The sequence below is a fragment of the Phyllopteryx taeniolatus genome, chromosome 11 (genome assembly GCF_024500385.1).
Source record: "Phyllopteryx taeniolatus isolate TA_2022b chromosome 11, UOR_Ptae_1.2, whole genome shotgun sequence".
NCBI classification, from domain to species: domain Eukaryota; kingdom Metazoa; phylum Chordata; class Actinopteri; order Syngnathiformes; family Syngnathidae; genus Phyllopteryx; species Phyllopteryx taeniolatus.
In genome coordinates, this window is record NC_084512.1 from 21,970,348 (window position 1) to 22,080,583 (window position 110,236).

A 110,236-nucleotide genomic window follows, 5' to 3' on the forward strand; every position below is an offset into this window, starting at 1 on the left:
GCTCCTTTGTCGTTTTTTGGCAAAATTCATCATTGGCCCTACGCTGCGTCCGTCTGCAATAAACGTCCGTGTAAAACATGGGTTCAGCGGCGCAAACATGGTTCCTGGAGGAACTTTCTTCTTTTTTTTTTCTTTCTTTTTGTGGCGCAAGCTTCGAGGCAGAAAATTTGTGTCAACCTATTTTCAACATGGTGGTGGCAGCATCGTGCTGTGGGGGTGTTTTTCAGCTGTAGGGACGGGGAGACTGGTTGCAATCGAAGATGAATGCGACCAAGGTCCACCATCAAAAAAGACAATGACCTACCGAAGGAGTGGCTTCAGAGCAACTCCGTGACTGTTTTTGAATGGTCCAGCCAGAGCACTGACTTAAACCCAATTGAGCATCTCTGGAAAGACCTGAAAATGGCTGCCCGCCCGTGTTCACCATCCAACCTGACAGAACTGGAGAGGATCTATATTAGTTCAAAAGGGTGCTTCTACTAAATACTGAGCAAAGGGTCTGAATACTTATGGCTGTGTGATATTTCACTTGTTCTTTTTTGATAAATCAGCAAAAATTTCAACAATTACGTTTTTTTCTGTCAACATGAGGTGCTCTGTGTATATTAATGTGGGGGAAAAAATTAGCGTAAATGATTTTAGCAAATGGCTGAATATAAAAAAAGAGTGAAAAATTTAAGAAGAATAATAATCCCCTTTTATTGTCATGAACATGCATGCATGTACATGAAATTTGTTCTCTGCATTTAACCCATCACAGTGAACACATACACATGTTAGTGGAACACACTGGAGCAGGGGGCAGCTGAAGCTCTATTATTCTATTTTCTACTGTAAATCTACAAAATTATAATATTAATCATTTCTAAATTATTACACTTGTTTACTTTGAAGTGAACATTTTGGTTTTAAAAAATGAAAAATTAAAGTTTGATTTAAAAGTGGAGTGAAAACAACTGTAAATTGAGTAAAATAGTTTCAATACATTTTAAACATAAGAATTTCTATTATGATAAAAATCTTGTGAGTAATTTCTGAATTATAACAATAGTTTAGATCGGATTAAAACAAATCTGAAAAATGTGATGATACTGTACATGCTTATTGTTGGCCAACGATGATATGTAAATCACCTTTTATTGTCGAGTAATATAGTTTAGTGTCTCGACTTTGGTATGCTTATTTTGCTTATTTCTTGGGGGTTTTTTCATATATTTGACATGACCTGACAAACTTAAAACTTAGTTCGACTAGATGCAATTACATTGATAATACTGAATGTATATGGATGAAATAAGAATAAGTATTTGCCCTTCCACGTCTCTCCTTCATCTTTGCAGGATCTGGTCCAGAAGTTTCTGCCAAAGAAGAAAAGCAACATTACTGATACATTTCCTCCCCTCCCAAAAACAATATCAGCACTGAAGACCATCATAATCTCCTTTGAGGAGCAGCTCGGCATCGTAGCAGCTAAATTGCTTTTTTACTCTATCAGCGTGTGTGTGTGCGTGTGTGTGTGTGTGTGCTGCTTTGACCCAGGCTCAGGTAGTGGCAACCACTTTACTTTGCTATCTGACTGTTCCGCCGGACAGCTGCCAGCTCATCCGCCCCCCCCCGGCACCCCCCTCCCAAAGAGCAAACCCAATTTTACCGACGAAGTGCCAATTTCGCTGTAGTTGAGCCCACGTAAGATTATTGTTTGAGAGTGTAAAAATAAGTTGAACACTGTTAATATTGAGACAGAAAAACAACAAAACACTACTTTAACTTAAAGGACAAAACACTTTTTTGACATTCTTAATCGTCACACAAGTGTAAAAATACATTACATCCAACGTGCTACGCAATTGTATTGGGACACCTTGAAAGCTTACAATACTTCAAATAAATTTGCTTGAGAGTTAATTTTTTTATTATTATTATTTTTTTATTTTTTATTTTTTTTTAAGAGCATCCAGCACCATTAAGGGCAAATGCAGAAAGCTCTCAGCATTAGACCCTTTTGAACAGGATTAAACAATTTCAAACTGGATTCACCTTTTTATAACAAATTTCAGTCTGTAAATAATTATATTTTAAGCTATCATCATCAAAATACAGTAGATGGAAAATTATGGGTTATTGAAAATAAAATAAAAAACTATTCAATTAAATAATAAAAAAACAAATATAATACTGTATGTATATAAACATGATAAAATAAACTAATATTGAATAACAATTACAAAGATACACGCATCAACAATTATAAAGAATACAACAAAACATAAATAAAATAAAATCTGCTCACCAAAGCATACTTTAAATAACTAGATTACGACGCACATAATACACATCGAGATTCATTTTAATTACCCCATGAAACACGATTAAGCCTAATTTGGTCCTATTACGCACCTATGATTTAACATCATAATCAATAAATAATTATGTGCTTTAGTAATTTTTGTAAAACAGTACACTTGAAAACTCAGATAAAAATAATGACTAATGTTTAGCATTAACCAATAAATAACCTAATTCCTAAAATACGTAAAAATACAAAAATATACTGAAATAATAAAAAAAATACTAATAATATGCAATAATTGTAAAAATAATAAAAGAGAATATGAATACAATTAAAATCTCTACATCTTAAATGAGAACAATAGTATTCCCCCCACACACACGCACGCAAACATACGCATGTATGCACACACACAAATACATTTTAACGACCCATAAAATACTAGTAAGAGTCCTTGTGTCCGCTGAAAGGCAGTACATAAATCAAAGTTAGTGTGGACAGCACTCAACACATTTATGAGGCCATCGAGCATTATGCAGTGCTTTAATGCCGACTCTTTTCAATTTCGCTCAGCTCTTACAGTATACTATTTAAAAACAGGAATGAACAACTTTAAAATATTAGAAATTTACCTTATACCCAAATTCGAGGAGTCAGAAATGAACCAAGTATTACATTTAAAAAGACAAAACGCAGTTTTCAAAGTGCTAGCAAAACTGTATGTAGCCACGTTTCAGTCCGTCTCTGCCCCCCCCCCCCCCCCCCCCCGCCCCCCCCCCCCCAAAAGAAAACACCACCTCACTCAACCTGGACAACAAAATATAAACCAGGAAGAGACCGGTTGGTCGCGCTCGCCTGGTTGCCTCCGAGTGCACCTCGTGGTTGGCAACGTTACACGAAATGTTACCGGTTTGATGTTGAATTTATGGGAATGTACAGTCAATTCAAAACATAAGAGGGGTGATCAATTTACCTGACGACTTGGTGAGAATGGTGATGTGGCGCATGCAGTGCTTTTCCCAGCTCTCAGCCATGCAGCGGTCCGCATGGAGGACACACGCCACCGTAATATATATTTATCTCTGATTTGAAGTAAACAGCTGTCCAATTCCTTCTTTTCAACTTTTGTTGCTGACCGGAGTTAAACAATCTGGCTAAGAAACTATTATTGTCTCCATTTGTGAGGGGCTACGTGTGTCCCCTCATGCATCCTTGTGCATGGTGGGCATGTGCAATTGATGACGGAGTATTCTTGTCCCGCCATGGCAAGTTTTAAAATAATAATAAAAATTATATTAGAGGCATTAGATGGGGCCAGATAGGGATGATATTTCAAAAGATCATTTAATAATATTCTACTGTCTAATCATAGAGTAAGTTTCAACATATATTATTAGTCTTTTTTCTGAAAACTGAAAATTGTACCTTACACCACTAAAACTCATTTTGAGTCAATAACTATAATTTGACATCTTAATTAACAAATAATAACATGCTTTACAATTTTTTTTTACCCCCTTTTCCAAGCACATTCAAAACCAGATGTACAGTATATGACTAATAATGATATTTTAGCTTTAAAAATATATTACTGATGTATTAATGGTTGCAGAAAAATACAGCGACTTAGGTAACTACCAGTGGTGTTGATTTAGGGCAGTTATGACAATATTTCTTACAGTGGGTGTTAAGAATGAAGATATTAGTGTGAACTCCAATTACGGATTTATTTACCTTTTTTTTGCCGTATTTAATAATGTCAATAGTGTGTACGGGACTGTAATTAGACCTATATTAAATGTGTTCTGACAGTGATTAAAATAGTACTGTAGGTGTAAAGGAAACGTGGCAAGAGAGGATTTGACTTTAGCAGGTAAACAGCGCCCTCTGCTGTATGACAGTACTCTGACCTTTGAGTGTTAAATACATTTTACAGAACTATTCCTTACATGTTTAAGAAAGTGTTGACTTTTAAGGACATATATTATTATGACAAGGTAATGAAAGGACAGTTGATATGAATAGCGTGTGACTAAACCTTGGTCACAATCATCAACTCTCCATTATGAAATGTTTTCGAAACCAGATTCACATTTAAAGGGCACTTAAAAAAACATTTTGTAACACCTAAAATGATTGTTGGTCATTCTGTTTCCACTTAACCTACGGAACCTTTTGAAAAATTGGAATGATTACTGTACCTAATTCATAATTGTCTTTCATTATATTTAATTACGGTGTGATAATTTGACATTATTCTTATTATCTTAGAGTAGGCGGTGAGGTCCACTTTGACACACTTTAGTTATAGTTACACCACAAAAGAATAGCTGTAAAATGATACAATTTAAATAATAAAAAATAAATAATTAAACAAATTAACATGACAACTATATAATAATACATTGTAATGAAAATGAAAAACATACAATTTAAAAAAAATCTAAAATCAAATAATTACAAATTTAATCGATGACGATTACAAATCAAATACAATAAAACCATATGAGTAAAATTCACACACATATATACTTCTTTAATTATCTCATGAAATACAGTTAGGCGTCCTTGGGTCCCTTGAAAAGGCGCGACATAGATCAGTTATTATCACTTTTCTAATTACTGCATTATTATATAGAATTCCCATCTGACAGTACCGTATTTTCACGACCATAAGGTGCACTTATAAGTCTTACATTTTCTCCAAAATGGACGGGGCGCCTTATAATGCGGCACGCCTTATGTGTGCGCCGAGTTCCAAAATCTGTAAACGTTCAAAGTGAAGTTGCGAGCGGCGTGGGAGCGACGGATGACAGATGGCGAACACAGCTTTGCTAAGACGAGGCGGCAGCGCCGGGCGAGTTACGCCACCATATGTGAGTGGATTGTGGATGCTTGGGCTAAGGTGTCTGCTTTGACTGTTGTCCCTCATTGCTGAACAGCCCCCCGGCAACGAGACTGACTCCGACAATGACGAGAGGGAACCCGGCGTGTTCAATGGAGAACTTGCCCCGCTGTTCATTTCGGAAACAGAAGATGAGGACTTTGATGGATATGTGGATGAGGATTGATCGAAAAATAACGTGAGTACATTGTTAAACACTTCAATAAAGTACAACCGAACTCAGTTTTGCTCCCGCTGCCTTTTTAAAAACATTGTCTCATGCATGCTACCGTATGTTTTAAGCTAGCATACGTTTCACCATGCCTGCGCCTTGTGTATGTGTTCAATACAGAAATAGACCCCGTAACTGAGACTGAGCCTTTTAATACGGTGCGCCTTATGGTCGGTATTTAAAAAAAAAGTGTTCACCTTCTTAAAGAGGGCTGCTCGTAGTCTATTGGCTTGTGACACAGCTCTCTTCTGCGCCTCCTGCTTCTTTTTTGCCACCTCTGGCAGCTTGTTGTACATACTACACACACACACACACACAGATTAGGGAATACTGCTACACGGGGAGTTATCTGCTGCTAAACCGGTTTTATGCACAAGACTCCCTTTACATTCCTTTACATGCCGCTGGCGGCGTGTTAGCAGATCCTGGCAGTCAGATATTGTCACCTTTGAAAATGTTACAATGGCTGGCCAGCATCTGATTGGAGGGGAGTGGAGTGGGGGCACGTTGCTGATAAGCAACATAAAAAGGAGACGATAAGGCGCGTGGAGGGCTGTCCATATCGCCTGTCAAGATGTCCAGACATCTAACATAGTGTCTCTCTCTGTGTATGGGTGCGTCTATGTGGATTTAAATAAGTCGTACAAGTCACACTGTATTTATATATGCCGCAATTAGCGAAAATCCGCGAGTAAAAGGTTCATAGATACCACAAGATATGATGCCCGCGCTTTGACTGTCAGACAATTTATTTGCATTTCCATTATTTCGTATGGGAAATTGATTCATAATACAAACAAAATGGAGATTGAATAGCTGTAAAAGCGTTACTGTAATACTGTAAGCGACATCATCGTGTGACGTTTGGGAAAAGAACTCACCTTCTGGACCTCTGCAGCATCTCTCTGCCTGATATTGACCTCGCTCTTGGCTTGAAAAGGTTATCTAGGACACACACACACACACACACACACACACACACACACACACACACACACATGAATTGCAAATAGGAATTAATAATGTATGTAAATTACTATAGAATATGCAAATGAACACTGCAATAGGGCAGTACATTATAGCTCCGTCCAAGCGCATTAGACTGTAGATCAAGAAGTCCTTGAATCGTTTTTTTTATTTGTTTGTTTAAAAAAAAAAAAAACAAATCTGGAGAAAAAAAGCTTTTCGGGAGAGAAATATACCTTTTCCTCACATTTCTCGAAAAAATAACATGGTTTATGTTCAAGAAAAAGCTGCATGTTTATTTATCTACATTTTTTAAAAGAAAATAGTTATAATAATCCAACAAAGTCGAATTGTATCTTCAAATCTTATCTTCAGTTTTTTATTACCCTTTTTCTCCCCAAAATGTTTTTCTTAAAACAAACGGTTTATGTTGTTCAAGCAAAAAAAAATAAAAAAATTTGACAAAAGTAATATTTATTTCTTTAATTTCATTTTTTTTATATTACTATAACTTCAAAAACATTTAAATGAAAAACTCAATAATGGCACTGAGCACCCAATGTGTGAACAAAATGAAACAAAAATCTATTTAAAAGAAACAGGTAAAATAAATTATTGAAAAATGGGGGGGGGGAGTGGGGATTTTAAAAAATATTTTTGAGAGGGGAAGTAAAAATAAACAACTGAGATAACGCAGTTGCCAAAGTGTGCACATCCACTTATAACTGGGCATGTGGCTGTTTTCAAAATGAACCCATCACATTCAAACTTACGTTCAATAGGAGTCAGCACAGACCTGCCACCATTTAAAGGCCTCAGAATATCCTCAAATCCATTTCAGATGTTCTAGTAGGCTTTTCTTGACATTTGTATTTGTATATCACAAAAACCTGGCATTTGTACAGCGGTGTGTAGACCTTTTATATATCCAATCTGTCTGTCTGTCATTTAGTATAAATACACCTGAAAGCTTACATTAGGCTCTCATTTAGTGTGCCTACTGTTAGCGTGTATTATTGGACCTTGTTTGTATAGAGCTGCAATGCTCAAAACTGCCAGAAGAGAGCAAAGTTGGATAAATGCCAATTGCGGGAACCCATGCTATAATAAACTATCACTGTAAGTCATTGGGCTTTGAAGTAGAAATATACTATCTGCATATTTAACCGTAATAATGTCCCCTCCAGTGGCTCTTAACTGCTTTCTTATAGAGTTTTCACAAGAGATCCCAAACCCTAATGTGTGTTATGTGTGCGTAACAAGTGTAACAAATGTGTAATAAATGAACAATTAAATGCGGACCTGGATGTTCCGGATCAGTGCTCACCGCTAAGCGGATCCGGTGTGGTGCACCTCCTCCCTCGCACGCCTCCGTCTCGCACCGCGTTGGAGCTCTTCTTCATCCCCCTTCTCCTCTTCCTCGCCTGCTCCATCCTCCTCACTCGACCCTGAGACCGGCTGATGAAGTCTGGCCTGAAGAGCTCCAGAGCCTCCTGGGACAGGAAAGAAGGGGCGAGGGGGAACAACCAGAGTGAGCCGCTTGCTTATTGGTGGGAAGAAGTTCAGCAGCTCCTTAACACTAATCCTGCAGGAAGATGGAGTTGGGGAAAAAAAAAGACTTTTGGCAGGGTTCAACCTGCTTGGAACATAATCTATTCCTTAACCGTGATAAATCCTCACCACGGCCTTGTAATAGTGAGCTGTAAACGTTATGCTCTGCTTTAGCGGGGATGAGAGCAAAGGGAGGAAATCACAATCCTTATGGGAACCTCCCTGGTTTCAGAGAAAAAGAGCAAAACCTATTAGAAATAATGATAGATTTTGATGATATTTTGTTACAACAATATTATTTTATTAATAGAAATAGTCATCGTTCGTTGGATATTTTGCAGTTTCAGTCCCCACGGAAAAGGTGACAAAATAACGAACCATAGGAAAAACGAAAAACGATTTTTCCGCATTTCTGAGTAGAATTGATTTTATTTTTCTCTCATATATGTGATAATTATGACCTCCATACCTGATTTGAGTACTTTTTTGTTGTTGTGAAAGTCGCAAACATACACAATGCACTAAATGGCAGTGATACTCAAAGTGTGGGACGACTGATAGTATACAGGCCTCCTCTCGTGGTACGAAAAAAGAATCACTGCCCGAGTAGAGTTCAGTTTTATTTAACTTTGAAGTTGCAAGTATTTGCAGTCAATCTTTACAAGCGATTTGTTTTTACACCGATGGGCTATTTAGAGTCTTCAATGAACCTACCGCGTTTTTTTTTTTTTTTGGGGGGGGGGGGGGGTGTGGTTGGAAACCAGATTACCCGGAGAAACCCCACAAAAGCTTTGAGGAGAATATGCTAACAGTAACTCCACAAAAGAAAGCAGGAGCCCAGATTCGAATCCAGAACCTCAGAACTGTGAGTCAAGTGTGCAAAGCACTAGTCCACTATGTTGCCAATATACTAACAAAAACCAAAATCATCCTACCTGTAGACTGAGGGATTTGGATGTGGCTTCCAGAGTGTTTGTCTTCAGGTAGAGATGACAATAATCCATCTCTCGTTCTCTTGTCAACTGTGCAGGACATTTTCGTGGCACTTCTGTCCGAGCTTGAGTTCCTTTTGCTGAGGAGAAAAAGCGCAATTGGTGAATGATGTTATTTAAAAAAAAAAAAATGAGAAGACATATTTGACATTACGCCCCCGCATCAGAACATGAGCGCTCACGGTTAATACTTTCGGCGTGCTTTTGAGGTCCATGGGAACTTTATGATGCGTGTAAACGAGAAGAAGACTAGGAAGAAGACACCTCAGAATGACCACCAGCCGCAGCCCATAAAGTGAAAAAGAGCCGTTGGCAACCTGAGTGTGGCCTATGAATAATGCAAAAGATGACAGTGCATCTATCCCGCTCCTGTAATCTCCTTCCTCCTGCTTTTATGGAACATCTCAGCTCAATTCCCTTCCAGGACCGAGACACCGAAGGCTGCCACGTTGTTTTCTGAGTCGTTTTTCGGCAAATAGTCCTGCTGTAAAATGTAGACAGACACATTTGGAAGCGTCAACGCGGGAGAGCCGTGGCTATAAATAATGACACAGATGATGGCTTGGTGACATGAAGTGTCACATGCGTTCGTGGGAAAATCATGTCCACACAGCCTCTTCTCACAAGATCATCTGGAGGTTTTCTTTTAAAGACTCTGTAACATTGTGGAGATATTGCATTTTCACCATTTCAGTATTCCAGATTTTTGGGGGGCGTGGCTAAAACTCACCCAATATATAAGAACTTGACCACCTTCGTTTACAACAGTGGTTATCAGGCGCAATTGTGACATCTAGTTAGCTAGCTAGCTTTGTCTACATTCAAAAAAATGCATCTTCTCTTTTGATACTCAGCTGGCGTTGCCACTTTAGAGCGCCTCGTTGCCCGCACGTCACATAAATAAAGACGTAAGAGCGAGGAGGGGGGGAATTATTTGTTTTTAAGTCTGACTTGACAGCCAGCTTTGGGCAGGCGTGGCCATTTTAGAGCGCCTTGTTGTCGGCTGTGAGTTCACGCATGTCACAGAGAGAAGTTGGAAGAACAAGGTAATAAAAAAGAAAACACCTGCCGTTGCCGCTTTGGAGCCAGTGGCGTGAAAAGCTCCGGTGCTGCCCGGGACGATGTGATATCATTGATCATTTACAGCAAATCGTCGACTGGGGGTGAAACATCATTGATGCCCCCGAAAACGGATCGTCAACTTTTGGGCCTGCGAAAAGGGGGCTTGTAGGGTCATTTTGGCCATTTCCCGTGGTCCTTCAAAGACAAGAGACATTTTCCTTTTGTGCTACTTTCATTTGCGCATAGAAAACTACAGATTGTCAAAAGGTATTCAAACCACTGTTACATTATACTACAGTGGAAACAGTTTGTAGGGTATGAAGCAAGAGAAAAATACATGAATGTGTTTTATTTTTGTTTTAAAGGGGAACCTTGTGGGATTTATCTGGAAGATGGTGAATGTGAAGCAGGATGAATGTGGTGTATGTTTGTAAGAGAGAGAGAGAGAGAGAGAGAGAGAGATGAGAAATCAAAATGTGAAAGGCAGAGTGTAGGGAAATGGGAAAGAATTTCCACCTCTTTTATGGCGACATCCAAATGTTCAATCCCTGCGACACTTTGGAAATGTGATCTTATCGACAATAACTGGTGAAAAAAGCGCCGATACAGATCCATTAATGTGGCTGCGTTAGATTTCCACCGTTTGCCCGCGGTGATGAAATTCAAGAACTGGTCTGCTTTTGAAAGTGTGATGGAAATGGTCGGAAACCTCTCATCTATTGTACATTCTGCTACCGCTTGTAGGACCTGGCCCGCCGAATGCCATTAACCTTGCTGCGGCGGCCTCGTTGGTAACCAGTTGTGGGGGACTCAAGTCACATGTTAAATCACAGTTTCAAAAGCGCTAAAACTTTCCGCCTGCAGTATGAGCTGTTTTTTGGGGCGTGGGGAGTTGTCAGCGCAGGCTCAGTGACACAATATCTGCTAGTAAGACATCCACATGTTACTAGTCGAGGCAAAACTGTGCACTAGTTGACAACTGTGTGCCCTGAGTAGGGACATTATACAATTCTGCTAAGTTAACATCTTCACTAGTGGGACTAGTAGCGTGCTCAGTTTTGCCTTGTCGTTCCCTCGCTATATTACAGTTGAACCTATTACTGATTCAGCGCATAGATGAAATTAAATACATTACTCAAACATCCTCACAGGCCCATATTGCTATATAATCCCTAAAAAACGGAAACATTGGGGATTTCGCCCTGGTATTTTCAGAGGTTGAAGTGGGCATTTGTAGAGATGTCCACATACATTTTGGTAACAATTGGGTGCAGTTTTGTGACATTTAGCATTTTTTTTTTACAATAAGCGAGGGACTGTCTCTACACGGGGATGATTTTTTATTATTTTTTTTAATTACATCAACGCATGCACGCTACTTCGCAGAATTCGGCTATTAAACGAGGAATTACTGTTGTTGTCCTGCTAGTATACCAAAGTTGTCCTACTAATGTGTAGAAATGTCATAGGTTAGTCGAAGGCAATAGTGCAAAGTCGTTCTTCTAGCAGGCTGAATTGTCTTACTCGGACAAAGTGTGTACTAGCACATGGATCTAAAATCAAGGATAACGAATAAATGCTTAAAACAGCTTTCCATAAAACTGTTTGACTTCACTAATGACTTGCTTTTAACTTTTAACTGATTGTTGCCGCAGTAACATTTTTCAAACGTGAAGGTTAAGACTTGAGACTTACATGCCGCTGTTCCACGCTGACCCCACCTCTTGCCATCTTGGTGTTGGTGACCCCAACTCTCGCCACCATCGTGTTGTTCGCCGCCCAACACGGTCGCCTTGGGGCCTCTGGATCCTTCTTTTGTGGTCGATGCGCACAAAAGAGAGAGACGAACAAACAAGGTGGACTTGTACCTAACGTTTTGCGCCGCTCCTCTCCAGTCTGGTGCCGCCAGGGATGCTGAAAATAGCTTGTCCAGAAACACAATGGAGCTGGTGCACCTCGGCGGCACCTCTCTGCGAATGCAGGTCCGGTAGGAGGGCGGCGGAGACGTCTGAATGATTGAGACATCTATCACAAAGCATGACTTGACATCCCCTTCCGCAATCTGAACCGTCCTATTCCCCGGACCGCTCAGCGTCAATCCATCAGCTGCTGAGTGGGCTTGTCTGCCCTCGTTAGGCCTCATCATTGCAGAATCCCATTGGCAAACATCCTGTCGGCCGTTGCAGACTCTCATGGCCTGAGTGATTCCAGCTCTGGAAGAGTCTGTAGCGTACTGGACTGCATTGGATCCAAAGCAGAACCCAAAAAGCAGTCAATTCATTCGCACAAACGGTAACAGAATGCACCAATGAAGAATCTTTGCACTTTCATCTCTAATGTTCCTTTGCTTCTTTGCGCCTTCATAAGATTCTTTAAAAAATAAAAAATAAAAAATGGGCCAAGCGATGACTCGTAACTTGAAAAGCTTGGAAGTTGGGACACTTGGAAGTCAATCTAACACCGTATCTTAAATGTCGTACAAATTGCCTTGTATTAAAAAAACAACAACATAAAAACATAAAAGAAGTTGACTACTGGTAAAATAATAATTAAAAAGCACATACTCAACTTTGTGGGTGACAGATTTATATTTGGGAAGTGCAGAAGGAGGCCAGTAAACGGATGCTTAAAAGCTGCCTGCATTTAACTTTTGGACATTCTTAGCTGTTTTTCAAGAGAAACATTAACCACTATCAAAAAAGGTAAAAAAAATGTTCAACTTTGGTGCTGAAGTAATCAAGTACACATAAATCAATGTGCGTTTTAAGTTTGGACATTGTTAACTGTCATAGAAGAGTAAAGAGAAATTAAATAATGTTGAAAAACAAACGCATTTTCAACATCAGGAGTGACATATAGGAATTAAAGAGAGTTAAAGCTTGTCACTGCTAGCATAAAAACTGAATGCGTTTTACTTTTTACACTTAACTCATTCTTAACATACAAGTCTATAGTATACTCGTATTTGGGTAGTTACCCCACATTAAAAACTGTCAAACTGCCTGTGTTTTCATTTTCTTAATTGAAACATTCTTGACTGTTATAGAAGTGTAAAACATTTGTGCACAAATTTTTTTGGGGGAAATTCTGGAAATGGAACCAGCATTTTAAAACTGTATGCATTTTACTTTTTGACATTCTTAACTGTCAAACTAGTGTTAAAAGAAATTGTGAAGAGTAAAAACAATAAATTGTGCACTCACCCTTTAACTTTGATGACACGGGCAGGACACGTGGTGCAAGGGGAGGTTACTGAAGCTAACTTTTTTATGTTACTCTATTTTATGCTATTGCTGCATTGTTATTCTTCTTCTCTATTAGTCACTTATTGTTGCTGTTGCCATATTGTACTGAGCAGCCAGGACAGAGACCATTTCTGTTTGTTTTCCTCTTTGCCATTGCTGGTACTCTTCTGTGGTGGTAAAACAGAAAAAAAAAATACAAATAACAAAATAAAACAGTAACAGATTTAAAGTATGTAATACACATCATATTATTTAAGAGGCAGCGTCATCATCCTTTACACTTGCTTTGTTGCGCGCCACATCGTTGCCATGACAACTTGATGTGAAATATACAAGTGTACAAATTTGACAGCGGCAAGAAAAAAAACCACACTCGACTCTGACTCCAGCTGTGAGGAGTCAAACCTTACATTGCGCATTTGATTTATGTCAGCGCGAGCTGTTTTTAACAACACACGGATGCCTCACTTTTTCTACTGTGTTTGAAGGGCTTCTGATATTCTTCCTCTTTTGAACTTAAAACATTTTTTTTTGTTTTTTTTTTGCACTGATTTCTGCTCGCTCTCCAAAACTCAAAGGAATTTAGAGGGGATCAATCCAATTCTTGTTGTGTTCATTTCAGCCAAAACACATGCACATTCAAATCTATGGATATTTTAGAGCTATTGAGAGAACTCAAGTGGGCTAACTCAATGTTTGTCATTTAGTTATGTCCAGAAATGAATGGAGAAAAGGCCTATCTTTATCATAGGTGGATATTCCGCCATAGTTTCAGCAAAGCTCCTGAAGCCCGAGGTAACAGGTCAGCATGAGGCTGCGGGGGACCTCGCTGGTCACGGCTTCTGTCTATGATTGGTTGTTTTGCCTGGGGCACGTTGTTTCTCAAACATAATCCACAGAGGGATGATTTCTCTCTTTCACAGATTATTTTACTAATGTAATACTTTAGAAATATGACGCTAAGTTTTTTTTTTTTTTTTAATTGCAAACTCCTTTTAATCGCAGCCATAAAACTTTAAATTACAATCCTGCAAAATGACAAACATGCAGTTAGCCCAGTCTCCTTCTCAGGTCCTCAATTTAAAGTCTTCAATTAACCCAACATGCACGTTTTCAGAATGTGGGCAGAGAAAAAACCCACACAAGCAGAGGAGAACATTCAAACTCCACAGAGCCGAGATTCGAACCCAGAAACTCTTGGCTGTGAGGCCGACATGCTAACCACTTTTCAATGTACCACCCCCAAATCCCTTTATCACCCAAATAACATAATAAAGGACATTCATCCATCCACTTTCTATAGCGTTTGTTATTTTTGCATTTGTACAACAGTCAACACACTTAAAACGTCACCTGTAACCTAATAAAGCTTTTACGATGGTAACAGATTTATTTCTATTGCCATTATTTCCTATGGACATCTGTACAGCGTTGTGTCTTGAAGGTACAGTACCCTTAGGGGAAGTGCAGCGGAGAAAAGAGAACTCAATTAACTTTACAGGTCACGTGACCTTAGGGGGAAATCAAGCAGGGAGATGTTTACCTCATTGACGTGAGCTGTCGATAGGCTTCCAGTTGTAGAAACCCACCTCGTTTCTTCTATTCCTGGTGGGAGTGCACAATACCAGAGAATGTGGCGGGCTTCCAGAGCGAAAACAATCACACTCACCAGTTCATCACATGTGAAAATAGCACTTCATTATCACATTCGCTACTCCATGCTTTTATCCCCATCCTGGAGCTATGTTCTAGCCTTCCTTCTGGCATGCAGACCTGATGCAAGATCATCTCTACTTTGAGCATATGATGACTCTCCTACATGTGCTTCCTTGCCTTGCACATTCCTGATTAGTCCCTAACACAGAACAATGGCCCACAGCGTGTTAAGGCACATTATAGCAGGGAGGCATAGGAGGGAGCTTATCTGTGTTTGCAGATGACATTGTGATCTGCAGTGGTAGCAGGGAGCAGGTGGAGGAACAGTTAGAAAGATGGAGGCATGCACTGGAAAGCAGAGGAATGAAGATTAGCCAAAGTAAGACAGAATATATGGGCATGAATGAGAGGGGTGGTGGGGGGAGAGTGAGGCTACAGGGAGAAGAGATAGCAAGGCTGGAGGACTTTAAATACTTGTGGTCAACCGTCCAGAGCAATGGTGAGTGTGGTCAGGAAGTGAAGAAACGGGTCCAAGCAGGTTGGAACGGGTGGAGGAAGGTGTCAGGTGTGTTATGTGACAGAAGAGTCTCTGCTAGGATGAAGGGCAAAGTTTATAAAACAGTGGTGAGGTCAGCCATGATGTACGGATTAGAGACACGGGCACTGAAGACAACAGGAAGCAGAGCTGGAGGGGGCGGAAATGAAGATGTTGAAGTTCGCTCTTGGAGTGACCAGGTTGGATCAAATTTGAAATGAGCTCATCAGAGGGACAGAAAAGGAGACAAAGTTAGAAAGAGCAGACTTCGATGGTTTGGACACGTCCAAAATTATTTTCCCCTGCCTTGTCGGAAATTGATTAAATTAAAAATAAGTCATTTTAAATACAGTAAACAAAAATTCTAATTAAATTGAAGTCATGAAAATTACAATAAAAAGCTAAAAATAATATTGATATAAATGACAAATTACAAACAAAATAATACCAAACCAAATTAAAATAAAAAAATCCCAATAAAATAAAATTGAAAATTCAAAATAACAACGGAACAATAAAATAACACGGATTTAAATTCAATATAACACAATGACAATAAAATAACAGAACGTCAAAAACAGCAAAAAGTTAAATTGTCTAAATTAAATGAAATATAACAAAATGACAGTAAATCATGCAAAATTAATAATTAAAAAAACCAAAACAACAAAATTACAATAAAATAATCGAAATAAATACATTCAAAATAACCAAATGACAAAAAGGCCAAAGTCAATTGTAATATTAAAAACATTATTTTGGCGCCAAGGAACTATCTTGGCGTTAGAGCAGGAGCTTCATTTAGTGAGGGCATAGCCTTTTCTATTAGAAGGAAGTATCTTGCCACCATCTTGTGGCATCTACAGTATAAGCAATTACAAACCATTTTGGGCAGGCATCAATATACTACATAATACTCACAGATTTTTGCCGTTTGCGGCAGGGCTCGGTCCCTATCTCCCACAAATAGTGTGGGTTAACTGCACTATATTTTGCATGCTGTATTTGATTTTAAACATCGACTGACAACACCCTAAATGCACTGCAGTCTATGTACTGTGCAGCCATCTTACCTTATCAAGTGTCAAGATGCCAGCAGTTGTTCGTCTCTTCGGAGAGGGTACACGATCCATCATTGGACAGTGCTGAAGCCAAGTACCCCCAATCAAGATAACAGAATGAATGATATCGGGTTATCAGATGGTCCACAAGGTCGTCTGTTGAAACTGGGAAAAAAGATGAAAGCTACTCTCTTTGGATGTGAAACACAAATCGTAAAATGTGAAACTTTAAGACATCTTCTGATAGACAAGTTTAGGTTGAGCTAGTTTGAATTTTTCTGTTGATACTTGAAGAGTTAAGACCTGCTGAAAGGCACCACCATAGAAGGCTCGCGTAGCACAGCGGGCAATTGACTCTCAGGTTGCCGGGCTTGCATGAGAGCTTCCAGTTGCACACTTGAATATTAATGAATTACCTGAAGAAGGAAATGCAAAGTCGTAAAGTAGGTATTTATGTATAGGCTTGGCGATGCATCTTTTCAAAAAGTGTTGGGCAATCTATGGTTTGTAAGGTTTTTTCCAAGACCTTTTTCAAATGCTGGATGCATTTCAACACCCACGTTACTAAAAAGGTCCAGAAATGATTTCCTGGTCTGCTAAAGCTACAATTTACTAAATTACATTTTTGCTACTATTAAACCTGCTATTTATCAGAAAGATCATTTAAGATCATTTTCCACTAGTGACCAGATGTGCTCGTGTACCGGGATCCGTGCACTTTTTAATTCCAGGCAGGACACCTCATGTGTTTTATAATAAGAAAGCGCTTTAATATTGTACATTCTAAAAACATACTAATGACATAATTAGAGCGAATGTAAAGAATGAAACAGTTTTCGCCACAATTTTTGCTTCAATTCGATGGACATCGTGCTGCTCACGGTGTGTGCGCCTTGGCAACCAGCATTAAACTTACTATATATCAGCATGTTAAGCTGTTTTTCCATTCGTGACTAGTGACTGTTTTGCTACAACAATATGGTAGTAAGTTGTGGTAGTGTGGTAGCACTAAATTCTGATTCAGATTCAGAAATCTTTATTATATCACATGCAGACATTTCTGGCTACTTTCTTTCTAAACTGGGTGAAGACGCTTTTTCTCCCACTCACTGGAAGTCAGTAAAGTCAATGAAGAATCTTACTAGTAGTCTTGATGAGCCTGAGTGTTTAAATGTGACTTTGCTCACAGGGCCCCGTATTGTGCTGCCGGAATCCCGCACCACTTGACAAACCATCTGTGGTTGGATTGATGATCTTGGGCCAACAAATAACGAGCGTCAGCGGGGGGAGAAAACTGGAATGGACACAATGTTGTGGCCCCCTGTCCCCCTGGTTAAATACTGATTAGGAACATTGTGTCACGCCGCCGCTGGAAGGCTCATTAGCACAATAGATACCTACCGTTAGTGTCAAGCTGCACTACGTTGTGCTGCGATGTAACCAAAAAATGTGTCAGGAATGCAGCAGAAGACACTCTTTAAGAACAACAAATAGTGTTTTCTCATAAAGTTGGCATCACGTTTCTTTCTTTCTGGTGTGTGTGACTCGGGCACCAGGTGGCTTTATAATACAGTCATGCAGACGCAAATAAAGAAGTTTCACCACGACTGTGAGTTCAATGATCTCGCTCAAGAATATAAGCCAGTGATTATTGTTATATTGAATGCCTACGTGTTGTTTCACCATTTGCGTTCAAACATCCGTTTTATCAGGCAAAGTTATGTGGTTGTTTTAACTACACTGCACTAATCCCTCGTTTATCACGCGGTTTAGGTTCCGGACCACATCGCAATAGGTGAAATCCATGAAGTTACAGCCACATACCAGTATTCTTTGGATTATTTATAATTATTTTAAAGATGTACAAACCTCCCCAAACTCTTACTACTTTTCGCCACATTCCTATTAACCTCTACCATACTCTTATTAATAATTTCTATACTCGTAAACACCTGTTTAGTTATTAAACATACAGTAAAGCATAGAAGTACTGTACACTATGTATATTTTATTCATTGTAAAATGTGTTTTAATGAATTTTTCTTTTGAAAAAAAATCTGCAGTGCCTTCAATCAGCAATAGGTGCACCGCGATATTGGGAACATTGTACATAATATGTCATTTTCTTTGTTTTATATTTAGTCTGACAGTATACTCCAACTGGGAGTGGCAATAAACACCCTGAAGCCTCTTTTTGTGTCGTCATGGCAACTCTTGTCCTCATATCTGGGTCATTGACGCTGAGGGGGGCACGCTTTGAGGGCCTCGCAGGGGAGGGACTGTAACATATGCACACACACGCGCACACACACACAGACACACACGCAGGTATAATGCACACATGTGCATAAAGATTAAAAAGTAGCATACTACACTAATTCAAATTCATAATCTATTTATCAATAATTGGTGGAGCAACAGCGGCACGGTGGCCGACAACAACATATTTAGACATTTAATATAACAGTACTAACAGTCGTATATTCCTTATCCTCTGCGATGAGCTGAGACGTCTATACTGTACAGATGTCGCCAAACAATCGGAGGGCACATTAACACCTATGGACGATTACAGTCTTCAATTAACATACATTTGCATACATATGTTTATAGAATGTGGGAGGAGCCATAGTACGCGCTGCCCGATGCAACCCAACCATTGCCAACCACTAGACCACTGGGCTACCAGTCCTTCTCCTTTACAATAATAATAATAATAATAATAATAATAATAACAACACAAGTTGTTGTGATGTTCAATGCACACAGTCGCTCATTTTAAAAGTGCGGCTTGGCCAAGCATGACAGTTCCCTGGCTCGGTAGATGAGACGGGCGAGAAAGCGGCACTCCTGGCAGCCAGTTCAACGAGGCGGCCATCTGCAGCCCACATGTCAGAAGAGAGCGGCGGCCAACGGCGAGGTACGAGGGGCCCAGGCAGCCACCTGATATCAATTAGAGACAGGCGGATTAAGCAAACGCTCATAAAAAAAACCCAAAAAAAAACACGAGTGGGCATATGTATGCTCGCTCATATAAAAAGAGATACACACATGTAGTGGAGTGTGTATAAGATCATTACCTGCTCCAGTCGTATACATTCTGGATTTGCAGACTGCGAAGGACTCGGAGGGTACCGTATTTTCACACACACAAGGCGCACCGCATTAAAGGGCGCAGTCTCAGTTACGGGGTCTATTTCTGTATTTAACACACACATAAGGCGCACCGTATTATTGGGCGCACGCATGGTAAAACATATGCTATCTTAAAACATACGGTAGCATGCATGCACGCTACAACAATGTTTTTAAAAAGGCAGCGGGAGCAAAACTGAGTTCGGTTGTACTTTATTGAAGTATTTAACAATGTACTCACGTTATTTTTTGATCAATCCTCATCCACATATCCATCAAAGTCCTCATCTTCTGTATCCGAAATGAACAGCTGGGCAAGTTCTCCATCAAACACGCCGGGCTCCCTCTCGTCATTGTCGGAGTCAGTCTCGTTATTTTTTTAGATGAAGTCATAATTTATGAGACTAGATATTTTTTAAAATGTATATTTGAGACAGCCATACATTTCCATTTTAAAGTAATAACTTTATGAGGACAATTTTGTATATTTTTAAGGAAAAAGCAATAAATTTTCAATACAAAAAGTTGTATGTATTCAAAATTATAGTCATGATTTTAATAAAATAAAGTGGCATATTTTCGAGAAAAAGTAAAACTTCCAGATTAAAATTGCAACTTTATTTATAATGAAATGAAATACTGCACTCAATAGTTTATCAACATCAGATTCGTATTTATGAAGGAGAATCAAGGTTACTAATAACTTTTGTTCACTTCCCCTCATAAAATTAATGAATATTGAAAATAAACTACTTTTTCCTTAAACGTAAACAACTATTTTATTGAAAATATATATTTTTTATAAGATTACGAGTCTAATCTCAAAATATATGAATTTTTAACTGAAACAAACAGTACATTACTTTGTTCCTTAAACCATTTTTTTCTTGAAAATATATGACTTTGTTCTCATAAAACAATAACTTTAATTTAAAACAAATTAACTACTTTTCCTCAAAAATATCTGCCTTGTAAGATTAATATTTTCATCTCAAAATATACAACTTCAATCTTGAAAATATGACTCAAAAACACACAACTGATTTCTGAAATGTACAGGACTTTAATCTCACAGTGTAATTTTCATGTCACTTATGTATTAAAGCAATACTTCAAAACTGAACAGGAACACTGGCACAATGTGGAGAAAATAATAGAGCAAAACAAATCTCCTCATTAAAGGTTAGGGTTGGTTTCCCGTCACACAAACATTACTTTTCAATTAAATAAAAGTCTGAAAATACCTTTTTGTTGTTGTCCGTATGCACCAACGCAATGTGATAGTGTCGTATACAAGAGCAATATGAAACTTTTTGCCTTTACAAAGAGAATAATACCCAGTTTTGATTGACACAAAGGTATTAATGTGGATATTGCTGTAGTGCTTCGGTATAAAACTGCAACTGCATCATGCTGGGAGCTGTTTCTAGTTACCTCATTTAGCTACTATTACCTCTGCATAGTACAACACCAATTAACATGAACCAGGCAGTAAACAACTCTCATTACACAGTGCAGGTGTACGCATTGTTTGTTTTGCACACGGTGAAACAATGTGGCTTACACTGCACACATCAAAACAGACACACTCATTTCATCTCAAGGTTACTTTCCCAATGCAGGAGGCGGACTGAATGACGGGCGGCGTGTCGGACCTGCCGTACGTCTCATTTGTTCTGGAATTAAAGGCGGAAAGGCAGCGTACAGACAATGTGCCTCCTTCCGCTACTTGTGTGGGCAAAATGATCGTTTGCTGCCTGCTGTCAACACAGGCGAAGCCAACGTCCTCTAGAAACGTATTTATGCAATCACGCTCCCTGTTGTCATCCCTGAAATGGATGCAATTACAAGTTATAGTAGATGTTTTCTAGTAAAGTTATTTTGATAGTTTAACATCTATAAATGGCCTCGTTTCTGTTACTCTTGTTGAAATACTCGGGGATTTTTACAATATATACACTGGTACCCTGATTTACGATTTAAATTTATTCTGTGACAAAGCATGTCACTCAATTTACTCGTTTAGTAGATCAAATCAATTTTCACCCATTCAAATGAATTGAAACACCCCCACCCCCAAAATCACTGTATTATAAAACATAACAAGGAAAATGTGAATGTTTAATAAAGTTTAAAGTGGCCTACATCAGGAGCTCTGACTTCAGCTCAGGATGGCCGTCTACCGCACGGTTACTTCAGTGTTAGCATCTCTTCCATGCTCCTTAAGAGTGTTTTCATTTTGTATTTGTGTGCTTGACTTTCGTCCCGTTCAATAAACGCCTGAAAGTGCGTCGGCGACGTTACTATATGAGATGCCGTTAGTCATGTGGTCAATTTGATCAGTAGACACTACAGTTCGGGCATGGACATTCAAGAGTTAACTGCTGAGCCCATTTGAACTCTTTAGCTAAGCAAAACGACAGTACAGTAGCACGTAAACCACACGTCAAACTCAAGGCCGGGTTGCCTTATACGGCCCTCCACAAAAAAAATTTGTATCAGTTTGTTTTTATATCAACTGTGTCTACTCTGTTTTTTACATGGATTTGTTCTTTTCATTTTGCGCAAAGAATTCAATGCAAATGACCATTTTCTTTACTTTTTACAGATATTATAAAGATGTTTTTCCCTCCCTACCAAATCCCTTCTTCTTCTTCTAAAGAAAACAACATTTTAGCAAGTTCGGCTTCAAACAGTTATGCAGTCATGCTCCTTAGCGTAGCATAGGCAGGAAGTCAGCTATTTCGTTTTCCATGTTTGGTCACGTGACGTTCCGCATCTAGCAGATTATAAAACTTTTTGGGTGGGCGGCAATTATTGTATCCCATTGGTTGTTATCTAAAGAGCATCAGATTGTCTGGGGACCTGATATTTAATGATGAAGTCATTTAAGATGCAAATGCAAAACCCCAGTCAACCACTCATCATTGGACGCTCTAGGCTCAGAGGCCTGCAGCCAATGGAGTCTGACTGTGTGTACATGTTTGTGTGTGTGTGTGTGTGCGAAACCAAGCTAACAGAGACAGACGGCGACAAGCACGATCGCTTGTGTTCGTCATCCGAAGCGTTTAGTCTTTGTTTCTGTCCCTCCGTTGACACATGCCATATGTTTGTCACATGAAGTCTCACTGAAACGATGGCGCACTCGTCGTATTTTTTGTCACCCCGCCAGAATGTCGCGTCCACCCCGTCGATTAAATCGGCTGTCAGGCTTTGTCGCGCCGCTCGTTGGTCAACGGCGTCTCACGAGTCATGCGGTAAGACGCCGTGACGCTTAACAGGACTCCTTTCCCCCCGCTCTCGTGCGAACTCGATAAAATATACGTTGAATTATTCAGCAAGGTTATTTGCGTTCAATGAATGTGTGCATGCCCGCGAGCCTTAAATGAGTTTCAAGAGTTAGTGTTTAAAAGCTTTACATTATTGATTGGAGTACACAAGCGAAAACAGGGATGGGGCGTATTAGCGCGGGGGCTTTATGTTTTATTCAGTCAAAAACAAAGCCGCTAACCTGGAATACATGATTATTAGTGCTTTTATTGTTGTTATTTCTTCATTATCGCCAAAAGTGTGCATTTCTTTTTAAACACAAACCAAATTTGTTTCAAATCCCATTGTGGTGCGTAATAAAGTAATTTTGCCGATGGGTACATGCTGACAGCCCTTTTGAACTCATTTGCCAACCAAAACAGCACCATCATTCCATGTGAGAAGTGCTTTTCTTCTAACATTCACGGAATATTAGCGTATATACTGAAATTGTGGCCTGTAAATGTAAATCGTAAATACAGTGGTGCCTTGAGATATGGGTTTAATTCATTCCCTACCATGCTCAAAACTCAAAACCCTTGCATCTTAAAACATCTTTGCCTATTGAAATGAATGGAAATTTCATAAATATGTACCAACCCCCCCCCCCCCCCAAAAAAAAAAACAACAAAAATAATTTTAAACTGTTTTTAAAATGATAAAAATAGCACTATAGAATATTGTACACTGGAGTTGGGCACCCATGGATTCAACTATTTGTAGATTTTTCTTTTTTTCAAATTTATTTTCAATTTTTGTTTCCTTTTTTTTTTTTCTTTTGTTGGGGGATAACCAACCCCACAAACACTTATTGGCGGTATATCCCCACTTATTCAAGAACATTTTGTGTTTAAAAAAAAATAGAGAAATTCCAATGCAATTTAATGGGTGAATTATCCGCTGAGTTTCGCTATTCACGTTTGGGCCCGATACTTATCTCTTATAAGTAGGCGTGGTCCATTGTACTTTATAAAAACATACAGGAATGACATAATTAAATAGAATGTAAAGAATTAAACAGTTTTTGCCACTTTCTTTTTTGCATCGATTCAATGGACATCGTGCTGCTCCTTCTGGTGTGTGAGCCTCGGCCACCTGGGGGCAGTATAATGCAGACCTACGGATATGCATGCAGACAGTCAAAACAAATTTTTGATTACAGTAATATTAGTCATTCTTTGCAGAGGATAAATAAGATGTCTTTGAGTATTGCTATATTATATGTCTGTTATATGTTGCGCCACCTTTTGTGTTAAAACTTTCATTGTTTCAAGGGTTATAACATCGCGATACATATGCTATTCATTATATTATACTATTCTATTATGTGCCATTTTCGCAAATTGTATTAGGATAAAACTAGAGGACTTCAAGGCAAAGTTGTGTGGTTGTTTTAAATACATGTTTAATTCTTTTTGTTTTATGTTCAGTTAGACAATAAACTTCAGCTGGGAGTGGCAATAAACAGCTTCCTCTTACAGGCCATCTGATGTTTTATCTTCATTGTAAAATATTTCTTTTAATTTCTTAACTTAAAGGGGGGAATTGGCCAATAACAGCAGTTAAGAAGAGAGGATTTCCAAAAGAAGAATTCCCGCTTTCTGCTTTGTTAATTCTTACTTTTCCACCAGCGTCTCCCTTATAAATTAGTTTTTTTTTTTTTTTTTTTTTTTTGTCACTGATTGATTAAACATTCATCCCATGACATGTAGGTCATGCTGCACGGCTGATGAAGTTACTGATTGCACCCTACATAAAAGCCACCTCACAGCCAGGAATCCAGCAGCAGGTCATTTTGTTCTTATTATCCGCCAGATGAGCCTTTTACAACATTATCTAGCTGCTGTGTGTGTGCTGAGTAATCTCCTATATTTGATCGAGTCCAGCAAAGTAGGCGAGCCTCTTCATGAAGTGATAATGAGCAGAGCTGCCGTCGTGCATGCAAATGGTTGACTTTGTGCTACCCGTATTTCCCCCTTTTAATCTTTAAAATCCACATCCCGGTACTCAATTTGTCACATTCTCGCCGAGTTAGCGGAGTGCAACGTCTTACGATTGGAATTTGATCACGACATAATTGATGAAGTCACACCAGACCTCGGTTTGATGGTGGGTTTCCAGTTTTCAAAGCGCTAGCAAGATTCGAATGTAGCCTCAAATCACGAGCGACTTATTCGCAATGGAGTTACTATAACACTGAACTAAACTAAATTATGGTAATCTATGGGTATTGTGGGTAATTTAATGGAAAGGTATCATATTCCAAAACCCGTACAAACTCAACATAGGAATGCCCGGAACTGATATTCCAACCCTGAACCTCATAACGGTGAGGCAGACATGCTAACCACTCATCCACAGTGCTGCCCTTTTACAAAATAATGTACAACGTGAATGTAGCAGGTCACAGATGTTGGTGACCTCCAAGGACCTCGCGAGTAGCCTGTCCTAAAAATAGCTTGGACATTGTGATTTCCTAGGAATGTTATAGAAGTGTTCATTTGAAAATGTAAACACTTTATTTGTAGAAACAGTGTTGCGTTTTGATATTTATCTGTTTCCTACCTCGTTAAATCATAATCATTATTGTTAGCAATCATGATCAGTGTCTTCACATAGACGAATCTTATAAATTATGAATAATAACAGAGGTATTTGTAAAACTGCTAGCCCCTCACATTAATCAGTACCAAGAGATTGTTCTCAGTTTCAAAACGTTTGGTGACCCCTGGTGTAGAATCTCAACGGAAAAGAAATTCAACCTTTCCAACCACAGGAACCCCTGAATGTCTAAAATACACACACAACAAAGTAAAGGTTTATAAAATTAGCAATAATTGTCCCAAATGAGAAATTTTTCCAAGTGCGACGCCTCAATTTGGCTCGACAGAAAATTAGCTTTTCTATTTGTTTACAAGTGAGGAAGAGACAGCAAGCGTGAGGAGCTAAACACGGTGAATTATGAGCTGTGGAATAAATAGATTAGGGGAACGCTGCAGGAATCAAATGACATGAGACAAAGAGAGAGAGAGTGAGCACAAGCGGCGGTAAAATAAAGGAGAAGAAAATCTGCTGAGCCTCAAGAATAATGAAAGAGACAGGCACGCCGCGGGGGGTACGATAAAGACAGGAGGATAGATGCCCACGAAGCAGTCACTCGGTTTGATGAGCTGGGACCCCCAACCTCTACAGTCCTCGCTTTTTTTTTTTCCGGTGACGGATAATCAAATGAAACGACGGAAAGAAGAAGACTCTAAAGTGGCGCTCCCGAGGCCCGGTCACGCTCCACAGCTTTGCACAAAAGAAGCCGACAACTGAAGTAGAAGTTGACGACTGAGGCTATTCTGTGGAAAAGTATTTCATTGAGATGTAGAAATAGCAGGGGGGGGGGGGGGGGGGGGGGGGGGGGGAAAGAACAATATTGCTCCATCGGCACAATTTGACCGGTTACATCTTCTACTTTTCGTTTCGGCTTGACCCGTCCGGGGTCGTCGCCGCGGCGCATCATCCTTTTCCATGTAAGCTCCTGCATCCTCCTCTCTAACACCAAATGCCATCACATCATGTCTTCCCTCACTACATCTATCAACCTTCTCTTAGGTCTTCCTCTTGCTCTCTTGCCTGGCAGTCCTCATCATCCTTCTACCGATATACTTACTATCGCTATATTACTATCTCGATCTCTATCTTTTAGAGCCGTTCGATAATCAGGCCTTTGCTGACTTTGATCAGAAAATGCTCAGAACATCTAGAGGTGTTCTCAAGCCATAAAATAGTATATATTTTTTTAAACACACAAATGTAACTATTAATGTTCTCCACTGTAGAGCCAAGAAATTCAGTCGAATGCCCATCCCTAGTACGTACCAATAATTTCGAAAAAAGACACTGAATCGGTGAGGAAAATATGTCGTACCGTTGTCAAACTTACCATTACCACTTACCATATTTGGCCAATGTTGAGATCTGACGTTCTGTTACAAACACAGAAAGGTTGAAGGCGATCTCCCCCCAAAAAGTGTTACATGTTCTGCGCACCAAAAATCTTGACGATTACAATTGCCAAATCTGTAGGGGGCGACACCGTAAGAGAATGTTGCGATGTCCACGTGGATGAAAACTCGAAGAATAACAGTCGATTCACATTCAAACATGTACTGTCATTTCGCAGCCCTGTTGTATGACGAGTTGATTTCTACTCACTGTTGCCTCTGGAGGAGGAAAGTGGCATTACAGTACAATATAGCCCGACACTAGTGTCCTCGGAAAAAGTGTACGTGCTTTGTAACAATAAACAATTCTCACAACAACAAAAAGGACTTTCAAAAACAACCTTTACTTTCCGCTGGGACTTCCAAAGCATCACATCATCCTAAAAATACAAATATGTATGCACGTGTTGTTAAAAATGTGAGCTCATCCAGAAAATACCATTTTAAAAAATTAAGGAGAGGCTCACTCATGCCTTGTTTCTGCCAAAATGTCATCATCTTTGCTATAAATATGTAGATTATAATATAAAGTATAGGCAGCGGCTGTATTTACGCGTTGTATATTCTGCAGGTTGATTTTACGGCTGGTCCAGTCGTACGTGTGCGACTATTTTTATAACCATAACTTAATAACCTCAACTGTACCTCATTGCATCTGAGCCATAAAACTACAAAATTCAAGCATATTTATCCATCATGTAGCCTCTCAGAGCCGAGCCTGCAGAAGATACTTTACGGTGCAGTAAAAACACCCAATGCGCAAAAATATACATACATTCTCAACTCCATGTATCATCCATTAAGGGGGGTGGGGGGTGGTGGGATAAACATTATATCTAAGGCGATGTTGGTTCGTTATTTGTACAAGGTGCTGAACTGAAAAAAGAAGGGATGGAAGAGGAAAAAGAGGCGGGCTGAGTAGGAAGTACTGTGCTGGACTTCAGTCCTTGACACGTGCGCCTCATAAATAAATAGTCAGTTGTTGTGCTTTGCCAGAGGTGGTGTCCATTCAAAGATAACACCTTCGCGAATGAAAGGCCCTTCACGTGGCACCTCTTCTTGTTGCCAAGCAGTATGCTGCAAAGATGAGAAAGAAGAAAAAAAGGGCATTGCATTAGAGTGGGATTTCAAAGTATCTAGATAATAATTATTTATTTCTTTTATCATATATTTTGTTGATTATAGCTTACAGCTTAATACCCACAATATACCACCACAAGAAATTTGAGCATTACATGAGAAACAGTCAGCGGATTATAGAAATTAGGTAGGATTTGGCCTTCCTTTGTTTATGACGCAATCTGTAAAATCAATGAGTTTCACTTTTTTTTCATTGAATTACTGAGATAAAATGAACCTTTCTATGACATACACCTGCACAATACATCTTGTGTAGGACAATGGAACCTTGGATGTTATTGAATGACACCACAATTTCCTGGTAAAATATGCAAGACTTTTGAGTCTGTTTTGCTTTTTTGTGACACTAACATGCCGTATGAGGGTATATGAGTAATAATGGAAGTTAATGGAAAGCAATAAACACGACTGTAGTACAATATGGCTACATCAATAATAAGATGGCATCATTCATAAAAGAAATAAAATAATGTACAGGTACAATTTAATGAATTCGAGTACAGCGGAACCTCGGGTTATGAATTTAATTTGTTCTGTGACCGCGTTTTAACAAAAGGTTTCCCATTGAAAGTGAATGGAAATGCAATTAATCTGTCCCACCCCCCAATTTAAATTGTATTTATCTTGTTTTTTTTCCATCAGTGCACGGTTAAAAACAAATACACTACAATATAGAAATAAGGGGAAACGCCATTGTAAAGAAATAACACACTAAACAAACATAGTAAACTGCTCTTTAATTTTAATTTAGGAGGGGAGAAGAAGGACTACAGTTTCTCCATTGAAGAGGAGTCTTCTTCCATAATAACACAGGATAATTTGGATTCACATTTCCCCCCCCCCCCCCCCCCCCTGAAAATTTCTCTGCTGGCCAGTTTCATTATTATTATTATTATTATTCATTTGCTGCACATTTATTTGACCATTTTTTTAGCATTTTTACCCTTAACAATCTCGCGTCGTCACAATTAAAAACTTGATGTGTGAGGTAGCCTTTGCTTTCCACAAACATGGTGAACTCAGCAAAAGAAGATTTCCACCGTAGCCTGTTTATTTAAACTTGCAGCCCAATTAGTAAGAGCCATTTTGATAGCTACTTGTGTGCAAAAGAATATAGAGTCGGTCTGGTGCGTAAAGAAGAACGGAAATAATATAAGGCTCTTCCTGGGCGTGCAGTACAATTGTACAATCTTCAATGGTGAGTGGCTTTATATTTTATTATATATATTATTATTTTTTTAAAGCATGAACTATTTCACTCAGTGTGTATAATGAGTTTCACTTTTTGTTATTGAATTACTGAAAGAAATCATTTTCCACGATGTTCTAACTTATTGACATGCACGTGTACAGCTGAGACAGTTACAGGTAAGCACACAAATCACTGTTTTACATTTGATCATACATTTTCATTTTACTAAGAAAAGTTTTGTGTAAGGGACAGTTTGACTCTGAAGCATATTGAATTATAATTTCCATTATTTTCTATGGAAGAATTTGATTTTAAATCCAAACAAGTTTGACTAATGTCTCGCAACTTTAGAGGTTCCATCCTATGTGCCATTTTAGTCATACTAATGGAATATTTGTGCAAAAATGTATCCCAGAGCTCACCTAGATTTGCAGGTGTTCATCCATCCTCTCCAGCTAACATGCCAGAAAAATGTTTGGCACAGTTTGAAAATATATATTTCTTTTTTTTGTTTTGTTTTCTCCCCGCTGACTTGACGTGCAAGTCTCAGCTCAGAACCCCAAAAATGAACGGTTCTCTACTGTACTGTTATCCATCCCCTTGGCTTGATTCGTCCGCCGGAATATTCTTTCATCCATTTTGAGACAAGCATGGGGTATTAGTGCGCCCAATAAAAGGATTCATGTTCCGTTCAAAGGAACCACAGTTTCCAGCGGGCGTGCTTCTTAGAGTCAGACTTGGATTTGCGTTTGGGAGTGGATGTGAAGACTTCGTTGGAGTAAGGCAGGGTGGGACATTGTTGGCTGTCCTGGGGGCAAAGTCTCTTCATCAGGGGCTGCAGCTTGTCCTCCTGCAGCTTGAAGTCCAGCTCCACACTAAAACACGAGCAGACCGTGAAAGCGATTAGATAGGGCAGAGTTTTAGATCAAGAACTACAGTACTTTCTCTGACCGGTTACATAATCACTTTCACAAAAACGAGACCGCTACATTTAAGCAACATCAACAGACAATTGACTGACACTTTACACATTCAGACAACAGCAGTAGAGAAGAAGGTTACCCTGTATTCTCAGTCACTTTGTTTTGCTCAACTTATTTTGTTTACGAGTGGTGCCATCGGAGAAAGTGTGACTTCATGGTGAACTGTCCGATGTCTGTCGCTAGTTTTCACTTGTTGCTAGGCAGAATTTGTGGTGTTCAATATGTTTTTCCTCAAGGGGCATGAAAGAAAATTGGTATGCGGCACTCTATTACTTTGACAATGTGATGTAGAGGGCTCCACTGCCCCACACAGCAGAGAAGGACAGGGAGGAGTCTGAAGTGGCAGGAACACACTCAGAAGAAATGTAACTTTTGCTCATTTAAACCAGTTTCTGAAGTGGTCACTTGTTGCTAGGCAGAATTCGTGGCGTAAGACATACTCGCTATGCCGTTTTCTGGCTCTCTAGCAAAAAACACTGGCAGAACCACAGTCAGAGAGGCACAAAAAATATTGAAAAAGTAGATATGTTCGTACAACAATTGAATTGAGGGACTATTTTTTTTTCTTAATAAAAAAGTATAGTTGTAGACTTGCAGTTTTACAGTCTAAATAGGATGTCAGTCGAGATGTGCATTCATTCTCGCATTTCCAAGCTTCCACCACTTGTCTTTTGTGTCGGTGTCACATGCATCACTTTGTGTTTTCTGGCTTGTTGCTTATGTTAATAAGTCACTGATCCACATGGAAGCTGGGAGGGAAGCACATATCTCTTGTGACACAATCCCCGAAAATTCGCGTGCATGCAATCAAAGGACTTCCTCCCTGCCCAGATTAAATTTCCATTTTTAAAAAAGAGCCGTCGTGTATGTTGGTGTGCGGTTTCACCCGACATCGGATGTCGACATCTGTCAGTCTAATCCCGGGCCGGTCATTGTGTGATGTTTTTGTAGCGGCACCGAACTTGAACTCTCTGGCCGATTAAATCCGCCTGGCCCGGGAGAAGTGTGGAGCTGAATTCCAACCAAATGCAAGCAGGCCATGATTAAGTGCCCGTATTCCAGCGTGGAATAAATCCACCAATAGACCGCGTTTTCTTTTGCCGTATTGCTATTGATTTGCTGTGTTCTGTTAATGTATTTATTCCAGGGCTATGCACTGTATTCCAAGACTGTCATAACAGCAATATGAAATAATGAATCTCTGGCAATTTTCCTTTTTAACATGCCAGCCTTCAGCGTAAACCTTACCTGGGAAGAAAAAGTACAGCTGTTTTGGGGTTTTAGGGGCCTCGCGCATTCATTTATTTTCCAAAGCCAACAACACAGAAGACAATATTAATAAGGCAGACTGGATTAAAGAAGCCAAGCAGCCAAAAGAGATGACGTGATGCATAAAGGTCAACCTTGTTGGCAGGCAGATACCCCGCGCGGTAGGCCTGATAGGCTAACTACTGCGATGGGCAGCACAATTAGCCCGTTGACAGATACGCAACAATCACAGAATCCTTGGAAATGTCCTCAGCTTGGAGATAAGTGTCATTTAAGAACAGAACGCTAATGGAATGATTGTGAGTTGCTTGGTAGTACAGTACTTTGCTAGAATGGAACTTCCTACAGCTTTAGTATACGGCGAACCCCACCAAAATGAAAATGTTTATGATAAATATCTGGGAAGTTTAATTTATCAGCAATAAGCACATATTGCTTAACTCAGCATGTTAGCCGGCTACTAAGCTGAAGCTATGGGCTGTGAATACATTAGTATCTGACATATGGGGAAAATTAATGAATTAGTCAACTTGCAAACATTCAAAAGGATGAGAGAATCTCTTTCCAAATGTGCTGAAGTACTATTTCCATGCCAGTGTTTCATCCTGATGTCATGCTCTCTAGTCAATTGTTATTACACTGGGACCCACATTTCCCTTTAATTGCAAAGTTGCAACTAACTTTTATACAAGTTAAGATCAATAAAGAACATTTACAATCGTTGTTTACAATAGTCCCTGAAAACGTACCGTATATTGTTTTTTGGAGACGCTGTTTCAAATGAGTTTGACGTTCTGCCAAAAGCATATTACTCGCCATGACGTTTATGTTTGACAGTTGCTAGAGCGTGCGGCAGGTACAGACAATGTTCCCCTGCTTTTTGTGGCCGAAAGTAACTGAGCCTTGCCGCGAATAGCGATAAAAAGGTATGTAAGTGCCGTGGATGGCACAAGTTGGCGCCAAAACGATACAGCGGTGCCTTAAGAGACAAGTGACCGGACGAGTGGGTTTTTCAAGAGTGCGCTGAGTGCAGACTTGCGATATGGTGGCAGTGAACTCAGCTTATTTGACAGTAAGCAGCACTTTGGCAAATAGTCCAAAATCCTTCAGAGGCTTCAAGCTGTTTATTGCAACTCCTTGTTGAAGTTTACTGTCAAACTAAGCAGCGAGCATGACACCTTGTGTGTGTAATTATAACAACCGCATAGCTTAGCCTTTCAGTCCGTTAACTTAATAATAAAGCCACTCGATGACGGTGTGAAAGTGTGTAAATAGTTCTGTGTCTCTGTGTCTGCCTTTTGTTTGTCTGAGATTGGCACCAGCTCCCCGTGGTTCTGAACAGGATAAGTGGTCGAGAAAATGGATGGATGGACAATCCCATTTTTTTTTTTCCAATGAACTGATTATAATATCCATCCCTAGTTAGCAGTAGAACTCTGCTTGCTTCTGGTGTTCTTTATGTACAGTGTATTTTACTATCACTGTGTGAATAGGCAGCACATCAGTATGGAGCAGCACCAAATAGCCCCAGCAATTATTAAGTAATGAATTACTTGGCTGATAACGGCAGTTAGGGGATACTGTGGACAAATGCCCGGGCAGACAACGCTGTTTATTGCAGGTGGTCTGTGGGGCGCAGGTGTTTGAGCAAACATAGGCACTTACTACATACAGTAAGAGCACCTTCACACAGCAGCTTTAGACACACAGGAGCTTTTCTAGGGCACTCAAAAGGGGAGATTAATCATTTGTTTAGCTATGCAGGGAACTGTTTGCTTGAACGGAACACTTTTTATGATTGTTTTTGTTTTTAATCATGAGATGTCTTTTTTTCCCCTGCTTCAGCGACATTCAACTAAAAGTCATACCTCCTGCGCTGACTTCCCCTTTGGTCATTTCACACTTGAAAGTCCTCCACTTGACAAGATGAGTGGTTCAGGCCCAACAGCGTGGTAGTATGCAGTGGATTAAATCACCAGAGTGGACGCTATTTCCTCTCATGACAGGTTGAAGCGTCAAAATAACTAAAATTCCCCACAGGCTATGTAAATGCTGTGGAGAAACGCTGCCTTTGTCATGTAAATCGCTAGCCAACGGTGTCTATTACATGCTCTGTGCTTCACAAACAGACAGGAAAAAGACAATCTCATTAATGAGAACAAAACAGGATGCACAAATTGTTCACCAGAACAGCCTCTGCTCCGCCACCGCAGCGTGGGACAGCGGAGCTAATGAGCTCCTTGCTCTCATCACAGTGCACCGCGGCTGCATTTCATTTCACTTGACTGTTTTTCCAAACTTATTGTCTGTTCCAAACTGGAAGCCTTACAGTGTGTACTTTTATGCACATGCTGTCTTTTTCTTGTTTTTGTTTTTAATTCAACAGCATGATAGCAGACGATACCTGTAATGATGTAATCAAGCACGTTTGTGGCGGACCCAGCTGTAGGCCACTCATAAAGTGGAACAACGCTCTTACAATGCTGTTGTAAATGTGCTTTAAGAACAAGTGTGAATTACATACCTCCATAGAGCCTCCCCTCCACTAATGTAATGGTACTCTGAATACACCATATGCACGGAAACTTACAATGGTAAGCAAGTATGACAGTACAGTGAACCCTTGCTATTCATGGGGGTTAGGGACCAAGCACCTAACCGAATAGCAAAAAGTAATGGATACCCGACTAAAATGTTCTATATTCATGGTTTAGTTTAAATCCTAAATATACCCCAAACTACGATCCCAAAACACATTATCATTTCAAACTCATCTTACAACATCACTCTAAAAAAAAAAAAAAAAAAAAAAAAAAAAGGTTTATACTGTAAATGCACGAAAAAAAGGACACGGGAAGTGCAAGGATTCCGGCGGGTATGTCGCTGTTTCACCACCTGTAAAAATATCAATTAATACTTTCCTCTTAGCCATTGAACTATGTTTTGGACTCAGTAATACATAGATGCCTTCGTTTTTTGCTTTTTAAAAATACATACAGCTTTGGAAAAAATGAAGAGACCACTGTGAAATTTTCTGTTTCTCTGACTTTGCTATGTTGGCGTAAAATGAACATTGTTTTTTTGAATCTGTAAATTACTGACAACGTAACTCCCAAATTCCAAATACAAATATCGTCATTTAGAACATTTATTTGCAGAAAATATTAAATGGTCTATTGCTTTTTTTTTTTTTTTTTTATTTACATGCAAACTAATCAAAGTCAACATAAAAAAAAAATGAAACAAATAAAGCTTGTTTTACTGTTTCAATTTTCTGTAGCAAGTTGGCCTGTTAGTCCACTTCATGTCAGGTCGTGTCACACTATTACGTCATTTAGCGGGTGCTCCACGACGAGCAAAAGTTACACAAAGTAGTCCGGAAATGCAAAATGAAGCCAGTTGACGTGACTGCTGTGCACCTGTGAGCGCCGTTAGCATGTTGGCAGAGTGTGCGCTCCTGTTTGTACATATTGTCAGTCATTGTGTCATTTAATCCCATGAGCACAACTGGAGGTTTGCGGTCACACCTCTGGGTTTCTCTACTTGCCCTCGCCCTCATCTGACGACCATTCATACTTTAAGTCAAATGTTATTTCCTGAAGTAGGAGTTATTAACAACCCACGGTAAGGTTGTTAATTTTGGTTAGTTAAGGTGGGTGTTAAGACATCCACTGACTGTTGATTTAGGCCTAAATAACAGTTTCGAACACCTGTGATAAATGAATTTACTTGGTCGGAACTAACTGAAGTGAATATTAATAACACCGAGATCTTAAAGTCTCAACAACACCGATTTCCAATGAAATTGCTATGCAGCAGAAACCAGTTTCTGATCTCCTCCATTGTATTGACAGAGGTAGCAGACAAATAACAGAAGCATCTCAATATCAAGCGAGGAAAGCGAAAAATTGGTATGAAATGACCTTTTCTTTCATTTCTCTCCCGCTTCGATGTAAAAATTAGAGCACACTGTTATTTTCCTGATTCATCATCCACGTTGAGCCTTTCTCCCTTCTTTTGTTTTGCCATATATACGCTCCATTTGTTGTGGTGATTTATGATAGTCTGCGGCATACGGGAGGATGGGGTAGCGGAGGTGATGGCGTAGGGGGGTGTCTGGCAGGCTAGAGCCGAGGTCTGGATAAGACCCAGTGACTCTGATTGAGCACCTTGGTTCGGCAGCTGCCGGAATCCGGATTTTATCGGACATGCACTCGAGAAGTTGTAGTGCTCTGAAATTAAAGGGATACATCTCAGGGGATTCTAATCTGTGGTATGGCTGCAACATGCGGTTGCTGCCTGTCCGACTTTGAGCAGTAATTGTTTTGTTTTTTTTGCTTTTTTTTTGTCCCCCCCTGGCTGCGGCCTGCTATTTTAAGTGTATGTCAGTCAGACTGTGTTCTCTTCACCGGCTGTCACCCGGTCAGCAATGTAACTCTCAAGTCTGTTCAACACAGAGATCTTGCAAAACCGCCGTATCGGAGTTCTAACAGAAGACCATTCATTTCTTTATGTGACTTGGTCTTTAAAAACAGAACGCAGCGAATCAGGCTTTGACACAGTAACGTAGCATCCTAATCCACCCAGGATTAGGATGATACGTTTCGAGGTCACAAATGGCGAGCGCTAGTTTGCGCTGTAAGGCACGGTCAGTTACCGCTGTACTTACTGTTCTTCACTTGAATATTTTTAGGGTTGGGCATCGAGAATCGAGAACAGATAGGAACCGGGACTAACGTTCCGGTTCTCCCGGAACCGTTCAAATAAAAACATTTCGGTTCCCAGTTTCGATGCCTAGTCCTCCAGCCGTGAAGTAAAAGTGGCGAAAAGCAACGAAGGAGCGGCGTAAACTAACGAAGAAGAACAGGCACCATGACGTGCTTGTGCCCAATGGCAGCGGCGGCGAACAAAAGTGTGTCTTAACTTTGTTAAAATGAATGACCAGTCGCCTCAGTGCAACACTTGGAATACGATTATATAGTGCAAAGGAGTTTTTCCCAATGTGTACTTTCGCACTGATGGTTTTTAGCGTTTATTTTAGTCTTCAAACCAACGTAAGCGCAGATGACAAAATAAATACAAAAGTAAATAAGCTTAACATTGTGCTGGATTACATGGTGGTTAGTTAGTAGTGGTTAGCACGTTTGCCTCACAGTTCTGAGGTTTGGGGGTTCCAATCTTGGCTCAGGCCTTTCTGTGAGGAGTTCGCATGTTCTCCCCCCGTGCTTGCTTACTTGGGCTTCCGCCCACAACACATGCATGTTAGGTTAACTAAAGACTAAATTGTCCATAGGTAGGGCTGCACGATAATTGGGGGAAAAAATGACGTTGTGATGTTTATTTTATTTGATTGTTTTAAACCCATGATATATGTTGCGATGGGAAATAATACGTGATCCGTGTTGGGAAAATTCATTTTGTACTCTAACTAGTTCAAAGTTGAGTTCATTGTTCTAAAAATGAACTAGTTGACGGGCTATTACCCTCAAAATACTGGCATTTCATTTGCACTTTGTTGCCACCCATTCAGTCCACACTAATTGCCAGCTGCAGCTTTCACCTTACACTCAAAAACTTGAATGAAACTCGCTTCAATGGTGTTTGTCAAGATGAGGAATTAAATCAGGCGGCACAGTGGCCGACTGGTTAGAGCGTCAGCCTCACAGTTCTGAGGACCCGGGTTCAATCCCCAGCCCCGCCTGTGTGGAGTTTGCATGTTCTCCCCGTGCCTGCGTGGATTTTCTCCGGGCCTTGCGATTATAATGTACCCATGCCTCTCATCCAAAGTCAGCTGGAATAGGCTACAGTTCACATGCTAATAAGGATAAGCAGCATGGAAAATAAAGGGATGGATATTTATGTTTTTAAGAAGTGTTTTTCATACAAATACAGTGTTTACTTGAATTATGACTTTACTACTGTATTCACGTAATCTTAGACTACGGCCTGTTCTGACTTGTTGTTGGCGCCACAGGAACAGAACTCATCGTAACCCGAGAACTCCCTGTAACCTAAATTGGTCGCCAGACAGGGCACGTACAGAGACAACCGCTCACCTGCACGCCTATGGACAGCAATTGATCAGCCATTTGTACCACAGCACTATCAGTGTCATCCTGTTATCTGACAATTTAATACGTGGCAGCACCAGCGTTTAACGTCTGGTGTGATGTATAAAATTACTTTCAGCATAACAAGGTAGGAGAAGTAAGTGCTGGGTTGTCCAACTTCGCACCTCTGTTGTGCCTTTCTGATATTCGTTCTCACATAACCCACTTTCCAACTGCGTTCCTGGTGAAATCAGAGGTGTAACAATAGCGCAGGGATTTATTTTCCCATCCCTTTCAAACAGAATGCATCGAAGCGGCACATTGTTGTGTCCGAAGTACGTGTCCACAGAGGTCCCGCGGAACGCCATCATTAGATAGGAGTGACGTCAATAAGACAGTTGCTTTCAACACAAAAGGCCTGGACAGTGAGTCTCGGGGGTTACATTTAGTATTCTTCTTACACACCAGCGGTGTTTTGCCTCGGAAGGTGACAAATGCACTGGTCGACTTTATCTCGCTCATCCAACATCGGGACTTTACAGTAGGGGTTCTCAAACTTATAGAGTCTGGAAATGTTCTTCTTATAATGTCATTGGCATTTTTTGATTTTTAAAGTTTCAACCTAAATATTCATGAACTGTCTAATAGAAAGGAACCCAAGTAAATTAAATAAAATTCAATATGTAATCATTATTGCTAGCTGACCTGCACTCCTTCCACTAACAACATTGTGGCAGACAGAGAGCTAGTTTAAAAAAGCACAGTCCGTGTTGCCAAATGAGAGATTTGGCTGTATACTTCTTTTCTGACTGTTCCAGCAGCTATTTTTCAAACAAGTGACTACTGAGTTGAATTCCTGCTAAGAAAGAGACAACAGGAGTGGAATCATTTTCACTTTGTGATCCGTGTGACAAGAAAGGAGCGATCAGAGTAACCAAAGATAGCAAAACTAACCGCTATGCTCTTCCACAACAAGCTTATTTTGGTGCTCTCAGACCCGCACAGACGTACGCAGACTGTGATGGCTTTTTGGCCGGACATTTTGCTGTTGCACGGAGCATTATAGTCTGGCAACGGTAGAAGACTGTCCTCTGTAAATTGGCTGATTGGACGATGGCATGCCAAGGCAAGGCATATTTATTTTCATAGCGCATTTCATACACAAGGTAACTCAATGTACTTTACATGATTAAAAGCTTTTAAAAACAAGGAACAAAATACATTTAAAAACAAGGTAAGGAAAAATAAAAGACATCTTACTGAAATTACTAAAATAACATACAGTGCAAGAAAGACTAAAAAAAGATGTAAATGCTCTAAAATGCTCAATTATAAGCGAGAGGGAAAAACGTTTTGATCCGGACTTAAAACTTGCACTCTTGGGTATGACTTCACTTCTTTTGGCAACTTATTCCATTTGTGTGCAGCATAACGGCTAAATACTGCTTCACCGAGTTTGCTTTGGACTCCACTATCTGACCTGAGTCTGCAGATCTCAGAGCCCGACTGGGTTTGTATTCAATTAGCATTCCTTGAATGTATTCAGGACCTAAACCATTTTAATTTATTTATCGACCAGTAGCAGTAACCAAAAACACGCGATTAGTGACTAGTCGACCTCAAGCATTAAACAATGCAGACCCGTCAACTAGCTGAGTAATCTGTTCGTCTCTTAGTAGGCATGCACTTCTGATATGATACAACATAATATTATTATTGATAATTATTTTGCAGACCCCAGTTTTAGAACCATGCCCTGCCTCACGCACAGGACAGCGAGACAATAACTAGTTGGCTTAAAGTTGGGTCGTGTTTAAGCGGCTAATGTTGGCGCCCATCCGCTGCTATGGCTCTGGTACTAACTACCAACTAAAGCGCAAAATGTCATAGTCGTCCCCTACTTTCCGCATGGGTGCTTATTACAGAGAATGGCAAAGAGTTTAGAAAGGGGCTACTTCTACTGAGGTTTTAGAATACCCTGCATACAGGATAGTCGTTGAATCAAGGGAAAAGATGAAGCGCAGCCCTTTGCTTCAAATGGGCCCATTAGCATCAGTCAGCCTTGAAAGGTTTGTGCTGAAGAGCACTAAACTGTTTGGAGATTTCACAGTGCCTCATCATGTTTTGGCAGAGATGGAGAGTGTGGTGGCAGATGGCCTGGCTTGCCAGCTCTGTTCAATGACTCTTAAAAAAAACAGTTGGACCATCTGAAATAGGCAACTATTTCATGATACACGCCGCATTAGAAATGATCAGCTCCCACGTGATTAGCATTTAGCTAATGCAGCGCAAACGTCATTGTGTTTTTATTACCACGCGGCATCATGTGGTTTAGTGGCAGTCAGCGTCATTTGTTCACTCGGTCAATTAAGTTGCTTCGGAGTTTGCACTCTTCCATCTCCTCATTAGAAATCTTACCCAGTGCTCCAGTAATATGCTCACAGAAAAAGCAGGCGACAGCAGCGCAGTCGAATGTGGACGTGAAAACACCCAAAAAGGCTCGTGTTTGCTTTTATAAAAGTGTTAGCAAGCCAAATTAATTCGGCATTACAGAAGCCATACGTACTGTAGAGGCACTTACAGTGAAAAGTTTACCAGGAAAGACAATATGCTGGGAACCATTAGCTTTGGCGGTGTCTGGTTTGTTGTAACCTGAAGCATTAACACAGTGGAACAGTGTTGAAACATAACATTAAAACTCCCCAAAAACATTGTTTTCTTTGCCATACTATTTGCACACTTAGGGCATACTATTTTAAATCTTTGTTTGGTTTCCATTGCTGGCTATTATTTTGGTTGTAAGTTCACTTTTATCCCCTGTACTACTCGTTGATTCAGTGGAAACGATGACAACCTAATCATTTTTACATGACATCAAATGTACCATTGGACATGTTTTTTTTAATCTGTAAATTCTATTGACTTTTTACTTTCCCTCTATTTAACATACTGTACATTTTAGACTTGACAGTCGGGCACCGTGCCACCCTAAAAACTGTTCCTAAAACTGCAAATGTAAAATAACAAATGCAAATGTAGTGTACTTAAACGTTGAATACAGTTGAATTGAACAAATGCCCTGTACTGTATTAAAGAACAGTTGAAGCCAATGTAACATGCAGTTGGAACACATAATATAGTGATTCTTTCACGTACCACTAGAGTGAGCCCATGTAGAAGTAGTGGTACATATTACCGCTCTCGGAGAATCACTACCCTATTATGTTTATTACAAATTAGACCACATGACTGATTATGTCAGGATGATGTTTTTGGACGTGTGATGTATTGTTGGTTATGTCCCGCAGTATTGTTCGGTCCATTTAAAGAGTAAGGATGACTGATGCAGACAGACCTCTGACTGTTCACTTGAAGAGGAGAGGCTTTTCTTCCCTTATCTCAATCCATCCATTGTTTTGGTTACCGTCGCAAATTATCATTACAGTGACAAAAATGTCTAACTAGAAAATCAACAATAAATGTATGAATACCTCTCTGTCCGCGTTAATCAAGCCCACTATTCAATGTCAGAGGCTTGGCTGCATAATAAACCCAGTTATTTTGTCATCCTCCTGAATGCGATATGAAATGCTAAATATTCATCTCTGTAGTTGAGCTGTGATCTTTTTTCTCTTTTGTGTTCCAAATAAACCCCAATCTAGGTCAACGAGAAACGCTGCGTTAGTCGACGGGGAGAGAGAAAGCACAAGAATAGGAGTTGATTCTTGCAACCCTTTTCTCTATTAAAACATCTTTTCACAGGTATGTATCCAATCGTGTAGCACCGACTGCACAAGGCCCGAAAGCATGAAAAAACATGCTTTGTATTGGATACCTTGACTTGGGACCTCCCTTCCCACACATTTTTCCGATTTTGCTTGAAAGCATTTTTCCCAAGAACTCTGACGTATCAGGAAAACCTAACAGCAGTGAGCCTCCCCAGTCGGTGATGATATAGTTACACGAAAGAAATGAGTGCTGACTGGGATTGGGCTCCCTTTTATCTTGTGCTTACGTTCCAGACCCACCCACAAAAGATGAAAATCGGCCATATTAAAACGGCCATTCTGACTCTCCTTTGCCACACGCAAAGAGGGCATTACAGTAAGTGTACAGTAAAAACCCATAAGAAAATGATTGCTTTTAAAATTGTGATAAAGCGGGTGAACGAAAATTATTTCCAAGAAAATACAAATAATGTATCTTTATCATGTATCTGTGGCAGTGATATGTAGCGACAGGCAGAACCATTAAATGTTCTTCCACTCGATGGTAGAAGGTGCATAAGTAACCGGTGTATCCACTTTTTGTGACATTTTTGTTTGGCGGTATGCCGTGAGATTTTTCTCATGTGAATTACGTGCCTTGGCTCAATCAAAGGTTAGGAAACACTGAATTACAGTGGTGTGAAAAAGGGTTTGCTCCCTTCCTGATTTCTTTTTTTGCATGCTTGTCACACTTAAATATTTCCCACACAAAATGCAAAATGAAGGGTTTTATTATTAAGGGAGGAAACACATCCAAACCTACATAGCCTTGTGTGGGAAAAGTGTTAAAACATAACTGTGGTTTGTCATACCACCGTTAAATTTCTCTAGCCTCACCCATTTTGCTTGATACTGCCACACCTGTTCACAATCAATCAAGAAATCACTTAAATAGGAGCTGCCTGACAAAGTGAAGTAAACCAGAAGATCCTCAAAAGCCAGACATGCTGAGATCTACAGAAATTCAGGGGAAAATGAAAAAGAAAGTAATTGAGATCTAACAGTGTGGAGGAGGTTGTGAAACCATTGCTAAAGCTTTGGGACTCCGAACCACACTGAGAGCCATTATCCACAAATGGCAAAAACAGAACAGTGGTGAACCTTCAAGGGAGTGACCGGCAGACCAAAATTACCCCGAGAGCGCAGCGACGATTCATCCAAAAGACCCCACAACAACATCCAAAGAACTGCAGGCCTCATTTGCCTCAGTTAGGATCAGTGTTCATGACTCCACCATAAGAAAGGGACTGGACAAAAATGCCCTGCATGGTAAAGTTCCAAGACGAAAACCACTGCTGAGCAAAAAGAACATTGCTTGTCTCAATTTTGCCAGAAGACATCTTGATGATCCCCAAGACTTTTTGGGAAAATACTCTGTGGTCTGACGAGACAAAAGTTGAACTTTTTTGAAGGTGTGTGTCCCATTCCATCTGGTGTAAAAGTAACACCACATTTCAGAAAAAAAAGCATCATACCAACAATAAATTATGGTGGCGGTAGTGTGAGGGTCTTGGGCTGTTTTGCTGCTTCAGGACCAGGAAGGCTTGCTGTCATAAATGGAACCATGAATTGTGCTGTCTACGAAAAATCGGTTCGAACTTGGGTTCTGCAGCAGGACAATGATCCAAAACACACTAGCAAGTCCACCTCTGAAAGGCTGAAGAAAAACAAAATGAAGACTTTGGAGTGGTCAAAAGTCCTGAGCTGAATCCTATTGAGATCCTGTGGCATGACTTTCAAAAGGCGTTTCATGCTCGAAAACCCTCCAATGTGGCTGAATTATAACAATTCTGCAAAGTTGAGTGGTCCAAAATTCCACCACAGCGCTGTAAGAGACTCATTGCCAGTTGTGGCAAACGCTTGTTTGCAGTTGTTGCTGCTAAGGGCGGCCCAACCAGTGATTAAGTTTAAGGGGCAATGACTTTTCCACACAGGGGTTGGTTTTGATTTTTTTTTCTTCTCCCTTAATAATAAAAAATAAAAAAAATAAAATTTAAAAACTGCATTTTGTGTCTACTTGTGTTGTCTTTGACTAACGTTTAAATTTGTTTGATGACGAGAAACATTTAAGTGTGACAAACGTGCAAAAAAAAAAATAATAATAATAAGGAAGGGGGCAAACACTTTTTCACACCACTGTATGGTAAGTGACGAAATCAATGTATTCTCAATTGTTTCAGTTGTGTGGAACCGATTTTGATGATTGAATAGCATCTTGCAAAATTGAATGCACGACTTGGCAGCAAAAGACCTGATGATTCAGTCTCAACTCGTTTGCTGTCTAAAGAAGCCGACATGACAACATTAGTATGCTCAATGCAAGACTGCCACAGAAACCCTTGCTGGCATTACGTTTAATTCTAATTCCAATTCCGCCATTTCTGCATGATTACATTGTCGTCTATAACTGAATACTGCATACAGTCCCCAGTATATTGCTTCCATTTCATTTAATTATTGATCCTCTCCCTGCTAATCCTTTTGCTACGAGCATCCCTCGCATACTGAACTGAATTGTCAGCGTGCAAAAACAGAACTAAATGCAGAATTAATGACACACACCTGCAGTGTCGGTACCAACCTGTAAATGATGCATGCACTGTTTCGACAAGTGTCACAGTTCGCTGTGTCTTGTCCTGTTCGGTAGGTGAGCCTGCAGAGGAAGAGGAAAAAGATAAGAGCATTAATATCTCCAGCCAGATTTGTTCAGGTGGTTCCGATACCCCAAGTTGTTTATTCCCATCAGAGGGGGTTCTGATCCCGAAGTCTGCTTAGAGTTCCTTAATCAACTGTGTAGACTTGCTGATTTTACATAATCAAATTACCTGCCCTGCTCCATGACATTGTTTGATAATGTTTGGCCTTTCCATCCCCGGCGACAGATGGTGAGTGACTCAATGCGACACGAATCACGTGTAATGACGACTAAGTGTATTCTTACAAATCTATGTGTGATTCATTCTTTCCATTTTCAATTGACAGTCGAAATTCTAAAAATGAAAAAGTGACTGCTTTAGCTGTTTATTTGTTTTTTTCAATATAACACAGTCATTCTCAAAGTGTGGTACACGTACCAGTATTCGTATTTGGGCTTCCTCTATTGATACATGAAAGAATCACTGAATGTCAAACTGTGCATACTGTTGCTGTGGCTATTTTCATTTAGTACAGTTCAGTTGTATTTAACTTTTCAGTACATTGCATTTGCATGTTTGTTTTAAATTTTTACTTAACTTTTATGTGCAAACAAGTTTTTATTAAATCATTATTTAAGTATAGTTTTTTGTTTTCTATATTTAACCTCAGTGTTAATGTTCAAACTGTGCATAATGTTCCACATGGATTGCTATTATATCAAATATATTTTTGGGGAATAAAACCTCTGCCTCGTTTTTAATGAACACTTGGGCAAGCTATTTTTTTTTAAAATGTTGGTCACTATGGTGGTACTTTTTGAGACTTTTTTTGTTTGACTTTTCTAGTTTGAGACCCAAACACCACAAAACATGAAAACATGTCTAATTTTTCACATTTTAATTTTAGGCTCAGATCAGAACTACAGAATGGAAAATTGGGCCAGCGGACTCAATTCGACTTGAATATTTAATTGGTCAGGTTTAAGTTAGTCAAGTTAGTAAAAGTCAGCTTGTTAACCATGCATTAAAGAAGATATGATTTCACCACGATTTGTCTGTCTGATCGCATTGTTTTCAACTCACGTCCACACGCAACATCACGTGAAATAGTAGACTCGGGCCCAATTATTTCAACAACCCAGATATTATCATTATTTTAAGCATTTTGCATTGATACATGAAGTGTGCCTGTATTGCAGTGATTTCCAACATGTGTGCTGTGAGAGATCACCAGCTGTGCTATGGAAAGTGTCCAATTACCGGTAGACATAATTGGTCAGAAAATGATTTATTCATTCACTACAAATAATGTATCCTTGTTTATCTTTGCCAGGCAGAACAATTAAATGCTCTTCCACAAGATGGCAATTAACCTGTGTATCTATTTTTTTGTGACAATTCTGTTTGGTGCCAATTAAATATTAAAATCAAACTCAGCCCTGCGGCAAGTTTCTCAATTTCATATTTTTGATCTGTGCCTAAAATTGAATCATGACAAATCGTTCATTTGTTTTGTTGTAATGTTACATTAAAAAAAAAACACTAATCTGTCACATTTTGATTGCTAATTGAAAATGGTAAGAGCAAATGATACAGATTCTTAAATACTGTGCATTACCATACACCCGTTTTTAGCCCTTATTCAACTCCAATTGCTGCAGACGCAAGACAATCAGCATGATAAATTCTAGCTCTTCTGTAGGGTAAGATCATCCCGAGGGTCCACTTATAGTCGTGTGTAAAAGCTGAGAGAACAGGGGACATTACAATCCTCATGACAGTTGTATTGCGCTGCATTAGGCCACCTAAAAAACTAGTGCACGCGTTGTGCTTTTTTTTTTTTTCTCCCCTCGGCGTCACAGTTTGCAGTGTGATAGGGACGGTGGGAAAGGGGTCGTGTCTCATGCACACGTGTAATTGCGTGCTGTCACGGTAGCCCCGTGCCCCTGACAGATGATACGCGGCGGGGCCGAACCGCGACGAGAGGTGACCTCAACCGAAGAGCGTGAATGGAGCCGAGTGCAGCTGCTGATAGGTGCTCAAGGTCACAGGGTTCATCCATCCCGGCCTGCTTGGCAAAAGAGGTGACGATAACTCACTTGAAGTGGACTCGCAAGCTGCCTTGTTATCTACTGTGTTGTAATTGAAGGAGATTTTCTCATATGATCAAAGCTCATGAACCTAAATTCATAATTACCGCATGCAAATATTACATGAATATACACGACGGTGTGGCGCGAGGCTGCTATTAAATCAGACACGACACAAAGCGAGAGAGAGAAAAGAGGGTGGCGAAGTCGAAGCTTCTCCTCTGAAAGTCATTCCCTAAGCTGACTGCCAGCCTAATTCCAATGCGGTTTGCCCATGTAATTGTTGACATACAAGTTGGTATGCAACCAAAATGGATGATAGATGAAAAAAATTGCGTTTCGGCATTTGCAAATTCACCCATTTACATGTATTTATTTATTTAAACCTACCCTCTGTTATTTGCAGAAAATTCCCCTGTTCACTATTTCTGTGCTTAGGCCAAAGGCAGAAAAGTATTATTTTAGTCTCATCTTGTGGCTACTTGGTACATTGAAGCAAGTTGAGCTGCTTCATACTGTGCTGCCAGCTTGTAGCATATTGGTACTAAGGAACTACACTGAAGTCAATTTAGGTGCTTCATTTAGATAAAATTATTGCTTTGCTGCCATCTTGTAGCAGCTTGGTACCAAGTAACTATGTTGAAGTGAGTTGAGGTGCTTCATTTAGACAAAACAATTGCTTTACTGCCATCTTGTGTCATCTTGGTACCAAGGAACTATGTTGAAGTGAGTAGTGCTTTGCCACTATGCTGTGGCATCTTAGTGCCAAGCAACGACTGTATGTTGAAGTAAGTTGAGGTGCTTCATTTAGACTGAAGTAGTGTTTTGCCACCATCTTGTGGCATCTTGGTGCCAAGGAAGTATGTTGAAGAGAGTTGAGGAGTTTCATTGAGACCAAAGCAGTTCTTTGCTGCCATCTTTGGCTTGTATAAGGGTTCTTCAACGACTCGCAGATTTCTTTCCTACTCGCAGCAGGGCCATCAACATCCATCCATTTTGATAGCACTTATTCTCATTAGGGTCATGGGTGACCTTTAGGTGAGAGGTGGGGTATATACCTGGACTGGTCGCCAGGCAATCACAGGGCACATTTAGACAAAGAGCCATTCATACTCACATTCCCACCGACAGACAATTTCTGCATGCAGGTTTTTGGAATGTGGGAGGTTGCCGCAGTATCTGGAAAAATCCACACAAACTCTACACAGGAACCCCGGAGTTGAGAGATTCAAACCCCGAACCGCAGAATTGTGAGGCAGATGTGCTAACCACAAGGGTGACTGTGCTGGGCAAAGCATGTGAGGAATACATGCTTACAATATAGTCCATAGACTTGTGGGATAGCGTTAAAACATAGTGAAAGTCTTGGCATCATAAAACATTTGTTTACTGTTTAGGCAATTCTTTACGTAACATTTTAACACTCTTTACGGCCAACAATGAATAAAAATGGGGTTGCCACTATAATAATCATATGGTAATACACACAAAAAAAAAGCTTTATAAAATTGCATATTTTATAAAAGTGGGTAAGGGTTAGTAAACAAGTTGTTGATGCTCACCACCTATCTCATGTAACATTCTAAACCTCCATACAAGAAGTTAACCACTGTAAAGGTTAAAACAATAAAACACTACTTTTAATGAGATGTTTTGGTATGATCTGTTTGGAATGATAGGTTGAATGTGTATATTTTTACGTTAGTTTTAAAAATATGATGTTTTCCATTCCCTGGCCACAATAATTTATCCAGCAAAACGTTTTGTATAAATTCCTACTCAATTTTAAGATTGCGTCACTTGAAGATTGATCAGGTTTGCTTTCTTTCATAATGTAACATTTGGGAAAGAGAATCATTCATTTTGCCTTCTTCTGGCAGGCCGCAAGATAGCACTTATAAGTCCGACCGACAATAAGCCACGCATAGTGAAATAACATCAAACTGCATTTTTATATTCCCTTGACATTGTCTTTGTTGAAAAGAGAGCGAGTTAAAGGTTACTTCCTCACGTGTGTTGTTACACCTGCATCCGAGTGGGACTATACACCACTCTAACCTTTCACAAAGTATCTAGGGTAAAAGGATTGCATTAAAAAAATATCACACCATTGTGTGTGTGTGTGTGTGTGTTTTTTTTTAAAGGTAAAGTAAAGGAGAGGCAGAGTGGAAAGTAAGGCTCTCTGTCTTACGATCTCTCTCATAACCCTGATGGAGGAGCTCAGTGAAGCAACTATAGCCGGCTCAAGTGTGTGGAGATGAAAGACATGGTGCTATGAGGCTGCACTAATTGGCCATTGAAAAGCCAGAGAACTGGGACAGGCGCGAGACGGGACCCGCTCGCTTGGACACTGAATATGGATTAGGCTTAAATGCAATTTACCTCGTGTTGCTATAGGTTTTAGAGATGGACCCTAATGATTCCTGTATTTGCTCCTGTGGTAACGCCTTGGCTGATACAGCTCGCAGACTTTATGAAGCACATTCTAATGCCTTATGACGTTTAAAATGGTCCATCTCCTAATGGAACCTGATGGTGATGTTAAAGAGGATGATTGCATGTACATTTGGTCTTATATCACGATTAAATAAGGTGATCACGGGGAAACGCACTGATTAGTACATCCCATTAGACCTTGAAGGTTTTTCTTGAGGTTTTCACTCAACAAAAGACACCGGCTGCTTGTCGAGGCAGCGCGTTGCATACTTTATGCCGCTTTTACGTGATGTGAATGGCTTCTAATGGATGCGAGACATCATCCAATTAGCTTGCACCATGCTTTCCCCCAAACTGTTTCTTTGAGTGCGAAACAAGTCATCTGGCATCTCAGTTTAGTCAGAAAATGTTCATCTAACACAATGTTGATTCATTGTTATGCCTTTCAACCCAAGTTTTGACCCCACTCGTGCCTTTCAACTGCCAAGTTAGATATTTCTTCATTGCCTACAGTAAATTGCCAAAATCAAGTAGAATCCTGGAGGTGAAAGGAAATGGAACAAGGCAGGACTCAGTGGGATTCCACAGTGTAGGCATTTGTGCACTGGATCAAAAGCCTGTTAGAGCCAGGATTTGTTCGCCATTTTTTCTGGTCTTTTATATGAACAGCGCGGACAGAGAATGGGGAAACAAGGCAGTCAAGGTAGTATCGGAGTCGTAAGAGAGTTGGGTCAACATGGTGTCACAGGATCAATTTCACTGCACGGTGTTCCCTCGCAAATTAAGTATTTGCTATTGGCGAATTCACCCATTTGTGGATGTAAGAAAAAAAAAAAGAAGCTATTCTCCGTTACTTGCGTTTTCATTTTTGTGCTCAGGCCAAAGCCCTGTCTAATATAAAGGTATAGGTTTGCGGCCATCTTGTGGCAGCTCGGTGCCAAGGAACTATGTTGAAATGAAGGAAGGAGCTTGTCAGGCCACAGCCGTGTATAATAGAAAGTAATAATTTGCTGCCATCTTGTGGCATTGTGTTTTTTACTTGGGCACTCATAATTCAAGGTACCACTGTACTATGGAAAAAGCAAAGGTGGCATATTGGCGGATATTCTGTTACGGTTCTGAAGCGACTGTTTTGAGGAATTTGTATAAAGTGAGGCTAGTTTGCACTGTAATCAATGTAAGTGAATTTCCCTTGTGGACAGTGGGAGTTTCTTGCATGTGCAGTATGTGCGGCGGCTGCACAGGGTGGCATTGGTGGGGTGGGCGTCAATGCGCCCCAAAATAACAATTCCTATGTTAAAACTTGTTCTAATGTATACTATTGTGTAATGTCAATCATTGGTGTTTGTATGGGGATGCCTTTTAAAATCAATCTCTCTCTCTTGCTCTCTCTCGCCATCCATCCATCCATCCATCCATCCATCTATCCATTCATCTAATGCCACTCACCCATCTCGCTGTGCTTCACCTTTCTCCAACTCCTGAATAACTCCAAGCAGGACCTTGATGGTCTCCTGGCTGGAGTTGATTAGCGTCTCCATCGCCTGGAGCTGTGCTTTGATATCCTTGTCGTCAGATAAGGGAATTATCTGCTGGCCGCTGCCCACGCCCGGCGCACCGGTATTTCCAGAGGGAAGGCCCTCAACCGTTCCTGGCGTGCCCTGCAGTTTGGAGGACGCCGACGCATGTTTTGTCCGACACGATCCTTGCGACTGCGCCGAGCATTTGGCACTGTGGGGAAGCGTCTGTGACTGCTGCTCGCTCAACTGCGGTCCTTTCTTTCTTTTACAAGCCTTGGAGGGACTTCCTAAAGACTCCACTTGGGTTAAAGAATTCCATGCAACCTTTGAGCGGTCCTGTACAAGCTCAGAGGTAGCCAGCTGACGCTTGGAGGAAGCACCAGCATCCGTATCTTCCCGGGCTAATCCTTTGTGTTCGGTCCTTGTCCCGCAATCCTGGTGCTCCGGTTCACTTTTGGAGGAAGGGTTGCTCAGACGGGATTCTTGCGAGAAATGTGAGTCTGGACAAGAGGGTCCATCCACACAGTTGGCGTCACAAATCAAATCCTCTGTATCACTGCTGTCATCAGTTTGATGAAGCAAAGCTTTAGTCTGTCCCACAATTTTACCCTGGCACTTAGAAGATACCCCGATGGGTTGCCCGTCCTCTCCGACTGCTTTTATATCACTCAAAAAGCCATTGTTTTGTCCTCTGTAATCTTCCACTAAAGCAGTGTGTTTAAATGTGTGTCCCTTTTTCCTCTCAAAGGGAAAAGTCTTGTATCGTTTAGTCAGCTCCGGCGATGTCTGTACACCCGTACTCCTTGTCACATTTGGGATGGATCGTCTGGCTGGCATGGTCAAGTACTGTCGATGTGTCACTTTACAAGAAATGGATCTGGTGTGTTTTCCTCGAAACTCATTCTGTGCTTCACAAATATCCTTAAAGCGCACCTGCAAGGCCTTGTTTTTCTTCTTCACCTGCTGTGCATCAAGGTTGTGTGCGAGGCCCGTGTCTGAATCGGAATCATCGAAGTCGGACGCGACCATACATTTGTTGTCCTCTTTACTCACCATATTTCCTAAAAACGGAAGACATAACATATGAGTATATTTCAGTACTATGGTGCAGTCAAATATTTTCATATGGTACCACAGATCCAGTGAAGGTTCAACCCAGTTGAGAAATTTAAAGAGCAGCATACAGCGCAATAACACACAGCCATCAATAATCAAAAGCCTAAATGATAAAAACAAGCGCAAAGAAAGCGCTTCATAGCAATTAGTGATAAACGTAAACAATAATTAAAATGTCATTTTATATAAAGTGCACTCACCTGCCTGTAGATAATGTAGATAAAATGGATGTTATTGCAATAAATCCTGCCTTCATAATGATTATATTCAATTTCTCAATACATCTTTGAGGCTTATGTAATGGATGGATTTTAGCAAATTGTCATTTCAGAGATTTAAGGTAGTTTATATGAACGCTTATCAAAGAAAATGACTCCAATAAAACAAAAGTGTATTGCGTAAGGATGACATCGAACCACTGCCTATTTGCGCTTTGCTGTTCAAATTCATCTATTCACGTTTTTTTTTCTCTGGAACTTTTCCTCAGCTCTTCACCGAAAACCTGCTTATATCCACTTTTGTGCTCTTTCCAGAACAACGATGGCACAAGATGGTGCCAAAACCTGGCTAATGGGAAAGTAGTACAGTGAAAGAAGCCACTAAATCCCGATTCGCGACGCCTTAATTTGTGGGGGGTACTTCTATCGTCCGTTATTTACTGAAGACCTCTCCTATTCCTATTCGTGTGCTCTTTCTGAAAACGCCCTAAAATGCCACAACAGGGTGGCAAAGCCCTGTCAAATAGAAAGTAGTGCTTTGGTCTCAAATATTTTATGAGTCATGTTGTATGATGAATTTGAAATGATACGAGTCTTTTGGGATCATAGTATGTGGTATGTTGATGGTTTAAATCCATAATCAACATTTTACATTTTCATTTTCTGGTCTGTGGTTTACAGTGACTTTTATTTTGAATCCCATATTGTATGTGACTTCAGAGTACAAAATGCTGAATTTGCATATTTCCTGTTCAAATACAAGGAAGAGAGACGAAGTGCTGCAGTGAGCAGCCTCACCTCAGATTACGCAATCCCTCACTAACTGAGGTGGCTTGTAATTGGCAAGAGACAGTATTCTGCTTCATAAAGGCAGATTTACCATTAGGCAAACACAGACAATTGCCTGAGCCCCCAGACGTCTCACAAAAATTGATTAATGCGATCGTATTCTGTTCTAAGTCTCGATTCACATGCTTAAAAACACATCGCCATGCTTAATCCATGATGATCGCTTTGACCACTCCCCCTCCACTCTCATGCAATGGGCTATTCCATCTTCTTACTGGGATGTGCAGGCTTGATTCGGGAAGAAAAAATAAACTTGTTGGTGCTTTGTGAGAGAAATTTAGTCTGTGCATTCTAAAATAGGGAAGATTATATATTGTAACCGTCAATATATTTCTCATGACTGGACTACCAATCAAAATGCATCTAATTAATATGGGAAGTTTAAGGCTGGAGATTAAAGATCCCTTTCAAACCGCAGATCAGAAAAGACCAGTTTTTAATGTCAGGCTACTAATTTACTGGCAAGTACGTGACTTTGTTGTTTCGTAAATTTATAAATCTGACTGTCAGTGCCTCACCAGCCACCATTCCAATGAAGTTGCGACGTTGTGTTAAACATAAATAAAAACAGAACACAATGATTTGCAAATCATGTTCAACCTATATTTAATTGAATACACTACAAAGACGAGATATATAATGTTTAACTGATAAACTTTATTGTTGTTAGCAAATAATCATTAACTTAGAATTTTATGGCTGCAACACGTTCCAAAAAAGATGGGACACGTGGCACAAAAGACTGAGAAAGTTGGGGAATGCTCATCAAACACCTGTTTGGAACATCCCACGGGTGAACAGGCTAATTGGGAACAGGTGGGTGCCATGATTGGGTAGAAAAGGAGCTTCCCTGAATTGCTCAGTCATTCACAAGCAAAGATGGGGCGAGGTTCACCTCTTTGTGAACAAGTGCGTGACAAAATAGTCGAACAGTTTAATGACAATGTTCCTCAACTGCAAGGAATTTAGGGATTTCATCATCTACGGTCCATAATATCATCAAAAGGTTCTTAGAATCTGGAGAAATCACTGCATGTAAGCGGCAAAGCCGAAAACCAACAGTGAATGCCCGTGCCCTTCGATCCCTCAGGCGGCACTGCATCAAAAACCCACATCAATGTTGAAAGGATATCACCACAAGGGCTCAGGAACACTTCAGAAAACCAATGTCAGTAAATACAGTTCGGCACCACATCCGTAAGTGCAACTTGAAACTCTACTATGCAAAGCAAAAGCCATTTATCAACAACACCCAGAAACGCCGCCGGCTTCTCTGGGCCCGAGCTCATCTAAGATGGACTGATGCAAAGTGGAAAAGTGTTCTGTGGTACGACGAGTCCACATTTCAAATTGTTTTTGGAAATTGTGGACGTCGTGTCCTCCGGGCCAAGGAGAAAAGAACCATCCGGACTGTTATGGATGCAAAGTTCAAAAGCCAGCATCTGTGATGGTATGGGGCTGTGTTGGTGCCAATGGCATGGGTAACTTACACATCTGTGAAGGCACCATTAATACTGAAAGGTACATACAGGTTTTGGAGAAACATATGCTGCCATCCAAGCAACGTCTTTTTCCTGGACACCCCTGCGTATTTCAGCAAGACAATGCCAAACCACATTCTGCACGTGTTACAACAGCGTGGCTTCGTAGTAAAAGAGTGTGGGTACTAGACTGGCCTGACTGCAGTCCAGACCTGTGTTCCATTGAAAATGTGTGCCGTATTATGAAGCGTAAAATACGACAACGGAGACCCCGGACTGTTGAACAGCTGAAGCTGTACATCAAGCAAGAATGGGAAAGAATTCCACCTACAAAGCTTCAACAATTAGTGTCCTCATTTCCCAACCGTTTATTGAATGGTGTTAAAAGAAAAGGTGATGTAACACAGTGGTAAACATGACCCTGTCCCACTTTTTTGGAACGTGTTGCAGCCATATAATTCTAAGTTAATGATTATTTGCTAAAAACAATAAAGTTGATCAGTTTTAACATTAAATATCTTGTCTTTGTAGTGTATTTAATTAAATGTAGGTTGAACATGATTTGCAAATCATTGTATTCTGTTTTGATTTATGTTTAACACAACGTCCCAACTTCATTGGTATTGGGGTTGTACATTCAGTATTAGTAGCCACTAAACTGTGAGAGTGAAATCTCGCACTATCTGGCATTCATCTTGGCGGCAGTCTGAACTCTCGGAGTGCTCTGATTGTTAATGTTCACGTGGTCCCTGTGTGCTTTGCTGCAAAGCAATTTTATTGCTCTCCACTAGACCTGCATGGGATTTTTTCCCCCCCTTATAAATGCAGTACTGCCGCAATGATAAAACACCAGCCCTCATATTTCGGTTTAGTGGGTGTTTAAAGCTCAGTTAGTATAGGGGGGAGTCGTCTTATGCTGCTCATACTCACGTTAACATTTGTTCGCACATAGTATTTTGAGCTGCTGAGTGTTAAAGAAATGCTCCAACTAAAGCTTTTTTTTATAGTTTGAGGTAATGTTTTTTATATCATATCTAAGGATGTGCTTCTATTATCTGTTGTACGCCATAGTAACAATAACATTCTGTATTAGCCACACTTTTATTAACCCTTTATCCTACGCTATTATACATTGGTGCGTTATTGCTAATGCAGGTCAACCAGTGGGGTTTTCCTCGCACGCATTTGGGATTAATTGATCGCTACATGCAGTGTATGTAAAATTATATTTTTATAGCAGGAAAGAGACCGTAGAGCAGTGGAGGCCTAAACACATCATATCTACGGTATGGTAGAATTGAGCTCCTCCGCTCGTGTCCACTTGTAGGCTCTGGAGTTCCCCGGGGCAACATTACTGTCATCATGCACATCTCCTGTCTTAGCAGTACTGAGCAAAGTGATCGACTGCAATGCCAAATATATATATATATATATGCTATTACAAATCTGTCCGGTCTGACCTTGAACTTGAATAGGCTACAGAGCACGTCCTGATCCTTTTTTAAAGCAGTCGAAGTAAATAATTTTATGCATGACTTGAAAGTAAATGAGAACACACTGTCATAGAATTTCAGAAATAGCTGTGAATAGAATCAGAGCCTATGTTTATACATCGATTTATCTCCCTCATATAAACATGGGGAATGTTTGTACTTTAACTTGTCATTGTTAGCAAAGTGTAATGAAGTACCCTGTCAAAGTAATCTAGTTTTGTCTTTGTGGTTACATGTAATGAACATTAAAATGCTTTGATCGACTTGACATTTGGATTCCAACCAAGCGTTGCCTGTTTACGGTCGTCACACATGCGTAGTTACACAATGAATTATGAGCCTCCTCATCAAATGTGAAGTACTACACATGGAACTTCGAGGGAATTTCATAACGGACCATGTGGTCGAAAGCTAGTTGAGAAGATGCCACTTGATGAACAAAGAGAGAGGACTAATTTACTGCCGTGCGAATCCAAGTAATTTGCCAGAAGCACCTGTGAGAATAGTCAAGTTTAATGATTGCGGGACAAGGTAAATCTGCCAATGTCTTCGGTGTGTTGGCGACTTTTATACTGGGCAGTGAAACATTTGTAGGGCAACAAAGAAGCCCACGTTGTAATGCTGTGACAACAAATGGGTATACCGTATTTACATTACATTCTTTGGACGCTATGTTTTTTTGCAGCTGTTGTGGTTTTACATGTGTGAAATTGACAAGCAACAGCCATCAATTTTCTACACCACTTGTCCTCGCTAGGGTAATGGGCACAGGAGTCTAGCTCAGCTGACTTTGGGCGGGAGGCGGGGCACACTGTGGACTGGTCGCCAGTCGCAGCGCATTGACAGGTAACATGTCAGATTTTTTTATTTTAAGGCTTTGTTAGATAATCAATTACACACTAACAGAAAGGTTTCTACACTGGGCAGAGGATGCTGGAGCAGTTTTAAAAATGGACCACTATATGTTCATCTTTGTTTTTATGTGTCCCCCCCTTCCCCCCCAAAAAAAAACAACTAGAGAGGTGCTACATTTTGTAATTTTAAGCTCCCTGAAAATAAAGTCTTCTAAATTTGAACACACCAGAAGAAAATAGAGTGTTGTTAACAATCCTGACAAATTTGGAGGCTTCAATTTTGAAGAAATCATGCCATTTTCTATGCTCTCAAATGCTGTGGGTGTGTCCGCCGAATGCGTGAAATAAAGAAAATACTTTCTTAAAGCCTCTGATGGCATAAATATATCCCATATATATTTATATATCTATATCTTTGACGAGAGGAGCTAGCGACCAGATAGCTCGCAAGCTAGCAGCCTTCGCGGGCTTCTCTCGTCCAACTTCTGGGGCTGCAGGCCTGTCCGCAGCATCATCTACTCGGTTGGGAATTTACAGAAAATAACAACACTTTGCTGTTCTGTATATTGTGGGATTTTCGGCGTGTAGTCATAGCTCGCTAGTTAACTACACGCTGTCGTGGTAGAATGGGCAGACTAATAAATGCTAAGTAACTTGCAGTTGTGCCCGATAACCACTGATGCAAACGGAGGCGCTCAAGTTCTTAAATAGTGGAGAAAGCTAGACTGAGAAGTGTGTCACTGAGTCAGCCACATCACCAAAATTTGGATAACTAAAATGGTGAAAAACTGTTTAATACTATAGCTTCACAATTCAGTACAATACAGGTATAATGTATTCAGAAACAAATATCTGAATTCACTTTACAGGGCCGTTCTAGATGATCAGATTATCTTTTACACCCTGACAGAAGGCTAATGGCTCCCCCAAAAAATGTCCAACGAACATTTCCATGCTGTGCATATGCCTAATTGATAATTCCCATTACTCAATTTAGATAATTGTTGAAAAGACTGCTGTTGATGGTTGTCTGAGTTTATCTGAGTGTATTTGTGTATCACTTTCATCTTAAGTGTGAGTACAGAGTCCTTGGGACCGTTGCCATGTGTTTCACCTTGTAGACTCTCCACTGTGACCTCACCTCGATTCGAACGGTGGAGAACAGGGAGTATATTTAGAGAGATCTGTGTTTCATCTTGTGCGCCTAAGTCACCGCAATGAATTTGGTGCCCGATGAGGATAATACCGCAGGACTACTTGCCCATCCTCATTATGCACAAACAATATACTTCGCTGTCTTTCCACAAAGTTGTTTTGAAAACAGGAGGAGCTGGATTTTTTTCCGGGGCGGGTTTGTATTTGTTCAAAAGCATTGCCTGACATGCACTTTGATTACAGAATAAGCTGCTTGTTAGAAGCAATCTTGGATATAGAACCTACTGCGTGAGCTCGATTCCACATGGGAGTCTCCTATTTCATTAGCAAAAAATGCCAATCTCACACCACTTAAGGGGTAATCACGTTGGCACAACATCCGCTGTGAGTGCAAAAACTGTCTCATGTCGTCATAAAAATCATGGGAAGCAGCCAAGTGGTAATCACACCAAAGGAATTGGAGTAAAAAATCTCTTCCTAACACACTAAAGTGATGGATGTATCCCACACAGTTGGAGGAGAAGCTCCTTGTCGCCGCCTTTCCCCTCCTCTTCCAGATCTTGCTCCTCCTCCTCCCCGGGCAAGCTATATCCCTGCTAATGACCTGAGGTCCTTCCCTGATTTGGCCCCAGCTATCCAGAGGATTATGAATAACGCATTGAGTCTAAAATTGCAAAAGTAATCCTCTGAAATCTCCTTATGTGCGCTGGCAGACCGTGTTGTCTGTTCCAATTGCCCCTCGCTCCTTCATGCTAAAATGTACGAGGGTTCAAAATATACACCTTCGGCTATGACGCAGTGATTGATTTATTATGACCACGATGTTGTATAAACTCTCTGAAAGGAATGCCAATGGGGTGTGTTTCTATTTCCTATGCAATAGGGGTTGCAAAACCTGCTGACTCAGGATTTAAGTCCCGTCCCCCAGCCGTGGAGAGAAAGACGCAGCTTAGCTTGTATCGCCTTACATACTCGTCAGCCTATATGGATATTTACATAGGATAACCCGGTCTAGCCTCATCTCATGAATGTGTAAGTAATGCTATTACAGCATCTCGCCCCGCACAGGGACCTGCCACTGCGTCATTACTGGATACGCTAGGGTATGCTGTACGCAATTCATTATCTCGCAGGTTGTGCTCAACCCCCCCCCCCCCCACCCCAACACTCCACACTAGACCCAAACGCATGCATTGTGTGTAGTCATTGTGCATGCAGAGGGTTTTCTTGCATACATTTCAGTGTGACATTGCACCAACGACATCTTCACAAGTGCACCGTAAAGGACAAGCTCTAACACTCCGTAAGTGAATAGGTTCTGTGGTGGACAGTCAGATTCGACCTTGTTCATACACACACTGAATCTATAATAATACTGTGTGTCTATAGTATTATTATAGATGATGTGCACAGTTAGTGGGATGTACAGTGGGACATCCAAAGTCAAACCCCTTAAAGCGTATCAAATTTGGAGTTTGACACGAATTTTGGGGAAAATCATGCTGTCGAATTTTAGTGTTTACCCTCCCTTGTGATCAAAGTCAGCAAATGGCCAATTCTCCAATGTCACTGAAATATTATCCTGACTGATTATTCTGTGGTTTTGGTTCGTTGCGAGTGATTTTTCTTTTGTCACTGCTCGGAAATCGGTCGATGCTGACAATGGTAAATGTTAAACCTGTTGAACATTTTCCAGACACAAATAGAGGAGGAACTGGTTGTGTTGAGCAATGTTTCCCAACCTTTACTGAGCCAATCCACCCATTCTAAATGAGAAAAATCTCACGGCATACCACCAAACTTTTCTGACAGTTTAAGTGTAATGTGATAATTTCCCGCAGCACCCCCGATGATCTCTCACGGCACCGTGGTTGGAAATCACTGGTTTTAAGGATTTATAGAACAAGTCCCAGACGAGCTAACAGTAAGCCTAGCTTCTTCTCTTTCGTCTTCTACTCCAGTGACGCCTTCGTATTTGCAATTCTCTACACCTATGAGTATTTTAGTGTGAGTTGGGGATCTTAAGGCAGTGCTTTGCCACCACCTTGTGTCCCAGTGAACTATGTTGAAGTGATATGAGGAGATTTATGTAAGGCTTTTCCACAATCTTGTGGCATCTTTTGGCAATTATTCCGGATTTTCGTTATTTGCGGCAGGGTTCTTGGGGAGGAGGGGGGTGGGGTAACTGTGCTGTACTATACTCTTTTTATTTTCCGGCAGTGTGGATGCACTGTGACATAACGTTGCCTCTTACAGGACAGTCTTGGTACTACAACAGCCATTTTGTTTGGGTGAGGAGACGGTCGATAAATGGTAATGTATGTGGTGGGCTGCGTTCGTCTTCTCGAGTTCATCAAACACGATTTTTTTTCCCCTTTTCATGTGTGGGTTTTCTAAAGATTTAAAAATGGGTTCAGATGTCAGAAGACGCTTTTAAATGGACGTCACATCAGCACATCAAACTGCATTAAAGGAAGGAAGGATACTCAGGAGGCAACAAGAACAACATCATTTAAAGCAGAAATACCAAGTATCAAGCATTTCGGTGTCCTGCCAGTCAGAGATGATCACCAGCAGCCACGCAGATGCCTGAGAAGTGTTGGATTTACGTTGCTCGGTCTTGATAGGACTCTTAGCGGGAGGCGGTATTGACCAGCTTGTTGCAAACAAAGGACTTTGATATTTGTTTGACAACAAGGAGCTCTGAGTGAAGATGTAGACTCCTACATTAGCTTTTTGCTCTAGCCACCGACTGGCTAGCTGCCATATGTCTTCCACTTGCGATAGAAAGGTAGTGTTTTATGTTTGTGGTTGATTTGACAGTTAAAATATGTTATTGGCGTTTGTTACCACTTATCATTTGTCAAAGTTGAGTGTTTCAAGAGTTTTTTATTGTTTACAATGGTAATCATCTGCTTATGCTTGAATGACATTTAATAATGCTAAAATGTTTCAATATTGCCTATACAGTAAATTAAGGTTTTATGATTGCGTCTGGGATTCTGCAATGAATTATTCCATATATAATTGATTGAATTGGAAAATGTTGTTTTTAAAGTCAACCAAGAGGTTGACCGGCGTCACAGAACGGATTGTGTGCGACCACCGTGAAAGTTTGCTCCCTCACATTGTTTTGGATGATTTATCAGAGCGTTTGCTAAAAGGGAACTGTTGGAATCGACAACATCCTTTTGTAAAATTAATGTCAGGGAGGGCGAGTTAGAGAGGAATATTGGGGGATTAAACCCAATTTTGTGGATGTCTTTTAATGTTTGACACGTCTTTCACACCCATACAGTGCATCAACCTGATGAATCCCTTGAGTATTAAGGGATTGGGCTACGTGCACACAACCTGATGATGGAGTGCGATGCGTATTTGTATTTATGTAACAAGTGAAAAAGAAACTGCTGAGGTAGGAAAGTGTGCTTGGCACCCTAAAGCCTTGCCCTCAGTGATTCTCATCATTCCAGGTAAGCTATGACGTGCCGAGACAAGAGAGCGGAGACGACTGGCGGCGAATAAAAGTGCGGCTTTGTACGTGATCCAGTACCCTTGAGCTTCCCGGATTACGCCTGATCGGTCATAACATTCCTGAAACCAGCACGCTTATGTCCGCCTTGAGCACCGCATCACTCATTCCATATAAATGTGTCATGAAGCTCGTAAAATCTGATGTCTTTCCTCATGAAGGACAGGCATTCCTACAGTCAATTATTAGTCACAGTCAACTCACGAACCCTCATCAATATTCCGGTCTTCCCACAGGTACCGAATAATTAATGATTACATGAAATTAAATGCTGCATGTATCTCAACTACAATCATTTGAATCAACTGTCATTAGAAGGGAGAGGATGTTTGCGATCAAAAGACTGACAGAAGATTCTGGATGCAGAAATGCCCCCTCCCAAATCTGTCTTATGTATGCACGCAGAGACCCCACATACACATGCAGCACTAGTCGAGACAGTATTTTATGATAATTCATGCTCAGTTATGACACCCACATAAGTTCTTCAGGGGCGTCCGTTCTGATTTGAAATATGTGCAACTCAAGGAGGATTTACAACTCTTACCTTGAGACACAGATCAGAGGTGCAAAGGACAAGCGAGCGCCTCTCCCCCGTGTACCAAGTGTCCATCCGTGCGTTCATCAGGCGCCGTGCTTGCGTCCAGCGAGAGAGGCAGCCAGTGCAGTGACAGCTGGAAGAGTTGTGGCACATCGGGCAGAAATTTTTGCTTATGGGAGTGCATCAAGAAGACAAGACATAGCCTCTGAGATCTCTTTGACTTTCTCCATCACACATCTGGAAATGACACTCTTGCTCCTACACTCACCTAGTACAGGCACTCACAGCGGAGATCTCCATCTCGCGGTGCTGCTGCTGCTGCTGCTGCTGCTGCTGCTGCTGCAATCCCTGTGCATTCATGATTGAGTGGAAGTGTGTATGGGCGAGGGAGAAAGGCAGGGAGAGGATGGGCTGGTGGTTGTGTGGATGTGGCACGCGGATGGGGGGGAGGAGGAGGGCGAGGAGTGGAGAGGGGGGGGGACGGCACGAAAGCTGCTGGGGAGAGTCCAGTCGGCGGTCCGCATCGCTGGTGAAGACCCCCTTAACTTGTCCTCCACAGGCTGCATGTTTTGACACTGAGCTGTTATGTAATCCGAATGGGGCTTTAGAAGGCGTCGGTGAGAGGAGGGGACGGTAGAGGGTTCGGGAGGGGTGGGCTGCTAAAATGATAATGCATTGTGCTTTTAATTGGATGTCTCCGGCTCACCCACTCCCACTCCGCCACCGCTGTCTATACATCTGACACATTGTTTGTGAGAGGTATCGAAGGGGGCTGAATCGAGCCCGGGTGCCGCACGAAGCGGGGTCACAAAAGTGGAAGAGATCCAGCGCAGCGGTGGTCTTAATGAGACTCGGAGACGAGTGGGAAAATTAAATAATGTGCGAAAGTAATCGAGACAGTGAGTCAAATGTACTTGTGCTCTGATATTGGTTCTGCAGCCTCCTGATATTTATTAGGCAGCCTCTACATTCATTCCCTCTCTCTGCGGCCCAATGCCGTATACAATCCTGTCATTAAAGGCAATGGATCAATCAATTATAAATATGTAACATGCATGTTATAAGCAATACAAATACTACAAATCCGATTGGCTTATTTTAAACAACTATGCTTCCTGTCTAATTTGATGGGGCTCTGGGTGGCATTTCTTGGCCAGTGTTAGCTGATCTAATTTGCACATGCCAACATTGCGTTGTGTTACCTTGAATGCTGTTTGAAACTAATATCTTAGGATTTTTTACTGGACGCAGCTGCCTTTGTGAATCACCCGTTTCTATTGACACATAATAGTTGGTCTAAATGAAATAAGCTCCCTCACTGGCATGGTGAAGATCAAGAGCCACTTTCAAGCAATGGACTCCGACCCACTGGACTACACTGTCTGCAAAAACTATCATGCAGAGGCGCTATCATGCAGAAAAGCTCACATACACGCCGGTGCGACACCCCGACTATCAAATCCAAGCCGAAAGGTAAGCAGAGCTGCATTGAGTTTTGTTGGATGCACACATTCAAAGCGGCACGTACTTGGTAACTTGGTGAGGTTGTCACCGCGGTGCCGGTGTTGTTGATGTGTCCATGTGCCACATACCCTGTACATGCAGCGTACTGTATGAAGCACATGTTCAATATCTCTTCCTTCCCGCGGGAAATGCATGCAGTTGGCTTCACACCTCCACTTTTCGATATTGTTTGCGAGCAGACAGACTGTTGTAAACCAACTGTTGCAATTCACTAGTTAAGGTACAAAATGACACTGAGACCAGTTTTACAGTATTGAATATGAAACTTTCCATTCCACTAAAACATTGCTAATGCTAGCCCCTTTTGCACTGCCTGTAAAAGTCGGCAGTATTCCTCCTTTTTACTCTGTCCCTGTATGGAATGGTGTTACGAAGCTGACCCAATGACGTCGTCACACATCTCATTATCTGATGAAGGCATGTGTTTTGCTGTGTACACCTGAGGCAATTTACTGCTTCACTGAGTTCTGTGTAAAAGGGCAAAGAAAATTCAGACATTGCCAGGAGATGTTCTACAGTCCTTGAGGTGGTATTTGAAACTGTGAACCGAGGAAATTTGTATTGCCTTCCTTAGTCCACTGTGCATCTTCTATGAACTCTGAACAAATGGCTCTGATGTGACAATTTTCTCTTGATGACAGAGGCCTCTGCCATAAACTCAGCAAAAGACTTTCTAGTTAAGTTTTTCTTTTGAGAAAAAGGAACAGAAAAGGGTCCTGGTTGGAGTGAAGGGGGAGTGAGTGACATTACAATGAAAATGAAAGCTGTATCATTATATCCTCACGTGACCCGCCTTAATGCGAACAAGTGAAAGACTTTTTCCAAGTTCCAATTATTGTTCATTGCAGTGATCTGCTGACTGTTGTCTTATTGATTTACTTGTCTGCGCACCACTCGGCCGGGCCAATTCTTAAACCGGACGACGAGCTTCTGGGCCGAAGTCGCTGCATGCGTGCCGATCGCAACAACGCAGCGGCAGTCTTCTTCATTCTTGTCTCTAAATCCATCCATTGTTTGCACTGCTTATATCAGTGGCGGGCCTTTCATTTGCTACCTGGGCCTTCAGTGGGGACTTGCCTGAGATTATTCCACTGCTTTAAGACCCTCTAAATTCATAAAATTGTTTCCAAAGACAATTTGAATGTTTGAAGATAACTGCTGAAATCGTGAAACTACTGACAACTACGTAGTGTTGAATTGTGAATCTGACCTGAAATCTAACATCCGCATACACTGGAAGCAGTGCGGCCAAAAGAAATGTTTCAAGAGAACAGACAGTTGAGAATAAATGAATAAATGTTCATGGAACAAATATTCAAATTTAGGTTGTAAATATAGGTCAATGCTCGAGTGTTTAGGCCAGCAGAGGCCTTGTTGGCTCTCAAAGCCAGCCGCTGCGGTTTATCGTGATCGGAGTTCCGGGGGGGGTGCAGCCTATAACCACCTGACTTCGGTCGAAAGGTAGACTTCACCCTGGACTGGTCGACAGACAGTCACAGGGCACATAAAGAGACAGACACGCATTCAGACTCTCTGTCAGTAAGCTGCTTGTGCGGAAGTCAGGCGTGTCAGTGACTGCCTCTAAATCTCGCTGTCCGTAATGTGGTACAACACAGTTGAGAACCGGGCAGAGCTTCACCCCCTCGAACCGATTCCTTAATCCCCTTTCTTCGACTAGGCAGGAATACATGAAAATTCTTCCTCATATTAAAAAAAGACACCCGCCAAGTACTTGCTGATGACTGGCAGTTGAACCATTCATTATGGGAGGGAGCACTGGAGCCTCTGGGCCGTTGCACATGCAGAGACTTTCAAGCGCTTGAGTGAAAGAGAGGAATGTGCATTTGATGAAGATGCTACATAAAAGATCGAAGGAGAGTCGTGGAAGTTCCGACACAAACACTATTCTATTTCTGAGATCATTCCGCGCTTCCGCGGGGAATGCCTCGGTCTCGAAGGTGAGATGCGCGCGTCGTCAAATAAATATCCGACATTCGCAGCGCATCCCTAGGTGGAAGGGAAATGCTTATATTAGCATATGAAAAAGCAAAGCGGGCATTCATACGTTTTTATCTAAATTGTTTCCCAGTGTTTTCCTACTGTACGCCGCCAACTCCCGGGGTTCAGGACAAGATTGATCACTGGAAATAGCAAACTTCAATAAACAGGACTTTTTCCTCTTCAAACTTGCTGCAAATACTGTTTCAAAGACTCAGTGGATTATGCTCAAAGATAGCATGTAGACAGGCTTACAAATGATCAGCATACTTACGTGGCACGCCGAGCTTGTCAAAATAAGACTCCCTCGTCATTAGTCTACAAGAGATTTCACATTTTTGGGTATCAACAGAACACATACTGCGCAACGTTTATGTAATAATACTCTGGTTACTCAGTTTTGAAGGCTCATGCCAGATTGATAAGATTATACAGATGTCAATCACAGTTAAACCATCCATCCATTTTCTATAGGGCTTGTCCTCATTAATGTTGTGAGTGAGCTCAAGCCTATGTCAGCGACAGACAGGGTTCACACAGTTAAACAATTTCTAATACACTGGTCATGGCGGGAGGTATGTATCGCACCCAATCGTGATATAGAGGGATCGTATGAGAAACAAATCAAAAAAACAAAACACACATATAAACAAACAACCATATGCACTCACATTCACACCTACGGGCAATTTAGAGTTGTCAATTAACCTACTATGCATGTTTTTGGGATGAGGGAGGAAACCGGAGTGCCCGGCGAAAACCCACGCAGGCACGGGAAGAACATGCAAACTCCACACAGGCGGGGGCGGGCATTGAACCCCGGTCCTCAGAACTGTGAGGCAGACGCTCTAACCGCGCCCACCGTGCCGCCCCTCGTTAATGTATTTTGGTTATTTTTCTTATTGCGATAGACTAGCTGGGGAAAATGATTACATGTAAATTGCAGGCGTTACCTAATGTTGTGTCCAAATGACCGACTCATTCCTCCGCGAGATAATATTAATTTATATTGCGCTTTCGACAGGCAAAATCAAGTGTTAATGCAATCAAATCTGCCCTATTAGACTATTGGGCCGGTTTTACCCCCGCGAGAAGCCATTAAAATCAGCACAATTCATCACTATTAATGTCCATGGAAAATTGGCTATTAAAGCAAATGCTAATTTGTCAAGATGGTACAAAGTACTGATAATTAAACACAGAACAAATAATGAAGAAATCTAACTTGCTACATAACACACCATTTCCCTTTTGGTTGTGGGCTATATTCCGTTGGGAATGTCGTGGAAAATCAGTCATTTGGTGACAATCTGGCACCCTGCTTTCCATCCTCCACTGAAAACTGTCTGTCTCCTTAACTATGAAGAGTTTCTTGTGTAAACTGCGGTCTGCTTATGTGCTGTGTACCCAGTCCTCGCGAGGCCACGTTCAAGCCCGGCTAAGCTGACACTGGGCGTATTCTCCTTGGATCAACAGAAATGAATGACAGGAAATGTGCGAGCACACTCTTTCATGTTTCATACTGTTTGGATTCAATTTGGGCAAAATGCTCGCAGTTACTGCAGCCTCAGAGAGAGCGCTCACGGGAAAGAATATTGGAACTATTAGTGTACAAGCTGTCAAACAGTAGCCATGGTGGTCGTACATTTTCTTTTTTATAATACTGGCAAAGTTAGACAAAGAGTTTTATTAAAGGCGGGGGAAGCAATGTAGCATGGTTCAAAGGAGTAAGTCATTCAAATTTGGGCAGTGGAAAGTGAAAAAGGGTGCTTGGCTGTAATTGGTCGATATGTGCAAGTTATTTCCCTCAGTGGGAAAATGATAGTAGCAACAAATAAAGTATAGAAAGGCTCGTGAAGAAAATGAACATTTCCTACACAAATCCTCAGAAGAATATCATGTTCTGTACCTAAATACTTTTATATTTGGATCTGTTTAATAGAAAGCTAAAACATTTATTTTAGAATCATGGAATTCAATAAGTGGCACGGTGGCCGACTGGTTAGAGCGTCAGCCTCACAGTTCTGAGGACCCGGGTTCAATCCCCGGACCCGCCTGTGTGGAGTTTGCATGTTCTCCCCGTGCCTGCGTGGGTTTCCTCCGGGCACTCCGGTTTCCTCCCACATCCCAAAAACATGCATGAATTGGAGACGCTAAATTGCCCGTAGGCATGACTGTGAGTGCGAATGGTTGTTTGTTCCTATGTGCCCTGCGATTGGCTGGCAACCAGTTGAGGGTGTACCCCGCCTCCTGCCCGATGACAGCTGGGATAGGCTCCAGCACGCCCGCGACCCTAGTGAGGAGAAGCGGCTCAGAAAATGGATGGATGGATGGATGGAATTCAATAAATTCTATATAACGGCACATTGTGACTGCAACATCAATCAAAAATGCAGAAATGTCCATTTGATGACAAAGTAATCAACGCTAAAAAAGTGTATTAAGCTCGTATATCTAAGGCCGAACTGACTTGGACTGGACCGTCCCAAAAAAAAAAATGAAAGTTGGGGACTCACACCCGCACATTGATGAATTTGATCTATGGGATACCTTGCAACGTTAAAATGATATCCTATATAGGCTTTTGAGGCCGCACATACAGTATATTGTACTTTATCCGTTTTATTAAACCATAACAAAGATAGAGTAACAGTTAAGGAAGAAGTGGGTTATTTCAGACAGAGGGAGTGAGCAAAAATAAAAAGTGTGGGAAGTCGTATGTAGTTAAGTATTGTTGTAAAACACTATATACATGTATACTATCAACTGTATTGTATGGCTTGGTGGCGGCTGGCTGCATCTCGCTCGCTTAAAACCTACAAATGTATTTTTAGCGTGTGAAAACCGAGGACCCCCGGTACCCTTCTGGTACAAATGTCCTTGGATAAAAACAATACAGTTTACTTAATGTCACACAATGACATAATCACAAGCCACATTTGAATTGCTACAGATAAGATCACAAAAGACAAATGTTGATATTTACTCAGGTTTTGTGTCCATCCAGCTGTATAATTGTGCCATCATCCAACCAGCAAAAATGGACTGATAGCATGATTGACAGATGTTTGATTTACACTTTTTACTCTTGCTTTGTTGCTCTCTAAAGAATGTCATTTTTGTAATCGTTGTGGTGTAAACACAATCTGAGAGCGCGGCCTACACTTGTTCAAACTTTTTATCTCGAGAGGATCATCGCTGAGCCCAGTTAAGCCTCATGTGCTTGTTTCCTTTCAAACACAACATCGAGCTGAGGGGTTGTTTGAATTGCAGCCTGTGTAGTGAATCAGATCAGGCATCCATTTATTTAGCTTATCAAAAGGAAGAATCTCAACAGGAGCGTACGGCGTAATTAATCTATAAACATTTCCTCGATGAGTTTTGCGTGACATTAACGAAGGCAGATTTAATAATGGTAATGTCGCTTTGCTGCGACTTCACTAATATGAAAAGTCTTCTTCCTTTGACTCACCAAATGTGGCCGTGTGCTTTCCACGTGCGAGAACATGTCATCTCTGCTCATCCGAATAAAACCACTGATATTCATCCACTTTCCCTTCTGAGCTCATATTTCGGTGGTATTGGCATCCAGTTAGGATGCATTGGAGCAGACGAATGACTTGGTGGGACTTTAGGCGGCGAAGCCATGACGCAGCATCTTTGAGGATGGAAGTACCAGACGCCGCGGTGTCTACAAGCTTGTCAGCCACAGGTTGAATGTACGTAAATATCGAATGGAATTAATGTCACTCAAATCCGAGTCAGCAGAGGGGACTTCCTCTGAGCTTTGACTATCTTGCTGTGCAAGATGCTTCTACAGCAACCACTTTTTGTCTGTGCTCACAATGTGCTTAGAATAATAAAAAGAAACAATTGCTGTCTTATTCGTCTGGATATCTAATTAAGGATGAGAAACACATAACCCATAATATATCCCACTTGACATAGACATAACGATTTTTAACATATTCACTGCCATTGACGACCTTAGAAATCAAATATCCATGTTAACTGGGAAGGGAGTATTAAACTCTTAACTGATTCTTAAAATGTGAGAACGCCTCACATGGCGAGTGGAGAATCGTCAGGTGTGTTCCTATTGCTCTTTTCACTCTCAACACACCCCACACCCCAGGATATTTGCTCTCGATAATCTATTAGAGACATCTGATAATCGGGACTTTGCTGACTTTGATCGGAAGTCGGGGGGGAATTCAAATTCGTAAATGTAGAAATGTACACGTTCACAACTAAATAGCATTTTTTACTATTGAGGAGATGCTGCACATGTATCACATTTGCAAAATGTGTGCCCCAAAGAAAAGTGGGGGAAAAAAACTTTACGTCTCTGTTCAATGGAAAACACATCTCCTACTATGGGAGGTTGGATTTTCAAATATAATACAAATGTATTGATACACATCAATGGCAATTGCTCTGTATTAAATATAAATTACAGAAAGTCCGAAAGTTTATTTCTTTTTAAATCCAAAGTTTTCCAACCCAAACAGTTCATGTCTGGTGTACATACCTTATTATCCTCATCAAAAGAAGAAACTCATGGCAGATCTCTATGGTGTGCATCAGGCTATGTTCACATGCACATCACAGTCTTTTATTGTGCTATTTACAGTCAGTGATTCACAGACATGACAATATGCATGACTTGGAAGGAGAGTACTGCTATTCAGGCTACAGAAGTCTGTTATGTGTGGTTTTATATTATGTTTATATATACACACACATATATATATATATATATATATATATATATATATTACATAATCACAAATCAAATTTTAATTTATATATTTAATGTATTTATATTTATATAATTTAATTTATATAATATATTTCAATTTTTGTGTCTATATTAGTCATTCAAACTGCTCTAAGTGCTCGAGGACTCTGCATCTTTTTTGCATCAATTGTCAAGATTGTCAAAAATTAACCCTAAAAAAATAAATAACTAAATTGTACTGGCATTACCAGATAACTAGCAACCCTTTATTGCCCAGTGACTGTTTTTCTCAATGTCTTTATGTCTCAAAAGTGTCTGCTGTCGTACTAGAGCGGCTCCAACTACCGGAAACAAATTCCTTGTGTGTGTGTTTTTTTGGACATACTTGGCAAATAAAGATGATTCTGATTTATGGGCCTGCTCCTGGGCTGCAAGCACTTCCATTAGCACTTTAGCGACTGACTTTGCCATTTCTTCATCCTTTTCAATCCCCTCTCCCCTCTCTCTCCCAGTTGTCTTTTCTCTTGTGCGACAGCACACGGACAAGAACGCAGATAACCAACAAACATGCAAACTCGTGCGGTGGAAGACATTTTTTTGCCGTCTCATGCGAATCACAGTAGATTTTATTGACTACTTCAAAAGTACTCGGCAAATAGTGTTTCTGAATTCATGCACCCCTCGAGATGAAGCTGCAGCTTGGCATCACTGAGGGAAGCCGCCAGATCTGTCGGCAGCCATCGTGGAAGTGCTTACTCATGCGTGGGCTTTACGCGCGCGCGCACACATACACACACAATTCGTGCTCTTGGAACGCCCACCGCTGCTCTCTGCACAGACTGGACACACTGCTGTTTTTGAGCAGAATTCCCATTGACTGCTTGATAGCATCTCTCTCTTTGTGGTATGTTTGTCACAGCGGAGGCTTTGGCGATTAGTTTGTATAACACACAAACACAAAACGCACAGACAGAAGTTTGTCTCCCTGCTCCTGCGACTCAGCAGAATGCATACAGATCTAAATCATCTGGACTTTTAATGAAGGCCATTATTTGGGTAAGAAGTAGTCAAAGAAATATATGCAGGGGAAGCCCCAAAGTCATTTGTACAATTTTATGGATGTGATAATAACCATAGCGCAACAGTGATTAAACACCCCTCGGTGACAGTATTGAATATCTATTCACTCTCCTTCACTGTCTGTTGAGCTGGAAAAAAAAGATGAGTTTTACTTTATTTGAGTTTCATTTCACATTTGTTAACTTCAATCTTGTATGGTAGTCAAAGGGGATCTAAGCAGATATCCATGTTTTGTTTCTAAATACATAAAATATGTTTCAACATAAGTGCTGAAAACATAGGCAATATACTGCTGAATTGTTGAGATATATCTAAAGCATCTTTTTCACTGAATATTCCTGATTTTGTGGGCGGGGCTAAAACACCCCTGCGTTTACTTTCTAGCACGAGTTCCCTCCCCCACTATATAAGTACAAAGTGACGTCATTTCGTTTGGCCATGCTGCTCAGTTGTGAGTTAGCTGTGCTTAGCTTCCATAACATGGCCCATTTACCACTCCAGCTTGCAGTTAGCAAGCTAACGATGGCTACACCTCGAAAATGCGTCTTCACTGGATGCCTCAATTTACAGAACAGCTCGGTGACATTTTTTTATCTTCCCAAAATATCAGGAAATAAAAAAGCGGCATGGCAGCATTGCAGCTCTTGTCAAAGTAAAGTAAGTAGTATGTTATTGTTTGATTTGTTGTGATTCGAATCCAGAAATTGCGATTCACCGTTCGTTTTACACCACTTCATGCCAGCTCCTAGTTAAAATAGTTATAAAAAGGTTTTATATAGAGAGCAATGTGATTTAGGAACACATTAATTCACTTTACATTATTTGCTAAGTGGATTTTTTTTTTTCCCTGTTCGGAATCGGAACAACTTGGAAGTCAACCAGCGTTTGTAGTTCCAGTGTATTCCTTCCCTTAAGATGGACGCCGCAGGCCAAGCTTAAGAGCAGGTGCCTGGAAAATTGGTTATGCCACTATACAAGACTATTATGTATTGTTTGCCTTCTTATTGTCATAAAACATCTGAGTATCATACATGTTTGTACACTTGATCAAGAGAGGGGAACACCATAAAAATGTTTGTGGTTGGGTGGGAAGTCTTTTTTGACACACTGGATACATCTGAAAAGGTGTATTTGTGTAACACAGTCACATACTATGTGTGTGTTTGTCTATTTTGTGCGTACAGGTACTAAGAGATGAGAAATTGAACACAGCGGGAATAACCAAATTTGTATGCTGCAATTAACAAAGCATGCTTGAGGAAGCTTTGTGCATGCATCATTCTAGCGATCTAATGATGGGTAATTTAAGACTTTAGACATCATTGATTTCACAACATATGATTTTTTTACAAGATACTTTACAAGTGCTGGCACGGCGCACTCCGAGGGATTCTTTAAAAGCAATCGCACTTGTTGACAGTTAAATACCTTTCCTGAGATGAAGAGGTGATCATTGTGCATGCAGATGGAGATAGATTGCTGCCGACCAGAAAGGCTCTTACTTGGAAGACGAGCGTACAGGGGAATGTGGTTGCTAAGGAACAATGACAAGATTGTGCAGGGTGGTAGATACCTTACACCGGTGAGGCCATTAAAACAGTCCTTAGTCCTATGCAACAACAAAAAACCAACAACATACAGTATATGGGTCTTTATCTCAGTGCAGGAAAAGTTAAGAACGTTCATAAATTTGGAGAGTAGGTCCAGAAAAACTATAAGAGGAAAACTTGAACACCGAGTTAAGCATCACAGAATGTGTGTGGGAATACTATTTTACATTGTTATGGTTGGGTATCACTTGGGGAACCTCAAAGGTAGGAGTTGGATCCAAGTACCATCCATCCCAGTTAACTTTGGGCATGAGGTGGGGTACACCCTGAACTGGTCGCTAGCCAATTGGCAACCCCGTTTATTGGGCACATAGACAAACACTCATTCTCGCATTCACACCTATGGACAGTTTTGTAACGAATTGTGTACCAGACAAGCATGAGAAATCCCATCCAAGCACGGAGAGAATATGAAAAACATGCAAACTCCACACATGAAGGCCGGAAACGAGATTCAAACTCCAAACCTTAGAAGTGCGAGACTTATGCTATCCACTAGTCCTACATGCAGCCAGCCCTATACATAAGAAAACATTCTATTTTTAGAAGAAATTTTGAAGGGGAGATAGTTTGAACCTGAAAATTAATAGGTACTCAGGTCAAAACATTATACAGTATTGTACTCTCCAAATGAAATTGTTTCATAAAATGTTAAAAGTTAGATAAAAGCACTTCTAATTACATCAAAGATATATAAAAAAAGGTAACTGAACATCCTGTGTTATTTTATTTTTTTTACTTTGAAATACCACCGTAGAAAGAGGAAGTGATGACATTGATCAGTGTGCATAATTGTCACTCGTGATTGACAAAGTATTGGGATACCAAGAGTGACCACTTGTTTGGGGCTAATTAGCGTATGCTATTTAAGTCAGCGGACTATTAGCCACGGTATAGCTAACACAGCTTTACATCATTTTGGACCAGAGAGACTACTAGAGGGAGCAGAGGCTCCATGGCTTGTGAATTTAACGACCATTAAAATGAAGAGGCGCTCACCATCATATCGTCTGACTTCATTCTGCAGTTGATCGGAACCTGAACGTCCGTACATAAATACTGTTAAACGAGCCTAATTTGAGGATTTTTGTGAACAAAGTTATACTTGTCTGTACAGCATTTGCATTCATAATGGAGAAAAAGTGCATCTTAATGGTAGCATTTTTTTTTAATTGTTTTTTATTGGAACACACAGAGGGCCTGAATTACTTTTCCAAGAGGCCACTGTAACAAAAACAATACAAAAAAAAAAAAAAAACGTAAACCATAGAACAAACAAAAAAAAAAAAAAAACATCAAACATTCATTCTGTATGTAAGTGGTGTGTTGTGGTCATGCACGTAGTAAAGGTACTTTGCTTGTGATATTTACTGGAGGTGAGGTGCTTGTTTCTTAAAGTGGAGACCCACCTGAGGTATGGCTTTTTGTGTGAGCGAATACAGTATCTTTCTGGTTGGTGGAGGCCAATAAACTCACTGCACTATTTCAAATGATGTTTCCCTGTCAGCTTGATGTAGTTCATCTTCTTTTATATCTTTTATATCGGTCACACTTGGCGGTATCACTCTTCACGGTGGCTAGTTCACTCGTTAAAAAATTCCCAGAACTTAGAAACAAGTTTCTTCTCGTCTGCCTATTCACTTGTTCTGCGGCGTCAGTGAAAAGCAGCCTTCCATTCCATCGGTGGAGAGTGTGCCCTGCTAATTGTTCTTTTCAGATATGAACGGTACGTCACGCAAGTTGCCCCCTTTTTCTTGGAAAATTACCGAGGCACAACAAAGGAGCAGTGGTGCTTTGTTAATACCACTTCATTGGTAGTTCAAAGATTTTGTGAGTTGGAACAGTCTAATGAACTTGTTTGAAATTTATCGGGGGAAAAAAAAAAAATCTACAAATGTTTTACCATCCAACTTTTTGTTGTCCTCATGATGTAATGGCTTCTTCCGCTTTGATTCGATGCCAATGTCCTTGAATAAGCAGCAAAAACAGCTCAGCACAATAACGTATCATTGAGTCAAAGTAATTTATGAAGTGGAACCCATAGTTAAACGCACAATTTGCAGTTTTACCACAATTTCCTGGACTATATGCCTCAAAAGCATTAACTGCGCAAGTGTTATGCTTTTTGTACCAGTGATGACAAAGAAAAATAATAACAATAGAAATAGAAATGAATGAATCTGGCGGTCCAGTACAATATGCACAATACAATTATTAGGTGCCAATTACCAGTATTGGCAGCATGGTGAACTAGGGGTTAGCACGGCTGCCTCACAGTTTCGAGATGTCGGGTTCGAATCTCTCTGTGTGTTGTTTGCCAAAATCATGAACGTTAGGTTAATTGACTTGACTTGAATTAACTATGCCTCTCTCTGCTCCCTTAATTTCCCTGCCGGGGTTGATAAAGTTTTGAGGTACGACTTTTTTCAGCCATCATGACTTGCTTCTCATCAGTTGTCATAGGCTGAGTAGTTTTACTTCTGCTGTTTTCTTAAGTTTCATAACGCAGTGCTCAACTTCTTTTCTAGCCATATGACTGTTAGGATTGTTAAAATGTTAGTAAAACATTGCTTGTAGTTGCCCTAAAAACCACAGAGGAAGACAAACATTGCATCGGTAATTACAAACATTGAGACACATGATTGTATAAAAAGATCATCAATAGGAAAAAAAATGTACCGCACCTATGGCTTGGCTCTAATTGCATCCCAAGCCAGCCCTGGCTCCGGATGTTTCCTTTAAATGAGCTCCATTCTATGGTGATCAGTAAGCAGGAAATTACATTAGACTGTAGAATGCCCCCTGACACTTGGTGGCAGGTCACTTTTTCCTCTCCTAAGACTCTCGGCGCTCCAAACACTTAAGCTATTAACCTTATTTTAGTTTGGACAACCTGGATGGAGTACCCTTTTTCTTATAATGGCTTCCATTTTCTTCATTGTTTTTTAAAGTTATGGCTGTTTAGCCTTTCCTTTAATGGTCGACATGGAACAGTAGACAGATTTAGAAATCCCCTCGAGCCATCTCTTGGAGACAGGTATGTTAGTGGAGCAGCCAAAGAGGACCAAATGGCTCGATTTGAGAGTAATTCAGTCAAAGCTAGCTGATGTGCGCACTTGCAGTCAGATGGCATTTTGGGGAAAAAATCAACTTTGAAGTCTCGTGTTGTTTTCATTGTGGAGACCACTGGAATAGTGACTTTCCCGAGTGTATGAATAAGGGATCCATCCATCAATGGACATAATTACCTGCATCAAAACTGAAAATGTATTTAATGTAGCGGCCTCATTAATTCAAGCACTGTGTGTGTGTAGCTTGCACCAAATCTCTACACTAATTTGATAAATGCTCACAAGCAGAATTTATGATTGTGGTATCGTTTTTTAAAAATATTATAAAGTAGTTGAAAAATGAATCAACAAGGGGTGATAGAAAAATGACCCCAGCATTTAGACATTAATGGATGTGCATGCCAGATTTCTTGCCTTTTTAATTGATATCAAGGGCTAACAAATAGTTAGGAGTCGTAAATCACTCTTTCAGAATTGTTGTCTTGCCCATCGGCCCTAATAACTATATTTATTCGTGTGCTCTTGATTTAAATTGGTTTGGCATATATTTGAGCATTGATAAAGCAGCAAGAGTAATTCAATTGTTTTTTTTCAGTCCTTCTTTATTTCCATTCCTTTCTTAATTGTTTAAACAAGGAAGGCTGGAGGCAAAAGTGTGAATTTCACACAGAAAGTCAGGAATAGGAGACACTTACTGCTCTTTAAAGTGTGAAAACCCTATTTTGAAAAAACATTTAGCACAAATGAAAACAGATGCAGATTTAGTTTGAAGGTGTGTATGGGCTGTGTGATTGTGTTGTTTGGATGACATTGATGGCCCATGTGCTTTTGGACGTCCAAATTGATATTTTCCAAAATGTTATCATAGATACAAAAAGCCCATCTGTCTGCTTGTAAAGTGTAGAAAAATGGCCATATGCTCAGTTCAATTATGGTGGATTCCCAAAACTTTCATTCTCAACCCAGTATTCCATTAGAGACATACAGTACCTCACTTAATATTTCACTATTGGTCTTCATTAATATGATGCTCTACTTTGAGCAAAGACATCCATCACTAAAGTTGCAAATTGTTAACCTGCTTCAGCCATGACATAAATCACCACTTGCGCATTCTACCCTCAGGCAATGGTACAAAATGCCTTGTGCAAATGAAGCCATCTAAAAAAAAACAAAAAAAAAACATTTGCTGTAAAATATCAATCATTAGAGACGCTTTGAAGCAAGACTGCTGCCTCAGGGAAAAAAAATACAAAAATCACGTTGTTATCTCAACACAGCCTCGTTCCGAGCTGGTGCTCCTTTTGACTGTAGCGTCTTTCATTTACAGTATGGTGGAATCTTAGAGGTCGTCCACCAAATTGTTACATATTTTGAAAATAATTCATAATAAACATTGAAAATAAGGTCAGTAGCCATACTCCTATCCTTTTTACCTTTCTAGGAGCGTTTTTTTTTTTTTTTTTGAAGACCAGTCATACAAGTGTAAAAACAAGCTAACCTCTACCATTAGTAAAATGTGATGTAAGTACAGTAACTTTACCTTAGCTAACAAGTTCTGTTGTAATGCAGATGTGATAGTCTTGGTACTTTGAGTCAACTTAACTAACGGAACTTCAAGTCAAGTCAATTTTATGTATACAGGGCCAGTTCACAACAGAAGTAATGTTAAGGCACTTTACACATTGAGGAGGTCAAGAAGTCCTCATGCATATGTACTGTATATCGGCGCTGTAGGGCTGAAACCCTGTGTTTCCAAATATGGTCAATTTTGCATTTGTTCACAAATCGATGCTATTTGTTTGTCTCCATGTCATCTGTTCTTTTTACCCATTATTAACCAATTTAAAGTGTTGAAAATAGTTCAGGAATAAATCTATTAACTCTCTTGAACACCCTCTTGAAAGGTTGAAAAACTCCACCTCTGCCCTCTACAGGAGTGGCATTATATTGCCTCAAGGTTGAAAGTCTGGATGTTTTTTTTCCCGACAATATTAAGTGAAAATAGTTAGGGTAGATACAGTTGAGTAAGCCTATTCTGTTAAACATTGATCGCTGTAATGCTTTGGTACAGAAGGAGCTGGTCAGCCCCAAAGGCAATTGCATGCAGATTCATTGCTGCTTTTTAGTCAGCTCACTGTTTTATTTATTGAATCACTCATGGCTCTAAAACCATAGAGAATGAGTTTGGTAAGATGATGTAATCACAGTCGTTTGCATTTGTGAAGTATTAAAGGCTTTTTGTTTGGTCTGGGGATCGGCGTGAGTGCAGAGTTTGATATGGACGGCTGGCGAAGATTGTTTTTTTTTTCTTTTTCCTGGAAGTACTCATTTTGGAGATGTGAGGATTCCACCCGACAGCGACGATATCTGTATAAGAAAACCAACTGAACCCGACTGAGCAAGCAGCCAAAAACTCCCTCAAAGGAAGAAACCTGGAACAGAACCCAGGCTCTGTGGGGGACCGTCTGCATCGGCCGATTGCTTGGCTTGAGCTGGAGAGAAAAAGTAGAGGAGCAGAGGGTAGCTAGAGAGAGAACAGAATAGAAGGGTTGAGCAGCCGGGGGAGAGACGAGAGCACAACAGCCGTATCAGCTACAGTAATCGTCCTAGGACAAAAGAAACAACAACGATGCTGGTCCGCTCCCAACAGCAAAAAGTCTTACCACTACCGATAACAAGCAGATACACTATATTGCCACAAGTATTCGCTCACCTGCCTTGACTCACGTGACCGACAGTGACCATCCCCTTCTTAATCAATTGGGTTTAAGATGACGTCGGTCCAGTCACTGATGGTGTATTGGTGCATTCGCCTGACTTGGGTGCATGCAGCGTGGGTTCAGTTCCCAGTCAGTGACGTGTGAATATGAGTGCGAGTGGTTGTCCGTGTCTATATGTGCTCTGCGGCTTACCGGCGACCGGTTCAGGGTGTAGTCCGCCTTTCGTCCGAAGTCAGCTGGGATAGGATCCAACACCCCATGACTGTGAACAGGATAAGCAGTATTGAGAATGGATTGATGACATCGGTCCACCCTTTACTACTATAACAGCTTTAATTCTTCTGAAAAGGCTTTCCGGAAGGTTTAGGAGTGTGTGTCTGGATTCTTTTGACCACTTTTCCATAACTGTATTTGTGAGGTCACAACAGTGATGTTGGATGAAAAGGCCTGGCTCTCAGGCTGAAGTCTAATTCATCCCAAAGGTGTTCTATCAGGTTGAGGTCAGGATTCTGTGCAGACCAGTCAAGTTTACCCACACCAAATCTCATCCATGATGTCTTTATGCAGTTGAAGTTGGGAGCAATGAGTTGTTCAGAAGCTCTTGGTATGCTGAATCCTTCAGAGTTCCTTTCATTGAAACTAAGGAGCCAACATTTTGGACAAATCCATGCTCTCAAATTTGTTGGAACAGTTCTATTTATAACAAGGCTGTGCACCAGTGCACAAAGCAAGGTCCATAAATACATGGATGAGAGAGCCTGCACAGAGTCCTGACATCAACAAGATAGGACACCTTTGGGATGAATTAGAGCGGAGACTGAAAGTCAGGCCTTCTCGTCCAACATTACTGTGTGACCTCAGAAATACGCTTCTGGAAGAGTAGTCAAACATTCCCTACACACAATCCTAACCATTGTGGAAAGCCTTTTCAGAAGAATTAAAGCTGTTATAGTGGTAAAGGGTGGACCGGCGTTATATTAAACCCTATTGATTAAGAAGAGCGATGCCACTTCAGGTCATATCAGAATCAGAATCATTTTTATTTGCTAAGTATGTCAAAAACACACAAGGAATTTGTCTCTGGTAGTTGTAGCCACTCTAGTACGACAACAGGCAGCCATTTTGACTAAAAATTACTTTTGAGACATGAAAACACACTACGGAGAGTCACCGAGCAATAAAAGGTTACCAAGACAATGAGAGAATACTTTTGGCAATATAGTGTAGATGTGAAGGTGCATCTCCAGAAGCAAAGAGCACCAGCCATAGGGGAAAGAGAGAAACACAAAGAAAAAACATTTAGTAACATACTACATGGACCATGAGAAGGTAAAACGATAGAGGAGAGGAAACGATGCATGGCTGTCTGCCCTCCGGACTACATCAGGAAGATGGTTCCACAGGAGACGATCCTGATAGCAAAAGGCTCTACCTAACATTCTATTCCAAAAAAATTCAGCCTTGGGAGCATAGCATTCTCCTAGGTTGATAAGGGACCACAAGCTCTTTACGCTACAATGGTGCCTGGCCATGCTTTGGATGTGAGCAAGAGGAGGATATTAAATTGAATTCTAAATTCTATAGGAAGCTTGTGCAGAAAAGCTACTACAGGAGAAATATGAACTCTTCTCCTGGTTTTGTTTAGAACTCGTGCAGTGCCGTTTTAGACTAGCTGGAGGGCCTTTACAGACTTGGGCAACCTAATAGCAAACAGTTGCAAGTTTTCACTTCTTTATCTGCCAACATGTTCACCTGCATTCATAGCAATGTTTAACGGGAACAAAACCCAGTTTAATTCACCACCTGAAATTGGCTAGTTAGCCTAGCTGCTAGCAAGTTGACCTCAACTTGCTTTTTTCACTTATCGTGGTTTTCATTGCAGGATTTGACACAGGAGTAATTTCTTCACTATGAATAATCTTATGCGTTTTAGTGTACATGAAAAAAAAACTGATATCCCACACCTTTATCAGCTAGTTACTATTGTAGTTTGATGCTAATATTAACATTTTGCCCAAGTTATGTTGTGCCTTGATCTGTAAACATTAAAACTGACACTGTGACAAACCAGTGGGGCAACCTGCTGTGTTAGCATTGGCTAACAGTGTTACCAGCGTCAGCTTCTGATGATAATTTTGTGTTAATGTTTGACTAAGTTGTTGAAATCGTCCTGGGTGATGTTATGCACCACGCTGCTACATTAATTGACAAGTGTCATTCGGCGGCTTGGTGATGAAATGCTGCCAACACGAGTGATAATGGAATGGAATCCCTATGGACGCTCACTTTAAGTGTGCGTGTGTGTGTGTGTGTGTGTGTGTGTGTGTGGCGGGGGGCAGTTCTTTGGTTAAATTAGCCACTGGATGCTTTGTGCTAGGTGATTGAGTGTTTTTCGATGCACAGATTAGCTATAAAACAGTGTTAGCTTGTTAAATGGCACTCGACTTGATTGTTCCGTGAAGAAGTGCGGGGGCTAGGGGGAGTTCTTCATGTTTGGTGATCTGCCCATGCGTCACATACAAAGGATGAACTGTTGTTGCTTGTTGTTTTAATTCTCGAAGCAAAGGTCACTTGCTTGTTTTCCACCCTTTGGGCTCTGCTTCTGCTAATAAAAGCGAGCCGCCGGCGAGCGAGGCAGAAGAGGAGATGGCCAGACGCCTGCAGCCCACTGGTTATTAATCTAATAAAAATGAAAAACAGACTCGCTATTAGTCTAGCTGTATGTGTGGCAGAATGAGAGCTGGCGCACTGCATGAGCACAAGATCCCTTTAAGAAACTCATTTCAACATGGCAAGATTCATGATGTCAAAATGTTAAAACACCTTAGCTCTGTATTTCAAAACATTTCATCTGGATCAGATTGGTCTGGATTGGATTAAATCTCAAAATTGGTTATATCAAACCAGGATATGTAAACCTGATCCTGGTAAAAATGGGATATAGATTTGGTAATGCAATCCTACCCAGAATCCCAATCAAATGCTATTCTTGTTTTTTTTTTTTTTTTTTTTTAATAATTCCAAAATGGAGATTAGGATTAGATTTGCGCTTTTCTTCAAATTAGTTTGAATTGCTTTCACGTCAAATTCACAAGTGCATTCTGTCTAAAAGGAGTGTCTAACAACATAATTTTGTGTTGAAGACAATCTGAAGAATAGCAGAGTAAAAATTTAGCAGGTGAATGGAAAAAATACAAGTGGGATGAATCCTGGTGTTCAGCCTATCCAAAGACCTCAAATGTGGATTCTGGTATCTGAATTAGATGCTATCTGAAATTTCTTTGAAAAACCAGGACAAACATTACATGAGCAATCTGATGCGGGATAGGGCGGGTGGGGGGGTGGGGGATTACAAAATCTGGGTCATTCTTATCTGGAATACTTTTTTGAAATACTGGGCCCTGGGAAATGTTTAAAATTCAAAAGTCCAATATGTGTCCTTTGAGTCAAAGTGCTTCTGTTGTCAAACAGCTATCTTGGTATAATAACAACATCAGAGAGCCCAGTGAGAAAAGTAAACTCAAGGCAGTCCATTTAGTTTCACGAGTGGGCCCAAATAGACATCTGACAGTAAATCCAACAACGGAATCTCAGCACAGAAATCATCTGCTTCGACTGATGGTGCATAAATTGAAAGCTTCCGCTGCGCCGCATAAGCAGTTCATTTAATTATGACATCCGGTGAAAAGTGTTGGAAAATGTTTTTGTTTGTGGCAAACCTTGGATCAAAATCCCAAGTATCAACCTCCAATCTATATGCTGTGTGAGCGTATGCAGTGTTTTACATGAGCAATTTTTGTTACTGCACAATTAAGGGGTGGGTCGAAATATCAAATAATCAATGCATCGCAATATAACCCTCTCCAATTCAGTACCGATTCAGTAAATCCTCTGAATTGATTCACCGAACCCTCCTGACCAGTGGGGGGCGCTTTCAGTGTGATTCACGTTGTATTGACAAAGGTCGCACTCAATCAAAACACAATAGCATGAAGACCAAAACAAGCAGCAGCGGTGTGAAGCCAGCGCTTCAACTTTTAAATTTGACATTTGGGATCATTTTGGATTCCCCCGTAAGTCCAGAACACGGGAAATTTATAAGCACTGATGGGCAGAGTTTTGATTTTCATCACAATTTCCAGGAGGAAACATTTAATTTTACATCTATAAACCTTTTCAGTTTATCCAGAACTGTCCTGTTTTTTTTCTTTTGTCTTCTATATGTACAAATAGTCTATTATTTGGAAATGTTTATTTTCAAATATTTTAGTCCTCAAAAATGTGTGACACACAGTGCTGTGAAAAAGTATTTGCCACCCTCTCAAATTCTTATATTTTTGCATAGTTTCCCCACTTTGTTAATGATCATCAAACAAATGTAAATATCAGACAAATATAACCCACGGGAACTTAAAATGCTGTATTTCAACGGTTAATTCATTTATTAAGGGAAAAAAAATGTTACCTGACCCTGTATGAAAAAGTAATTACCCCCCCCCATATTAAAACATGAATTAATTGTGGCTAATCACAATTTTTGGTTAATTTTCAATGACCACAAGCAAGCCTGATTACCTTCAGACCTGTTCAATCAAGAAATCACTTAAACAGAACCTGTTCCGACAAAATCAAGTCGGACAAAAGATCTAAAACATCTGTCACAAAATGACACTATCCAAAGAAATTCCAGAACAGTCGGAAAAATTAAGTAATTAACATCTATCTGTCTGGAAAGGCTTATAAAAGCCATTTCTAAAGCTTGAGGAGTCCAGCGAACCATAGGGAGAGTTATCCTCACATGGAGAAAACACAGAACAGTGGTGAACCTTCCCAGGAGTGGCCGGCCTAGAAAGACTACCCCAAGAGAACAGCAATGACTCATCCAGGAGACCACGAAGGAACTCAAGAAAACGTCGAAAGAACTGCACGCCTCCCTTGCCTCAGTTAAGGTCAGCGTTCATGACACAACAATAAGTTGGAGACTGGGCAAAATTGGCATCCATCGCAGAGTTCCAAGGCGAAAACCACTGCTGACCAAAAGTAACATAAAGGCTCGTCTTACTTTTGCGAAAAAACATCTGATTTCCAAACCTTTTGGGAGAATATTATATGGGCTGACGAGATGACAGATGAGTTTTTTTGAAGGTGTGTGTCTCGTTACATGTGACATAGATGTAGCACAGCATTTCAATAAGAGATCATACCAACAGTCAAACATGGTGGTGGTAGTGTGATGGTCTTGCGCTGCTATGCTCCTTCAGGACCTGGACAACTTGCTGTGATTGATGTAACCCTGAATTCTGCTCTTAAACAGAAGACCCTGAAGGAGAATTTTCAGCCATCAGTTTGTGACCTCAAGCTGGAGCACACTTGGGTTCAGCAGCAGGATAACGATCCAAAACACATCAGCAACTTCAGAATGGCTTAAAAAAAAACAAATGAAGGTTTTGGAGTGGCCTAGTCAAAGTCCAGACTTGAATTCGATTGAAATGCAGTGGCATGACCTTGAAGAGGGTGTTCATGCTCAGAAAGCCTCCACTTTTGCTGAATTCAAACAATTCTGCAAGGAAGAGTGGGCCAAAAATATCGCCACAGAGATTTGAAAGACTCATTGCCAGATATAGAAAACGTTTGATTCCAGTTGTTGCTGCTGAGGCTGGCCCAACCAGTCATTAGTTTTAGCGGGCCATTACTTTTTTCACACGGGGCCTGGTAACCTTGAATATTTGTTTTTTTTCCTAAATAAATGAAATCATCGTTACATTTGTCTGATATTTACATTTGCTTGACGATCTTAAACACTAGAGTGGGGAAACTATGTGAAAACATAATTTGAGAAGGGGGCCAATCCTTTTTCACGGCCCTGTGCATGTTAACATGGGCATGAAAACAAATCTTAAAAATTTGATACCGAAGCATTTAAATCAATAACGAATCGAATCACAGCCTAAAGAATTGAAATCGAATTGAATTGCAACAAAAAGAAACAAAATCGAATCGAGCAGAGAGGTTCTTAATACCCAACCCTAGCACAAATACTGCAATGCAATTATTATGACTCGCTGGATTAGATGAAAACATCTGCTTCCATTTTTTTTTCTTCTTTTGTTAAATCAATGAATTGTTACATCATATGGCGAAATACAAGTCAGCACTGAGTATTAAACAGTTAGTGAGGGGAATAAGTCAGTGTTCAGGGTCGATACTCAAAGTCTCGAGGGAAATGTACGGAGCTACAACTACTCTGCAGCTAATAGTCGGCCATTATTAAAAACCTGGGCCAAGCGAGTCTGTGCTGAAATATCATAACGGCATATTTAATCTCACATGTGCAGGCTGTGGTTGGTCACATACAGCTAGTTCAGCCAATATGCAGTATTTTGATGTCTGGTTTTATCTTTATTTAAATTGAATCAATTATATTCCTTATTTTCTTCTCCAGGTGGTCATAGGAATTGGAAAGGCTTGGCTAGTTGATAAATACCTTTACATTCAGCAACCACCAGTGCATTGAAATGATGTTGGCATTGTTTCAGTCTCGACGGGAAGTATTCCCAATCCAGCTGGTCATAATTAATGGCACTTTGTTTATAAAGGCATGTCCAGAACTTGGCGCTGTTTTCATATTTTGCTCCCACACCTTATCGGGATTAATCAGTGTGAAGGAAATGTTCTCATGAGACTTTAGTGGAAAATTGGACTAGGAGTAAAGCACATACAATATATTGTTTGAGTGGTATCGTTTGAAGGAATACTTTAAAAAAAATTGTAGCTTCATATTTTGCCAAAATGTAAAACAAAATAAGGGTGTAACGTATATCAATATTTATTCTAACATGTTTGAAGTTAGCCAGAAATGTAGTCCGTTATCTAATCGCTATGGCTTTTTATGTTAAATCCTGTATTTCCGCACATAGGCATGCATTTTAACTCCATAAATTGCTCAGTTCCTGGTTCGGCCAGAGGTATGTAAATTCAGCAAATTGGGCAAAGTGTCAGTCAAACACACGCAAACCTCCAATTAGCATTCGTTTCCGGATAACGGGTTTTGTTGGGCTGTAGTGAAAAGCATATGGAGAAAAGGATCTTACTGTATGATCCAGCAGATGCAGATAGACGAGGTAAAGCCTTCTGAGTTGAATTCTGCTCCCACGAGCAATACTTGGCAGGGCTTCCTGTGGAAGTTTCTACTTCCACTGTAATTTGCACAAACTTTCCCACTTTCACCCTCAATATTACCGTAATAGCTATATAAACCCTCTTGACAACGATGCATAGTTTTAGTCATGAAAGATAAAGGACAATAATTCTCAATTTGTGTTGAGTTTTGTCTGCAAATACTATTTTTAAGGACTCCTTTACGCATGTGATAAATGGGAATTAATACAGCAGGTCTGTGGTTTGTAAAATGCTCATTCCTATCCACAACAACAATCATGTATTCTGATTTCATATGCCGCATGTGACCCGAACAGTGTTTACCTCACCTAGCAATTGCAGCACCGAGTCGAGCCATCTTCACTCTGCCTCCTGATGCCTTTATGGGGGAGGAGGGAGGAGGTGCGTCCGTACATTTTGGTGCATTACTGTCTACTGATTCAAAATGATCCTTGCAGCTTGTGGACAACTGGTTGTGAATACTGATTGCAGGGAGCATAGGCACCTAGATGTGGCTTCTTTATTTGTTTACTTTTGTTGTCCATTATTGCCTAACTCCTTTTTTTGTCCTTTTTATGAACCCGGCAACTTGAAGGCAGTCCTAAATTGTACAAAATATGTTGCAAACACTGCAGCTACCACTTGATACATTACATACAGTACATTTCAGTTGGCATAGTTTCAAGTTTGGATTCAAAGACTCTGAGGACCTCGGACCGGAGATCTTTGATGTGCGGGCTCAGGTACAGATCCAGATCTAGACATTTAATGTTTAACTTTTGGGCTGGGGATTTACTACAGTCTTATTTTCACCTGCAAATGCTTTTGTTGTATTTAAATGTATGCGCACAGACCAATGCCTTGCCTTCCAACTCTTCCTGTGTGACACACATTAACAAATCATTCATTCAGAGCATCCTTGTGAATGCCGCGAGTGGGTATGTTTTAGACAGGCAAGCAATGTAAAAGGTTAAAAGAAAAGGTTCAAGGTAAAAACAGGTAACGCAGTGCTCTAAAAGAAGAAGAAAAGAAAACGGCAAAGAAAACTTAGTTCCAAATGTTCTATAAAGCGAAAGTGAATGACGTGGAGAATTGTAAAAAAGATTCGCTGTACACTAGGGATGGGTATTGTTAAGACCCCGCCTCTTGCCCAAAGTCACCTCGGAGAGGCTGCAGTTACTCGTGATCCTAATGAGGACAAGCGCTGTCGATATTGAATGTACTGTACATACGGACCTCTGTTACTTTTTAATTGAGGACTCTTACTATCAGATAAAGACCTCTGAATAGCTGAATTATTCAATCAGTCGTTGAGCTCGACTCCTTAGTTCACCCTGAATCTCAATTCATCATTTTCATCAAGCCATTTTTGGACCTTCCGTGTGCTCTCCCCCCCCCCCCCCCCCCCCCCCCCCCCCTCCCTTACAATTGGTTTGCAGTAAAATGTGATGTATGTATTAAGATATCCAATTGGTGATAAATGCGCCTTGTATATACAATGCTGCCTTTACATAAAACATTAGGCTTAACTTTGCAGTTATAATAAAAAACATAAACACCTCAACAATAGTTGTGTGTCAGCCCTCCTATTGATTGATGGACTGGATGTGCTGGCAGAAGACAAGCAAATGGATTGGATTGGATGTGAGCTATATTTTCAAACTTAAAAAACTAAACAAATGTAGACCTAAAGATGAACTTTTATTCCAGTAGGAAATAAGTCTCTTGTCACAGGAATATGATGCTGGAAAAGTGACAGCTGAAGCAATAGAGAACTTATAATTGACCCCTGCTGTATGCCATAATGCATTTTAGCTGTCATCTTTTGTACAGATAATTCACAAGATCCATACAAAGTCATTTTGTCATAGGAGGGAACGAAAATGATAATTGGAGTATCAATCAAGCTGGTGCTGACGGTGGAAAGAAAGACAGACAGCACTGCAGATAATTTTGTGACTGCGAGTCACATTACTTCTAGTGATATAGGTACCTGTACATTCTACCTCTTGTTGGGGCTGATCCATATTTGTAGTTTAGGTTTGGTACCAGGGGCTTTCAAAATCGGATGTTTCACTCCTATGCTGTATGTGTAAATGCAAATTAAGCGCCACACAATGTCCTACTACAAAGGGAAAAAAGAACACAAAGACGAGAGACAAAAAGATGTTTTGCGTCATGTGATTGCACCCTCAGCTGAGATAGAATAGGAAACGATTCTCCTGCCATTACCAGACATTCTGCTCGGGGCGTCAGACAGTGACTGTTTGTTCACAGAAAAAGCCAAATGCTGCTCTTTGTTTTCTCCCTGTGCATCATAATTCAGCCGAATAGCTCACAATGGAGCAGCAAGTGTTTTTTTCATCCTAAGCTCTGGTAGTCCTAGTCCTCTCTCTGTTAGAACCGTATCTACCTCTGCACTTCCACTCTGCTGTGATCTCTTTACCTGTCAGTGGCTCAATAAAGTCCCTCTGCTGTATCTTCACGCCGCATCTGAGTGGCTGCGGTTGGTCTCGTTGCGCGTCCGTTAGTCCTCATGCTTTGTCTTATCCTCACTCTCTCCCTTACCAATACATTGAAAGGACTTGATGTCACTCAAAGGAACAGGTTTTCTATCAATTCCAAGGAATTGGTTTCAAGTCACGCTTCCTTCGGAGGGCATTTCAACGAGGCTTTGTGCGAGACGTGAGATAAATGGTTGTGCCACAACTTCATCATTGCAATCGCCAAGTGGTACATTTGGTACCTTTCTCGCATTGTGTATCTTAGTGTTGTGTTTGTGATAAGTTTTTTGGTTTAAGCGATAACCTTTTTTTGATTACTTAAGCCCTTTCGATGCCGCCTAAGCGCTGTGCCCCCTGCGAAAGCTTCCTCCAAGAGGAAGAAGAAGATGATGACCATCAGCGAAAAAGTGAAACTTTTAGATATGATCAAAGAGGGCAGAAGTTATGCATTGTGGCGTGAATGAATCTACAGTGCGGTACATCAAGAAAGAGGAAGCAAAACTGCTTCAATAAGGAAGCGAAACGTGTGGTAACCCTGCGTAATAAGAGACGGGATTATGTCCTTGTACAGGGGAATTTTGAAGCAAAAGAAAAAACAAAGACAACAACTGCCCTTCACCATGTTTTTCTCCAAGGTAAAACCCCAGCTACGCCATCAGCGCCTCCAGCAGAAGAGTCTCCGAGTGAACCTAAAGCCGCTACGAGTCAAGTGAGAGCCTCTCCCACGCCACCAACGCAAGCCTCTTCGCCTCTCTCAGGAGGCAATGTGGATGAATGTTAATTACTGTATAAGGTTTTATAATGAAAGATTTAAGTAAATACGTGTACTGTTGTAATCTTCGTCTCAAATATGTCAAGTATAAATGCTGTTTACATATTTTAAACATTCTGGTACCCACATACATGAAAATTCCTAGGGGGGGCAAATCCTACTTGGTGGTTTTTCACCTTTCGCGGGGGGTTTTGGTCCACATTAACTGCGAAAAACAAGGGATCATACCATATATACGCATTTGCTGTTATTTAGATTTTACAGCGGGTGTTTTTTAGTATGTGTTTAATCTGTTTACTTGTATTGTTTGTGTAGTTGTTGGTCAAACAGGAATTGTGGGTTACAGCCGATCTTTCCACTCATGCTGGAGTTGAATTGGCAGATAACTGAAACAGATTGGATTGTTGTCGGAAATATACAATGAGGCCTAATTCTGATTGGGGGGGATATAATAACATGTGTTTTAATGTGATGCCAAAACACACACACACACACACACCAGAAGGCTACCAGCATGCCAAAGAGGAAACGTGTGGTGATGACCTTACCTTAGAACAGGAAATTGTACTTACTACAACATAGGAAAAGCTGTGTCTGCTGAGAAGTACAATTAAAAAAAAATAAATAAATAAATAAAATTAAAAAAGCATCGCGACTATTGAGTAATGACGAGCATGGAAACGGACAGAGAAGCTTGCTAGCAAACTGCATAGAAAAGTGGTGGCATTTTCTATTCTCACAGCCATCAATTTCTTACATATTACCACTTTTTATGACTAATTCCAGCAATGCCTATCAAATTTGTATCGCTCATCAAACACTGATCCATCAGGTGTCTGTCAAGAGTCTTCAAATGGTGTAGTTTTTCTTTCCTTTAGTTTTATTAGACTTGTGTATTGTTTCACACATGGCAATATTAAAATGTTACATTTGACAACTACAGCATATGGTCAGCCTTAGACATTTTTAAAAAAAATTTCCAACCGTCCTCTCCTCCTATTATGCAGCCACTCCTCACTAGGACATCCTCATCCAAGCGGAGATTGAAGAGCAAAAAGGGTGAGCTAGCTAATTACTTTTTGTCGGATTCCATTTTAATTAATATTAACTGAACAAACCCACCCTCCAGCAGCCTGGTGTTGTTTGACTGGCTGGCCGAGGCAATGACATCCATGTACGACTCGCCATCTAAGGAAGAGCGTGGTGATCAATAAAACGCATATAGAGGCTGACGGGGAAGGAAGCGGTGAGTCGAAGGCGGAGGCACTTCCACTGCAGTGCTTACATGTTTTGGAAAACATCCGTTGAAGATAGTGTGCATCCATCTCTTTAACAGCAATACAATTCTCCATCATCGTAGCAGTCAGGAAGCACAAAAAAACATGTTTCTCTCCATTCCCATGTAATGAAATTCCAATCGAATCAGATTGACATCGAAACGGCTTACTGTGAGTGCATTGCAGCTACTTTCTCTATTAGTGTTGATCATTTAATTGATTTACAATTACCTTTTTGTCCATTTTATCTTTACGAGTGCAATCTTTCCAGTAGCCGTTCCCAACAGCGACCCTCCACGCCCACCCACCTTCAAATACCTGATGCTATGGCTACTAAACGCATCACTATTCACCAGCCAGTCACTTAAAACATCAGTTTGATTGGGTCCTCTACTGACAAAAGGTGTAAAGTGTACGTAAGACTGCTCTGTACTTTCCCAATTTTGGGGAGGGTCGGTTCACACTTGTCAGGTTTGTTTCAGTCAAAATTTAGTCTAGTGCGATTCAGGGGCTTGCTTACCACGAGGCAAACATTGGCAGTTGCCTGGGGCCCCCCCACACGTCTCATAATAACCGATTCTAAAGTTTTCCTTGATTCCTTTTAATGAACATTCAAATGCTTCATCTCTCATGATCTTTTCGACTGCTCCCTTTCACTTTTCATGCAATGGACTAATCCATCTTTTGATTGCAGATGTGCAGACTTGATTCAGGAAGACGGCTGCAAAACCAACTTGTTGGCACGGCGTTACCACAGAGGAGCAAAGGAAAGGAGAAAGTAAGTGGACTTACTTTTTCACAGCCGCAAATGTATGTAGCTGACAAAAGCAAGAGCCAGACGCTCATCTAATACTGCGGTCAGTGTTAGCCGAGAAGGATGCAGTAGAGAAGAAGAGGGGATAGAAGTGATATCAATTTATGCTGTCAGATAATTGTAAATGATTTCAGAAGCAGGACAAAATGGCCTAGATTACAGATTACTCACCTTTTGTCAAATTTGAACTAAAACACAGGACTTGAGGAAATGTGGATGTTTTAGTGGATGTGGAGGCTCCCATGATTAGGTTTTCCTTAAATGACTACCTACGTCCCTGGTGCGACTGCTCTGCTATTTTGCTTCGTTTGGTCCAATGTGAATGCTATCATCAGAACCCTGATGCGAAACGCACACCCGGGCCAGAATACAAATGGTTGACACAGCCAAAGGATAGTGGTAGACATGCTACAGTCCACTGATTGATCAGCCAAAACAAAGCAAATCACACATTTTCTCAAACGAAGCTTGTCGGCGTCTCGTAATGAACAGCCACATGCCAAGAAAAGAGAGCACAAAATGCTGGATGTCCTCCAATGTTCGCCTTTGTTTACTTTGTGGCGTTCCTCTACAGCCATCGCCATCTGGCCAGCATGCCCCGCGGTGGAAACGCAAACCAGATCACGTTTTACCATCACGAGCTGAACTTTAGCTGCATCGCTTGCTGCAAAAGTTGGCTTTACAGTTTTGGAATGGAGAATGTGAGCTTTTTTTCCTTGTCTGCTCCAACTTCAAATGACAAGAGTTGGAAGCACCTCACGGGCGACGTACAGTAGGCTAAAACCCACTCAATGCTAGAGGAGAGCTGCTGATAATACTCTGTAGTCTCTTCACCACAGGCAGTGTTACACATTGTCATTTTTTTATTACACAAACTATCCATAATAGCCACTTAAGGGATGACTCTCTTTGCCGGGGATGGCACGTTCAAAGATAAAACTAGCGTTAAGCTCGTGAATGAAAAAGCCTTTATTTGCCCGAGCCGATAAGTGACAGCGGCACTGCACAGAGGTATTAAAAAGTGAATTTTTCCTTTCTCCCGAGAGGCTGCAGTCTTGCCCGGAAATCCCTGTTATGCTGATGAGGGTTTATAATGCAATAGCTCATATAATGGGCTGATCCTTTGTGACTTATCCAAAATCCCGAACTCATCTTCTTTTATTGCTGGCCACTTTGTCCCCCATGGCTGCTCAGCTCACACTATGTGGGCTGTCCTGAGGGTGCCGCCCGTCTATTTCTCCTCACGTTATGTCCTGCATGATTCAATACCAACCAACATTTTTAATTAAGCCAAAGATAAATATGTCTTGGTATTATGCTGACAATCTGTCCTCTGTGACAATGCGTGCCCTCCTTACTCAGTTTTTTTCTTTCAGCCCACATCTCTGAGTGTGAAATAATAATTGTACTGATGACACTTTGACATGCCAATGACATGCATGTATGTGTAATTAGATTTTGACTGGCATTTATTAGCATGAGATAATGCCCATGGTCTCATTAAAGACTGTCCTTTCGTGAACTACTAATTTTTGCGTTATATCTGCCTGATCCAATTACTTTGTTCTTTGCATGGCCAGTATTTTCAAATGTTCACTTTGGCATATCCCTGACTCAACTTTTACGTGAGGCCACACACGACTTAATGGTGATTCAGCAACTATGTGTGGGATAATTACAAAACCTTCACAATATTAATCCCATTTGTCAGGTTTGCTCTAGCACTTTCTAAAAGGCAAACGCATTTGGAGAGTGTGGGCCATTTAAGTAGAGTTAAATCAGTTAAGTCTTTACCTTGAAAATACAAACAAACGAGAGGTTAAACAATTTCTGATTTTTTGTTGTTGTTGATGCTAGTCAAAATCGAGTCAACTTCGATGAATCGATGACGTCACTGATATTGAACAACTAATATTGAACTGATTTTCAGTTGTCAACTTACTTACCTCTAAACGCTCACTCACTCACCCCATCGTCCTCGGTTGCACGGGCCCCACCCCCTGACTCGTTCATCCAGTCGCATTCAGACAATTGCTCATCCGTTCACATTCAGACACCGTCATTTCTTCATTTCCTTGCAGACAGTCGGAAATTGCAAAAATCTTAACACCAATTCATGTGACACAACTGCAGCCTCGCTACAGTTTTAATAACTGTATACAAGTTGAAAACATATCCCGGTGGGAGGAGGGAATGCTTTGCAATAATGTATTTTACCAAACACAAGATTGACGATTAATCGACTTCAGAAGTATTTCGTCTAACTTTTGTTTTGTTTGCAGGTACTACGAATTCAACTATTTGTATTGTTATTTCGTTGTAGTTTTTTTCTCCCCAGACAGTTTTTTCAGGATATCAAAATGTAAGAAACACCTCTCAGTATAATGCACGACACTGAAAACTAGAATCACAATAACACATGTACTTTTTCAGTTAATACTTCTCTGAAACAGTCCTTCAAAAGTGAGCTTTAATATCTTTGCAATGGCAGACTTCTTGATCCAGTTTCTATATCGTCAATGTGTACCTAATAAATGTGACTTTATATTGCTGGCTGCCATGAAATGTGGTAAGTAATGCAGATTTTTGCTCTGTGTTCAGCAAAACAAAGGGTTACACGATGCTTCACTGAGCCGACTAGTTGTTGAGGGGTCACTTTTGTATTGATTGCCTTTGAGCTGCGGTCGACTGCTGCCCCCGCGGGGCCCATCATGTCATACATTTTGTGTTAAAGTGTTGACCTCAGCCGCCATCAAACGGCAATATATGTAGTAATATATGCAATACGGGCGCAAACCAAGTCTCTATAATGTGTTTAGCGGCCCAGTGGTTGCTTGCATCTTGTTGCCGAAGGCGCTCCCAATTCAATTCCCCCAACCGGCAAAGGGATGTGGCTGAGGAGAGTGACCAAGCATTGCCCTGTGCGAGTTGTTTCACACATTTTACACCGGGGTGCCCTTGAGCAAGGCATTCAAGCACACAATTACTTTTTACACTTATAAATGCCATGTTCTCAACCTTCTAAACTATATGCACCAGGCAGTTACTGCAATGTATTAGACAGTTATTGCCCATGATGCTATATTTGTTTAGCAACACACCACTCTTCTATCAAACTTTTGTTTTCATTCCTTGTACGAAAGTAATATCTTGAAGAGGAAGATGATGTATTTTATAGTTAGTTTGGGCAACATATTTACATTTATACGACTTTTTCAAATTGCCAAATTCACTCCGTGTAACCCCTATTATTAACTATCTGCAATGTTCCCCAAAAGAAACTGAATTGAACAATAAACGTTTGTATGAAAGTGATTACATCAGTCGGAATGTTCCTCAGTGACCCATTCACAACTTTCACTGGTGATTTTACATGGAACCACTGAGCCCTTTTAAAAATATTTTAATACTACAAAAAAAAAACTGAGAAAAAGACCCACTGAAGAGTGGGAAAGAAAGAAATGTGACCCTTGCTTAATACATCTTTCCTCTGTGCAAATATGAAGTGAATTTCCTGACTTTCTTTGTCTTTTTGCGTTATCTTTATTTAAGGAAAAGGTCAGTTTCAAAGATGGTTGTCTTCATCCAAGGACTTCTCACTGGGGAGAGGATCAGCTACCTGTGATGGAGATGTTTGTGATTAAATAAATTGGGAAAGGTCAAAACCTTCTCCTCTCCAGCTCTGCAATTAGAGCAACTCCTGAACTCTAAAGTCTCCTGAGAACCACAAACATCGGGCCTCGAAATCTCTGCCCACCTCCACCCCAATCCCGTTTCCCACCAGTAGACCTGGCAGATAGAATCTGAGCGGAAGACGGATACATTGGGATGCTATGACACTGTTTTCGGATCTACATGCAGCCCGGTTGCTGACTGGAAGACCGGTCAGATTCTGCTTTTACAAAATGTGCTCGTGGCGGTCGGTCATACTGTACATCCACCTGCTAGTCACCCGAGCTTTCCCTCAGCTGTTCTTCCATATGAAGTCTATACTTACAAAAAAAACAAAAAACATCCCAAGCATACCAGTAATGGCTCAACAGATATGATCTCATGAAATATTGAAAGGGAGTGCTTTACAAAAACCTACAAGCCACAGCCGAGGTAATGACGCTCACTTATGTTCTCTGACAGCTCATTCTACATGGGACAGAGGGGGGGGGGGGGGGAAATACTATGCGGATCAGTACGTCAGTGCTGTAATAATACAACATAAATAAGCACTCGGCACTTTCCCGAAGCAATATTATAGCACTAAAGAAAATTCCACAAGGTGCCTCCATTTAAAAGGTAATATTGGCTTTTATTTAAAAGAAGCTGAGCAGCTTGCTATTTTGTTGACAAATAGGTTAAATATTCCACCCGTCCCCCAATCCCATTTTTGCAACTGAAACAAAAATAAGTCCTTGAAGTCAAATTGTTTCAACTTCAGTCATGATACAGCCAAAAATATTTTCAAGGTGACTTGTATGTTACATAATCACAGTGGGGAAAGACGCTCTTCCTGATAAGACACTGCGGAAGTGTACAAATCTACATTTGACTTATTAAAATCTAAGATAGCTGGCTTAAAAAGGTTAACTCTAAAAATCAAGATGAGGGCAGTAGTCTCAGGCCAGCAAATTTATTAAGATGTCGGACAGGGTGAGACCCCCTCCGATCTCTTTATGCAATTGATTTATTCAAACATGGAAATGGGTGCAAAACATTATTTGGTCAGATTGATTAAAACTCAATAGACTGATTGAGCTGCCGCCTCTTGGTCTTCGCATATTCCTCCTGTTTCCACATTGAGAGAATAATTACGCATTGATTATCCATCTCCACCACTGAGGGCAATCATTACTGTGAGAGAGAGAGTGGAGAACCTCTTGAAGCCCGCTGGAGTCTGCAGACCCTGAAAGACAAGTACGTCCTTATCAGACAAAATGTTCTAAAGATGGCCATTAGTGTTTTGTGGGGAATATTCAGAGACGATTCATTCTCATGCTCACATTTCAAGTGACTTTTTTTAAAATCTAAATGATATAACAGACAAAAGTTAATTCACTGCACCCCATTTCAATGCCCAGTTTGCAATGTTCGTTGAAGAGGGTAGACGCTCCACACGTCTTAGCTACTGTCTTACCAAAAGCCTTATATTTACTCCAGTTTATGCATTCGATTCTTATCATTGTCACTGAGAGTTTTTGTTCCATGACCAAGCGCTTAACTCAATTTATTTGTACAGTGGTGCCTTGGCATACGAGTGAGGTTATTATTTATTTATTTATTTATTTTTTAGATATGAGCAGTTTACCACCCATTTTTTATTTTTTTTTTGGGTGGGGGGCTTTGACGCGTGTGTGCAAACTCAATATTCTTCAAAATAGAGGTTTAAAGCTGTCTATGGTCACTGTCAGCTGAAGGTTACTGTCAAACTAAACAAAGAAATTGCATGTTGTGTATTTGAAACAACCACAACACACATACGTGGTGGTATTGTTACCCTTTAAGCAACAGATGTGTGGACACAAACAGTGCAGACCTTATAACAGTACTCACTGACATATATTCTTTATCCTCTGCGAAGAATGACGAATAATAGTGCTGTACCAAGAAACCGAGAGGAGCTGATTGACCAGTACATTATACCCCTGTCTGTCTTATACTGCCCCAGGTGGCCAAGGGACACACACCAGAATGAGCAGTACAATGTGACAAAAACTGTTTAATTCATTTTAATTGTATCATTAGGTTACTGTGTGTTTTTATAAAGTACTGTATATCAAATCAATTTCGCCCCATTGAAATGAATTGAAATGCCAATAATACATTCTAGCCCACCCCAAAACACATTTTGGTTAATTTTTTAAGAATAAAAAAAAACACTCTTTAGCCATGTACGAGTTCGTCGAAAGTCACGGGTGCATGAACGCCGCACGGGGAGGGACAAACGATTCTGATTTCTGTTAAAACAGACACCTCCTCAGATACATTCCATTAGTCGCCAAAATGAAATAATAGGTCCACTCCATATCAATGAGGTTTTCCGGTATTCCTGCTTTCACCTCTTTGCCCCACCTGCACCATCAACCTTCCTGCAATACCGTGCGCTTTCCCTCAAATGCCGCAATAATTAGCATACCGTGAGATTAATACCACGATCAAACCTGAACTTGCTGGTATCATATTCTGTTTTTGTCTACAAACCTAACCTAAACTTACGCCGCCATCAGATGCTTCTTGGTCTACTCATATTTGACAGTTCATCATTTGATCGACTTGAATCTTTGTAAAATGGATTTTCTTGACATTTGTCAAAAATAATATCCTTTTAACTGTGCCATCGCATGTAGGCCTGTCCTGGAGGTTTGTTGTTGTTTAAGAATGGCACCTGATGGGTGAACATGCCAGGACACTTGTTTTGTCAGATCTTTAAGGGTGACAAGAATTTGCCACAGAGCTTGACAATGCTTCACAGTAGCCTTAGTACTGCTTGTGGCGCTGGCAGGCTATTAGGCCTCTGTGCATATTGGATCGTTTGTCAACCGGATAAACTGCTGTTTTATATCACAACGCCGGACAGCTTGGCAGATTTAAACATCAGGACCTTGTAGCATGTGAGAACACATTAACACAGGAATCCCTCCTGACAATCCATTGGAATCGAAACAAAAATAGATGAATCCGTGACATGGCAATGAGGTAAACAATCTTCAGCGTGGATAAATAAAGCTGTAATTCAAGTTTTAATAAGACTTGGTGTGTATTTCACCATCTGTTAGGTGACGTGGAGTGACGCATAACGATGTGGGGATTTGTGCTGGTGTGCAGTGTGAACTTCTGACTTTGGTCGCACTTCAAGCATTTGCAATTAAAAATATGTTTATCATTGAATTTAGAGGCGGTGGCATTGAGCCGCGAAGCTTTAATCAAACTTGGGCAGAGATAGACTAAAACCACGCGGGTGAACGATGATGGCCACAGCTTCTTTTTACTTATGACCTGCTGAGCCAAGCCGAATGTTTAAAAGGCTTATTAGGACTCATGAAACAATTCCAATTCCCTTTTTTGAGGGAGTCTATCAAAGAAATGTTTCGTGTTTTATGACTGTATACTTTTCAAATATTACATGCGTTTAAGGTGTCAGAAGGGCACAATGAAACCTGCACAGAGAGCAAGATTGGAACTTAATTTGCCACAGTATCGTTGGGACTTTTCCTTTTCGATTATTGCTGCTACATAGGATTTGACCTCCGTGTCACACAGGGAAAGATTTCCTGTCGTCACTTTACAAATCAGTTCTGAACTTTACGGAATTCTTTTCAAATATCTACAGAAAAAGTGAATCTATTTGAAATGACTTCAGGCAACCCCAGTAGGTCAAATTCCATCTTGTTTGTTTTCGACTGCTCGAGCAGTCAACATTTCAACCAATCATCGTGAAACTTTCAGGGATTCTTCTTCTGTGTAACAACTGCAGTTCGATTGATTTTAAAGAACATATCACCCTACAATGCTGAAGTAGATATGGTCCAAGTTCCGGTCACTAAGTAAATATCTTGTCAGTTGCCATTTTCAACGATCCCATTTGTCCGAGCAAGAGCCCTCGCTGATTGCCAACACGGTGTTCTTGTTTACTGTTGTTTTCTTCAATTGTCTTTTTGTTGTTGTTGTGTCTGCGCTTGTCTGATTATTACTTCCTTCCTTCTGTCTCATCAGTTTTCAGTCTTTGTCAGCACTTTTCCATCAGTCCGCCCACTTGTGTATGAGAGCCTTTCGTTCCTCAGATTCTACTGAGTCTTTTTTCTTTTTTGTCATTTTACCTGGTGTGCTCACTTGTTATTGCCTTTCTGGCAGCTTTTCGGCTCCTGTTTTGATGCCAGTGTTGTACTGGCAGAGAGCGTCCCATAGCTGACGTTATGTTTCTTTTGACAGCAAACTAGTTGAGAATAGGCATGGGTCGGTTTCTGGTTTCAGGTTATACTGCGGGTTTAAAAATTCACAGTTTTAAAACTACTAAGACGTTCCATCAGTAGTATAGTCAGTTTTTTTTGGGGGGGGGGGGGGGGGGTCATCAGTACGAGCGAAGTGACACAACCCGTCTTCCTCCCATTATTGGTGGGAGCACTCAGTCAGCCCTACGACTTTTCCCTTAGTTGTTTATCGTTTATTTTCTCCATACCTTTACTGATGTGCCAAATATTCTATATGTTGCTAAAAAATAAAGTCGATTGCATTTAATGTAAAAAATTCATTTACCGACATTTATTTTTCCAAATAATACATTTTAGAGCTATAATTACAATACAGTGGAGCCCTGTTTTCATTCATTCACAAATTCGCTTAGTCACAGATATATATGTATATACATTTTTTAACCTAGCCCCCATTTAGCGGGGGTCCACCCTACTGCGATACCGTGAAGCCGCAATATTTCGATATTTCGTCTCTGCTGATTGCTCCACGACACTTTTAATATAACTAATGTGATGTCATGAAAGCAGTCTTCTGCATGGTTTACCATGGACATGCACGTCCATTATGTGTTGAGGCAATGTCACCTGTTTTGACTTCATGCCCTGCCTATTTAGTTTATCAGTTTACTTTTGAAAGGGGACAATGCAATTTCATAAAACACATGAAGTACACATGGTTAAAAAAGCCAGAATTAGCCAGAAGGCTAGTTTTCATCTGTAGTCCCCTGGCCATGATGTAAAAAAGCAGTAAAATACATCTACAAGACAATATAATACAGGATACATAATCAAACTATACTATTAAGAGAGAATAAAACCATAATTTGAGTATTTCTATTTTCATCCATGTTTTTGCCACGCGGCTTTGTGTTGACACTCAGCGGGGTTTTCTCCCAAGCCCATATTCTTTATTACGTTTGCTCTTTCCCGCTGTTTTTACCCTCCAGATGTATCTCTGTCTTCCTCTCCTCAGCCCCCAATCATCCTCCCGCAGACATCGCCCACCTGAGCTTTGACTCACTGTAATAACGAGTTCTCATGAGAATTTAGCTGGAAATCATGCAGAAACTAAGCACTTAATCACACTACAGCTTCAAGGGATGTTAATGGATTAACTGGTTATTACAATTTTTCACCAAATTTGTAATAACCAATTGTATGAAATTGATTGTTGATGAATTGCCCTGAATCTTTCTCCCAGCAGCATCAAGCTTGAAACTTTGTGATCAGTTTTATAAGGGTGTATAAACGTCTGTAAGGGTTTAGAGGCGCCATGATGCATTAACTGCCCTGAAACCTGGTGACAAGGTGAGCTAGTAAGGAGCAGGATGAGCTGGGGTCGAGTAATGCATTTGCAGAATGTCCTCCATCTTCTTTACCTAGCTTAACCTTCCTGCTTTGCTCTTTTGCTCAATTTTCCATTTTGACACTGGATGCACACATTGGCTTTTGTCATGATTTATAAATGAGGTGATGACATAGTGGGTCGCAACATTCACATTTCTTTCAGGTAGGCATTTTTTATCCACAAGGGGGGTCAAAACAGGGACAGGACTGATCTTATAACCCTGTCCAAATGTAGTGTAGCATGCATGTTTGCGCATCTGAAACCAACTTAATACAGCTCAAAACCTTTCTGGCATTTTCTCATTACTTGAGTGAGATGTGATTAAAAATGGAATAGAGCACAACATGGCCAATGTTAAGTGCTACACACAAACCTTCTCCTGCCATATTGAATGAATGCGGGTTGAGCAGGCGCTCCAAACCATGCTGCACAAAGAACAGACCTGAATGTGTCATAGTTCAAGCGCTTTCGTCCCCAGCCAGATAACGGCAAATGTTGCAGGTCGAGTTACCCGCCGTACTTACGCCGTCAAACGAGGAAAGAAGTGCAAAGAAAGTGTGTTAATGCTTTGTATGTGTGCATTGTGAGCATTCCATTGCAGTATTTTATGTGTTTGTGTGTGGGCAGCGGAAGCTGATTGACCCAGGCACCTCACATCATGCACTAGTGCCAACAACAAAAAAAAGTGCCTGTTCTCTTTGTAACATCAGTCAAAAGATGAATCCCTCTCTACGGCCGACTCAAAATTGAATTCCTCCCTTTTGTTGCGGGCCCCCCAAAAAAGTGAGATCACATTCCATCAAGGCTTTTCCAATACGTTTTCAATTGCACTTGTCAGCTGCCTCATACAACAGAATGATTCGTATCTGTACTTGGGTGGCAGAGAGAAGTGAGATAGAGACTGGGTGTTGGTAGGAAAAAACAAAACAAAACAAAACAAAAAAAGAACTTGATGAATGATAAGGGATGATATCTGGCCCAAGATGCCTCAAACATTTTGGATTGGATATCATTCCAAATCAATGGGGTCCCTGTTCTAACATTGAAAGTAAGAGAAACCTTGAATTAACTGAGGCTGATACGAGCGATATGTATTCTAGTCACTTCTGGGAAAAACAACAATGCTTCATTGTTGTCCCCTGAGGGAAAAAGTACATTGAATGGTCTGCTATACATATTTAGACGCACACAGATTCACATGAGCCAGATATAAACACCCGTCCAATTAGAACAGATACTAAAGAGTACTTCTGCAGTGCTTGCACAGGTGAGAGGCACCTCTTCAATAACCAATTCCCATATTTTATTTCTATTTGGTTTGCAGCAAGTCTTAAAATGGTCACCCTCCGGTACGACAAAAGCAAAGTCCTTCTGACCATTGTCGTTGTAGTGTGGCTGTTATATTTCCATGACATCATTGTGTCACTTCTTCCTAATTATCTCGAGACGCAATAATTTTTTTTTTTTTAAATATTTGTCAAAGCAATCGTTATGACCTGAGAGTAGTAAATGATAAATACGATTTGTGGAAAAAAATCATCCGTCGCTGGCCCCATCTCGTGCCTTTAATTTGATACACAAGAAACCACCTCGCCCGAGGAAAAACAACCAATCAGAGACAGCAGGCCTGACTCACTCGCTGTCAATTATTTGTCGCAGACTCGCAGGCCCACTCTTCGCAGGCACAACCCCGCGGCCTTGCGCTCACCTGTTACGTTGTTACACTGGAAAAGTGTACTATAAAAGTATATAACCCTAAATGTTATTGGTTTGAAGTTTTTTGCGAAGCCACATTGCTTTAATTAACACATTAGAGGTGCTAGATGGGGCCAGAGACGGCGTATTTTTTTTTTTTTTTTTTTCCACAGAGCATACAAGTCGAACGTCTCTCTCTCTCACACACGCACACATTGATAATGTCATAATGACTGTTTCAACAAATATGACAAAGTGTTTTTTTATTTTTATAAATGCCCCCTTTAAAACACGTTTTGGTTTGATAACTCACCAACTAATAGTTGCCACATTAGGTGGTGAATATAATGCGCTGTAGAAAACAATGCTCACTTTTGATTGATATTATCAGAGGGGTGTTCACTGAACAATACGCGTGTCATTGAGAATTGTGATACCGCACTGCATCCCACTTAGAGCGCTTTCTCCCTTTTCTCACGGCACTTAACTTGGCATCACAACCATTGTCATATTGGGTAAATAAAGCAAAGCAAAGCAAATGTATTTATAAAGCGCATTTCATACACAAGAGCTTTGCATGATTAAAAGCATTTAAAAACAAAGACAAAAAACAGTTAAAACAAAGAGGACAAAAATTCAAATACAATTAAAAGAGCGTACAGTGCAATAAATATCATTTAAAAGTGGAAATGCTCTAAAAAGCATGGGAAAAAAGAAGAGTTGTTAACCTGGACTTCAAAACGTGCACACTTGGGGCTGACGTCTCTGCTGTTGGCAACTTATTCCATTTGCGTGCAGCATAATAGCTAAATGCTGCTTCACCATGTTTGCTTTGGACTCTGTGCTCCACTATTTGACCTGAGTCCGTCGATCTCAGAGCCCTACTGGGTTTATATTCCATTAGCATTTCATTCATGTATTCAGGACCTAAACCGTTTAGTGATTTATAGACCAGTAGCAGAACTTAGAAATCTATTCTAAAGCTGACTGGAAGCCAGTGTTTAGACTTTAGAATTGAGTAATATGCTCTGACCTCTTTGTTCTGGTCAGAAACCGAGCCGCAACATTCTGAATGAGCTGCAGCTGTTTAATACTCTTTTTAGGGAGTCCAGTCAGAAGACCATTACAATATTCAAGTCCACTTGAGATAAAAGAATGGATGAGCTTCTCCTCGTCTGCTTGACACATGCAAGCCTTCACTCCGGATATGTTCTTCAGATGGTAGAAGGTAGTTTTGGTAATTGATTTGATATGACGGAATCAATCAGAACACCAAGGTTTCGGACTTGGTCTTTGGTTTTTAAAGAGAGTGACTCCGGGTATTTACTAACAGCAATTCTCTTTTCTTTATTGCCAAAAACAATTGTCTCAGTTTTGTTGTGGTTTAATTGAAGAAAAATGTGGCTCATCCAGTTATTTATCTGTTTTAGACAGTGACACAAACCCTCAATTGAACTGTAGTCATCCGGAGACACTGCTAGCGATAACTGTGTGTCATCTGCATAGCTATGATAGTCGAAATGATAGTTCTGAAGAATTTGACCCAAGGGTAGCATATACAGACTAAACAGGACGGGTCCAAGAACTGACCCTTGAGGTACCCCGTAGGTCATTGCCATTCGATGAGATTGAACACTTCCAATGGTTACAAAATAACTCCTTTCCTCCAGGTAGGACCTGAACCATTTAAGGACTGTTCCATTTAGTCCTACCCACGTTTCCAACCTGTTCAGCAGTATTTTACGATCTACCGTATCAAAAGCCGCACAGAGGTCCTACAAGACCAGAATTGACACCTTTCCCGAGCAGTATTCAACCTTATATCATAACACCCATTGTGTTGGATCTCTTTCAAGTTTTACAGCTCATTAATCACCTCACTGCATTGAAGTGATGCTCCCGCGTGCGAGCATCAGATGCCTAACTGATCATTTTCCGCGGCGGCACCGCTAAGACTGGACATCAGAACCGCCTAATGTCAAAACGCGCAGCTCGTGTACAGTACGTCGCTCAAATATGCAATGTATGCGCATATTAAATGAAAGCTCACTTCTCGCTTTGACGAAAGAAAAGCTGTCATTCGTAAGAGGATGTGCCAGTCGGAAAGGTCACAACTGTCTGTGGCAAACAAATGGGGCCGCTAATGGTTTTCTGCTGCCAGGCGTCTACGGACACAAAAGAACAGGTGCCTGTCTGAATCTTGATGATCCCCTCTAAGTGAAATCATTAACTTGCATCCGGCTCAATTAAGAGGCGAGATAGAAATGATTGCCTGCTGCAAGAGACAGTCAGAAAAGTCACACTTGGTGCCCTCGACATCACAAGTAAAGGCGACTTTGTAAATACTGCCGCTGAACAGCTCGCCCACCCCACCGCCGCCCGCACCAGCCAAACCGCAGCTGACATTTATTGCACCGGAGTGAAAGCTCGGGAGCTGTTTACAGACCGAGTGCAGCTCCACTTCAAGGTCGCGTGCGTTGCGCTGGGTGAGGAGGATTACGGCACCTAATGGACAGCGCTCTACTTTAATGAAGAGAGCCGTGGAAATGGTAGGTCGGCAGATGAGCCGGTACCGTGCCACCGGTGCCACATGGCGAGTTTCAACATCTGGCTAAATCAACCTGTGATTGTATTTGTTTTAACGATGGGTGTGGAAAAATCCATTTCGAATGCAACCTGTAAATGGACAAAGGTTGAACACAGTCTGTTTGTCGACGCTGGTGGACTTCTAATTTGGTCAAATTGAAAAAAGACGGCTTGTACCTCGTGCTTAACAATTACATCCTCTTTGGGACAAATTTGACCCATTTTGACATTTGACAGCGATAAAAATAACCCAAATGTCATTCTTTCACCCTGACATTTCCTGGTCCAAAATACACAAAAATGAAAATATTTTAAAATGTCATTCTTTTCTACAGGAGCTACAAAGTTTGTGTACATTGCAGTTCTGTTCCTGGTTCAGTTCCTAAAATTGATTTTAGATTTAACAGTGTATCAGGTTAAATCAATGAAAATGGTGGTAATGGTAGTCATTTAGAAACTGTGAAACTATACATGCCATAAATGTGTATTTTTAATTGAAGGTATTAACAGTGTTCATTACCGCCACATTTGCACAGGTTCTCCCAGAAACATGCAGCTGTCAGTCTTTGAAACGTCGTAGGTGAATCTCGATGCAGTAAAAGAGCCCAAGTAATGTGTGTGTATTTTTATGGGGGGGAGTTTGAAACATTCCCGAGAAGTGTGTTCCCACCACCTTTTCAAACATTCCCACAGAAACATCTACCATCTAATCTCGAAACGGTGAAAGAGTAAAACAGTATCAAAGCTGACCCGGAACAAAAATGAAGAGTATATCATTAAGATGGTAAGAAAAAAGGATCATTTTCTCTCTGGAGATCTAAGTTTCCTCTTTTAGGGCTGCTTGTAAACGACCTCTGCCAAGCATGAGAAACGAAACAGTAGGAAGCAAAAACTGAGCCGGAGCCATGAAATGTTGCCGCATATCCAGATCATTGTGCGGATCAACGCGTTTAGTGCACCTAGTTGTCATGTTACCGTCCACCTGCACTGTCTCTTGACCGATGATCAATCCAGGGTCTATCCCACCTCCTGCCCAAAGTCAGCTAGGATAGGCTTCAGCTCACCCTCGCCCCCAATCAGGACGGAAGGATGATTGTTTTAAAATGTTCATTTTCCTAGTAACGGATCTACAAATGAATGTTCATTTAATTAAAAGAAAATGTTATCTTGAATTTGTATGCAATTGTATGTAGGATATTGTCAAAGGTATTGCAACAGACCTTGCTTCTATATTAAAATAAGGGTCGAGCTAATCGGCAGTAAATTCTTGAATTTACCAAGATAGAGTTTAGGACAATCCCATGCTTCTAATTTTCACTTGCAACATGTCTTCGCTTCAGCACAGAAAGCAAAGTCCAAGCCCCTAACTTTGCTTTTGGTGTGGAAGAACCCCATCAAGCACCGTGGGATGAACTAGAATGTCGATGGCGAGTGAGCCAGGTCCTCGCTCATGTCCAACGTCAGTGATGAAAGTTCCCAAAGGCGCACTCCAGCATCTTGTGGTCTCCACATAAGATTGGAAGCTGTAATAGCTGCAAAAGGGGTGACCGACTGCACATTTTCTTCCATTTTCACCTGCTGAAGGTGTAATGGCCAGGTATCCAATTTCAGTGGTGAATATAATCTGTGGCACATGCACATGCAACCTGTCGAGGAATTTCAGGCCCGTATGGCACACTTGTATGAGAAAGCTTCCTGATTACACATAATAATGAAAGAAAATCACTTAAGACTTTCTTTGTGTTCCGCAGAGCATCCGGGGATCGTGGATTGGTTTGGGATCAAGGCCCAATATACTCAAATCATTTTCTTCTCAGCGCTTTCTGTCCCCGTCCAGCTACGGGATGACCCAGTGAAAGAGGAGAAAATGAAGGACGGCACCTTCTCACTCTGGTACTTTATTCTGCCCGAAATCCCCTCCTGATACCCATTCTGTGAAGGTTAATGGGGGACGAAGCATTTTGTCATAAAGCTCGCAGCAGCCTCTCTTCTCATGGCCTGGCCTGAGAGCCAGCAGGCGGGACACAAAGACAAATTTATTCTGCCGCCTACAGCCGCCAGTGAACAAGTTGTCACGCTGGCCTATTTTAGGACAATACGCCTGCCAGTGCCAAGCTGCTGCAGGTACAAGGGCACGGCGCACGGCGCCCACGCGCGGACTTGCTTCACCGCCCTACTATGCAGACCTTAAAAAAACGAAAACAATTTTTGTTAAACCAAAAAGTGGTTAAGGTCACACTGTGGAAGAAATAGGAAGGTGGAACACATTTTTACTTGGCTGCGAGAAGAAAATGTTGGACCTTTGTTGAATAGCACTCTGCCCTACGAACAAAATATTATATTATTTCCTTCTTTGCGTTTATATGGTGAAAAGGACCTGTGATGGCGAAGAGGAAACGCGTAACAGGGAAATTGATCTTACTGCAAGGTTGCTTGCTCATCTCTGTCCTGGCCTCTCAGTACAATATGGCCAAAGATATAAGAAAAGAATGTACACCATTACAATGAACTGGGTGAGTAGTTTTTACGTTTTATTATACAGCGGTAAAGTTGTTTTTACACTTGTACAACAATTCAAAATGTCTTAAATGACTTAAAACATTGCCTTAACAGTGAGTCGTCTTTCCGACGCAGTTGTGTTCTTACGCTCTTACCCAAATTCGTACGAAAGTCGAAATGTACCGTAGTGTGCCGCTAACCTATGCAGTAGTAAAGCCAAAATGACAGTGAATATTTGGATGAAAAACACTGGTAAACCGTAACTGTAAAGCAATCGCATGAAAAACGTAAAGTGCATATGGTCGGCAGTAATTGGACATGCCTTCTTGTGCTGTGTGGCAACATATTCTTATTTCTGTGTCATTCGTAACCTCAAAACGTCGCATGTTGGTAAACCCCTAGACTGTCGCGAAGGATGGGTGATACTTTTTAAATTGTCAAATTAATTTGTAATAGAGCCATTTTACATGGGATATTTTGGTATTTATATTTTATAATATACTTGTCGTGAATTTGTTAGGTTTTAAGAACAATATTGTGATTCTCAGTGTTGTACGATTACCACTAGTGGTATGCATGCTACCTCTAGTGGTACTTGAAAGAATGATGCAAATCAAATTTACAGCCATCCATGCATTCAGCCTTTTTTTTTTTTTTTTTTAAATCCAGTATGGTACTTTTTTTATCTTTATTTTCATTTTTTTTATTTTATTTATTTCTTTATTTACTTTTTATGAACAGTAAAAAAAATAATAATTCAATAAAGTACAATTCAGTTGTATATAACGTTAACTACAAGGCATTTGCATTTAATCTTAAACTGTTTTTTAAAAAGTCCCATTTTCATAACTATTATGTGCAATACATTTTTTATTTAATCATTTGCGTAGATTCCACCCCCCACCCCACCCACCCCCTATATTAAAGCGCAGTGTTAATGATGAAACTGTGCATAATGTTACAGTAGCTTAAAACAGTAAATATACTTTTTAGGAACAGAATGTCTCTTGTTTTTGATTGGTTTTTTTTTATGAACAGGTCAACTACATTGCTATAATTTCATGTTGATCATGTTCGCAATTAGAGATCCAAGCGTTGTGTAAAAAAAAATTATAATAAGAAAAAATGTAGGAGTAGTAGGATGATATGAGCTTCCATCTGTTCCATCAGTTTATTTGAATTTCATGCAGTACTATCCATGTTGATTTGTAGATGTGCAAACTTATCAAATGAATGTCCTCTGAGGCTAAGATTAATTGAATTAAGTAAATGATGAAGGTCCCTGTATGCACATACTCAACATTAAAGGAGTTTCATGTCATTTTATGTGAAGAGCAACACTGGCCTCTGCTGGCATTTACTATGCACTGCCAAAACCTGTTTTAAATCTACACTTCAGGCTGACTTTGCTGCCATATATTGTTATTATTGTGTGGTTACTATGGGCCCAGTCAGACAACAGGATAACTTAATTCATTTGGAACATGCTTAATATGCAGTGTTTTTCATGAATTGTCTGCATCCGTGTGGGAGAATCAATGGAAGTGATGTCATAATTTGTTCGCACAACATTTAAAGGTGATACAAGTTAACAGGTTTTCATTTTGTCCGGAGACACTTAAATCTTATGTGGGCATTTATGCGTGTAAATAGTTTGGTGGGCCGCTTGATCGTAAACATTTTGGCAGCAGTTTATTGCTTCTCATTAAAGACAGCATCACCTCATTGACTCAGTGCTCGCTTCCACGAGAGGTCAGCAAAAACCAGAGTGGCCGTTCCCACTGAATGATTTGTTTCCGTGTCACGGGAAAATCGATAGGAGACACGGAAGCTTGTGGAGGAAGATTTCCGAGTCGATATTTTCCGAGCAATAAACAACCGCATGTATTTAATCTTGATGCTTTTCCACATCTTCCCGGGGCAACTTCAGACATGCAACGGGGGCCTGCACATTGACAACACGTGAGCTTTTAGGCTTCTGCTCTCATGTTTTCCCACCGGAGCTCACACCTTTGACTCTGCACAATTACAATCACTTAGTGTACTTGCTGCATGTTGGCAAAATGGAACATTGACAAGACGCGCTCAGCTCAGCATATGCATGCAAATGGACTGTTTCCAATCATTTGAAAAATTCATTGAGCTAAACAAGGTAACATTTTAGAAACTCTTCTATTTGATGTTATTAGATTAGCAGTGTCTAGTGTATTTGTTGACTGTTTTTTCGTGCAATTTCAGAAGCATGTGACGACTCAAGGTAAGATCTAGAATTGTTTCACCCTTTGTAGGAACCATATTTGGTCATAGTTTGGCGCTGTTAGTCACTGGTGAACACTCCCAGTGTTTTTCCACTTACCGCCAGCTACACCATCCTATTTTTAGGTTCTCCTGATCTCCGACTCATAGCCAGATTGTTCGCTACGCGCCCGAGCAAGACTCTCCAGCACTTTTCCGTGGATTGATCTTCCGTTGGCGAGCCCTGTCGGCCCCTGACCTTGCTGCCTCATCGTTCTCCCGGGGATCCCCTCGGTCTTCTGCCCCTGACCACTAGTTCTGTCTTAGCACAATTTCCTATGAAATGGTGCAAAGCGAATTGTGATTTCTCCCAGCCACGCAGCAAAGAGAGGCAATGGCAATACATATTTTTAACATTCATGTTATATTATATTACACTGGTGACATATAGTATTAGAATGGTTTAAAAGTCTTGTCGAGTACTATAATTTTTGCTGGTAATTTTCACTATGGATTTGAAACAAAACAAAAACAATCAAATGTCATTGATGTTAGACCAGTGGTTTTCAGTGTTGCACTCGTACCACTAGTAGTATGCGGGCTCCCTCTAGTGGTATGCAGTGAGTCACAAAATTAAATCTTCAAACTAGCCATCAATTTGGGGGGAATCCATTAAAGTACATTTGTAAGATACAGTTCAGTTGGATTTAACTTTTTAAAGTACAGTACATTTAAAACAAAATTCAAAACATTTATTTAGGTACAAGTTTTAGTTAACTTGTGTAATACCTTTTAATGAAATCATTGAGGTATATATATATATATATATATATATATTTAAGTGGAATTTTAATTTTGAAACTTTTGCAAAATGTTAGTGGCTTCCAATACTATTTAATATAGTTTTTAAGAGTAAAACTTGTTCCTCTTTTTTCACAGTTTAATAATTTTTTTTAGATGGTACTTGGTGTAAAATGTTCGAGAACGACTGGTCTAGACTATGCTTTAAGAGATTTCACACACAAAAAAAAGCCATTTACAATTGAGGAATCGTAGTTCCCACACTTTTAAACTACAGTATATTATTCCACTTTTTGAAGACTTTTATAAGCAATATAAAAAGGGACTCAAAACGACAATTGACATTTGTCCCTGAAATTGAGGTACTGTACTTCGCTTAAAGCGTACATTAGCTGGAATTTTCCCCACCTGGTCAAAAGGCGCTAGCCACCAGCTAGCTCACAAGCTAACCGGGGCTTCTCTTAGCCGATGAACGGACAGCGGGCTCGTCCACGGCGTCCCCTCTTCGTTTGGGAATTTAAATAACAACATGGAGGTGTCCTGGAAATTGTGGCATCCAGGGACGATACATTTTCTGGGTGTAGGGATAGCTAGCTGACCGCGCGCT

The 110,236-nt window shown here is 40.6% G+C and overlaps 1 protein-coding gene and 1 long non-coding RNA gene across 5 annotated transcripts; both read right to left on the reverse strand.

Moving 5' to 3' along the window:
* Positions 1-5,635: 5,635 nt before the first annotated feature.
* LOC133486096 (uncharacterized) lies at positions 5,636-7,839 on the reverse strand. Its single transcript, XR_009790911.1, has 3 exons — positions 7,675-7,839; positions 6,288-6,351; positions 5,636-5,703 (listed from the first exon to the last, which is right to left on the reverse strand). It is a non-coding gene; the product is annotated as an uncharacterized LOC133486096 (long non-coding RNA).
* A 19,395-nt stretch (positions 7,840-27,234) lies between these two features.
* Positions 27,235-61,755, reverse strand: insyn2ab (inhibitory synaptic factor 2Ab). 4 transcript variants are annotated; one of them, XM_061790951.1, is made up of 6 exons: positions 61,501-61,752; positions 61,239-61,365; positions 49,923-51,054; positions 43,893-43,964; positions 29,665-30,117; positions 27,235-27,987 (listed from the first exon to the last, which is right to left on the reverse strand). In XM_061790951.1, exons 3-5 carry the CDS (start codon positions 51,047-51,049, stop codon positions 29,934-29,936), a joined length of 1,383 nt encoding a protein of 460 aa, XP_061646935.1. In that variant the 5' UTR covers positions 51,050-51,054; positions 61,239-61,365; positions 61,501-61,752; the 3' UTR covers positions 27,235-27,987; positions 29,665-29,933. The 4 variants fall into 4 exon arrangements, with proteins under 4 accessions (XP_061646935.1, XP_061646936.1, XP_061646934.1 ...); XM_061790952.1 differs by having other exon boundaries at positions 61,239-61,401; XM_061790950.1 differs by having other exon boundaries at positions 61,239-61,752.
* Between the last annotated feature and the right edge of the window lie 48,481 nt (positions 61,756-110,236).

Excerpts from the sequence above, each read along its gene's own strand:
- insyn2ab (XM_061790951.1), bottom strand. The coding sequence starts at position 51,049 with ATGGTGAGTAAAGAGGACAACAAATGTATGGTCGCGTCCGACTTCGAT. Across the intron at positions 43,965-49,922 it reads GGTGAAGCACAGCGAGATGG|GCTCACCTACCGAACAGGAC; the intron begins GTGAGTGGCATT and ends CTTCCTCTGCAG. Across the intron at positions 30,118-43,892 it reads AGTGCATGCATCATTTACAG|TGTGGAGCTGGACTTCAAGC; the intron begins GTTGGTACCGAC and ends CTCGTGTTTTAG.